Here is a 144,179-nt window from a genome sequence, read left to right on the forward strand (position 1 = left end):
CATTTTGGAAAAATGAAAAATTAAGGAAAATATGGCAAAATATTCTATAAGGTGATTTTCTTTTTTAAGAGGCAGTCCTTTATTCTGAGATCATGTCTATTTCTTGTGGTCTACATGTCTTTCTTTTGTAAAAAGAGTAGTGCCAGTAGATGGCAGGTTCCTAACAATTTCATTTGACAAACCAAAAGCTGGCATACCATTGCCGATTCCTACAGTTGTTTTGGAATTTTACTTGTTGGTGAAATGTTAAAGTCTGAGAAAGTCCCTGGTGTAATGGCTCCCTGCTGCTGATCATACTGGCTGATGAAGTAGATACTCTCCAGGAACTTACTAGAAATGGCTGATCTGCAGGGAATGAAAGGCTTACACAGGGCTCTTGTTTGTTTGCTCCCTCTGTTACCAAAATGTCAAGCATTTAAATTTACCTTTAAAATTGTGATTAAAAAATACATGTATTTAAAATAAGTCACTTACACGTACAAAGTCAAACCAGAACACTCCTGCCCAGCAGCACGCCCAGGGGAGTCTCTCAGGCTTTGCACACACGCTTCTCACAAATGCCCCAGTGCAGGCTTTGGTTTAGGGTTCCATGTGCTAAGAATACAGCATCAAAGGCTTTTCTGCTGGGAAGGAAAGGAAGAGACTTGTAATATCTATATAGCTGCCAAAGACAAAAAGACTGTAGGTTGATGAGAACAAGCTTCAAACCAGAACTTGGGTTTTCTGCCTTCAAAAATCAAAGAAAATTTTCAAAATTGCTTTTGAGGACTCAAAAAGAAACAACGCGGCCGGGCACAGTGGCTCACGCCTGTAATTCCAGCACTTTGGGAGGCCAAGGCGGGCAGATCACTTGAGGTCAGGAGTTTGAGACCAGCCTGGCTAACATGGCGAAACCCTGTCTCTACTAAAAATACACACATTAGCTGGGCGTTGTGGTGGGCGCCCGTAGTCCCAGCTACTCCGGAGGCTGAGGCAGGAGAATCGCTTGAACCCGGGAGGCGGAGTTTGCACCTACCAAGATTGGAGATCATGCTCCTGCATTCCAGCCTGGGCAACAAAGCAAGACTCCATCTCAAAAAAAAAAAAAAAAAAAACAAAATAAAACAGAAAAAAACAAGACAGAAAGAATGCCCCTTTGTAAAGGTTTTTTTAATCCACAGAGACTTGATAACATCACCACTGTGTTTGTTATTTCCCAGAAGCCAGCAGGGAACGTTCTCTGATTAATCTGCTCCTGGAGCTGGTAAAAACACAGGAAGTAGCCAAGGGCATTATAATCATTAGTCACTGAGATACAAACCTTCAGTTCTGTTACCCAGGGGACCTAAAGTGCTGCTTGGTGTAGGTGGGAGATGATGAATCTCTCCGTGCACGATAAAACGACTCAGAGCTGCCACCCGGAGTTAGTCTGTTTATGTAGAATGACGACAGCCCCAAGAGTAGATGGGATTTAAAAATAGCAACAATTCTCCCCCAACCCCAAATACACCATTTCTGAATGTTGTGGAACATTCAGGAAACAAGAATCATTCATAATTCTACCCCTAGAAGTTACCAATGTTAACATTTTGATTAATACTGTAAACAGAAAAATCAAAGTCTGTAAAATATCTCAGAGAGGCTTAGTCAAGCCAGTATGAGTAACCTCCGCCCCCGGAAAACACAACCCAAGAAGCCTTGAGTAAGTGGTCCCGAGGCAGCCGCATGTGTTTGGTTTTATACATTTCAGGAGGGCAGGAGTTACAGGCGAAGATAGAAATCAATACAGGGCACACATACATTCGTTCAGCAGAAAAGGCAGGCTATCTTGAAGCAGGGGGCTTACAGATGTAAGCAGGGGTTTTATAGATTATAGGCAGATTCAGAGATTTTTAAAATTTGCATTAGAGGAGTAAGGCTCTAAAACTTGGAGTCAGCAGAAAGGACTGATTTTTTATTTTTATTTATTTATTTATTTGAGACGGAGTCTTGCTCTGTTATCCGGCTGGAGTGCAGTAGCACAATATCGGCTCACTCCAACCTCCGCCTTCCAGGTTCAAGCAATTCTCCTGCCTCAGCCTCCTAAACAGCTGGGACTACAGGCGCTTGCCACCACGCCCAGCTAATTTTTGTATTTTTAGTACAGACGGGGTTTCACCATGTTGCCCAGGATGGTCTCGATCTCTTGACCTCATGATCCGTCCGCCTCGGCCTCCCAAAGTGCTGGGATTACAGGCGTGAGCCACCGCTCCCGGCCGAGGACTGATTTTTTAAATATACACGTTATTTGAAATTTTCACAACTACATATTATCATGTATTATCTCCCTCCCTCCCTTTCTCCCTCCCTCTCTTCCTCTCTTCCTCTCTCCCTCCCTCCCTTCCTCTCTCCCTCCCTTCCTCCCTCCCTTCCTCCCTCCCTCCCTTCCTCTCTCCCTCCCGTCCTTCCTTTTTTGCAAAACCAGTGCAATCACTCTTGGGGTCTTGGGGGCAATGGGATCACGTCAGGCTCAGGCGCTCCCCTGGGCGCGCGCTGAGTGAACAAGCCGCCTCCGGGCGAGGATGGAGTTCCAGCGGGGAGGCTCTGGGCTACTGGGATCCCACCCCGCGCTCGGCGAGGCGGGCCCGCGGCGCCCTCTGCAAGGAAGCGGGTGGCGCACGCGCGCTGGGCGCTCCAGTATTTGTGGCGGGGTGCGCTTCTGGTTAGGGTAACATCTGCATCCCCGCTTCACAGCGTACAAGGTGCCTTCCACTCTGCGCTGGCTCTCCCGCGGCCCTGGGAGGGCTTCCGTCCTCCACCGGAGAGGACGCTGAGAATCGCCGTTCCTGGCGAAGGGCGAGAACGCACCGGGGCCCGGCTCCATAGCGCCCTCTGCCGGGGCCGAGGGGCGCGGCACGCGGGCGGCCGAGCGGGCGGGCAGGGAGGGCCTCAGATCCACCTATCCCCGCGGGAGGGGCTGCCAGCCTGGGTCAGCCACGCGTGGCTTCCTGAGACTGGGTTATGGCTATTTCCCACCTCCTTGCCTCTCCCTCCTTATTTCCCTCCACCTGTGTGTGTGTGTGTGTGTGTGTGTGTGTGTGTGTGTGTGTGTGTGTGTGTGTGTGTATGTGTGTTTCTAAAGCAAAAACAATTATTTTTTTCTACTCTCCAAAGTAACGCTTATTCATTATAAAAATTTTTTTGGGGGGGTAGAAAACACAGAAATCATAAAAAAAAATATCTGTAATCTCATCATTCAGAGATAAACACATGTTTATGGCATTTTCTCCTAGTGTCTTTTTCTATACACAATTATATATCATGATAAGTATATATTTAAACCAACTAGGCAATGCTGTTGAGGACTCAGGCCCGGTGTCAAACTGGCTCCTTTGAAGAGAACACAGAAACGGCCAAATGGCAGGGAGTAGGGGCTCCCTGGCCTTAAAAACGGGGCCTTGCTGCTTCTTGTTTTGATAAACTGCTCTGGTTCGCAAGGAAGCTTGTCTTTTCCTCCTCAGCTGGGGGTGCCATAAGCTGAAGTTACTCCTTGGCTGGGGGTAAGTAGGTGGCGGTGGTCAGTGGGTCCCCGGAGGAAGAAAACTTGGTCTCAAAGTTCACTTTCATAACTAGAAGGCTCGGGCCGGACGCGGTGGCTCACGCCTGTAATCTCAGCACTTTGGGAAGCCGAAGGGGGGAGGATCACTTGAGGTCAGTAGTTCAAGACCACCCTGGCCAACATGGTGAAACCCCGTCTCTACTAAAAATACAAAAAATTAGCTGGGCTTGATGGTGGACGCCTGTAATCCCAGCTACTCGGGAGGCTGAGGCAGGAGAATCGCTTGAACCTGGGAGTCGGAGGTTGCAGTGAGCCGAGATTGTGCCCTTGCACTCCAGCCTGGGCAACAAGAGTGAAACAACGTCTCAAATTAAAAAAATAAAAAACTGGAATGCTCAGACAGAGTATTTCATCGTATGATGGAACTTCAGCCCCCATCCCAACCCCTGGACCCATGCATCTTCCTGCTGAGTTTCACTGACTATGTGCCTCCCTCCTAGGCTGTGAGTTCCCGACTAGGGGAACAGTCTGGGCCTTTGCACCTTTTTCCTTCACCTGGCAGCGTGCTGAAGTCTCTTGGGTCACTGTCTTTGTCTTTTTTTTTCCTCCACACAAACACTCTTTCATATAGTCATGTTTCTGATTTGCCAATGTCACCTCAGATAAGCACACAAGCTAAACAAAAACAATGTGTTTGCTTTGCACATGCAGTGTCAAAACAATGCATCCCTATTCCTTCCAGCTAGATTGGGCCCCCTAAGTGACACTCTTCCATATGGAAATTCTGAACCTGCCCCTTTCTGCAGGATGTGGTTAGAGTTTGGATTACAGTCATTGATTTGGGAGTGGTGTATCCACTTCACTGTTTACATGATGCATCTTAGGCTCTGCCTCTCTCTCTCTCTCTCTCTCTCTCTCTGTCTCTCTCCTTCTTTCCTCCCTCTGTCTGGTCATCTGCAGCCTGATGGAGGCTGAGGCAGAGAGAAGAGCCTGTAGGAAAAAACCCATCTGTGGTGGTGACGATGATGTGATGTGTGGAGACACAAAGTCAAATTCTCCAATCTTTCTGTCCCCATGAAATGAAGTCTTTAGTGAGATCAGCATTGCTCAGCAATGCTTAGTAGAGTATATTTTCCTGTGTGGCAGCATGAGGAAGGGGTACATTCCCCTTCCGCTTGGTAAAAATAAAGGCATCAGGAAGTGTTGGGTTGGTGCGAACGTAATTGCAGTTCTTGCCATTAAAAGTAGTGGCCAAAACCACAATTAATTTTACACCAACCTAATACAAGCCAGCACCTGGGTGACACTGGTAAGACTGGTGGACTATGCCTGGTCTGGCCAGTTTGCCTTTTTTATAGAGTCAGCGAGTGGGGTAGAAAGTCTGCAGTATTCAGTTAAAGGCCCAAGTTCTTCTTAGGCTACTTATTAGCTATGTGCTTCTGAGTAAATTACCTAAACTCGCTTAAGCTTAGTTTGCTCATCCCAAAAGGAAATAAAAATATTACCTGACAGTTATGTTTCCTGATTGCTGTGGGATTCAAATGAGCTAGAAGGAGGGAAGTTGTTGTCTTGAAGCTGCATTAGTAAATTTTCTAAACTTGATAGCGTTACACCTCCTTACGTTTGATTCTCCCAAGCCTCCTGGGTAGCTTGATGGAGGAGACATGACAGAGCCTGACTGCACGTAGTAGCAGTAACTCACACTTGCCCAGATTTTGAACTGGAATCATCTTTATTGCAGTTGAAAAACTAGGCTTAGAGAGTTTGAACAACTTGCCCAAAGGAACACAGCTTGGCCATGAAAGGGCCAGTACCAGAATGTAGCACCTAAGACTTTTAGATGTTCCCTCCACCATCTCCAATAGAAGATGGGAAAGGAGTGTTCCTTGGGATTGCCCAGGGCATGACTGTCCCCTTGCAAGGGACACAGAGAAATGGGTGGAAGATGTCAGATTCTTAAGTGTTCACTAGTGGGAGGGTGAGCCCATTATTCTCTATGCACTTAGAATCTTTTTCTCTTTAATAATGTTCTTCACATGCCATAACAAAGCTGAATATGCACTTAGAAGGCTTTTGAAAATTTTATAGAGTGAAATTTCAAAATGGACAACTTAATAGGCTGCTTTTATGTTAAATGAGTCACTTAAGATACAAGTTTTCTCTACAGTTCTCAGACCTGGCAGGATGATTCTCTCTCTCAGGGACTGTTTAGAGAGAAATACTCTGACCTGAACCTCTGTAACTATTAATTGACCAGTTTGATGTGCAACACTTTCTGGTGCAGCTTTATTTACCAGTTTCAAAGACTAAGCGCTGAGCTGAGTGGGGACACAGAAGCAGTTTTTAAGACTTGGGTACTTAAACTTGACCCCATGGAAGATGGTTATCTAATTCTGACCTGGCTGAGCAACCAGTATGAATTTTTCCATTAAGTCACATAGTTTATATCTTGCCTTGTTCTTTTTTTTGTTTGTTTTTGCCGGGGGGATGGGGTGGGGCGGTGGTTTCCCTCTTGTTTCCCAGGCTGGAGTGCAGTGGCGCAATCTCCGCTCACCACAACCTCCGCCTCCCAGGTTCAAGCAATTCTCCTGCCTCAGCCTCCTGAGTAGCTGGGATTACAGGCACCCACCACCACACCTGGCTAATTTTGTATTTTTAGTAGAGACAGGGTTTCTCCATGTTGGTCAGGCTGGTCTCAAACTCCCGACCTCAGGTGATCTGCCTGCCTTGGCCTCCCAAAGAGTTGGGATTACAGGCGTGAGCCACCGTGCCCGGCCACATCTTGCCTTATTCTTATTTGTGCATTTCTTGGCTGTTTAAAAAGTATACACTCAAACGTAAGAGAATTGCATCCCTCCTGTTACCCTAATTTGGCCATGTTATCCTAAAGGGCAAGGGCAGAGTCACCCCTTCTAGGATCAAACTGGACTGCAAGGACACCTATCCTCTGGCGCCCCCACACCCAAATTTCTCTTGGGATACACATAAGTGAAGAAAGATAGGCCCTCCAAGCTTGAAAATAAGAAGCAGGAACATTTAGAGATGACTTTTGAGGCAGGATAAGGTGAAATAGCTCACCTAAAGTCAGAACTTTCATATTAGGATTTATTCTTCTCTTTTGCCCAGGTGCAGAGGATGATAAACAGCTTTCTCACTGCCCGTGCTGTGTTCATTGTGTTCAGGGGTGAGTCTTGCAGGCTGTGGCTCCTGTGACTATGAGCACCGCTCAAGGACCAGTTTGGACACCCAGCCACTGGGAATAGAGCTCAAGCCACCATGCAGTTAATTGCTGTAGCTGAACCAATATATCCAGACAAAATGAACTATCTAAGATGATGTTCATGTGCACACAGGCACACACCATGCTGTCCCTGAGGGATAGCCCTTTTGCTGTAGGCTTCTTTGAGAACCCCTTTTCCAAGCTCCCTTTCTCACTGCAGTTGGTGACAGGGGAAGAGAACTTTGTGGGGCCAAGTACATCATGCACATGATCCTGTCCTCAGGGAGAGAAGAAAATGAGGCTCCTAGAGCAAGCCCCGCCAAACTGAGCCAGTGCTAGCTCCGTTTACCCAGATATTAAGTTAAACCAATTATATGGTACAATAATTCATCTTCCGAAAATTCACTCTCAGCCTTGGGGAGCTGCGAATAGGATTTCTCCAATGGTTATTGTTGAAGGAGACAGCCTTCTTCTCTCCAGTACGTATGAGCAGAGCAAAAGGTAGGTAGGGCCTGGAAGCAGCATTTTCAGAGCTTCTACTATCTCTCCTGCCGTCAGCACTACTGCCCCCATTCCCCTCACTTTCCTTTGCAGTTTATTAGGGAAAAAAGGGGTTTCTCAGAAGGTGGATGTACATGCACAGGCAGCTTCCAGAAAGTACTCAATGCAACCCTAATATTCTGATTTGGGGTACCTCATGTCTGACCACCCTCCCCCAGCCAGGGTCTGGCAGCAATGGGTTAAGCTAACTATTTTCTGCAGGAATTCCAGGAGAAACACTTTAGACAACTCCTTCCAAACCTCAATGAGAAGAATATCCTGGGACTTCAATGTGGAAGTGATCAATTTCAACCTGCAGGTAAAAAGCTGCTATGGTTTGAATGTGTCCCCTAAAAGTTTTGTGTTGGAAACCTAATCCCTCTGTTCTCATAAATCGATTAATGGTGGCTCCGCTCTCATGAATGAATGGATGTCACCATCGTGGGAGTGGCTTTTTTTGTGAAAGCAATCTGTGGCTTTCTTGCCCTCTTAGCATGTCATGCCCTCTGCTGGGTTTTGATGCAGCAGGAAGGTCCTCACGGATGCCAGTGCCATATTCTTGGACTTCCCAGTTTCCAGAACTGTGAGCTAAATATACTTTTTTTCTTCATAAATTACCCAGTCTGTGGTATTCTGTTATAGCAACAGAAAACGGACTAAAACAAGAGCCATCCAGTTCTGGAGAAAACCAACACCAGCAATCCATCAGTAGCCTGTGATCCAGGGATATGTGAGATGTAGAGTTACTTCATTGCCATTACCATGGTCTCTGAGGTGGTGAGCTCTGGGCTCCTACAGGACTACTGCAGTGGGTCACTTCTGTCTCTTGTTTTTTGTTTTGTTTTTATTTAGTGGGTCATTTCTTGATAGCAGTCTTGCATCTCAGGTGAGTGTTTTTTTCCTCCAGTCCTCACCTGGTGATGTTTATGTGCACAGCACATATCTTGCATGCTAATAGTTAGACCATACCTATCTCTCTCAAAAACAAAACACAAAAACAATGAATAAACTGCAATTGTGTGGGAATAACAGTAAGGATATGCTTGAATTGGGCCTAAATCACATTAGAAAAATAATGCATTCACAAGCATTAATACTGTATTGTAGTTAATTTCCTGCCATACAGCTGTGGGTGAGAACCACTGGCCTGGTCCATGGGATTCGGCTTCTGCTCAGATGCTGTGAGGACTAGAACCTGAACATCGCCTGAAGTCCTCACCACTTCCATTGCCAACTCCATCTCCTAGTGGAATGAACCCTTTGCTTCGTATTTCCAAATGCAGGTTGGCATCCTATACTGCAGATTGGGAGGGCCACATTGCCAATGCACTTTCAGTGATTTGTTACAGACCTCAAAGCAAATGCAATGAAAATTTCATATTTCAAAGTCCCTTTAACTTACAATTAAAGAGCGTCACCTAACCGCCAATTGGAAGTGATTAATTTGGAATGTAATGACATCCTAAATGACACATATTAAGCCAAGAACCTAATTCTATAAACACCTTCCAAACAATAAGTATGTTCAATTAAAATGATACATTCATGGAAAGATGTTGGTATTAGGCAGAACCTATCTGTGTGAAAGGACATTTTTGAGGAAAAAATATGTAAAATCTCATTGCAAGTTGACATTAACCAATGAAGATTTGCAATTAATTTTGATGGTAGAGAAAACTAACTTTAAAACTGATTACTGTTATTTTGTTATGAATTTCATCAATAAGAAAATTGTGGAAATTTGTTTTCTCTCTTGTTATGTAAGTAACTACATTAATATTCTTGATTTTACCTCTCGGTTAGCAAAGCTTAAATATTTATTATCTGGCTCCTGAGAGAAAAAGCTTGCTAACCCAGCTGTAGTCTAATGTATCCTATGTACCTGGAACTGTGTCTACCATATAGTAGACACTCTGTAAACATTCATTGTATGACTCCGTTCTGAAATACATAATAAAAGAGACTAAACATTAGGAATCAGAATGCTTCTTTAACAATTTTAAGTAAATGATATTCTTATTGTAACAATTTTTCAAGAGGTCTAGAGATGTCATCTAAACACTGTCAGTAGCACTAGGGTTCACTTTATATATTTTATTATTTTAAGACATAATCAGCTGGACATAAATCATAAATAACAGCTTTTCAGAAAAACAAGCCAAGTATATTTAATGTATACATTGAGCATAAAACAGTTTCATAAACTTTAAAATGTTAAAATATTCACACACTTATAAATATATATAGAGAGATATATTAGTGTGTGTGTATATGTATGTATGTATATACATGAACAAAAAATTAGGAAGTCAGATGATATTCCACATGTTCTCTGCAGTTTGGGAATAACCTTTAACTCCAGGTAAAATAACTATCCCTGAGTCATCTAAGGACAGGAGCTGCAGTGCCAGGAGAATAAGAGTTTGTCTTGTCCCTTATCTAAGCCAAGGAAGAGGCTGTATATTCCATGTGATCGGAGTCCCCTCCACTTCCCAGAACTTGGCTGGGGAGGAAGTACTTATTAATAAATAAGCATATTATATATTATGTTAGAAATGATCATTACAATAGGAAAAAAGATAAAGCAGAGAAAGGTAAAGGGATATCAGGAATGTCAGGGGTCGGGGGGTTGGTTTGCAATTTGAAGTAGGGTGGTCAGGGTAGGCCTTATTGAAAAGTAGTAAAGATTTGAAGTAGAAAAAATATAAATGGCTAGTGGAAATGGGAAAAAAAATCTTCAAGTTCAGTAGTAAAAGAAAAAAAAAGACAAGAAGAACAAGAGAATATTTTATTTATAAAACCAGCAAAGGTAACAACATAAAAAATACCCAATAGTTCCATCGTGTAGTGCTAGTGGAAGTGTGAATTAATAACATTCTTTCTGAGGATCATTTGACAAAACAGAACAAAAGCCTTAAAATATGCATATTTCTTGGTTTAACAATTCCAATTTCAGGAATTTATCCTAATCAAATAAATAAGCAAGTATGCAAAGATACATTCTTTAAAAATCTTTATTGTCTAACTAGGAAAAATTAAACAATTATTAACCATTCATGCAGTGGACCACCAAGCAACAACTAATAATGATGTAGATCTATATGTATTGACCTAAAAGATCCCCACTAAACGTGTGTGTGTGTGTGTGTGTGTCTGTGTGTGTGAAACCCCCTGGAAACTCTCTGGATACATGCAGGGTGATTCGCCTATATTTTAAAAGTTTTCTTCATGGAATATGGAAATACCATGGGTCGAAAGCAAATGCCATTTGGGGATAAGACTGCCATGCAAAGGACCTTGGACTTCCTGCAAGAGAGAAGAGGGTCATTGCTAGGAGACTCCCCGCATGGTGTCCATGAACATGGAGCCCTGAAACCATGTAGTTTCGGAGGAATGAGCCAACGTTGACATGGTCCTGGCCCACTGGGTGTTGTTCACTCTGTTGATTACTTTTAGAAATTACTTTAGGTAAATGCCATGCTTGACAGTTGGTCTTTAATTTTAAACACAAGCTGCCATTGGTTTGCTTTGATTATTCCATGATTTCAATCACTTTCCCAAAAGTTTGTCTTCCTTAATTTTCCTGTATCAACCAGATGAAGGTGTTCACAGAGGGAAACTCAGAAGAGTGTATTAACAATAGCTCTGTCTACAAGTTGGCCGTTAGACACATTTATAAGGGATCCTGATGATCCAGGAAAGGATCCTGTGCTAACTAATGGGTGCCAAGGGTTCTGGTTTTCGCTCTGCCTTACCGGGCCTCTCAGGTTCACAAGAGTTCTCAGAACAAATCCTTCAAGAGCCAGTCCTTCAAGATGGATCCCAAGTACCTAACTGGGCCAAAATTTTAAAGAGAGCCAAGTGGCCAGGCCATTTGCTGACTAGAGCTCATATATTCAGAGTTTCCCTGGAAACCCCCAACCTCAGTTTAACAGTGGGGCTTTCAGAGCTCACCTAAAGCAGCCAATCAGAGCTCATCTGAAAGAACCAATTAGGGCTCAGTTCTATCCACTAATCAGAATGCAGCTGCATCAACCAATCAGAACTAAGCAAATTTAAAGCCTTCATTTGCATAAAATGGACCTGATTGGGAACCTGAGCATGAACTTTTACTATAAAACCAGGATCCTCCCTTTGTTCTCTGGAAAGTATCTGGTTTACACAGAAAGTTTGTGAACTGTTTCTGAATGAAGTCTTTCTTCCAAATTTCTTTTCAGAGAACTTTTGTTCACAGATCCATGCCAGGGCAGCTATGCTTTTATTCGATTCACCCAGTGGGGCACATGCCAGCTAAATTAGGCTCCTCCCCCGAAATCTAGCCCAAGATAATGAAATGTGGAGATTAACTTAAAATTAATTATGGGGCGGGGGCAGGTGTGGTGGCTCACACCTGTAATCCCAGCACTTTGTGGAATCCCAAAGGAGCCCGAGGCAAGCAGATTGCTTGAGCCCAGGAGTTTGAGACCAGCTTGAGCAACATAGTGAAACCCCCTCTCTACAAAGAATTTTTAAAAATTAGTTGGGCATAGTGGTTTGCGCCAGTGAACCCACTGGGGTGGTCCCAGGAAGCTGAGGTGGGAGGATCTCCTGAACCTGGGCTGGTTGAGGTTGCAGTGAGCCGAGATCGCACCACTGCACTACAGCCTGCGTGACAGAATGAGACCATGTCTCAAAAATAAAAATAAAATTAATTCTGGGGGTAAAGATATCATCATATCAAACAGTAAACTCCATGAAAAGACTGAAATCAACCTGCTCCCCTGGCAAACCTCTAAATGACAGGCAGGAATAGTGGCGCGGTTTGTATTTTGCGAGCTCTGTCCTTTCTACTTCAGAAAGGATTTCCAATGACAATAGAGATGACTTAAAATACCAAAAGGATCAATATTCTAGAGAGTTGCACATGAAATAGGGAAGGCTGACTCAAGAGGGCTGATTCTCGCTCCCTAACTAGTCCACACCCTTTGAGTGGGCCAAGAGAACACAGCAAAGGTGATGGAATGGACGTGGTTACGTATGTGTTGGACATGTCCATGATTGCCGGCATGGGATTGCATACATAAGATGGTAGGATGTGTCTTGTTGGAGTCTCTTGTTGCTGGCTTTGGCAAAGCAAGCCAAAATGCATGGGCCACCTCTGTGGGCATAGTCAAGTGGCAAGGAATTGTGGGTGACCTCTAGGATCTGAGGGCAGCTCCCCCACCCCACCGCACCGCATAGCTAGAGATAAACTGAAGCCCTCCATTCTACAGCTGCAAAGAACCGGATTTTGCAAACAACCTAGGTGAGCTTGGAAGCAGGGTCTTTCCCATGGAGCCTCAGTGGAGACCACAGCCTGGGCTGACATCTTGATTGAAGCCTTGTGAGATCCCCCTGAGCAGTGGACCCAGGTAAGCTGTGTACAGGCTGCTGACCCATAGGAACTGTGAAATAATGTGTTATTATAAGCCTCCAAGTTTGTGGTAACTTGTTAATGCTGCAATCGAAAAGGAATATAGTGAACTATGGGGAAATGAAAGCTCCAGAAAAGGTATAGGTGCATTGAGATAAACAGATGGTTAATTAAGTCAACATCACTATGCTATAGGGAAATGCAGTTTTAATTTTATCTTGGGGTCTTTGACTTTCTTTTCTGTGTTCACATAGCATTTTTTAACATGCTACACCTCACATGGTAACTATTTTAGTGTCTGTTTCACCAAACTAAGTTTCTTAATAATAGCAACCATATCATGGAAAAGAGGATGGAATTTAATGACAACAAAAAAAGTATTCCTGTAAGTACTGTTAGAAAATAAGTTGCTTTCGCTTAATGGAAATAGAGTTTTTTCCCTTTAAATATTCTTTCTAGGTCCACTAGTAGAGCTGTGAAGTCCACTACGAAAGCCTACCCGCGGCTACTGAGGCCTTGAAAGGTGGCTGGTCTACACTGAGATGTGCTGTAAGTATAAAATATACACTGGATTTCAAAGATTGAGTATGAAAAAAATGTAAAATCAGCTGGTAATTTTACATTGATTATAGTTTGAAATGATAATAGTTTAGATATATTGAGTTAGATAAAACCTATTATTAAAATGAATTCCACCTGCTTAATTTTACCTTTTTTAACATGGCTCATAAAAAATGGAAACTTACCTGTGTTGACAGTGTGGCATGTCTGACAACAGGTGATCTAAATGGTCAGGTCCTGGCTGAGCCACAGCTACAGTCACTTGGGCATGGGGACCCAGCATTTTCCACGGCAGGTCACCATCGTGCCAGAAGAGCTGTTTCTGAAGCAAAGAAGCATCAGTTCAATACAAATCCAGCAACAGCTGTCCATTCAACATCCCAGCCTAAATTTTTCTCTCTCAGCCTTACACATGTTCTACCATGGTTTAGGTGGATACCAGACTCCTGATCTTTCAGGTGTACTTCTGATCTTAAATATCAATTTTGCCCTATCGTTCTGATGAAATACACATGTCTGATGAAATTTTTGAATAAGAACATATATGCTTACTTTTCTATGTCACAGAGCACGTTGGGTTTTTAATAATCTATAGATGAGTTAATTCTATTTTTTCTCTCTTTTTAGCTCCAGGCATTTTTTTAAAGTTTTAATTTTAAAAAGGCACAGAGAAACCTAGATTTTGGAGGCCCGATTCATATTGCATTTCTTGCAGAAAGCCTTTTTAGACTAGTATAACCAGGAGATATTACACTCAAGCTGCTATGAACAATTAACTTTTTGGTGGGTTACACATGGCTATTATCACCGTCCTCTAAGGACCAAAATGTCAAAGCCAACAGTGGACTTCGGCTGCCAGCAGAAACTTATTCTAGATATGACAGCCGCCCAGCACTACCGACTATGAGACACACCAATCAGAGCGTGGTTACTGAACAGCTGGGGACTGCTGCTGGTCTCTCCCGAAGCTCTCCAGGGAGCACTACGGGGTTTCCCCACAGGCCCACATTCACCCAACATGGCCGTGAGCTGCCGAGGGACACCACCAATGATGGCAGTACAGACTCATCATTAGCAGTTTGCCAGGGGTCCAGTTTTAGTTCTTCTTCCTGGGATAATTCACTCATTATCTAGAACTAACCTGATTAAAATAATGCTAGTGCCTCTGTCCATTTTCTTGATATTAATAATGGTAGGGATGAATAAACCTTCATGTCGATTAAATGTAGAAAACAGAAATGAATTCTTCCTGAGGTCCAGCTTAGTCATGTGTATGATGGTAAAAGATTTGCCTTCCAATAAGGGCAATATATTGAGTCCTACGATGGATCTCAACTCTGAAACTAATTTTCAGTTAGGATATACTTTCCAATTTCCTGAAAAGCATGCATATGTCAGAAAGGTTCCCAGTATAAAAGTGTATTTTCCCAGATGGCTCAAGAGGGACCACGTGCTCAGCTTGGAGAGAAAGAGGAAATTTACAAAAGCATAAAACATGGTTCTGTTTTTCTCAGGGACCTTAGTTAAGGCAGAAAAATAAACTCACATAGCAAATGCAAATGAAAGAACTTCATACCCACACATCCAAACACCAGGACTGGTGCATTAGTCTCCTAAGAGCCCTTCTTGCCCTCAGATCTGTTTCCCTTAGGTCATTCTCAGAACTGCCAAGTGGATTATTATTTAAAATGTGAGTCATCTTTTCACTCCTCTGTATTACATCCCTCAGTGTTTCTAGGAAATGCCTTCAGGATAATGCCCCAGCTCCCCTTCAGGGATCAGATTCCAGACTTCCTTGCCGGCCTGGTGTCTGGTCCCCTGCTTTGCCCTTTATGCTACCCAAAACCCCACTGTGAGTGGTGCCCTGGACATATCCCTCCTGGTTCACTCCTACTTATCCTTTAAGATACAGCTCAGGACACACAACCATCCTCCCACTCTCATGAGGGACTGAGGAATTCCCCTCCACTGCACTCTCTCCAGGGAGATACCCACTCAAGACACAATCAATTACCTGGGTGTCTCCTTTTATACTGAGTTATCATGAGGGCTCAGGACACAGCAGGTGCTCAATAAATATTGGTTAAATTAACTTAGGAAATGCAGAGGAACCCTCCTTAAAGTTACTAATGACCACAACACTGCCAGCGTTTTTCTATATATTGTTTTCTTTATAACATTTGAACTTTCTTGGAATTCTCTCCTTCCTAAGGGTGGCTTTTTTTTTCTTTCTTTCTCTTTGAGATGGGGTCTTGCTCTGTCACCCAGGCTGGAGTGCAGTGGTGCTATCAACACTGCACTGCAGCCTCAACCTGATCTCCTGGGCTCAGGTGATCCCCGCTTCAGCCTTCTGAGTAACTGGGACTACAAGCACACCACCATGCCTAGCTAATTTTTGTATTTTTTATAGAGGGAGGGTTTCACTATGTCGTCCAGGCTTGTCTCAAACTCCTGGGCTCAAGCGATCCACCTGCCTCAGCCTCCCAAAGTGCTGGGATTACAGACAAGAACTACCATGCCTGGCCTTGATCTCTTCTTGATATTGACTCTCGACTCTCTGTCTCTTCACTCCATAAAAGAGCCTTTGCTTCCATATTTGCCTTTTCTTTTTTTTTTTTCTTTTCTCTTCTTTCTTTCTCAAGTAGAGACAGGGTCTCACTCTGTTGGCCAGGCTGGAGTGCAGTGGTGTGATCATAGCTCACTGCTGCCTTGAACTCCTGGGCTCAAGCAAACTTTCTGCCTCAGTTTCCCAAGTAGCTGGGACTATAGGCACATGCCACCATGCCTGCACATTTGATTTTTGAATGCCAGTGATATCCAAGTCTCTACCTTCTGCTTCTCATTCTACCATCTATCTCTTTTTTTGTGACCTCATATATGCCCCTAGCTTCAGTAGCCACTTATCTATTGGCTGTCAGATCTCAGTAATAGCCACTTATGTGTTGGCTCTTAGATCTCAATATCTATCCCAGACCTCTCTGTTGCGCTCCAAACTTATATATCCAATTGCCAACAGTAGGCATTCACATGGGTAGGCACTGCATGCCTACCTGAGGACCCCTAATAAAAACCCAAGTTCATCCACGCGAACTTGAATGGCTCAGAGACCCTTAAATTCAACATGTCCAGAACAATTCATTATCCCGGTGTTAGGGGTCCCTAAGATCACCCTTAAGTTTGATGAACTCACATGAACTAGAAGGACTCACAGGACTCAGAAAAGCTGTTATACTTGTGGTCATGATTTGTTACCGCAAAAGGATACAGATTAAAATCAGCAAAGGGGCAGGCACCTGAGAAAAGTCTTGGAGAAAGCAAGCACAAACTTCCAGGTATCCTCTCCCAGTGGAGTCGCAGCAATATGTGACAATACATGTGAAGTGTTGCCACAGAAGTTCACCCAAGACTTGGTGCTCAGGATTTTTATTGTTTTTATTGGGGGTTACAGGTAGGTATGCAGTGCCTACCCAGGTGACTGATCTCAGCTACTCAGACTCCAGCCCACAGGCGAAAAAGGCATTCACCATAAATCACATTGTTAGGATAAACTTACCTAGTCACACCGGTACAGCGTGGCCCAAGGCCTCAGGCATGCAAAAGCACTCTTAGCAGGCAGAATGTGTAAGACTCAGAGGTCATTTTCCAATCCTGAAGACAGACCTTTGCTGGGGTTAACACACAGGCAACCCAGGTCTGCTGACTAGGCTATTTCCTGCTCAATCCCCTAAAGCTGTTCTTCTGTAAGCCCTTTCATCCACCGCTATCTGAGCCAGAGATTGTTTTACTTAACACCGGCATCCAATCAGAGTCTAGCCGTAGGACCATGCCTTCCTCTCAATCACTTCTTTTTTTTTTTTTTTTTTTTTTTTTTTTTTTTTTTTTTTGAGACGGAGTCTCGCTCTGTCGCCCAGGCTGGAGTGCAGTGGCACGGTCTCGGCTCACTGCAAGCTCTGCTTCCTGGGTTCACGCCATTCTCCTGCCTCAGCCTCTCCGAGTAGCTGGGACTACAGGCGCCCGCAACCACGCCCGGCTAATTTTTTGTATTTTTAGTAGAGACGGGGTTTCACCGTGGTCTCGATCTCCTGACCTCGTGATCCGCCCGCCTCGGCCTCCCAAAGTGCTGGGATTACAAGCGTGAGCCACCGCGCCCGGCCTCCTCTCAATCACTTCTTGCTTGGATTACTGCAACCTGGTCTCATCTCCATTTTGCTTTCTTTTCAGCAATTCTCCATATGGAATTAGAATTGTGATAAATGCTATGACAGAAGGATATGCAGTTAAAGCGTTTGTAATAAATGCTTTAATAAAGGGATACTCACAATGATATGACAAGGAGAGAGAGGAAACACTCTGGGTCACAGTTGTGCTTGACCAAGTACATCACTAAGCCTTCAGGTTAAATATGAAACTTCTTGAATCTGAGACCCGTTTAACCTGGCTCCTCTCTACCCCTCCCACTGGTCTCCCACACCCTTCACTTTGTTCATACGAAACCGTTTGTAATTTCCCTGAAGGTCATTTGGTTTCATACCTCTGACCTTGTATGTTCTGTTCCCTCTATCTATACTGTTCACTCTTCAATACTTAGCTCAAGCATCCTCTCTGACCTCCTATTCCGCAGGCTAAACATGCTTCTCCCCCTCTTCCCTGCCTCAGAGCCCTCCAAAACCTTTATTGGAGCACTTACTCGGGTGCCTTAAGTGACCCATTGGCTTGTTTCCCCCAGGAGTTTGTTAGTTTCTGAGGACAATGGCCAAGTCACCTTCCATGTTAGAATCCCAGCACCTAGCACAGCAATCCTAATAAGTACTCAATAAACATTTCCTAATGAATAAAAGGGAGAAAGTTCAATTCTGAGAGCAGAGTTGTGACTGCCCCCCTACAGAGTCAGAAAAAGCTTTATAGATGTAAGAACCATTTAAGCTGATATTAAAGGAAAATGAAATTTCATCAATTTTTTATTTGTGCATAACCAAAACTTAATTGAAAAACACCAAAATAGGAGATCACTGCTGCATACCTTACAAAATCAAACACACTTACTTATCTTGGTAGATAAACCAGAATTACTGAACTTATGATAAGGCTTTCTGGGACATAACACAAATTCAGGATGTTGTGTGGATCATTAGTGTTGCTTTCTTCTAAATGAACACTCTTCTGTGAGCTTGGTGTTTTGTCCTGTAGGCTGGCACAACACTGTTGAATAACCTACACAAAGATCCACTGTCTAAATGTAACTGCCAAATGGGTCCATTTTGCCCACTGCCTATATAGAACCAATTTATCAAGACAGAGGCACTGCAACAGAGAAAGAGTTTAATTCACACAGAGGCAGCTGAACAGGATACTGGAGTCTTATTGTGACTCAAATCAGCATCCCTGAAAATTTGGAGGCTAGGGTTTTTCAAGGATGGTTTGGCAGGCAAGGGAATGGGTGCTGCTGGTTGGTTGGGGGTGCAATCAGAGGGGTGTGCAGTTTGCTTCTTGGTGGGGCCACAGGACTGGTTGGCGGGTCCAAGTGGAGCCATGGTAGTCAGAAATACCAAAGCCTGAAAAGACATCTCAAAAGACCAATCTTAGGTTCTACAATAGTGATGTTATCTGCAGGAGTGATTGGGGGAAGTTGCAAATATTGTGACCTCCAGAATAATGGCTAGTAATTGTTCAGGTCTACACCTTAGGAGAGTTCGTGCTCCTCTCATCCACCTAACCTGGTGGTCTTTGCTTTACAAAGGTGGTTTAGTTTTGGGGAAGGGCTGTTATCATTTAAACTATAAATTTCTCCCCAAGTTCGCTTGGCCCAAGCCCAGGAATGACAAAGGCAGTCTGGAGATTCAAGGCAAGATGGGAGTTGATTAGATCAGATAGATCCCTTTCACTGTCATTGTTTTTTCATTGTTATAATTTTTGCAAGGATGGTTTCATAGGCATGGCTGAAAAGCATGGTAATCTTGTGGCAACTAGGACATGTTATATCCACAAAGTAAGAATTTGAACTTTTCACTGGCCATTTCTTTTCTTTTCCTTTTCCAAGGATGGATGCAGTAAATCTCTAGCCAAAGGCATGTTGATCCTTTCTCAAGGTCAGCCCGTCCAGACCTGTCAGGCAACACCCCTGGTGAGCAGCATGCAATCAGGCACTTGCAAGTTCATCAGATTCAGTAGAAAATGTGCCATGAAATGATTCCTGGTGTTCACATGCCCTCTTCACCACGTATTAGCTGTGTGGCACTGGGCAAGTTTACCTTTCTTTGCATCAGTTTTCTCGTCTATAAAGTGAGTATAACAATAGCTTCTGCATAGAGAATTGTTGCGAAGTCAAAGAAATGGCTTATTAAGGCTTAGTGTGGTGCCTGCCACAGCAAGGGCTTGATGTATTTTTGACGGTTGTTTTTAATTTTTAAACTTTCTGTCCCTCAAATAATAGTTTGTTACAGATGTGTAGAATCAGGAAAGCTGGCATGGAATTTTGAGAGGCTATCAGCCGTCAGCATATGATAAGTGGAGGGACAAAAGGCGCTCTTTTTCATCAGCTCTGCTTTAATACAACAATGTATATCCCTAAAAACCATGTTTTGCAGAATTACAGTAAAAATCACAGGACCTATGGGGAAAATGGAGTTAGGTTCACAGCATTAAAAAGTTTCATCAGGGCCGGGCATGGTGGTTCATGCCTTTAATCCCAGCACTTTGGGAGGCCGAGGCAGGTGAATCACGAGGCCAGGAGATCAAGACCATCCTGGCTAACATGGTGAAACCCTGTCTCTACTAAAAATACAAAAAAATAGCCAGGTGTGGTGGCGGGCACCTGTAGTCCCAGCTACTCGGGAGGCTGAGGCAGGAGAATGGCATGATAAAAATGAAGACAAGTGCTTCGGAAATAAAAAGGCAATGTGATTTTTAAAATTCCAGTTAAAATTTTTCATGGTTTAAGATCAAAATAGCTTCTTTAGAACATATGTGCCAAGGCTTTGTGTGGCTAGTTGTTGTATTTCTAGTTTTCTTTGGGGCATTAACACAGAATCGGAAAAACTGTTTGGAAAAGTTTAATTTCACTGAGATCTAATTGATAGAGATTTTCCTTATTTATTTTTTATTTATTTATTTTTGAGACAAAGTCTCGCTCTTGTCCCCGAGGCTGGAGTACAATGGCGTGATCTCGGCTCACTGCAACCTCCAACTCCTGGGTTCAAGCAATTCTCCTGCCTCAGCCTCCCGAGTTGCTGGGATTACAGGCGCCTGCCACCACGCCCGGCTAATTTTTGTATTTTTAGTAGAGAATGGAGTTTCACCATGTTGGCCAGGCTGGTTTCAAACTCCTGACCTCAGGTGATCTGCCTGCCTTGGCCTCTCAAAGTACTGGGATTACAGCTGTGAGCCACCGCACCCAGCCTTCCTTATTATTTAATACCTCTTTGCTTAAAAGGAATAACATTACAAAACCAAATCAACTAGTTATTAAGGTAAAAGATTTTCAAGATAAAAGAAACTAAAAGTGGTTAGAAATTAAATTGATATTCCACAAAAGCTTTATACTCTTGGGTGACTATGATAATTGCATTTCATTGAGCCTCTTCACTAATTAAAAATGTGAAATACAAGTTTGGTTTGAAATAATAGTTCTGGGCTGAGAATTACAGAAGAAAAAATTCTCAAGGTAGGGTAAATAAATTATAGCATGTTACAGTCAAGTAAAAACTATACTTAGAGGTTAACAAAACCAGCCATAGTAGTCATGGCTAAGCACTAGCAGAGTCTAATCCTAGGGAACTCAGCCATCTGATCCTATGCCTGGCTGGGATGAACAATTGACCACCTCGGTTTAGACATCATATATAATAGAAAATTGGATCCAAAAGCCAGAATGGAGGGTAGGTTCTTGTTATCAGTTTTAGGGTTCTAGGGAATATGCAAATATTTATTTTCTAATGAGTACGCTGGGCTGGGGTGTGGTTTGCTTTAATAGAACACTGTAAACAGGAATGAAACTGTCATGACAGACCAGAAACAAGAAAATCTATCTAAATGCAGATGCAACAGGGAAACTAGAAAATATCCAGCTGCCCTACATCAGCCATTTTCCTTCTAAAACTGAGTGAAAATATTCACGTTCTTTAATTCTACTATTTTATTTTTCATGATAAAATGTCTGCAAAAGGTGACTGAACCTTTTGGACAAAATGAAGTATTTCTGGTCACTGTGACTGTAGCTACAGTGGGACACGGCACACAAACTGCCAAGAATGAACAAAATGGCAGGCCAGAAAAACACAGGCTGGCCAGAGGCGGTGGCTCACGTCTGTAATCCCAACCCTTTGGGAGGCCAAGCGGGGCGGGTCACTTGAGCTTGGGAGTTCGAGACCAGCCTGTCCAACATGGTGAGACCCCATCTCTATAAAAAATACAAAAAACTAGCCAGGTGTGGTGGCGCACATCTGTAGCCCCAGCTACTTGGAAGCCTGTGGTAGGAGGACTGCTTGAGCCCAAGAGAGCAAGGCTGAAGTGAGACAAGATGGCGCCACTGCACTCCAGCCTGGGTGACACTGTCACACACACACACAAATTGCAGGTGATCTAGACATATCTTCAGATTACTCAATGGCCTTTAGAGTATCATAAACTACTAAATTAGCTATTTCAGTGAAATCCTTAATATTTTAATTGCAAAAAGGTAGTGGTCCAACCCTGAATAGATCTGCCATGGTAACCAATCACAAAAAAATGAGGCCAAGTCTTGCACATGGACCAAATGAGCACCACTTTTGATGTAGATTATAGGTGGCAGCTAATGGGTGAAGAATTTCACTTAGAAAGCCCTACAAGCAGGCACTGCAGCAGTGTGGGAAATGGTGGAAGTTTAGCAAACCTAAGATATGGGTTAAAGTCTGGTCTTATCACTTAATAGCAGTTATGTGACCTTGGGTTCATTATTTAACACTTGAGTCTGTTATCAACTCTAAAAATAGGAAGGTTAAGATTCCCTGACAGTTGAAAAATAAAAGTGTTCTGCACACTGTAAGATATTTTAATAACTAAATGAGTAAAACTACCATTTGAACATTCAGAAACTTGTATTATAAAAAGGTTAGAAAGTGTGAGAAGCTTTAAAATACATTCCTCCCCAAAATTAAGAATATTTGCTTTAATAATCAGCAATAAACCCCTCGCAGAGTAATATGCATGGACGAAACATCTAGCATCAACTACATCCGGTAGCAGACTGTAAGTGCTCACCAAATAGCTACATGTTCTATACCTCCCAGTCTTGTGTGCAGTGAGGCTGTAGGTGGAAGGCATGTCTCTTTCAGGTCTGGCCCTTAAAAATATCCTACACCATCTGCTAGTCTGCTCGCTCTCTGATTCGGCGATGTTGGAGACCATGCGTTCCAGATGGCATAGCTAAAAATGGAGGATTGCCCAGTCCACACTGGACATTTCATGAGCATAAATTTTAGTAAGCCACACCGACTTAATGTTTAATTGCAGCATTACCTACTCTATCGTGATACTCTATATGCAAGGAGTTGAGATAGGGCTGGAAATACACATGCATAAAGATTCATGGCAAGGTTCCTACCCTCTTGAGAAAGAGGAGTTTTAGGATTCTAACCCCAAATTTATAGTCCATTCATTCCAGTAAAGAAATGTGTTAAGTTTCATCAGTATTTTATATTTCTCATCAACAAATATTCTGTGCTGTTAAGCATTATACTAGGTACATGTATTTCTGAAGCTCAAATATATGAATGAGGTGCATCTTTATCAGGAGATTCATATGTCACTGACATTACAGTACTTCCTGAGCTCTCAGGAATCCATTATTTGTAAACGTTCAAAAAAACCTGTCATTTGATTTTATATGTATCAAATAATTTAATCAATATCCACCCACTCTAATTTACATCCAGCTTGAAAAACACTGTATTTAGAAAAAGAATGAGTGAGCGATTTCATTATCCTTATCTGCATGGACCAAATCTTTGGGAATGCTTTTTCTACTAGATAATAATACATGTTCTTGAGGAGAGAAAATCCTACGCTGCTTTGCAGGTCAACATTTTGATTGTAGAAAACAAAATCTAGCAAACAGTAGTTACTGTTACATAGCACTTCACAAAAGAAATAATGCTAAGACTTATACATGGAAGCCTAGCCACATTACTGCTAAGAAACCAATGTGGCCTGGAGCAGACCCATCAGTCCATGTTTTATGAACAGACTGAATGTGTCACTAGCATCCACCATTGTTTATTACAATGTAGGTTTAATAGTTGGTCTTCCACTCAGCTCAGATTCTCAATAGCAGACAGGGTACTTATTTGTCTTCGTATCGCCAAGGATTGGAAAGTAGTAGTAAGCCTTGACATACAGCAGGTACTTCATAAATGCTTATCAAAAGACTGAAAAAGGACAAAAATAGGGAAAAGTATATTTACTAGACTTCCATAATCCATACTTTAAATCCAATCTAGAAATAACGTGACTTATATTAGGCAATATACTTTGAAGATTTGTACAACAGCGTTATCACAGCAGGGTCTTGCTAACTCACAAATTTAGCATACATGCTGCAAAATACATCTCTCCTGGAGTCCCAGGGGCATTCAAATGTTCCACCAGGGGCAGTCAAGACTAGATTCACGGTGCTCTCTTCATCATGCACACGAAATGTGTTTTCCCATAACACCGTATTATCTCAACTCTATGAACAATTCTGGTTAGCTAAGGTAGGCAGTATAGAACTCTTTCCAAATAACAGTATTTCAATTATGCCATGTAAGTAAACAATTTGCTGTGAACTGTCCTGTGTATCTAATCATTTAATACATTGCTTCTATAAGAAAATACTATTTGTTAAATTTTAGTCATAATTTAATATCATTGTTTCTCATCATAGACTGCAGATGCAAACAGTTAATAGTGAACAAAATGTTTATCTCAATTTTTGACATTTTTATGCTTTGAAAATTCAGAATGGATCAAAACAAATGAAGTACAAAATATTTCAGATTTACATAGTGATAAACAAGAAAGCACTTAAGATTATCAGGAGGACTTACAAATGGAAGTACATTCTAGAACCATCATCTATCATGGCTAAATGTGAGATTAGCACAGCTGTATTATTCGTACATTGCAAACACCTAGAAAGAGATGGGAAACAAAATCCTAGGAGTTTTGTGTGTGGAGTCCCGGGTTTTCCAACAGACATCATTCCAACATTCTGAGATTAGGGTGACTGGGGATCATTTTGGAGTTGGAATGTTCAACAAAAGTCATGTTGTTAGGTAAAATGTACAACTTCTGGATCTATGCAGACATCGAAGGTGCAACGAGTCTGGCTTTTACTCTGCTGTTTCTTTCACACTTTAGATTTTAAAGTAAGTCTCAAGGAATTTTTCTTTCCAGTTTGAGAACTCAACTCACTTTAAAACGGAAACACACAACAAAAAACAGATGCTGCTTTCTAGAACTCCACTGTCATGAAATATAGTATTTGCTAAAATAAGAGATTTACTTTAAAAATCAGAGTGCTTATTTCTTGCAAAGTACACCGTGGAAAACCCTCGGGGGAAAATTCTTGACAAATGTATCCATTAACTGTATTTAAAATTTGATTGCCTTTTTTGACCATGTTATTGCTAAACAGCAAAACAAACAAAAACAAAAACAACAACAAAAAGCCTATATCCCAGCTAGATTTCCTCCTTTAGAATATGGTAGTGTCTTCGATATTTTGTACAATGTGTAGTACTTTAAATAGTAAAGAAGTGACCATGCATCAAGCTGAAGGTAGTGAGTGACTAATGCTCAAGAGCTAGCTCTTTAAAACTATAAATATGGTTACTATATTATGAGTATATCCACTAATGTCTCATAAGATACTCTTAATTATATCCTATCAGCCCTGAAAAAATGGCTGCTGCTATGCAACTCCAAAGAGTTACATAGTTACGTATAGTGAATGGATAACACAAATAGGTGATTTTTTCTTTTTTTTTTTTTAATAATATGAATTTAAAATAGCCACAAACAGCATGAGTGCATGTAAGTGGCTGAACTGCCAGTACAGGGGAAGGTAAATGGGCCTAAACTACGATACCTAGCAAGGGTTGGATTTGTGCAGGCTTCTATGTACAGAGACAAGCAGGGTTAGGCACTTAAAGCTTTTTGATGAAAATCCCGGGAAAGAGCTGAGCCTACATTTATTATTATTACTATCAAAACAACAACATACTTTTCATGAAGAAACATGCATCAGAAACATTACAGAGACTGAAGAGAGCCTAAGAGTTTTCTGAAAATGAAATGACGGTTTTCCAGAGTATCATCTCAATTATAAAATTTGATGGTTTTATATTACCGTATTTCTTTAGTGGTAAATACCTCATTAAAAAATTATTAAAAAAGTATTGACAATACAAAGCCCTAGTTAGTATACAGATATTACTATACTGGTACCCATCTCGTAAGGAAAATATCACCATCTAGATATCTTAAATATCTTCTATCATCCAATATCCTAAACCAATTTCTTAAATTGTTTTATTCAAAGGTACTTTTGTTGTCTTGCCCCTATTCCTCTATCATCAATAGTCCTTTTAAAAATTATAATATCCTACATATACAAAATAAAAATCTAATGTCATAAAAATCTCAAAAATGTAATGTTAGTAGTGTTGGTTATCTAAAGAACTCAGCTTCACGGAATACCTTTCAATATTTATTGCCCAGATGTATTAAAAAGAATTCTTAAATGTAATGCATCAATGGTCCTAATACATCTGTAAACAGAATACCACTAAAAAAATTTTACTGGCATGAAATACTATACTTATGGTTGTGTGAAACTTTTAAATCTTAAAGCCTCTTAACATAATCACGTATATCTATGTATAAAACATACATAAATTTCACTTTATTTAAAACATACGAAAGAGGTAATTTCAAATCACACTAAACATAATAAATATAGAACTCACTTTGTTAAAAATCTACAGTATACATTCAAGTAAAGGCTAAACTTCCAATGCCAACTATATTTGAGACAAAATTAAACATTTACAATAATCAGTTTCCTAAAAGTGCTATTTTTAATACCTATAAGAGGAAACTCATTCTAGTGCTTTTGTTTCCATCCAAACATCTATACATTCCTTTATTCACAGAACCAGATGCTTCTGTTACTAAAAATACATATCCAAAGCTTTTATATCCTTTTAAATAGATTTAAGATTTCAACTCTTTGGGGGAAGACAGGGAAGTCCAAACAAACAACTTAGACCATCTGAAGTTATTAGAGATAATTGACTTTATTATCTCTAATTGACACCCTGTTTCAACTTAGATGTGAAATTTGATGAACACGTTAATGAAAAAAATTCCAGTCCACATGTCTAAGGTAAATCATCTTTTTCTACATGAGAATTTGTGTAGCTCAAGGAGCATCCACTATAGCAACCTTCCTGTGATCCAGGTCTTGATGCTACACTCCATTTTTGATTTGTACATTCTCCTCCAACCTGATTTGGTTTAATTTCTTCAGCAGTTATATTCAGTACATTGATTGAACTGTTGGGAAAAGAAAGGCAGATCTTAGTGACTATCCTCTCCTTTTATACTTTAACGTCATAATGTGGCAATCTTAAAAAAAATTAAGTTCCTTTTAATTCTAAAAATCTAGGCCAAAAATCTAATTTAAAATTTTACTTGGAAAAAAAAAAAAAAAAACGGCTGGAAACAGTGGCTCACACCTGTAATCCTAGCACTTTGGGAGGCTGAGGCAGCCGAACTGCTTGAGCCCAGGAATTCAGGACTAGCCTGAGTAACATGGTGAAACCCTGTTTCTACAAAAAATTAGCTGGGAGTAGTAGTGCATGCCTAGTTTAATCATTTGTACAAGGGATTCTGATGACCAAATTACTATAAATTTATTTACCAACACTTATAGTAATTCGGTCATCAGAATCCCTGTACAAATGATCAAACTAAGTTTTTTAAGTAACTTATGCACAAGTCTCCTTGCCTGGAATCTAAGGCACAGCCTTTATATAAAATTCCATTCTACAGTGAAGGCACAGCCTTTATGTAAAATTCCATTCTACAGTGAAGGAACAATGAGGATGTTGTAGAAATCAGCTACAAATACTCCTAATTATTTTGTTGTAATATTAATATAAACCGAGATCCAAAATGCTTCAGGAGCAAGAGAACCAAGTTTATCAAATAATTTAAAATGTGAAGAACCAAGTCAGGATGCACAGCTTCTCTATTAGTTATAAAACTTTTTTCTGTTTGTTTTATTCTTAGAGGCTAGTTAACAATGAATACCTTGAATTCCTTTAAGCTCCAAAATTGTTTCTATGCCACTGATGTTGTTTAGTGGAGCACTCAGAAACAAAAAGCATGTTTATATTTGTTTACATATATTTTTATTTTTATAGTCTGTCACTAAATGTTTTTAAGTGCTTTACATATATTAACATTTAACTTGCAACACCCTATGATTCAGGTACTAAATGCTGAACTTTATTAAACATAAAACAATGTCTTCAAGAAATATTTATGTCAAATATTTCACAACTAAAAACAATGATGTAAAAAGCTAAATATTTAAAATATATAAAAACAATTGAGATAACTATGTTATGCTATCTCTTAGATATAAAATGCATTATTTGTGAATGGTGGCTAGAATTTGCATCTATATCTATACAGATAGTTCTGATTGGTCAAATTTGGAAGTCTGAATAATATTCTATGTAAGAAAATACTATAAGCTTACACATTATCTTTTGATTGTAAAATAAATAAACTTTCACTTCCCATATTAAACTCATCTACTGGTCTAACTTCAAAATAGATCCCAAATCCAAGCATTCCTTCCTTCACATTATGACCCTAGTTCAATTACCATCGTCTTTCGTTTCCACTCCAATAGTGCCTCCTAACTGGATTTCCTGGTTTATATTACGGAATCCTACAATCTGTTTTCAATAGTATAAAACAGTAATCTTTTTAAAACTTAAGACTTTTTTTCACTCTCTTGCTTAAAACTAATGTTTTTTCTATTCCCCTTAGAACAATATTTGACCTATAAATGCACACTAAAATATTCTGTAAATGAAATCCCAGATGGGTTGGGGCTGGGGTGGAGAGAGCAAGCAGAGTAGGACAATATTGATCATGAGTTAATAACTGCTGAACCTGAGTCATAGGTACATATGGGTTCATGATGTTATCCTCTCTGTATATTTGAACTTTTACATCTCTCCATCCTCATCTCACACCTCTAGGTGTTGGTCACCACTGCAAATGTATGAGGTGTGTCCCACCTCAGGGTCCCTAAACTTGGCTGACGTGCTCTTATCTAGCTCTTTTTCATCCCCTCTAACATTTACTTGGAGTCCTAATCCCCCCACCTCTTAAAAGTCAACTACAACTTGTTCTCCTCCTTCTTTTAAAAGCCTCCTTTCTTGTTTTAAACTCCATCTATTTCATAATTCTTGGCCCAAGGGCCAGCTGGCTTCTTCCACACTTAGTTCCACTCCAGTCTCTAACACAGGCCGAGTTTGCTTCAGCTCTGACTGTTTCCCAAGGCCATTGTCTCCTACTTTTAATTAAGAGCAAAGAGATTACCACCATACTTTCCAACTTACCCCTCTGATCTTTTCTATTCCTCTCTGTCTTACTAGGAATGTTCTACCTGCCTCCTCTGCTGCGTTTAAAACTAGTCTTGGAATTGGCACTGAAGCAGAGTATTGATCTTATCTTAGAAAATGATATAATAACTTGAGATACAGGAAAATACCAAAATGTAGCAATTAAGAGCAACATATGGGTTTCCCAGGGTGGAGAGCCATGTTTTTTTACACTGTCATCCTTGGGCACAAATCTTTTTCACTCAACAGGTACAGGCTTTTCTCAGTTCTCTGCCCTTCAACAACAATAAAATGGGCATGCCGGAAAAAAACGTTAAGATATATACTCTACAAAAACTGTCAAAACAATATCCTTCTATTTAACACAATTAAAGTGCTTAAAATATTAACTCCTATAATTAAGACTACATTCTAAATTGTATCTTAAATGTGAAATAAAAAGACACACATCATATGATTTACCTCCAAGAAGACAAGGAACAGATCTACTTGTTCACTATTGTATTTCCAGCATCTAGCACAGTGTCTGTATACACTGGACACTCAATATTTGTAGAATGAATAAATCATCTACTAAATTCCTCTCCAAAATCTCTATTGTTGCTAATACTACAGACATGCCACCTTCCCCTTAGCAGTGCAACTTTAGCAATTTTTAGAAATACGTGAAAAGATCACCTATAGACAAATACCTATGTTCAGATACGCAGGAACGTGTCTGGCAAAAGTCTGTAGTGGAAGGTGAAGCAGGAAGAGATTTAGTAAGTTTAGACATGCAAACTGGAGACCCATTAGACACACTGTGAGGCTTCTTTTGCGGTTGCCTCGAGTGCACTATAAGATTGTCCCAATCAGAACCTGTTGTAAAACAAGGAAGGGAAAAAGGCAGTACATATGGTGAGGCATTAAATATAGTGAAGGTAAATCATCAGGATGATTCATCTGCAGTTCTGAGTGAGGTAAGAGATGGAACAAATTCAAATTAATATAATTAATCTTGCTATCTTTGTTGCATAGTCCACACATGTTTAAAAGGATCTTTTTTTTTTTTTTTTTTTTTGAGATGGAGTCTTGCTCTGTCACCCAGGCTGGAGTGCAGTGGCGCGACCTTGCCTCACTGCAAGCTCCACCTCCTGGGTTCACGCCATTCTCCTTCCTCAGCCTCCCGAGTAGCTGGGACTACAGGGGCCCACCGCCATGCCTGGCTAATTTTTTTGTATTTTTAGTACAGACAGGGTTTCACTGTGTTAGCCAGGATGGTCTCGATCTCCTGACTTCGTGATCCACCTGCCTCGGCCTCCCAAAGTGCTGGGATTACAGGCGTGAGCCACCGTGCCCGGCCAAAAGGATCTAGTTTTAAAAATATTTCTAGGCTGGATGGGGTGGCTCACACCTGTAATCCTAGCACTTTGGGAAGGTGAGGCGGAATGACTGCTTAAGCCAGGAGCTTGAGACCAGCCTGGGTAGTATAGTGAGGGCTTGTCTCTACAAAAAAGTTTTTAAAATTATCTGGGTACGGTGGTGTGTGCCTATAGTCTCAGCTACTCAGGAGGCTGAGGCAAGGAGGATTGCCTGAGCCCAGGACGCTGAGGCTGCAGAGAGCCGAGATGCACTCCAGCCTGGGTGACAGAGCAAGACTACATCTTGAAAAAAAATTCTCGATGTAAATTTTCAAAAACTTCACATTATTACAAACTCACAACAAAAGTTACTTTGGGTATGCACAGTCCCCCTCTCATCCTCACTTTGACTACAGTAAATAAAATATTAAAGTTGATTTTTAGGCCAAGCGCAGTGGCTCATGCCTATAATCCCGGCACTTTGGGAGGCTGAGATGGGTGGATCACCTGAGGTCAGGAGTTCAAGACCAGCCTGGCCAATATGGTAAAAACCCGTCTCTACTAAAAATACAAAAATTAGCCAGGCGTGGTGGCACATGCCTGTAATCCCAGCTACTCAGGAGGCTGAGACAAGATAATTGCGTGAAGCCAGGAGGCAGAGGTTGCAGTGAGCCAAGGTCACGTCACTCACTGCACTCCAACCTGGGCGACACAGCAAGACTCCGTCTCAAAAACAAACAAAAAAAAAGTTAACTTTTAGTTATAATTAGAGAGCTCTAATTGGTGATTTCCAAAGTCTTGTATTAATAATATGTATTTTGTAATATGTAAATAATTTTATTTATATGCATGTTCAAATTAAAGAGTTTATAAAGTACTCACTTCCTGAGAAGGCACTGAAAAGTTTCACATTTTCTGAGTTCTGGTGGTCAAAGGTAGTCATATTTAAAAACTGCTGCTTTAACCAACTGGCTCTTTCTTCTTCAAATGCCTTTCTCTACCATAAACAACCAAAGAAATAATGATCAATATTTCAACATCCACACAGTTGCCATTTCACATGATTGCTCTAGCTATCTTTGTTTGCTGTCTGGCTATCTATTCGTACTTCTTACGTCAAATGAGTTAACCTAAAAAACTAAGAATAATTTCTGCACTCGTCTGTAATCCCAGTATTTTGGGAGGCTGAGGGTTGGTGGAGCACTTGAGCTGAGGAGTTCCAGATCAGCCTAGGCAACATGGCAAACCCTGTCTCTACACAAAATACAAACATTAGCTGGGCATGGTGGCACAGGACTACAGTCTCAGCTACTTGGGAGGCTGGGGAGGGAGGATGGCTAGAGCCTGGGAAGTTGAAGCTGAAGTGAGCCGAGATAGCACCACCCAGCCTAGGTGACACGGCAAGACTGCATCTCAAAAAAAAAAAAAAAAAAAAAAAAAAAAAGCCGGGCGCAGTGGCTCATGCCTGTAATCCCAGCATTTTGGGAGGACAAGGTGGGCAGATCACAAGGTCAGGAGTTTGAGATCAGCCTGGCCAACATGGTGAAGCCCCATCTCTACTAAAAATACAAAATTTAGCCGGGCATGGTGGTGCGCGCCTGTAATCTCAGCTACTCAGGAGGCTGAGGCAGGAGAATCGCTTGAACCCAGGCGGCAGGGGTTGCAGTGAGCTGATATCGCACCCCTGCACTCCTGCCTGGGTGACAGAGCGAGGCTCCAACTCAAAAAGCAAAACAAGGCCAGGCGCGGTGGCTCATGCCTGTAATCCCAGCACTTTGGGAGGCTGAGGCAGGTGGATCACGAGGTCAGGCGATCAAGACCATCCTGGCTAACACGGTGAAACCCCATCTCTACTAAAAATAAAAAAAAATAAAAAAAAATTAGCCAGGTGTGGTGGCAGGTGCCTGTAGTCCCAGCTACTCAGGAGGCTGAGGCAGGAGAATGGCATGAACCCAGGAGGCAGAGCTTGCAGTGAGCCGAGATCACGCCACTGCACTCCAGCCTGGGCAACACAGCAAGACTCCATCTCAAAAAAAAAAAGCAAAACAAAACAAAAAAAACTAAGAAAAATTTCACTTAAGAAAAAATTACATTTAAAAAATAGAAATTCATCTGTTTCACCCAATAAACCAACCATCACTGTCTTCATATTAAGTTCAAATAAAGCAAAAAATGGAACAGATTAGCATAACTTTTGAACATACAAAACATTATAAAATTACAAATAAAAGAAAAACGATCTATATTGTAAATTAGTCACTTGAAAAAAAGAACCTATGACTTCATCAAGCATTTCTCTCATCCTCTAGCCATCTACTAGTACTGGTAGCCACCATCACTAAACCACAAGAGGGCATAGGCAAATTATGTCAAACCTCCCCTTTCTGAACAGCTGATGAATCCTAAACCAAATTCTCCATCAGCCCTCAGGTCTTGCATGCTTCCCTCCCATCCCTCACTATGCCCACTGTCCTAGTGACCAGATGGAGAAAGATTCTCATGCAGGGAAAGGCATCTGGCAACTGGGAGCAATATGCAAAGTAGCAAGAGTATCTCTTGGAGTGATGTGGGGGATACAGGCTCGGAAACAGGTAGGAGACAATGCTGGTGCAAATGTTCCCTGAACATAGCTACCGATGAAACAGACGTTCACATTGTGAACTGACGAAATCCAGTCAGCTGCTTAAAACAAGCAACACACAGTCTTTCATTCATAAATACTGATACAGATCATGCATCACCAAACATTCGAGAAAACTAATATAGAAAAAAGGTCGAGATAAATAGAAAACTGACCATGGATAACAGATAATTCAAGAGATGAAAGAAATCTTTTTAAAAAATGTAACACATATTATCAGATAGATTAATAAACATCTGTAAAATATCATCATGCTATATAAAGAAAAGCAAAAATTAGGACATTAGAAAATTTTAAAGATAAATTCTGAAACAAAAACTCAGTGGCTAAAGCAAATAATAAAACTGACCCTGCAAGGCCAGTTTCATGATCTCTAAGATAAAGGTAAGAGAATATCCCAGAATTGAGAACAAAAGTCAACCTGTAGATATATATTCAGAAGGCCAAATGTGTGTCTAACAAAAGTTCCAGAACACAGAGAAGTCAAAGAAGGAAAAAATAAAGAAGAAAATTTTCCTAAATTAAAGAAATACAGAGTCTTTAGGATGAAAGAACTCTCTAGACATATCCTGGTAAAATTTCCAAACTTTAAGAAAATACCAAAGCTTCCACAGAGGGAGACGGAAAACAAAACACAGTTATCTACAAAGTAACACAGGTATATTACAATCAGGCTTCTCATCAGTAAAACTAAACACTAGGAGAAATGGAATAATTCAAAGTTTTGAGGGAAAAAAAATTGGAATCTAAATTCTATACCCAGCCAAACCAATCAAGTATGAATATATTTTTGACTATTCCAGAATTCAGAATGTTTATAGCTCAAGCACATTTATAAAAAAAAATTACTCAAGAAGGTAATACAGCAAATTGAATAGAACCCAAGAAAGAAAGTAACATGAGATATAAGAAACATGGCAGCTGAATCTGATTCAGGAAATCACAAAGGAAGCTACAGAGAAAGTCAAAGAATTCACTAGATAGATTCTCTGGGTGGCAAAGTCTTAATAATACAGAATATTTTCTGTGTCCAAACATATTTGGTTATAGAATAATATTTACATAATTGTAATCTTATCAATTTTCTTTGCTGGTTTTCCAACTTTTAAGTCTCAAGTTTAGACAAAGTACTTATATCTGGATTGTATTAGAGGACAAACTATGAATGTGATCACAACGAAAAATAATATCACAAAAATTGCAAAGTAGTAAAGCAAGAGAGGTACAACAAGGGTAACTACAAGAAAGTCCTCAGCTTTCACTGCAGGGATGAACTGATACTGATTGAAGTTGAACCACCATGAAATGGAAGCTTTTTATTATTTCCTTAAAGCAAAAAAAACAGGCAAGCAGAAGAACAAGAGGAACAATATTATGAAAACATGAGATGTGAATGAGGAAGGGTGTAGGTAGGAGGTACAATAAGGACACAGAATTCCTTATCTTTCATAGCAGGGAATCAATAAACTGATAAATAAGAAAACTTGAAATACATTAAAAGTTAAAACAGTACTTCCTAGAAGAATTTCCAACAGATACTTTTAACAGCAGTTACCTCTCAGGAATGAAACTGGGGATGAGAAAGGAGGATACTTTCTTACTTTGTAGCTTTTTTTATGAGTTTTGTTGATTTCTTTTTTTTAACCATGTTCAGGACATTACTGCTACAGTTTTTGAAGGGGGAATATGTAGACGACATAAGTAAAAAAAAAAGAAGCTGTAGAGCATATATATAACAATGATGGATTGGGGAGAAGAGAACTTCATGTTTTTATTATACTTCCTTTTTAAACAGCAAATGTAGTCTTGGTTGCACTGTCTTCTGACACCACACCTACTGACAGTGGATGAATGATGGATACCCAAGAGATTTCTTGTGTAAAACACTTAGGAGAAAGCCAATCTGAAAGCAGTAATAAATGCTTACAGTGTTTTTTTTTTTTTTTTTTTTTTTAAGTTCAATTCTCAAATCTGGTAAGGGGAAATGATCCCATTCTATATGCTCAGCCTCCCTTTCATTTCAAATTATTTATGAGATCACCAGTAAATATTTTAGAAAATAAGTAAATAGCAAGAAACAAAAGGAGACCTTAGAAGCATTCTACTGAGGCCCACCCACCCCTAGTATTTTCAAAAGCACTACAATTGTTTAAAATACCTCCAATCCCAGGCGAATAGCGGCTTCTGTAAAGCTTCGTCTCTCTCTCTCAAAATTCTTTTTCTGCTCTTTAAAAAGGGTCCATTCTTCTTTGAGGCGTTCCTTTTCCTCCAACAAATAACAGTCTCGTAATAGTGAAGTGGTATCATCATCACATGCAGTAGCGAGCTGCTGCTATTAAAATTTAAAACATAGTAAGTTCCTGAGGGACCCTGCAACACTCCAACAAGTTGAAATGAAAGCCAGGGAAGGCTGGTCAAACTTCAGGGCAGGAATAGAAATTGTTAAGAATCAAAAAGTCAAATGAGAATTCTCATTTCCCAAAAGCTATTACCCCAACTAGCAAAGTATGGACTATTTAAGGAGTGGGATACAATGTATCTGTTAGCAGGGAACACACACTAGAAAACTGTCAAATACCAGGGCCTTATGAAAAAAGGAATAGAAATCTGGTAAGGTTCAGCACAATTCTGGCTTTTCATAGAGAACAGCTTTAAAAGGTAATTTATATTCACCTGTAAAAGCTGTTGCTGAGTTTTAATCATTTCTTTACACTGCTGAATTTCTAACTCAAGTTTTTCAGTTTCTTGTTCATGGTCTTGTCGTGAGATTACATCTTCATCGTTAAAACCTTCCAGGTGTACCTTTGAAACTAAGACAAAATCCGTAAGTTGACATAGGTCTTATAGCCACCACTTAGTTTACAGTGTTTTGCACCTATCTTTAAAACAAGGGCTCTCAGAACTTTTTTCTAGAATTTTATAGGTTTTCTAAAAAGTAGTTATGTCCTTTGACTTTTTAAAATTTCATAAGCTATAACAAAATTAAATTTATACTATTTTAACATTATAAAAAATGTTTAAGAAGCAAAGCAACTACAGGAGTTCATGATAATTATACATTTGTACAATTTTAAGACTAAATGATATGCTTACAAACAGAGCTCTATTGCCAACAATTTGTAATCCATATTTATTCAAGATTATGTCCTAATTCAAAACAGACAAAGTGGCCATATTCAGAGAAGAGAAAAATAAAATCATGTTTTTGTTGACACTGCTTCAAAGATCAATGAAGTGTCACAAATCTTGCTCTCAAATATTAAATTCAACAAATACGAAGTCCAAACATACTTGCTATTTGCTAATAGACAGCATTGACTCAAATGAACAAAATCTCGTGTATATTCATTTTGGTGCTGTAATAATAATTTTGCTGATTGCTCTTTACTAATACTTAACACAATGGCACTTAGTTCACATTTTGACAATTTAAATTTTTCTTTAAATAGACTTCATTTACTGAGCAGAAATCTTCATTTTCCTAATTTAAAAGCATTCAAACTTTACCAAGTAGAAAATATTAAGAATATATTCATCAATGTAGAGCTATATATAAGGGTAATAGTTAAGTGAAAAAAGCACACTAAAGAAAAATACAGGTAATATTCAATTTTTAAAATTAAAAAAAAAAAAATAAGTATCTTTCAAATCCATAGAGGAAAGCATAGAAAAATATGCACCAAACTGTTAAGTGTTATATGTATGGAATGGAGACCTGGATATTCTACTTTACATACTTCCAAATTAATATTCTGCATTAAACATCTATTATTTTAAAAATAATTTTAAGTGAATTACTAGGAACATAGTAATCTGCAAGCATCTAGAAATAAGCAAAAGGTTCCTATCTATATTATGATAAATATTTCTTGATTTCTGACAGTCAGTAAAAGAGACTCAGTTTTCTCTTTTTTTGGGGGCGGGGGAACAGGTGGTGTTTGGTTACATGAATAAGATCTTTAGTGGTGATTTCTGAGATTTTGGTGCACGCATCACCCAAGCAGTGTACACTATACCCAATGTGTAGTCTTTTATCCCGACTCAGTTATCTTTATTCGACTGTATACTGCATCCAGGGCATATGGATACATGATGTCCTCTTTTCAAACATTCACTCTGAGACCAAAGTGTATTTTTCTCAGTGAAGTTCAAACCTCACATATAAATGTATGTAAAATCTCGGCTGTGCACTGTGGCTCACACCTGTAATCCAGACACTCTGGGGAGGCCAAGGCAGGTGAATCACTTGAGGCCAGGAGTTCGAGATAAGCCTGGCCAACACAGCAAAACCCCATCTCTACTAAAAACATACCAAAAAATTAGCTGGCTGTGATGCGCACCTATAGTCCTAGCTACTCAGGAGGCTGAGGCAGGAGAAATAACTTGAACCTAGGAGGCGGAGGTTACAGTGAGCCAAGATCGCACCACTACACTCCAGCCTGGGTGACCAAGCAAGGTTCTGTCTCAAAAAGTAAAATAAAATAAAATAAAATGAAAAAATAAATGTATGCAAAATCTTGCTAACCACCAAACTGAAGTATAGTACTTTAGCTCTGAGCCTATAATGTGGCTTGCTAAGTGACTAAAAATCAACACCTTACCAAATGTCACAACTCACTTTACATGCATAGAAGCAGTGGTTACCTTGGTTATCAAGTTTTTCTACATGACTTTTCAAAATTCTCCACTGTTTTCTGATGCTGTTTGTAAGCTGCTCTCTCACAGTTTCACAGGAAAGGTCCCACATACTCTCTCTGCTTAGTTCCCCGGCATCTTCTTCCACATCAGAAATAACCTACAAGTGGAGAGATGAAGAGGAAAGGCTAGTACCTTACAATGGATTTAGATGCTCACGCAGGTAGTCTTCAGTTTGATTGCCAGAGGGAGCCGCATCAAAATAATTTCTGTGCTGTGTCTTATGCATATATGACCCAGTATTTAAATGTCTTGAAAAAAAAAAAAATGATGAGACTCCTAAATTCAGCTCTCTCTAAACCTGAATTTGAATCCAAATACAGTTAATGACAAGAGTCATGAAGCTGTCTGAGAAGGAGATATCACTACCTGTCTAATGTGTTGGATGTTTTCACATGTTATTTAACCCTCAGCTCATTACAATGTGGGAAAACCGAGGCTTAGAGAAGCAGCATTGCAACTAAGAGGTAGAACTGATATTTGACATCAGATCAGCTTGTTTCCAATCCTAGGCTGCTTAAAGAAATGCACTTGTGAAATAATCTCTGAAGTATTTAATAAAAGCAACTGTTAATTCTATTTTCCTCATATACTTTTTTATACAACTGAAGATACTTTTCTTTGTATTCTGCCAAAACATGAAATCATAAAGAAGTAGCAAACTTTACTGATATATGATCATACAGAATCAAAGCAGGATAAAGAATATGGGAAAACAATACTAAAATGGAAATATGTCATAATAACCCACATCTACATAAAGTAGTTCTAATTTGTCATTAATATTCAGGAAGGTAGAGAGATATACTTCACTAATTTGAACAATAAAAATCTTGCTGGGGAAAAAAGGAAGATAAAAGATGAAAAGAAAGAAGGGATGATTCGACTGCTCGTACATGCAGATCAGCAGGATGAGGGAGCGACTGAGTCTGAAGAATTCTATCAGTAGTTGAGGTCAGCAATGGGCTAGCAGAGGTCAGAGTCTCTGAGACGGAGCAGACAGGGGAATGGCCCAGGATCCGGCTCATGGTGATTCTAGCCCCTGCCAATCCTCAAAAGCTACTTGCCAGTAACTCTTCCAAGGAAGCACAACTTCTCTTCTGAACATTTTAAAGCCTATTAGAATACTACCAATCTGTTAGAAAAATTATTGGCTGGGCACGGTGGCTCACGCCTGTATGTAATCCCAGCACTTTGGGAGGCTGAGGTGGGTGGATCACGAGGTCAAGAGATAGAGACCATCCTGGCCAACATGGTGAAACCCCATCTCTACTAAAAATACAAAAATTAGCCGGGCGTGGTGGTGCATGCCTGTAGTTCCAGCTACTCAGGAGGCTGAGGCAGGAGAATTGCTTGAACCCAGGAGGCGGAGGTTGCAGAGAGCTGAGATGTCACCACAGCACTCCAGCCTGGCAACAGAGCGAGACTCCGTCTCAAAAAAAAAAAAAAAAAGAATAATTATTGCACATTTCTCAGACTGAACAGAACTGTGTAACCACAAAATGAAAATAAAAAATTCGGCTGGGCACAGTGGCTCACGCTTGTAATTCCAACACTTTGTGAGGCCAAGGTGGGATGACTGCTTAAGCCCAGGAGCTCGAGACCAGCCTGGGGAACAAGACCCTGCCTCTAAAAAACCAGAAAACAAAACAACAAACTCATTTTACCTGAATTTTGGTATATATTTTACAAGTAAGTAGGTCAAATAATCAATGAAACGTCGATGCTACCTAGGCATTCCAACATTACATCTTATCTCTCTTGCTATAATGCTTCAAAAATCTTTCCCTACAAAAATTAAAGAGAAAAGGGAGCTAGAAAAATGGATCTTTTAAACCTAGAATATATATTTAAGAGATCATTGTCCACTTAAACATGTGAATTACAAAGAATTACACAGGATACTACCCACTGGCTGAGTAATGCGGGTGAGGCGGGTTTAATGGAGAAAGATCTCCCTGACTTACCACATACTTTTGCTAACTGAAATCTGGTGATGAGATGTTAAGGTTGGACCAAAAACTGAAGACGCTGCAGTAGTAACGGACACTATGTTAACCTTGAAGAAATACTAGTGAATGTTAAGAACTGATTAGAAGTGACAGAGTTTGAGATAAAAGTTTAACTACATGTAAGAGGTCAAGCAGGCCTCAAAACGGAGAATGTAAAAGACATTCGGGAATTCGAGACCAGCCTGACCAACATGGAGAAACCCCGTCTCTACTAAAAATACAAAATTGGCCTTGCGTGGTGGTGCACGCCTGTAATCCCAGCTACTCTGGAGACTGAGGCAGGAGAATCGCTTGAACCAGAGAGGCGCAGATCGCAGTGAAGTGAGATGGTGCCATTGCACTCTAGCCTGGGCAACCAGAGGAAAACTCCATCTCAAAAAGGCCAGACGCAGTGGCTCACGCCTGTAATCCCAGCACTTTGGGAGGCTGAGGCGGGCGGATCACGAGGTCAGGAGATTGAGACCATCCTGGCTAACATGGTGAAACCCCGTCTCTACTAAAATACAAAAAGAAAAAAAAAATTAGCCAGGCATGGTGGCGGGTGCCTATAGTCCCAGCTACTCAGGAGGTTGAGGCAGGGGAATCACTTGAACTCGGGAGGCGGAGGTTGCAGCGAGCCGAGATTGTGCCACTGCACTCCAGCCTGGCAACAGAGTGAGACTCTGTCTCTTAAAAAAAAAAAAAAAAAAAGAATATTTAGGTATTTAGGTAATATTTTTTAAAAAAATGTTAAGTAGAAAAAAAGGTAAGTGCTGGGATGGGCTTATCAGCTGGACTGATTTGTGATACCACAAAATAAATAATCCTCAAATATAGGTTTAAAAAACAAGTTCTGGTATCTTGCTGTTAACTAGTATTTTCCATCAACATTATTTTCAGATTTTTATCACTAATGTGAACTTGCTGAAACCTACGATTTTAACTTATATGTAAAGCAATTAAGTAAAATGAACTATGTGATTTTTTTTTCAGACCTCTGCATATATTACTCCCGTTCTCTGGAATGCTCTCTCCATGTTTTTTTTTTTTTTTTAACCTCAAAAATACTTTCTAAGAAGCAGTGAAAATGTCACTTTCTCTGTGATGCCTTGATTGCCATAACTATTCTGTTCTGCACATTGTACCACCTTATTACAGCACCTAACACATGTAATAATCACTTCTCCACGTCTGTCTCTCCCAAAAAGAGCTTCTTGAGGGAAAAAGTCAAAATCTTTTTAGCCTTTCCAGAGACTAGAACATAAAGAACACTCAATAAATTTATAAACTGACTATCTGGTTCCCAAAGTTAACAAAAGTTTCACTCTGGGAAAAGTAGAGTACATAATACTACAACCAGTGAAAGGATATTTGACATAGTGGTTATAATCGTGAGCTTTGGAGTGAGAAACTTGGATTCAAATCCTAGCACTGTCATGTGTGATACTGGGCTACTAAGTATTATGCCTTAGTTTCCTTATCTATAAAATGGGAATATTTATAGTACCTAAATCATCAAATTATAATATATGAAATAATCTCATATGTTATGAGGAATATTATAAAATGAGATATTGCTTATAAAGCACTTCTTACAGTGCTTGACATGTATTAATTCCCTGGAAAATCATTTCCAGCATTTTTCAGGGAATGTCTGAAAATACATAGGAACAGTCTTTTTAGTTGTCACAGTAACTGAAAGTAGCATAGCAGTGAGTGTCCTATTCAAAATACCAATAGTGTCCCCACTGAGAATGCCTACCACGTGTTTTAATTATTCTTATTAGCAATCTGAAGACTACATTAGAGAGGAAAGAGCCACTTACAGTTCCTGTACTATCATCTACTCTTTCTCTAGGTTTCTTCTTTTGGGGAGAAAGAAGAGAAATCATTTCCTTTTTCATTTGTTGAAGAACCTTCTTAAGTTCTGCATTTTCCATTAGGATTTGTTTCTGACGATATTCATAATCATTCAAGAGAATTTTATACATTTCATCTTCATTCCTGAGAAAGAAACTGTCAGTATGAAAATGCAGGATAGAAGGAAGTCTGATCACATTTATCAGTTTAAACTGGACTTTACCTGGCTTCAGTTTTACCAGTCCTCCAGGAGCCTCTTTTTCCATCAGCTCTCCCGACGTAATTCAAAATGTCCATAGCTACAAACATGAACACATAAAATTAATTCTTACCATACATGCTTAAGCATCTAAAACTCTAATGCACTCTATACACATAAGTGGTGAAAGTGACCTGGTATATAGGTTGGGATTTGGGCTTAAACAGCCTAATTTTCGAGTTTCTAGTTCCACCACTTGTAAGCAATGAGATCTCCACACGTTATTTAACTGTTAAGCCTCTTTCTTCTTGGACACTGGGAATAACAAAAGTATCTACCAAAGAGTTGTTGAGAAGACAAAGAAACAACTGTTAAAGCACCCAACACAGTAGAGTGAACACAGTATCTGGCGCACAGTAAGTACTTAATAAATGTTACTTTATCATTATTAATTTCATTATCAGGGTTGGCTGATAATGGCCCACAGGCTGGCTGCCTGATTTTGTAAATAAAGCTTTATGGGAACACAGCCACATCTACTTGTTTATATACTGCCTATGGCTACTTTTCCTGTTACAATGGCAGAGATAAGTAGGTGCAACAAATAAGCTGTAGATCCCATAAAGCTGAAAATGTTTACTATATGGATCTACACAGAAAAAGTTTGCCATGCCCTGTTAACATTAACATCATTATTTTCATCAAAGGAGTCAAAGCCCCTGATAGTAGTAATATCTTCTGCTGCAGGTGGACATGGAAATATTTGGCATAAGAAGGAAATAAGAGTAAATTATTGTAATCTTAGAGTTATTAAAATCATTATGAAACTGTCACTTCCGATTGGACCAGGAAACAGCCAGACCCCTATAATGGAAGAGCTCTGTTTCTAGAACTAAATCCTTAATAAACTTCTCTGTGTTACATTTTATACTTCAGCATTTCATCCTGCTTTTTAATTTTTTTTCCTTCATGAATGAACATGAGGCTAACTAAACTTAAAAACTAATGATTCTCCAAATGAGTAAGATTAACTTAGGACACCTAAAGATTTCCAATCTTAACTGCACATTACTGAATCTTCATTTCTATTTTTCAACAATTTAAAAAATAAAGTATTCAGATACCTCCAACAGCTCTGCTGCAGAATGACAGTGATGCAGTCAACATTAAACTGCTTGCTGACAGCAGGCAGAGTCTACCACATGACAGCCTGAAACGTACACTCATCGCCTGTTTTTCAAATCTAAGGTAAGACAGTTTAGGGGTGTCACGGTATAATGTATGTTAGAGGACTACCTATAGTCACTTGGAAACCACTCTTCAATAAATAAATACACACACTTCTTGTGTCTCGTATTTATACCAGGCCAGAAAAACTGTATTGTAAAGCTCTACTTTCGTGTTTCTTTGCTTTTTAATTTACACTATCTACTAGAAATTATCCACATATTTGGATGAAATGGCTTAAAGTTTTGAAAAAGACTACTATTAGGAAAAAAAGTATACCTTAGACACACACACCTGCCTAACTTTTATAGTCCATCCTTTTGACTAGCTGCTCCAAAAATGTACAGCTAAACTTATTTAAAGGAACTCAAACTGACATTAACGATTTGGTCTGATGAAAAATTTTATGAGGTTTACTCTAAAATACTTCTTTTGATAATCAGAAACTGACACTGATTTTTAATATTATCAGTTCTTTGCTATGGAAAATTAGAATGTCCTCTGGCTTAGTTTTCCTCTATGGATTAATTCTACACCGGTCATGTTAAAAAATACATGCAATTAAATAAAGCAAGGCAAAATGACTTATTTTCCACTAATCAGTTGTCTAAATTTTATATAAACAAACACCACCGAAAATCAATTGTATAAAGCATGAAAATAACATTTCATGAGTTACTGTGTTCAATCCTTTTACAATTATTTCTAAGCATAGTATTAGCTTATTTATTCTCTTAGTTGATCTTTGACAGCTGTTTACCTATTTTCTTATCTTTCTTGTTCATAACAAGTTGATGCAGACGTTCCTTCAGTTTATTATATTCACGTTCTTTTCTCTTCATATCATGATTATATTGAGTAGCTCGACTTGCAATGATATTTTGTAATTTTTGTACCTGAAAAAGGCATTTGCTATTATAAGTCCAGTTACAATTCACAAATTCGAAAGAGAAAAATCCTAAAATTCATCTCCCCATATAGGTTTTAAAATCCTAGGATGATTCTTCCTTATTTGTAACCAGTAGAAACCACTTTTTAAAATATTATATGAATCACATAAAGCTTTTTTAATTCTGAAATTTCCAGAAGTGCTAATTTTCTAAATTATCTCCTATACCTTTTACCTTACATATAGACTCTGATCATTTAAAAACCAGATATTCTTATGGAAGTATTAAAATGATTAAAGCTTCATCTGAGATAAACAGAATTCATCTGATCATTTTTAGTGAACTCCTTGTATTACTGACTTACAATCACTTATACTTTTTATTAATCTGTGACAAAGTGAATTAAGCCTGTGACACATGGCAGCAGGTAAGCAGGCTCGTTTTTCTAATTAAAAACAATTCTCAAATAAGAGTAAGTCCAAACAGCAGAATAATCCAGTCCAAATATTTGCTGAGTATCTACTATGTGCCAGACACTGCTGTTCAAAATTTAGATCTATTACAGTTTCTGAGGCAGCTCCTGATAAAGTATGTCCTGTTCTTTTATAAAGCCATTTGCAATCCCTGCTAGGGATTAACATGATTAACTTAATCCCTACCGAAGATGAACTGTATTCAAACCGTTTAAATGTAATCAACAGATCTAGTCAAAATTGTCTGTGAACTCAAGGAAACATGTATAAGCAACCTTACAGTTTAAATACTAATTACCTACTAAATATACTACTAAATAAACAAATATGGTAAAACAAATCTATCTAAACCACTCCAGGGCTCTTTAAAGAAATACACTCCTCAGAAGTCTTTAATTATAGTTAAAAAAACATATAAAATACTGAAACTAAGTATTATATTTTTATAGTTATTACATGGTCGGGGTCATACTTTAGAGCAATAAAAACATAATGGTTTCCTCCTACACAAATTAAAAAATAGTATTTTGAAATGCATTAGGGCTATAGGTCCAAGTAACCACTAAAGTAGAAATTAGAATTCTGCTAAGTAACCACTAAAGCAGAAATTAGAATTGTATCTTTTGTGTCAGAAATTAGATTTTTAATGTGAACTGCTTCTGCGCCCATTTAATGAAGAAACTGCTTGACTAGATGAACAATGTCAATATTTAAGACAGTGCATGCAAGAAGGGGCACCTCAGCCATCACGTACAGGTACAGCAGAGAATAAAAGATCTGCATTTAAAGCACTCTTGTGCCTAAGAAAAAGTGACAGTGAACATGAGTCCAGGAAGGGCAGTCCAGGACACTGGCTGTTACCAGCTATGAACTAATATCTAAGCCAAATGGAACCACTGGGGGCGGCGACTGTGGTGGAGAGGGTTCCTGACCTTCCAGTTAAATACTATACACAAAGGTCCACCATATCAATTTGGGGAAAAATGAATAAATGGTTCTTTCTTTTTTCAAGTAAAGTGGCTCTTATGGTCATCTCATATTACAAAGAAAACAAAAATTCACTTAAACTTCATCTGCAATAACTGACAACTCACCTCATCTTTCTCATTCTTTAGTAGCTGATGCAAATTCCTGTTCTTACATTGTAACTGTCTGTCTCTTTCCTGAAGCCCAATCATTTCCCTCCTGGAGGTTTCCAGTTGTTCCTAAAACATTTATATGCAATTTTGCTTAAAATTAATAAAGGATTTAGAATAACTGAATCCTTAAAAGATCAGTAACAAGAAGTTATACATCCTAGTGTTTATTAGTCAAAATCAAATGTTAGTGGCACATGAAATGTTTATTTAAAGGAATTATTACAAAGCACACTATAAAATTATAACATTTAAACTTACACATCAAATGTTAATTTACATATCAAATTTTGTACATATATATAAAAGTGCTTCAAAATGGATCCCTGGAAAGAGCATCACTCCATGATGCTGCCCCTGAATATTTTTAAAGTTTATTTTTAATACTTTTTAACACTTCTATACCACACTTTTGAAGATCTCTTCAAGTACGGCAATGTCATCATCCTTCGAGAGTGTACTTGGCTTTGAAAAAGAAGCAAAAGTGATTTGGAGCTAAGTCTGAAGAAAAAGATGGGTGACCAAGCAAAGTGGCAACACGTCAAGTCACAGAAATGGGACTTCTGTGTGACACCACTTCTCCCTGCAAGTGGTAAAGTCTCTGAAGGTACTTCCCAGAGAGGAATGGCAGCAAAACCAGAATTAATATGAGACAAGATGCTCCTTTTCAACTTATTGCATCTGAGGAACTGTGCTGAGTTCTGCATGAGGCCACCCATATGGAATATTTTTTAAATTGTACTAATATTTTTACAAAATTCAAAAGCCAATCAAATTATGTCATAACCGACCATAAATAATAACTTGCACAATTTCTGTAAGAACAGATCTCAAGAAGATACAGAAAACGTAGGAGTACAACCTGGATAACTCTAAGGTTGTCAATTTTTGGCACCCTTTTTTTTGAATGTGTAAAACTTACTACTAGGGTAGATCAGTTGGCATGACATAAATTACAGGTACGAGGCCAGGTGATACGTAGCATATACGTCAAATCGGAAATTCACTCAGCATGATTATCAACACTTTACCTGAACTCAGCATCACCCCTGAACATCTGCACACACCCGTCCTTCCTTTCTTAGTGAATCACATCGCCATCCTCAGTAACTCAAGGCAGAGACCTGAATTGGGTCTTGAATCCATGACCCCTATTCTCCAAATTCAATTTTTCATAAAATCCTACCCATTCTACTTCCTAAGTGTTCGTCAGATCTCAATCTTACTATCCCCATTAGCACTACCCTAGTTCAAGTCCAAAGCCTCAGCAAAGGGTCGCTAACAGGCATCCTTATCACCAGGGCTTTCTGAGCCCCCTAACTCCATCCCAAATACAAGTCTGCAATTCCCCTATAATTTCTCCACCCCACTGCCAGAATATTTACACATTGTCTTCCTCCTGTTTACAACTCCTCAGTGCTTCCCTGTTTTTGTACAATTCCTTTTACACTATCTGGAGATGAGGCTCCAGCCTTCCCTCATACCACTCTTCATACCCATCGCAGCCCCGACAGAGATATTTGTGGTTCCTCTAAAGTGCAGTGATCTCTTATGCTGCTACACATTTATACAAGTCATATACTCTGCCTAGAATGACATTTCCAAACACTAGCAAATTTCTACTCATTCTTCCAATCTCAGATCAGGTGTTACCTCTCCGTGAAGCTTTCCCTTGCTTCCTACCCCAAGAACAATTAATGAAGCAAATAGTTATGTTTCAATATGTCTCCTTTCCCTGGGCTGCAATCTCCTCGTGAACTAGGACTGGGGTTTCACTCATCTTTGAAACTTAGTGCCCAGCACATACTCAATAAATTTTGTTCAACAAGTTAGATTAATCATAAGCTAGATCTAGAAACTTTTCCAGAGAGATTGGCAACTTTCCCCATTGAATACACATTTCTGTACATAGCTGACCCAAAATAACAAGATTCTGGCCCAGGTCAAATCCCATATTAGAAGACATCCTGAAGAAACAGTCTCTGCTCTGGGTAGTCCTAATAAATGGGACCACTCCTTGAAGGAAAGGCTTAATAGCCTCCGATCACCAACATATCATAATGATTTACTAGCTACCTGTAAGACATGTGGCCAAGGGTTACAACTCTGGATCAGCCCAATCCTTAATAAGACCTTCCATAGGTCTATCTGATCTGGATTAAAGTAGCATCCATAACTCATAACCTTTTCACAAGCCTGGGGGGCACCAACTACCCTCTCCAATCTACCACAGTTCCCCAGTCAGCCGAGACACATAGCCGGATCATCTCTACCCCTTAGGAATATGATGCACAAAAGCCTAAAAACATTATTAAGAGAAAACACACTTTTATCATTGTGTATGAACCAAGAAGATAACATGAGACAGCATTATCAATGACAGGCTGGTAGGCACAGGTGCTCGTAAAGAGCGAAGATGTCTCTAAACCAATCCCCAAGTGTTTCTAGTGTTCCCATGCAGGCCAACTCTATGCCACATCATTATAGCACATTTCCTGCTAGGGGATTTTTAAATATTCTATAGACAGGTCCTATTATTCCCTCACAGAGCTCAAAGATTCAAGATTCTGAGTGGGTTTTTTTTTATTGTTTTCTTAGATGGCGTGGGGTGGGGGAGGATGTACACAAAGAAAAATAAGGAAAAGTAAACAGGCATGGACCGACAGATGAAAAACCAAAAGGAAGCTGATCATCTGACAGTATGCAAATGAAAAGGCTTTGATTTTCACAAATAACAAAACCCAATATAGAACTGTATATTTAGGAAAAAATTTGACTTGGATTGATTTATATTACATCCTTAATAATACACAACTATAAGTCCCGACCACCCCATGATTTTGAACACCTTGTTCCCTTCTCCTTGGATAAACATTTTTAAAATAAAAATGAAAACATAAAAGGAAGAAAAAGAAAGAAATCAAAACAGAAACCAGTATCAAATATTCTACATTTTAAAGTTAGTAGGTTCTATGGTCCTGTGAAAAATACTTCCTTTTTTTTTAAGAGAAAAGCAAGTTTACTATAGCATTTTTCTATAGTCTTTTCCAGAGACCCAGGGCTTCTAAGAGAAGTTATCTAGTCTGCTTTAATTATTGAGCCTTAGCTCATTTGGCATCATAGATGCCTTAATAATATTTTTCTTGGAATTAACTTGTGCAGCCTCTTACAATAAGACTTTTAAATGAAGCATACACTTTCTTAACCAAGATTGGACAGGATGACAGAATTGTTATTTTATTTTCCCAGAGCATAAATATTTCCTAATCTAACTTTTTACAGATTCGGCAAGTCATTAAACAGGTCAAAAAATTAATGCCTTCAATATACTGTAGGTATTAGGAAGCAGATGTGTGTAAATTATAAGTTCACTTTTACTTACCTGTTTAAAAAGAAAACCCTAAAGCTTAAGAAAACCCTGAAATATTTAATAAAGTCAGTAAAAATTTATAGTACTCAATTATATAATTATGGCATTAAAATACAGATCTGCAATTTCTACCTTAAGTTTTGAGTAGCAGCTCTGTAGATGGTCCATATCACTTCCCAGCTTCAAATTCTGTGTCTCCACGTTTTCCTGAGCTAGAAGGTTCTTCCGCTGAAGCACAAGCAGCTCATTCATACAATTTAAAACAGCTACTATATTTAACTCTCTCTTTGTCTCTTTACCTTTGGATTCTTCATATAATGAAGGAAAACCAAAAGTAGTCAATTCCTGGTAGGAGAAAGTTTTCTTAAAGTTGGTTACAGTTGAGGAGATACTGGTCAGAGGATACAAACTTTCAGTTAGATAGGAAGAATAAGTTCAATAGATCTATTGTAAAACACAGTGACCTCAGCTAATAACTATGTACTATATTCCTGAAATTGCTGAGCGAGTAAATTCTCACCACAAAAAATGATATCAGTATGTGAGGTATGCACACTGAGCCATTTCACAATGTGTATTCTGAAACATCATGTTGAACATGACAAATACATACAATTTTTGTCAAAAATTAAAAATAAATGTGAATTATTTTAAAAGGTTGGTTATGGACAACTTAGTAAAAAAAAAAAATCAAAAGACAGAAATCGTTTCTTAGAAAAATAGAAAACTATCTTGAAATAGTTAAGAAAATGTTCAATATCCCAAAGGACAAAGAGTTAAGAGGATGTGGCTCTTTTAGCCTCTGCTATAAATTTGTGACATGGAGCAAGGCACTTGGGTTTCTGCATCCATAAAGTGATGACTGGACTCTCAGTGGAGGAGCCCCTGGGACAATGAGTAGGCCAAGCTGCTCCGAACAAAAAAGTTAGACTTGCTATCTCTAGATAAGATAATCACCAAGGTTCTCTGAAAATCTAAGTCTCAGGGGCACTACATAAACAACAAACTTGTGTTTGACAAATGTTTTTCTCATAATTTTGATACATTCTATTATATGATTTATGCTATTTTTTTACAAAAACATGTTACCTGATCAAGATATGAAATACTCTGTTCAACATTATCTTCTGTGCAGAAGGCACTGAAAAAACTGTGCACATTTTTTGATAAAGGTATTGAAGAACATAGCACTTGCTGTGAGTATAAACTTGATGGAGACATCTTTGTTTCTGAGGTATGTTGAGAGATAGTTTTGCTTTCTGAAAGAATAAAAGGCACTTATATAAATAATTTAGAAAAACTTATGTAAAGCTAACATAATCTCCATTACTAAAGACTTTGAATTACATATATACACATAAACATAGATATAATTATAATACATACATACATATTTTAAGGTATTTTCAAATTAGGGCAAAGCCTCTTTATGAAAATGATATACATTTTTTTCCAAAAAGATACAAATAAAGTGGTGTTCTCAGTAGACATGAAAATAAGTATTTTATAACCATTTGTCTCTCTTTAGTCACATCTTCAACATCTGCAGTAATTATCTTATATTTTCACTGAAAAATTCACCTTTACAGTTTCTGCTTTAGTTTACAATTATTTAGACTTAATTACCTGAAGACAGACCTGGATCTGTAACAGTCATCCAATCTCCCATAGCAATCTCTAGAGCCAGGATACCTGAGGAACTAGTTCAGCAGTTAAACATTTAGTCCAGCTGCTGTCACTCTTCTATGTAGGCATCTCCTTAAAAAGCAGATTATAGAATAATGGCATCTAATTTAAAATATGAAAGCCAATGTACACCCAACGCTTAAGAATTAGTTGTATGTGCTTCAAAACAGAAGGATTTTGCAATATCTATTCCCATGCACAGATATAGAACATGGTGTGTGTATATACACAGAAATATAAATAATATGTAAGGATCAAGGTTAAAGGCTTCCTAAGTTCTACTGAGTTATTCATATTACTTTATTTACAAGATACATGGTACATGATTTGACTCAACATACATCTAAGGTATAGCATTGTACTAAGTAATATTTCCATATCATATCCTCTAAAATAAAATACAATTACTTATATAGATGAGATGATGAAAAACTTCTTCTTGGCCAGCATTTCCATTTTTGTTTGTTTTTACCAACTATATTGGCAAAACTTGTAAATTACAATTCCAAGTGTTGGCAAAGATGTAGAGAAATGAAACTTCCATATACTCTCTCCAGATTATAGCAATTTACACTACTACCAAGAAAGCTGACAATATGTATCAAGTCTTAAAAATGAAAATATATTTTGACCCAGAAAATCTACTTCTAAAAGATTATCCTAATAAAATGTGTATAAAGATTAATCTAAAATTTGTTACTTACAATATCAAAAAACCAAAAATAATGTGTTTATGTTTCCATAGAAGAATGAGTAAATAAACAATATATTTATACAGCATTTAAACGTAACTGTGTGGAATTAGGATGGCTAACAAACAGCCAAAACTACAAATGCATGGCATGGACTAAGTATAAGACACCTTTTCTGTTTTCATTTTTTTGTAGAGACAATGGAAGAGAAATATTTCTCCATCATAAGAAAAACAATTCAAATGAAATTGTAAGTGGCAACTGGCAATTGATTTCAAGGTCGGGGGAAGAGGAGGAAGGGTGAAGACTGCAGGCAGCCTGGGGAACACATGTCAATACTGTGGACAGCTGCTTCTCGGCTACAATAAATTGTGGTCAAGGGGAAAGCGGTTGTGTTGATCTTTGATGTTTTTATGAGATACTGGAACTCTGGATTTGTATGTGAAGTCTCCCAATTTTAAAATGTTAGTAGCCAATTAAAAAAAAAAAAAACTATGTATTAAGTTATCCTGTGGGAAAGGGGAGTGGCTACAGAGGGAAATGAGTGAGCCTTCTGGGGTGCCAAAACTTTTTACATCTTGATCTGAGATGTGGTTACACTGGTATACACAAGTTCAATTCATCAAGTTGTACACTTAAGATCTGTGCACTTGACTGTAAGTTATACCTCAAACAACAGCACTATGTAATAAGCCAAATAAAATGTGTCTTTAGGCCAGATCTGGACTGTGAATCAAGAGTTCACAACAATTGTTCTGAATATTTAAGACTGTGGTAAAATATTCAAAATATAGTGTTAAATGAAAATTTAGGCCGGCTACAGTGGCTCATGCCTGTAATCACAGCACTTTGGGCAGCTGAGGCGGGTGGATCACTTGAGGTCAGGAGTTTGAGACCAGTCTGGCCAACACAGTGAAACTCTCGTCTCTACTGAAAATACAAACTTAACAGGCGTGGTGGCATGCATCTGTAATTCCAGCTACTCAAGAGGCTGAGGCAGAAGAATCCCTTGAACCCGGGAGGCAGAGGCTGCACTGAGCTGAGATCGTGCCACTGCACTCCAGTCTGGGCGACAGAGTGAGACTCCATCTCAAAAAGAAAAAAGAAATTTATATTCATCCAATAAATACTAATTGAGCTCCTACTATGTGCTACTACATTTTTCTAGGCACAGGGGAGGCCATGTTCTCAAGAAGTGAAGTTCATATTCTGATGGAGGTAGAAATAAATACTAAACAAGTGAGCAACAACTTAACAGAGTGATAACTAAAAAGAAAATAAAACATAGTAATATGAGAGAGTATTAAGGTAGGGAGCATTTAGATCAGTGAGAAAACCTCCACTGAAACAGTGACATCTGAAGTGAAACTTAAATGATACAGAGTCAGCCATAAGAAAATCAATGGCCAGAGCAGCCCAGGTGAAGGAAACAGCAGATACAAAGACTTACGATGGATATTAATGTGTTAACGATGAAAAACAGAGAGGCCAGTATAATTGAAGCACAGTAAGCAAGGCTACAGCGTAGGAAGTCAGATTTCCTCTAAACTGCAATGAAAATCTATTGATGTGTTTCTTGCAGGCAGGAAAGTAGCATGTTCTCTTTTATGCTTTAAGAAAGATTACTGTGGCTACTCTGTGAGTAGACTATAGGTAGGCAATTGTAAAAGCTGGAAGAAATCAGGAGGCTACTATAATAGTTCAGGCAAGACGACCAGTGCTAAACTACAGTTCTAACAGTGGAAGCAGAAACAGGCAGATGAATTAGGGATGTGTTCTGGAGACAGAACCTTCAGGACTCAAAGATGGATTGAAATGTGGGCAAAAAAGAAACGAAGGACGATTTATAAGTTGTAGAGAAGCATATAATAAATACTAACACAGATGATGTTGTGTGCCATATTACATGTTATGATGTTACATACACACACACATACACAGGAGGTAATTCAGTCTGGCAATGGTCTTTTGCCACTTTTCTACTCATGTGCTTGGTAAGGAAGGGCACCTTGAACTATTTTGTTCTTCCCACTGTCCTTAAATGGGTATCAGCAACAGGATGAGAAGGATAAAGACTGAGTCGTACCAACTAAGAAAGACTGATTTTACTTTTGGCTTTCTGAGATAATCACTGTAAGTAAAACAGAATCCAAGGGACAATGAACCTATTCTAATAGAACTCTGCTTTGGGTAAATTCCTTAACCTCTCTGAGCCATAGTTTCTTCACAGATAAATTACCGTAACAGTGAAGCATACCTCCTAAGTTTCCCAAGAGATAAGGTATAATGTACTTATCCCGAGATAAGTCATATTTAGCACACTGCTTGGCACAGAAGACACACGTAAGCTAATATTAATCATCATCGTCATTATCTAGACACAGGGCTATTTGGTACAAATGACAGGCTTCTAAAATCTGTAACAAAATGCACCGCTGCTCTTAATAAAGGTTCAACACATATTCTTAAATGATCTAGAGACAGATATCTTTATAAAGACACAGTAGGCAGTGAGCTAATTTCATAATCAACTGGTTGGGGGGAAGAAACAAGGTCAGAAGAAAACAGTAATAGGCACCTTTCCAATTTCTTTGTGTTCTTGTTAAGGTATTTTTAAGTAAGACAATAGTGCCTTAAGTGTCTTTTCTCCTCATACAGAAAGAACACCAAAATGTGTCTATTATATATCCATTCTTTAAAATTGTAAATTAAGTCAGTTACTCTCTCTGAATTTAGCTCTCCTGAGTCTATAGATTAGACAGTGAATTGTTCCCTGCCCTATTAATACAAACAAACTTTGTAAAATGTTTGCAATGAAAACCAAAACCCCATTTTGAAGTCCTATGAAACAAAAAACTTAACTAACAGTATATGATTTCACACAATCTAAAAGTTTCCATGAATCCTCTTCTGTTCAATGATGTACCAATTACATGCTAGGAGACTTGTGATAAAAGAAAAGTTACCTGACCAGTTTTTCCAAGAAAGGGGACTTACGACTCTTTATCAATACATACCCTAAAACTAACCAGTGAATTTAAGCATATTATTGTATTTCAGCTCAAATATAGTCAAAACTGCATTGAAGGTTGCAAAGCATTTTTTATGAAGATGTTAAGCTAAGTCAATGTTAATTTCAAAAGCAAAAGAAAAAGGTAACAGAACCATATCTGTCTTGCATAAATATAATACCATCACAAGCCCATTTCAATCTGAACGCATCAAATGCAACCAAGAAGGACTCCATTACAAAGTCAGTGCAGGAACACACGTTCATATTATAGATTAATCAAATAATAGTAAGCCATTATATAGTGGACATGATTATTCCTCACAACTGAAGAACAAACTTAGTTATTCTAGCACTGTTACCACAGTTACCTTAGGAGAAAAAAGTAAGCAGTGATTCATGTTCTTCCCACAAGTAATTACAAGTAATTTGTAACTTAAAATACTCTCTATCTATTAATATGATTGGTTAGAGTATGTGAAAGGCAAGTAAGTCTTGGGACCCCAAAATCACTAAGCCAAAGGGAAAAGTCAAGCTGGGAACTGCATCAGGCAAACCTGCCTCCCATTTTATTCCTAAATAAAATAGCTACAAAGATTAAAAAGCTACATTTGTCCAAAATTCCTTGTGGGCCTCAAGATTTTTACCCTAAAACAGTTCTGTTGGATTTCACTCTTGCAGTGTAAATCCATAGCTTATTTTCCAATGTGCGGGACAAAGGACAGAACTCAAAGTTATCCCTCTGCTTACCTGAGACAAATGCACATCTGATTGCTTCCTATGCCCTATTATTTATGTAAAAACGCAGATTCAATGAACCAGACTAAGGCCTAAGTGGCTATTCCTCTACTTCCCTCTCACATGTAAACTGCATATTCAGTGAAAGGCTGATCAAAGACCCAAAAGAATGCAACCTTTCATCTCTTCTACCTGGGTCCTGGAAGCCCCCGCCCCCCTTTCCCTTCCACTTCAAGTTGTCCCTCCTTTCCAGACTGAACTAATTAATGTACATCTTACACATACTGACTGATGTCTCATGTCTCCCTAAAATGTATAAAACCAAGCTGTGCCCCAACCACCTTGGACACATGTCGTCAGGTCCTCCTGAGGCTGTGTCACAGATGTGTCTTTAACCTTGGCAAAATAAACTTTCTAAATTGAGACCTGTCTCAGATACAGCTACCCAAATTCCAAGATGGATCAAATTCATAAGTGAATTTTATGAGCAAAACTTGAAGATTAAATAATTTAAATATCTTATAAAAGGCATTTCATTCATTTAAGATTGTCAGGGAACAATCTTGAAATACATCAAAGCAAGAGTATAAAGTAATCCATAAATAAGAGACATAGTTTTGTTCATTAGTGGTAAGTAACATGTATATAGCCATCTAATAAACTTCCATGTTCAAACTACTTCTCGACATAGATTCCAATCAATGTCTTTATACTGTAATAGAAAATCTTATAATAATTTTAGTAAAAGGGTTACCTTACTACTTTTGAAGCAGTAAGTACTTTTTAAGTATTAGTACTCTGTCTTCCCTATATGTCACTATGGGTTGCAAAGTACCAATGCCATACACTTCAGGTATAAAATAAGAAAGGGAACTCTGGTCTTTTCTGGGTAAAATCATGCAGAGCTTAAATCTATCATTCCTCATGTCCAAGTGTTTTCTCTTTTGCTTTCTGTATTATAGATAGGAACTAGGGCTCAGAGAGATCAACAGGTCTGCCCAAGGTCACATTTCTAATTGGCTGTGAAGCCAGGAAACAAATCTGATTTCAAAACTCTGTGCTCTTTTCCTTTTTTTTTTTTTTTTGAAACGGAGTCTCGCTCTGTCGCCCAGGCTGGAGTACAGTGGCGCAATCTCAGCTCACTGCTACCTCCGCCTCCCGGGTTCAAGTGATTCTCCTGCCTCAGCCTTCTGAGTAGCTGGGATTACAGGTGGGTGCCTAGCTAATTTTTGTATTTTTAGTAGAGATGGTGTTTCACCATGTTGGTCAGGCTGGTCTCGAACTCCTGAATTCAAGTCATCTGCCTGCCTCGGCCTTCTAAAGTGCTGGGATTATAGGCGTGAGCCACCACGCCCAGTCAACTCTGGGCTCTTTTCATTCTATCACTATTCAACCTTTCAACTTTGTACACATAAATCTCTATCATGCATGCACATCCAACTGAAAATAGAATATAATCAAAATGATTTCCACTATTTAGAAGACTGTGTTCTTAACAATTCACTTTAAATGAGTCCATTCAGAGCATACAATTCTCACTGGAACTTATATATTAATTAAGTTGAGGTACACTTGTAAAATTGGTCTCTGCTTGGCCACAAACAATAGCTTTGTTCTTGTTTATACTTCTCTATCGTAAACATTAACACAATATTGAAACTAACTTTATAGACCTTTAGCAAAAACATCTTGTTTTTTCTGGTTAATCACATCTGTTTTTTCCACCAGTAAAGTTCCTTGGCTAGCTCATCTTTTTCCTTCTACCCCAAAGACGAAGAGGTTCTCAATACACAACAATACCTTGTAGAACTTCGGGTAAGCAGTCTCTAGGATGGCTCTCAGTTATTTCTGCCTCCTGGCGGACATGCCCTTGGGTTATTCTGTTCCTTGAGTATGGGCTAGATTTACTGACTAGTTTCCAACAAACAGAATATAGCAGAAGTGAAGGGATTTCACTTCCAAAATTAGTTATAAAAAGGCTGTGGCTTCCATTTAAGGTTTTTTTTTTTTTTTTTTAACTTGTTGCCCTCTTAGATCCCTCTTCCTGGGGAAAACAAGCCATCACGTTGTAAGCAACTCTATGAGAGGTCCGTGTGGCAAGGAACTGATGTCTGAGGTGGACAGGACCTGAGGCCTGCCAAAAGCCATACAAGTCAGTTTAGAACTAGATTTTACCTCACTCAAACCCTGAGACGACTGCAGCCCCGTCCAACACCTTGACGGCCTAGTCAGACACCCTGAGCCAGAGCACCCAGCTAAGCTGTGCTCAGATTCCTGACTCATCTGTTCTAAGCTGGCTGTTGAAGCTGCTAAATTTCGGAGTAATTTGTTATGAAGCAATAGATAACTCATACAAGTTTTTAAGTATGTATATTAAATATATATAAATTTCTTGAGAAATTTCTGAGTCCCTTCTAAAGCTTAAACCATAATTTACTGAAACATAACTAAAAATGATGCCATACACTACAAATGCCACTGATCAGGTTTTTAACAATGATATCATCCAGTATTACAATTAATCATTCTATATTATTATGGTTAGATGCCTTCCCAACTAGTTTATGAACTTCTAGAGGGCAGAGAATGTCTGCATCTTTGTAGCCAACAGTACCTGAAACACAGCAGGTGCTCCGTAAATGTTTACAATATGAACCGAGTCCCACTTGTGGCACACTCCAGCCTCTGTGCCTCCACCTGTGCTTTCTTCTTGCACCTATCTCAAAACTAATGCTTTTGCAAAACAGTGCACAACCGCCATCCCCATCACATAACCTTCTCCAACTACTCCAGCCCACAAAGCTCAATCTCTAAGCCCTCCATATACTTATTGGTTTGTTTCACTTTCCCAGCCACACTCTCAAGTACCACACATTTTACATTTCTGTATCCCCTCCCTCACACTAAGCTTAAAGGATGGCATAATCAATGAATACTCAAATAACTGATAACAAATTAACATGTTCATTCTGGCAGGTAGATAGGTGGAGAAAGGAAAAGAGCAATGGAAAAGTAGCAAAAGAAGAGTCAATCCTCTAGAGAAAAGAATTACTCTCAATTCCCATTTGTCTTGTCCTCTTCACCCCCAAATCTCTGCAGCTACAAACTGAAAGAGAGCTCTGCAGAAACACAGTATTCCGATTACAAGATTTCCCTCACAAAGTACACTACTTTAAGTGTTCTTTTCAAGCTCACTTGAAATTCAAACTTGAGAAGGTGCAATTCCCTACCTACTCAGAATTCTAAAACAATTTCAGTCGACAGAAAATAATAGCTTTCCATTATAGAGGGACATGGTAACTTTACACCATCTGGGCTTCTAAATATTGCACAGAATTTTTCACAAATAGAGCTAACTGAAGTCTTTGCTAAAATCTCACAAGTTAGAGTTACCACACTGTTGGGTTAAGATAAAACTAAGTGTTGGGTTAAGAAGATAAAACTAAGTCATTTAACATTAGTCCTATTTTACAAATTCAGTCCTAAAACTTAAGAATTTAGTTATCAGTATTGACTCTTAAAAACTAGATATATTACAATTATTTAAAACTGTAATACCACCTTCAACTATGATTTTGTTACAAAGGAGACTATAGCTTCGAATCCCATTAGAAATATCTCTGCACCTTAAAATTGTTCAGATGTACACATCAGTACAGAAACATATTAAGTCCAACCTCTTAGAAAATCTACTCTTTATGAATTTAAAATCTAAATTATTTCTTCTGAGTGGTGTCATTTTCTAGATATTTTCCACAGACATAAACTCTTCCTCATAAATTTAAATACACATGAATGGTGCAAACTCAAAAACTGATATTAATAATGTGCCTTCCTGATGTTTTGTGGCCAATAGAGGATTTATAGCTGGAAAGTACAGTGCAAACAATGCAAGCCTCAGAGGCCCAGGTCAACAGACTGAGTCATATCTTGATGAAGACACTTATTTCCAAGACGCTCTCTTCAAGATGGTTTCCTCACCTGTAAAATGGGGTGATGATAATCTACTTCTTAAGGTTGTGGGTATTTAATGGAATAAGAGGTGGAAAACTAAGTACACTGTAACTAGGACATAGGGTACTGGTTTAATAACACGTGTGCCAGGAGCTACTCTAAATACTTTACGTATATAATTAAGTCAATCTTCACAAGAGTCCTAATGCTCTTCCTCCCCTCAAGCTGCTTTTTCAAACCGAACAAGCATTCTCTTCTTTACCACCTCACCTGAAACTAAATTATAATCAAATAATTATGCCAACTGAATAACTGGAATGGGAACTACACAAAAGCAGACAAAATATTAAATTCTGTATGTAGCAATTCAAAAAAATTTTGAAAAATCTAGCAAATATATTTCTAGGCTTTTCCTGCACTGCCATCCCTTCTCTTTGTGCTTCTAGAACACTTAACATGAACTGTATTACAGCACAGATCTAACAGGAATAAAATTTCTCTCCCACCACAACTAAGTTCTTGTTTGGCAGGCTTGTCAGCATATTCTTTGTACCCCACTTTGGTAACAGGCATCATCACTCACCCAAGGTTGGAGCCCAGTCAAGACTGCTGAATGAATGTCCAAGTTCAAGGATGTATTAGTGTAAGGTTTGCTGCTGTTTTAGTATGATAGACAAGTCAACACTTTGTCCATGCTGCAATTTAGAAGGGCTTTCAGTGTAATCTTGATTGGTAACAGCTCAGAGAAGGAGCAAGGTGATTCAGGGTATGAATCAAGAGCATGGCAATTTAGAAACAGTGTATCAGTTTCAAATTCTTCCAACATACACACAGGAATAGCAGCAATCATATTCTTAGACGATTATTAAGAAAAAAGAAAAAAAAGAGGCACTTTTAGAAGTCTATCACCTTTTAAGGTTAAAAGTCAGCTAAGAAGTCCAAATCAAATTTTAAAATTACTATTTATTGGTATTTCACTCCTCAAATAATGAAATGGTAATAATATCTACTAAAGGCATTGGAAATAACAAAGAAACCAAACATAATTAATAAATCTACTCATCGTTTTTTCAATGATTTAGCCCAAATTCAATCATTGGTTATAGTTGTCAATGTGTGGTCCTGGGACCAGCAGCATCAACATCACCTGGGAACTCATTAAAAATGCAAATTATCAAGTGCCACTCCAGACCTACAGATTCAAAAACTTTAGTGGTGGGAGAACCTCCATGTAATTCTGACACGAAGTTTGAGAATCACTGCTGTGTTCTATAGAATGTGGTTCAGTATACATTAGTATTCTATTTATATGCACTTTCAATTACAGAACACCAAAAAGGAATTCTTATCTAAGGGTCCTACAAAAAGGATTCCAAGAATGATGTAAAAGTGTTCCAAAGCACTAAATGGAGGCTGAAAATAAGTCCTAGGGAATGCCTGGCTAAGCAGCTTATTAAACCTTGGAGGATGGGGGGAAACTCTGAAAAATAAATAGTTCATCAGCTGAATATTCATTTATCCTATTCACATACTCTAAAGCCCATAGAGTCCACTTCTAGTGAAACCCAACAGAAACTCTTGCCTACGTATGCCAGGAGGTGTGCACGTCTACAGCAGCATTCTTCACAATAGCGAGTAGCACAAGATTATCATCCTGGAAACAACCCATATACCACCAACAGGAGAATGGATAAATTATGCCATAAGCACAAAATGGAATATTATGCAGTAATCAGAAAACTTCAGTGACACATAATATAAATTTCAGTATTATAAAATGAAAAAATTTTCAGAAGATAGGGCATGTAATATATACAGTTTTAAATTATGTGATGCAATAAAACTATAATTTAAAAGACACCGAGAGAATGATGAATACAGGATTCAGTAAATAGCTGCCTCAGGTGAGGGACAGAGGAAAAAGGAATGGAGGGGCCCATAGGGTTACACACAGGGTTAGGTGGTGCTTACTGTATTATTAAAACTATAAATGGACCAATTAAACAAATGTGTCATGAGCCAAGGAATATAAACTAATTCTTTACACCTGAAGTCCTTTAAAATGTTTTAAATACATATATATAATGTTCCTCAAATATTTCAAACAATTCTAAATTCTACCCAGTCAGTTTGGCTGTGGAGGCACCAAGAGCCCTGGGTCCTTGGCCTTACTGCCAACTCAGGGGTTAAAATGTTTTGGGTCCCAAAACCCAAAGCCAATGACCCTCTTCCTTTAAAAGTACAAGAACAGGCAATTTGGGCGAGAGTTTCAGAGGATCTATGAAGCCACCCATTTGCAAAAGATCCATGGGTGGCAAGTTAATAACTCCTGTACTAGCTAATTATGTGGAACTGGTAGGAGAGAAGCTGATGAACTCAAGAACATCTAATGCATGCCAGATGGGGCTCCATCAGCTGTTATCACTTAATCCTCACACTAGCCCTAGGAAGGAGTAAAGATAGCACTGGTTTGTTGATGGAAGAAACTGAGGCAACAGATTAGGTAACTTACAGTTACAAACCTGGAAGACAGAAATAAAATCCAGCTATTTAACCTGGAAAGACTAAAAACTAGCTATTTATGATTCCAAAGCCTCACAGGCCTGGTTTCCTCCTGACACTCAACAAATATGCTGAGCAAATGATATCACTTCTCTGAGCCTATCGCCTCATTATAAAACAACATGGCTAATGATGGGTTGTACTTACAGATTCTTTCTATGAGTTGGCTTGCTTTTATAGTCTGGATCCTACGCAGGGGGATATTCCTAAAATTTGGCTATAGAGAATAAAATCGAAGGCTACAGAATAGAGAATAAAATAAAATAGGAAAGCATAACCAGATTACAATTAACAGGCAAATGAAAAGTATAGGCAGTGGCTGGAACCCATCTTGAATTTTAAGTATCTACTGGACACTATTTAGGCTCTATATACTATTTTAAAATTATTTATTCCTACAATTCTTTTAGAACAATATTTCTCTACAAATCTCCTCCAAACTTAATGCTTGAAAAATAAGTTCTATTTGTAGCACCGTGGCACAAAAATATATTCTCAGTGCTGACTGTATGCCAAGAACTACACATGAAGTAATTTAAATACTTTTTTGCTTTTTATCTTTTTTTTTTTTTTTTTTTTTTTTTACAAAAAGCATACGATACTTTCATAATCTGAAAAAAAAAAACCCTTGAGACAGATATTACAGTAAACCAGGCAATTAATGGTCAGGGACCAGCTGGCTGACTTAGTGACTGAGGATAGTGAAGAACAGGTAAGAAATAATTCAGGACATGGTGACAACTATACAAAAGGGAGGCATCTACTCTCTCATGTAAAAACCCGTCTTTGGCACTTGACAGATAATAGTGTCATTTAGATAAGGGAACAGAGGAGTAAAGTTAGTAAAACTGGGTTTGGGCAAATGTGTGGAGATAATGAGCTTTGTGTAGCTTACTGGGTTTGGAGATGCCCTCATAAGACATTCACATGGGGATAAACTCTAAGCCTAGAACTCACATCAGAGCACATTTAGATAGATGAATTCATAAAGAAAAAAAGGGCAGGAGAACGAATCCCGAAGAACATCAACATGAGTGAAGGAGACCCAGACGCAAGAGATACAAAGAGATGGGGCAATGGACTTCAGGAAAGCCAAGGGAGAATTTCAAAGAGAAAGGGTGATACACAGCAGCAAATGCCATAGAATGGGCAGGTTTTGAATTTAAAAAACGTGTTGAATTTGGTGATTAGTGACTTAATGACAAAGCTGAGGGGTAAAAATGAATATCAGACTTCAGAAAGACGATCACCAAGTAAGAAAAGGAAAACCACTTGTTCAAGAATCTTAGTTTAAAAGAATGTTTCTCTGAATGTAGAGGCTTTATTAGATGCTTATTGATAGGTCTAGCATGACAAAAAAAAAAAAAAAAAAATCCTGTCTTTAAAGTCTGTTCTTACTCAATTACAGCATTTTTATATCAAGTAGAAATACTAAGTGCTCAGTAAGTATGAGCTATTTTTCCAGGCATTTTCTGGATACTAACCTATTTTTCTAATCACACCCCTACGAAGCAGGTATTGTTATTATCCTTCACAAATGCGACACCCAGGGCACAAGATCACATAGCTAGTAGTATGGTAGATCAAACCGAAAATGTGACTCAAGAGAATATGAGAAAAGGATATGTGTGAAACAAGAGTTAAAAGATGAGAACGATAGTTAAGATTGCTCTGAATGTTTAACTGCTTGTAGTTTAATTTCTATTTAAAAACTTATTTTTGCTAATTTGAAAGACTCTTCTCTCATCTCAGAATCCTACATTGCTAGAGTCTGACATTTTTATGTCTGACACCCAGATTCTGTACTGCATTATAACTGTGTTATTTCTCCTACTGAACTGCAGGTTGCTTGAAAATGGGGAAGCATCTTATTTAATTTGTATCCCTATTCTTCCAGTCTTAAAAGTAGAAGATACTTAAGAAAGGTTTGTTGTATAATTATTTCTGCTTTTCTAGAGTTTCTGAGGGCTTCAGCAAAATATACTTCAAGTCTAATTGCTGTGTGGGACTCCTGTCTTTCAGATATTATTTGGACTATACTCAATACATTTTGGATCACTCAAATTACTGATTTTGGTGGAAATATCCTTCTAAAGTAAAAATCAAATATAATTCCCCTTCATAAAATCTTCTGCAGGTTCCCTGTAACCTACTGGTCAACGTTCACAGCACTGTTCTACAGCCTTATTAATATGGCAACCCCACCCTGGTCCAACTCTACCAAGCCACCTGTAACTCAACTGTACACTGCTGCAGAATGCACCAGCTGCTTGATGAACTCCACTGCCTCTGCCAGACACAGTTGAAATTCTCCTTCTTTTTGAAAGCCTTCCTATATTTGTTTTTTGTGAGGTTTTTTTGCTCCCTCCCTCGCTATGCTGATAATTTCCAAAATACAAATTCCTCAAGGCAACACTCATCTTTTTATCCTCAGGTCAGGCAAGTAGCAGCTTACCAAGCGTTTAATGAATGTTTATTGAAAGAATTATTAAAGAATAATTCAGTAAACCTGCTGGTACTACACAAAACATTGGCCCACAATTAAAAGGCACGATTCTAGGATGTTTTTCATTACTAATAATGAATGGTGCATTTCTCTATTCTATCTCATCCCATAAACTCATGAATTCAAGATAACTTGTCCCTTCACTACTAGCTAACCATATCACCATTACCAAAGCCACAAAACAAACCCACATCGTATCAAAACCTCTTTGCGTCATGAGCAAATGGTGAAACCAATAAGGCATATTCACAGCTATTGTAAAAGATATGGAAAAAATAATTTAAAAATCTTTGAAATCGATCCAATTTAAGCATGTTAAATGAATTAAAATCACACAATTTGGGGGCGGTGTCTTTTCATGCACCTAATTTCTCTAGGGGCATACTACATAGAAGGCACTCAAACGCCTACTTTATAAAACCAGTGTCACGGCCTGCTTTGGCCAAAAAGCATACTGTCAAGTACTAGGAGATCCCAAGCATAATTGGACACTGTGCTGGACTTGAGGTCTTTAGCAAACAATTTCAGCATAACATTTTAGTTTTCTCGTATATCTGCCTCATTATGTTTAGAACATAATGTGCTTTAACAAGTCCTGCAACAAGGCACAATGTGTTATGAGGAGATCTCCACATTTCATCCTAGAATAACTAAGTCTTCACAGTTATCTTCAAGCTGCCTCACCCATGTTACGTAATCCATGAGCTTTTTATCTTCCCTGTACAGCTGGGGAAAGAGAAGAGAAGGAAGAGTACAAAATGAGTTGGCCTAAGAGGTTCAGCCAGTCACTAAAAGAGCCTTCGTTTTAATTATCAGTTCCTAACCCTCTTCTCAAAGAACCATTTTGTTTGAGAAACTTTCATTGACAGCAGGCAGAACAGAGTGTTAAATTAGCTATTAGCTTTCCTTACTTGTTTAGTGTGAATGAATAACCTAAGCTTCCTAGGCCTGTAGGTTGATAGTTTTAGGATAAGAGATTTGATGGATCAAGTTTTGCCGACTGGATCCAAATTCATAAATCTACCTCTAACTTCTTTTTTTTTTTTTTTTTTTTCTTGAGACGGAGTCTTGCTCTGTCGCCCAGGCTGGAGTGCAGTGGCGCAATCTCGGCTCACTGCAAGCTCCGCCTCCCGGGTTCACGCCATTCTCCTGCCTCAGCCTCTCCGAGTAGCTGGGACTACAGGCGCCCGCCACCACGCCCGGCTAATTTTTTGTATTTTTAGTAGAGACGGGGTTTCACTGTGGTCTCGATCTCCTGACCTCGTGATCCACCCGCCTCGGCCTCCCAAAGTGCTGGGATTACAAGCGTGAGCCACCGCGCCCGGCCTCTACCTCTAACTTCTAAATTTCAAGATAGTGACGTAAACTTTAAAGGCATTTTTTTCTCTCCAAATTTCTAATTCTTTACAAATTTTATTCACTGTCCTAAATGAGTCAACTCATACCAAACTTTCAAGATAGCTTGACGTAAACTTTAAAGGCATTTCTTTTCTCTCCAAATTTCTAATTCTTTACAAATTTTATTCACTCTCCTAAATGAGTCAACTCATACCAACCTTTCTAGTTCAGGATCAAGCTGTAGGACCACCAGAATTTTCTTCTACCCCACAGTAAGCCAAACCCCCATGAACCATGAAAGGTTCCATGACATCCATCACCCACAGCTAACTCTACACCTTGACTCTAATCTGAATTGTCAGGGAGCCCAGGAAGCCTCCACCAGTACACTTCTAAATCACCTTCTTTTCTAATCCTCAACCTATTACAGCGTCCAGAAAAGAGAAATCTCAATTCTCTCAGATTCAAGAACTTTATCAGCGTTGCCAGTAACGGCAGTTTGGCATTTACAACTATGGGCCCTGAAACTGGGTAATAATCTAAAGATTCCCGTATTATACGTGCAGACAGCAAATTAGTACATTCTATGTCCTGGGCCCAAGCGATTTGCCTAACTGGGCAATTAGCATGGGCTCAAAAAATGTGCAGGGAGCTCACAATTTAGTTTACTGTCGTTGACTATAAAATCCTAAACCGAGTATTTTCACACATGCCTGCCTCTTGGATGATGTAAATTCTTCCCCTAGACTTTTTACTAGACCACTATCGGGGTTCTCTTCCACTGCAGCGGCCACCCAATAACTCGTTTTAAAGACTGCCTCTTGCGGCTGCACTAGCAAGTCGCCAAACCCCGCATGCCCCACGGCCGCTGCTGAGACTCTGCAGCCCCAAATCGGCCATCCCCTCCTCCCCCACGTCTCCGCGCTGCTCGTCCCCCCACGCCGGGCGCCAACCTGGCTCCATCCCAGAGAGGGTTTGGGGCTCCCCGGGTCAGAGCGCTCCGCGAGCGCAGCTCTGCGAACGCCAGCGAGAGCGGTCCCGGGGCCAGTACTTACCTCCCACCTCCTCCTCCAGGCGCGGCCCGGGTCGACGCTCGCCCGCACCCTGCAACGGCCCCAACAGCCGCGCGGAGCCTCCCGCCGAGCAGCGGGGCGCTAAGCCAGGTGCCGGCTCTCACCTCCGCGCGCGCCCGCCCCTTGCCGGCGCCCACCCCCGCCCGCCTGCCCCTCCCCGGCGGGGCGCGTCACAATCCCCGACGCGAGGCGCTGCTGCTCACCGTCACGGCCCCCGGGAGCGGCGGGGAGTCACCGCTCGGCGTCCTAGCCCGGCTCCCGCAGCCCGCGGGCCAGCAGCGCCTCGCAGCGCCTCCCGCCCGCGGCTCCTCCTCCGCCACGGGCTCCCGCCTTCCCCGCCCCTTGCAGCCGCCTCCCGGCCTCCGCAGGTTTCCGAGGTTCCCACCCCGCCCCCGCGCGCCGGCGCCGCAGGCCCCGCCGCCTCCCATTGGCTCCGCCAGTTGCTATGCGATGAACAACCGTGGCCTGCATTGGTCGGGTGGGGGCCTTGGTAGTCTCCTCCTCACCTCCAAAAAACCCGGAGAAAAAGAAGACCTTATCCCTGGAGTCCGCGCGCGCTGCGGGCGCAGCTGCGGCTGCGGCACCTGTTACGCCCAGTGATTCACCCGGCCGTTCCCTGCTCCTCGCCCCCGCCTGACGCCTGCAGCCTGCAGCGTCCGGGGCCGGGGCTCTGCGGGGGCCGGGACTCTGCAGGGACCGGGGTCGTGGCTACTTTAGACCACGTTTTCCGAGCCCCACTGAACCCCAACACCTAGCCTAGCGGCAAAAGTGAAGCTTCCAGGAGAGCCACGTGCGTTTGCCAAAGTGGAGAAATAAAGTGCCGGCACCTAGAATTAGGTCAGGCCCAAGGGACGGGAGGTTCAAGCGTTGGGAGTCGTGGATGCAAACAATCCAGCCAGGAGAAAGTTACATGTAAAATTAGGGCGAAGAAATGGAACTGGGCAGAAGACCGCGGGCAAAGGAAAGACTAAGAAATGGCATTCGTGAACTCAGTTTATGCAAAAATGTCTTACACCCACTCGACAAAGAATGTGCAATGAAAATATGCCTGCTGCACCCGCGGCCAGGGTCAGGCTGTCTCCTCCCTGGTTTCGTGGCAGCCTAAAATTCACTAGGGAAGAAAAGAAAAGAGGCCAGAGAAAGAAAGGAAGGAGATCAGATGGAGAAATCACAGGCATATAGGTTACACAAAGATGTTCTTTGATTTTTGTTTTGTTTAGTTTTGGTGAAGCCAAGGGATTTATTCAAAAGGCGAAAAACAGGTTTGGTGTTTTAAGGAGGCTCCTGAGAGCACTTTGAAACCAAAACAGTATGAGTGAAGATACTCACTGAAAAACAAGAGCGGGAGGAATGTCCACCTCCCAGTTTGCATGCACGTATCCCCAATCCTGGATGAAAGATCAAGGCCAGAAGAAGCAGAAGAAGAACGCCACGGTGACAACTTCAGGGCCCAACGAAATCCTCCTCTTTTCCTTTGGCCTAAGCAATCAGAGGCCTGTCTAGCTGCTGTTGAGCCCAGGTGGCCTTACCATTAACAGTTATATTTTTAAAAGGTTTGAGTCAAGCTTAGTTGAGCTCTGGGAAGTTTAGCTCCGACCTCAGCAACCCCGCGTAGGAATAAGATCTGCCTGAATAAACCAGCGGTCTCAATCTTTTGGTCTCAAGACCGCTTTCCACTTGTAAAATTATTGAGAGCCCCAGGAACTTTTGTTTATGTGGGTTACAGCTATTAATATTAAAACAGAAATTTTAAAATCGCTATTTTTAAAAATAATAATGAATAAAGATAAAAATGTCAAATAGCACATTTTAGTTAAAAATAACTATTTTCAAAAAATTAGTAAAAAGAATGGTGTTACTTTAAAATTTTGCCCATATCTTTAATGTCTTGCTTAATAGAAGGCATTTGGATTTTCGTTATCTGTTTGTGCATTCAATCTGTTGTGCTATTTCAGGTAGCCTCTGGAAAAGTCTACTGTGCACTCATAATGAGAGTGAAAAAGGCAAATAATATCTTAGTATTATAATAAAAATAGTTTTGACTTTGCAGACTCCCTGGAAGGGTCTTGGAAACTTGCCTCCCCAAGGTTCAGCAGATCTTTGAGAACCACTGGTCTAAACCTCTTGATACTCTGTCCCTCTTTGTTAACCAATAACTGGTTGAGGGGCTAAAAATATGACCTAATTCTGCTCAGTCCATAATGGGGAGTGGGGGATGAGGAGCCTCAGGGGAAGGATTTTATCCTGACAGCCTAAGGGCAAGTTTTTTCCTTGTTGCCTTGGACATCCTCCAGTGAGCCAGACATGTTTGGAGCTGTGGCAGCATATTCTGCAACCACGAGAGAAAAGCAAGAAAAATACACGTGTACCTTGTTTTATACTTCAATTTATTGCACTTTACAGGTACTGTATTTTTTTCAAATAAATTAAAGGTTTGTTGCTCAACCCTGCATTGGGCAAGTCTAGTGGCACCATTTTTTCTAAGAGCATGTGTTCACTTGGTGTCTGTCACATTTTGGTAATTTTTGAAATATTTCAGACTTTTCCGTTAAATATGGCGATCTGTGATGTCACTATTGTATAATTTTGGGGTGCTGCAAACTGCACCCTTATAAGACAGCCAATTAAATGTATGTGTTGACTGCTCCACTGACTGGCTGATCATCTCTCTCCCTCTCCTTGGGCCTCCCTACTTCCTAAGACACAGCAATATTAAAATTAGGGCAATAAATAACCCTACAGTGGCCTCTAAGTGTTCAAGTGAAGGGAAGAGTCACCTATCTCTCACTTTAAATCAAAGGCTAGAAATGATTAAGCTTAGTGAGGAAGGCATCTTGAAAGCCGAGATAGGCAGAAAGCTAGACCTATTGTTCCAGTTAGCCAAGTTATAAATGCACAGAAAAAGTTCTTGAAAGAAATTAAAAGTCCTCCTCCCTTGAACACAGGCAGGAAAAGAAAGTGAAACTGCCTTATTGCTGATAAGTAGAAAGTTTGAGTGGTCTGGATAAGAGATCAAACCAGCCACAGCATTCCTTTAAGCAAAAGCCTATCCAGAGCAAGGCCCTAATTCTTCAGTTCTATGAAGGCTGAGAGAAATGAGGAAGCTTCATTTAAAAAGTTTGAGGCTAGCAGAGTTTGGTTCATGAGGTTTAAGGAAAGAAGCCATCTCCATGACATGAAAGTGCAAAGTGAAGCAGCAAGCGCCGATGTAGAAGCTGCAGCAATTTATCTAGAAGATCTAATTGATGAAGGTGGCTACACTAAACAGATTTTCAGTGTAGACCAAAAGAAAGCCTTCTATTAGAAGAATATGCCACATAGAACTTTTCTAGCTAAAGAGGAGAAGTCCCTGCCTGGCTTCAGAGGACAGGCTGACTCTTGTTAGGGGCTAATGCAACTGCTGACTTTTTATTTTTATTTTTTATTTTTTGACACAGGGTCTCAATGTGTTGCTCAGGCTGAAGTGCAGTGGTGCGATCACGGCTCACTGCCGCCTCAAGTGATCCTCAACCAATCCTCCCACCTTAGCCTCCCAAGTAGCTGGGACTACAGGCACACACCACCATGCCCAGCTAATTTTTGTATTTTTTGTAGAGACAGGGTTTACCATGTTACCCAGGCTGGTCTCAAACTCCTGAGCTCAAATGCTCCACCTCCCTCAGCCTCCCAAAGTGCTATGAGCCACTATGCCCGGCCCCAGCTACTGACTTTAAGTTGGAGGTAATACTCATTTGCCATTCCAAAGATCCTAGGGCCCTTAAGAAATATCTAAATTGACTTTGCCTGAGTTCTATCAATGGAACAAAAAGGCCTGGCTGACAGCACAGCTGTTCACAGCATGGTTTGTGAACATTTTAATTTAAGTCCACTGTTGAGACCTATGACTCAGAAAAAAAGATTACTTTCAAAATCTCACTGCTCGTTGATAATGCACCGGGTTACCCAAGAGCTTTGCCTGCTAACACAAGATCTATTCTGCAGCCCGTGGATAAAGGAGTAATTTTGGCTTTCAAGTGTTATTTGAGAAATACATTTCATAAGGCTGTATCTTCCATAGATAGTGATTCCTCTGATGGAAATGGGCAAAGTAAATTGAAAACCTGGAAAGGATTCACCATTCTAGATGCCATTAAGAACATTCATGGGCATGGAAGGAGGTCAAAATATATCAACATTAAGAGGAGTTTGGCCGGGCACTGTGGCTCACGCTTGTAATCCCAGCACTTTGGGAGGCCGAGGCAGGTGGACCACGAGGTCAGGAGATCGAGACCACGGTGAAACCCCGCCTCTACTAAAAAATACAAAAAATTAGCCGGGCATGGTGGCGGGCGCCTGTAGTCCCAGCTACTCGGAGAGGCTGAGGCAGGAGAATGGTGTGAACCCGGGAGGTGGAGCTTGCAGTGAGACGAGATTGCGCCACTGCACTCCAGCCTGGGCGACAGAGCGAGACTCTGTCTCAAAAAAAAAAAAAAGGAGTTTGGAAGAAGTTGATTAAAACCCTCATATATGACTTTGAGGAGTTCAAGACTTCAGTGGAAGAAGTAACTGGAGATGTGGTAGACATAGCAAGAAAACTAGAACCAGAAGTGGAGCCTGAAGATGTGACTGAATTGCTTCAATCTCATGATAAAACTTGAACAGATGAAGAGCTACTTCGTATGGATGAACAAAGAAAGTGGTATCTTGAGGGGAATCTACTCCTGGTGAAGATGCTGTGAACGTTGTTCAAATGACAACAAAGGATTTAGAATATTCCATAAACTGATGAGCAGCAGGGTTTCAGAGGATTGACTCCAATTTTGAAAGAAGCTGTACTGTGGGTAAAACGCTATCAGACATCGTTGCATGATACAAAAATATTTTGTGAAAGGAAGAGTCAATCGATGTGGCAAACTTCACCGCATCATTTTAAGAAGTTGCCACAGCCACCCCAACCCTCCGCAGCCACCATCCTGATCAGTCAGCAGCCGTCAACGTCAAGGCAAGACCCTCCACTAGCAGAGATGATAACTCGCTGAAGGCTTCAAGATTGTTTTAGATGGTTAGCATTTTTTAGCAATGAAGTATTTTTCAATTAAAATATGTACATTGTTTTTAAAGACATAATGCTATTGCATACTAATAGACAATAGTATAGTATAAAATAACTTTTATATGGACTGGGAAGCCAAAATACTATGTGACACCCTTTATTGTGATATTTGCTTAATTGCTGTGGTCTGGAACCGAACCTGCACTACCTCTAAGGTGTGCCTGTACAGAAAAGGCAACCCCAAGCCCAGATGTTACTGAGTGGCTACATTAGCCTACCTTGGCTCTGTATATCTCTACACTGCATATCATGTGAGACAGTAAATGGCCTACTGCTTAAGCCACTGTAGGCTTAAGCCTAAGAACATTGTTAGCCCAGGACTAAAAGAAATTGGGCTTGATAGAACTTTACTATGGTAAGTGTATTAGGCCATTCTTGCATTGCTGTAAAGAAATACCTGAGACTGGGTAGTTTATGAAGAAAAGCGGTTGAATTGACTCCTGGTTCTGCAGGCTGTGCAGGAAGCATGACACTGGCATCTGCTTCTAGGGAGGCCTCAGGAATCTCCAGTCATGGCAGTAGGTGAAGTGGGAGCAGGCACCTCATGGCGAAAGTAGAAGCAAGCAAGAAAGACAGCAAGGTGCCACACTTAAGCAGCCAGATCTCATGAGGAGTCACTATTCTCATGGAGGACAGCCCCAAGGGGATGATGTTAAACCATTCATGAGAAACCACCCCCATGATCCAATCACCTCCCACCAGGCCCCACCTCCAATACTGGGAATTACAATTCAACATAATATTTGAGCAGGGACACATATCCGCACTATATCAGAAAGGAAAGATAAGATATGAAAATTTTATTTTTAAAATGCTTACTTTGCTTTCCACTTTTTTTTAGCAAAATTAAAGGGATGTGACTATGAAATGCTGCTGTTGTGGTTTTCCAAAACATATCAAAACTCCCACCCTTGCTCCTCTGTAGTCTATTTATATCACAGTGGGCAGAGTAATTCCCCTAAAATGTGAGATCCTGTCACTTCTCTTCTTTGGCTCCCCTAACTCAATGTTAAAGCTAAAGTGCTAACCATGGCTGCAAGGCTCTTACGACCTTACCTTCACCACCTTACCTCTCTGACTCCATGTCCTACAATCTGTCAAGCATTCAACTAAGCACTCAACCAACCACTAGCCACCTCACTGTTCCTCAATTTTGCCAAGCACATTCCTGCCTCAGGACCTCTATTTGAATGTTCATCCCCTTAGCATCTGTATTACTTACGTCTTCCCTTTAGAATCTGCTCAAATGTCGCCATCTTGGTAAGGGCCAACCTGACAACATTGTTTAAAATCGGAACTCCCTTCCAGCTTTCCAAATTTCTCGTACTTTGCTCCTATACAATCTTAAACCATGATAGATCCTTTACTTATTTTGATTGTTCATTTGGTCTGTCTCCCTCCGCTAGAATATAAACTCAGCAGGAAAATAAATTTCCTCTACTTGGTTCATTAATGTATCCTCAGTGCCTGAAACAGTGCCTGATGCTTTGTGGTTGGTACTCAATAATTATTTGGTGACTAAATTTATAAATTCAAATAAATGTTTTTCATTTCAAAGTAAGCACTTTATTAGGCTGTATACATATTCCAATGTATACATATTCAAAAGGTATCACATCATTATTTACTGAATTTGTTGAAAATAATGCTTTCCTTTGAGTGGAGTTGCAAGGTTAAAAAAAGAAAGAAAGAAAACAATTATTTTTTAAGAATAAATCTGATTTCTGGGACAATGCAAAAGTCATGCAAGAGCCAAATCTGATCTGGAGCAAAATGTTAAAATCCCAAACCTGTTTTCCTGCTAAGTTACTGCATTTGAGTGGGAAAGGAAAGGTAAAAAAACACCATGTGTTTGATTTTTCTAAGAGGCAGTAAACCAACTCTGAGCATAATTTCAAAGAGGAGTTCTAAAAATGTACACCAATAACTAGTTGCAGAATAAGTAGTATATGTCACCATTTTTGTTTTTAAAAATAGAAATATTTATTTCTATATGCCTGTGTGTATGTGTGAATGAATTTCTTCCAACCTGTCTGAAGACTTCCATTTTTGCCCCCATTACATTAGAGGCATCTTTCAAAAGTGAAAATCAAATTCTGATTCCCCTTCCCCATTTAAGAACCTTCAATGGCCTCTCATTGTGTTTAGTAACTTCCCACCTAGCCCTCCCTGGCGTGATCTGGCCCCTGTTCCCCATCCTCCTTTCAGAACTCTCACTTTGGCCACAAAGTGCCAACCATAGAGGCAGCCTTTTCAGTTCCCTTGGCTCCTTGTACTTGCCATTCAGTCTGCCTCGAAGGCTCTTCCTATAAAGATTCAAGACTGATTCTGTTTTTTAATCATTCAGATCCCACCTCCATATATAAAGAAACCTTCTGAGGCTTGGTTTTATTTATGTTTTAGTTGTTTCCTGGCTGTGATCTTTCTCCTTCAACTGAAACATAAGCCCTCTGAAGGGAGGGTTCTTTTTGGTCATGTTTGCCTCTGTAGCCCCAGCTCTTCAGTGCCTGAGATAATGATGAGATTGAGGGCCAAAAAGATGAAGAGCTGACACCTCATCAGAAACCACGGAGGCCAGAGCCCGTGGAATGACATATTCAAGATGCTGAAAAAAAAAAAAGTTAACCAACACCTTCTAGCAAAACCATACCTCAAGAACAAAGGAGATATTAACACATCCCCAGATAAACAAAAACAGAATTTGTTGGTAACAGAGCTGCCCGACAAGAGCTTCTAATGCGAGTCAATCAGGCTGAAATGAAAGGACACTAAGCAGTAACTTGAACCCATACAAAGAACTAAAGAGCACAGGTAAAGATAACTACACAGGTAAATATTAAAAAGGCTGGACATGACAGCTGATGCCTGTAATCCAAGCACTTTGAAAGGCTGAGGCAGGAGGATTGCTTGAGCCCAGGAGTTTGAGGCTACAGTGAGCTATGATTGTGCACTGCATTCCAGCCTGGGCAACAGAGCAAGGCCCTGTATCAAAATAACAACAATAGTAATAATAATAGTGAGATTGGGAGGAAGGCAGAAAGGAGCAAAGGAACATTTGTCTTACATTTTATTAACTTGTTATATGAATTTTTGTAAGTATGTAGTATAGTGATCTTAAAATATTTTAATTTTGCTGTAATAAATAGGCTCTGATTTTAATATGCATTAAGCTAATGACCCACCCTTTATTCTACTCATATGTTTTCCTCAGGAACAAGTGTTTCAAATACCCTAGCCAGCATTCAGGCCACAGTGCTTCTACTAACATGCATATTCAGATTTGGATAATAATGGGCCAACTTATAAAGGCTTTCTTCTGTAATGAATACCATCTGGGTTATTTCAATAGGAGCAACAATTTCTGGATCTGGTAGAGAACATTTCCTGTTAGGGCCTTATGCTGTTAACAGATGAGAATATGGGCTGAGTCACCTCTGCTTAACGGCCCCACTTTTATTAATTCTGTGTTCTGGCCAGGACTACTTTTCCAGAAATAACAGAATGGATAAACAAAGTCTTTCTGAATACTGTGCTAGGCACTTTCATATCCATGGCTTCATTTTATTAGCAAGACCAACTTCAGGCTGTTTGTAATTTACTACAAAACAGTATGGGGCAGAGTCCAAGGGCCAGTAGATTCCAGAGTCTTCTCAGTGGGCTAGAATTATCACGGAGTACTCCATTGAAGAGAAAAATCTAGACCAGGGCCTTGGGGCAATCTTGACTCTGCAAGCTTCACAATAGTTCTGTGAGTTAAAAAAGCTTCGAGACCAGAGTGCCAGCTCTGCTTTCTGACTTCTAAAACATGGCCTTAAACTTAGCTGGGATTGAGTGACTCCTCTGACTATCTTAGTGAATTTCTGCATCATGCTGCATTTCCAAAGATGATTCATTTCTAGCTAATCCCTTTGGATTTGGGCCAGTAGTAGTAGTAGTTGAAATGACAGTATGTGCCACTTACAAAGTGCTGGCTGAGTTTGCAGGAAAAACAGACCACTGCTGTTCACTCTTCCTCCCACCTCCAGCCAGGTGAAAATCTCCAGAAAAGGAAACTGTCCCTCCTCCGTCCTGCCATTTCCCCACCCCACTACCACCCAACCCTGTCATACACAAACACACAGATCAGCAGACAAATGCCTGGGTGTTCCATTCTCCTGGGTGTTACGTTCTTAGTACTTGAGATTTTTGACTGATCTGCTGAGTGTTTTGCCCCATGACTTCTTCTAAAAGGACTCTTTTTGAGTAAGAACACCTGATGATTTTATCAAGCGCTAACACATTAGTTTCCAACTCTCCAAATGTCCCAAAAGTGATTTATTAGTTTTAAATATGACGTGAAATTTGATTATGCGTAAATTAAACAGTTGATAAGGTATTATCATAGAAAGGTGGTCAGGTACCAAAGAGAGTAGTTTTCAAACTGTATTTCCAAGAGAGAAATATATCACCTTTAGTAAATGCAGTGTGCACATATGCAAAGCATGGGTGCACACACACACACACACACATGCACGCACACATGATAGGTAATCGTTTTAAGGATTTAGGTGGACTGTCCAAAATTCTGATATAACATTCCAACCATGTTAACCCAAGTTCTTGACATAAACTCATCTTCATCAGTATCCAACAATACCAAGTATCATACAACTTTCATAGATTTACTGAAAACTTGTGGGGTCTCATCACACAGCCTATAACATTTTACTTTTTAAAAAATCACCAGCAAACATACCACTTCTCGGGTCTCTCCTCCAACTATTTGTGTTTGCTCAATTTCCTCTTCCTTTCCAGTACACACACACACACACACACACACACACACACACAGCTAACTTTGCTGACTCCAGAGTCAGCCTCTAAACCTTTCTCACACAGAGCAATTTAGCTCAGTCTACTCTTCTAAAGTTGCAAATTTAAACCCAGAGTCTTATTCAGCCAACAAAGTTTGCTCTAAAAAAAATGGGGGACTATAATTGACCCAAAATGTCTTCCAGTTATACTGAAGTCTGTTTAAAAACTACAGAACACAAAGATCCAGCATTAATTTGAATAATCTTAATTGATTTAGTTCTGTACCTAAGCACCTTTTTATTTCACATAGTTCTAGTTTCCCTCTTCCTGTTTAAAATTGATCTCACTGGTTTAATAAATATTTATTGATTACTGTGTGTCAAGCACTGAGGAATATAAGGAAAGAAAAGATCTCTGCCCAAAACAGGAACTCAGTCTCCTAGGACAGAGTAGTGAAAGTGTAAGTATTGCAGAGAAGAAGTAGAGTGTGCCATGTGCACATAAGTCAGACTGCCTAGACAAATCAGCTCAGCCACCTGGATCCATGTTGATAGCACTGAGCTCCCGAACCAACATGGGGCCACCTTCCTCTGGGTATTCTGTTTAGTAAACAATAAAGGCTTTGAGTTCTAAAACACTACTAGGTTGTCTGTTACTTGCAGCCAAAAGCATCCCTGATAGTACACTGAAAAAAGGACATTCATGAAGGGACCTGAGGCTATGATACTTCATTTCATTGGTACAAATATGCTTAAGTGTCACAGATGGAAACAGTCAAGTGAGCAAAAAAAGTCGGTGAGAAATGAAGTATATAAATTATTACAGAGCACTGCATGAATGGAAAATTTAAATAAGAAACAGGAAATATGTGGGGCTCTTTATGCTTTATATTATCAGCATATATCTAAGATATGAACATTTTTCTGAATCATATCTTCTTTCTTTGCTAATTAGGCCAGACAAAATATGTTGATAAATACAACTTTTCACAAAATGATTTTTTCCTTTCTGAACTTTTCAGGCCACAGCACTATGTTTTCTTGCTAGTACTTGCTTTATGTAATAGATATTTTCCAGGAAAAGTCATGTGTAAATAATGTACTTATAAATCAAATCATATTCTAAATGTACTAGCGAAGCTAGATGTTTAAAAGAAAACTATGGTAAGTCTTTTTGCATGATGAATAACACCTTCGTAGAACACACAGTCTCTTTATCATTTATCTATTTTATAAGATCATATTTTAATATGCTGGATTTCCTTTCTTTCCTTACCTATTATTTAAAATGTGCAATTATTAGGCCGGGCGCGGTGGCTCACGCTTGTAATCCCAGCACTTTGGGAGGCCAAGGCGGGCGGATCACGAGGTCAGGAGATCGAGACCATGGTGAAACCCCGTCTCTACTAAAAAAGAAAAAAATACAAAAAATTAGCCGGGCGTGGTGGCGGGCGCCTGTAGTCCCAGCTACTCGGAGAGGCTGAGGCAGGAGAATGGCGTGAACCCGGGAGGCGGAGCTTGCAGTGAGCCGAGATTGCGCCACTGCACTCCAGCCTGGGCGACAGAGCGAGACTCCATCTCAAAAAAAAATAATAATTAAAAAAAATAATAAAATGTGCAATTATTTTAATATAGAGTTTTCTGTAATGCGAATCACACTACAGAAGGCTAAGATGTTGCAAACAGTTCATATGTTTTTATTCTGTAATTCTCAATTTAATTTTTATCTTGTTTATAAATTTCCATTTGCTTTCACTATTTATATTTCACTAGGCAAAGTTTCTTTTTCTGCATTCTCAGTGAAGAAGAAATCTGAAGGCTTGATTCCTGATGGATTACACTTTCTGCTTTGTAAACCTTTATCAATAATGTCATCAAATTGAAATGTAGTGGAATAGAATCCTCTATGTACTCAGTAAAACACCCACATAAAATTTTAGATTTGAAAAACTTTGATTTCAATTAAAATATAATATGTTTTTAAATAACAGTTTAAGACTTAAATCTTATATAAGTCTGCCTGTCCCTTTAAGAAACAAAATCACTCCTGCTTGCTGGGCTGTCTTGGATTTATTTTATCTTAGCAGCTGTTCCTGAAGTTGATGTTATTCAGAAGCGGGTTTTTAAGCTCTTTTTTGTGTTTTTCAGCTTACTGTATATGCTATCAAACATACAACCCAGATGTAGAATGAGGTGGGGAAGGGGACAGCTAGAAATGCTGGAAAAAATAAAATAATATTGGGAAAAGGACCTCTAATTTTCATTTAATAAAACAGTTGAACATGATCTGCTTGAAGCCCCAGTAAAAGCTGCAAGGCAAAACCCCTGAACCTCTAAGCACCAAAAGTTGGATGATATATTTAGTAGTAAGTGTGTGTGTGGGGGGGGGCGGGGGGGTTGGGGAAAAGTATCTGAAATGAAATAATGGAAATTTCTGTGGTTATAAAAGGTAAGGAAAGAACACAGTGAACACTTTTGCTACTTTGGAAATAAGCATACTATAAATTTTGCTTAACATATGCTACTTTGATCTAGAAAGAATAATTTTACAACTTATACACCTCTTATATCATTTATTTTTGTTTCATTTATTTTTCAAGAGGCAGGATAACACAGTCCTTAACAGTGGAAACTCTGGGTAAGAATACTGGCTCTGCCACATACTTATAGTGGAACCTTATACCTTTTTGTTTAGTTTACAAATTAAAGCATTTAGCTTAGGTAATAGCAAAGTACATATCAAACTTATGTGGGGGTTATTGTCCTAAGTTTTATGTCATACATAATCATTTCCTTGTACTAATGTGATGATTTATTGCATGATTACTAATTGTCAAGCACTGCTCTAAGTGCTTTACATATTAGCTCATTTAATCCTCACAATAACCTTCTTAGGTATCATTATTGCTTTGATTTCCAGATGAGGAATTTAACAGGGAGAGGTTAAATAATTTGCACAAGATTTTATATATATATATAGTTAGTTAATTTCCGAGCTAGGATTTACCGAGCTCACCTCTTAACCACCATGTCATTACCAATCTGTTTAGGACTGCTTAATCTCTTTTGCTGTCTGTCGTTTTTATTCAAAAGATGATGATTAAGAAACGGACATCTTCAAACTGGGATAAACCTGCACTTCCCCGCAGCTCCCAACCCCCAGCCCCTCCCCCAAGATACATGAAGACTCTCCTCCAGTGGTGCAGAGCAGGATAGTTTCAAGAGAATCAGTTCCATGCCCTTGATCCTTTTCTACGCTTTCCTAAAACCGATCTGCCTGAGAATGTGCATGTGGTCTCCATTCCATTCCCCTTTCACAATGGCCATTTCCCACTTGGCAAAAAGTCATTCTTCTCACAGATCCCACATCTTATGATGGTGTATTGTCCCAGGTGCACACAATATGGCAAAGTAGAAGCCTGTGCGGGCATTGAGAAAGAGAACGCCTATGATGACTGGGGAGCAAAATTGCCACCTGACAGAGCATTAGAAATAATGTAAATAATCTATCATTGCATGATATTTGGCATATAATTGAAAAGAATTCACAGAATTGAGTAACACTGCTACAACAAGTTTCTCCCATTCCCATCTACTCAATTTCCGTGAACAAAGTACCTTAGCATTTATATCTACAAAGACAGAGTCAAACCCATGAATACAACTGGGGAGGAGCTTTGTTTCCTTCTAGCTATAAATAATATTCATCCATCACTACCTTGGAAAAGAAAAAGTTCCTTCCATATAATCAATGCATACACTTTTATTTTTTGTTTAAATATACTTGTTAATATATAATATAGTTATATTATAATATAGTTATAATATAGTTATAATATAGTTATAATATAGTTATAAAATAGTTATAATATAGTTACTGTTTGATCAATTGTATATTACTAATAATTATAAGGATAACTCCACCCAGAGATACTTTTAACACCTCAATCTTTAGAGTCACAAGAAAGTAAAATTATATAAATATGTAGTTACAGTGTCTGTTGTGAAGAATGACATACTGATCAATAAAAATTTATCAAGCATGAAAATGTCAACATGATAACATTCTGTGGGGAAAATGCAGTGAAAATGTGAGTTCAAGAAGCAAAGGGAACAATGCAAATTTTCTGACTGTGAAAGAAGAACTGGTTCATGTATATTGAAAATGAATAATGTTGGGTAACAAATCACAGTGGGATTTAGATTCTTCAGGATAAATTTAAAAGAGTGAGCTAACAGCTTTATTTTAAAATATCATGAATTGCAATATGCTGGAAATAACACCCTTTGCAAACTTGTGATGAAAAATTATACTGTAGGTGGCAATAAAAAATGTGGAAGGGATGCAAGGTTTTCCAAGGTTTCTCAGAGCAGCATTTGGGCAAAAATGTTTGAAGACCACTGATCTTGAAGACCACAGAAGATCTCCACAGGACGCTTAAAATCTAGTCCAGATAATTATTAACACAAACATTTTACATAGAAAAACATAGATCCCATGTGAAATAAAATGCTATTGGTTTCTGCTTTGAATGCCCAAGGAATTCAGCCAAATGCTTACAAATGAGAACTGGGCTTTGAGCTGTGGCAACCACTTTTTCCTGCGCTATCCTTTTATCTCTTCAGTCACTGTGTATAGCTATGTCTACCACATTGTGAGTTTCAGGAACACAATAACACAAACACAGCCTTTAAGATAAAGAAAAGTGCCACAAGATTTCCATGTAAATTCCCTGTCAGTATAAGCCTGGCCTGTAAACTATTTGAGATATATGCTTTCCTAACTCCAGTTTAGGACCCAAGACCTGATACATGAAATTGTTCCTTGGAGGTTAAACTGGCAGTTTACTGGAATTGGAAATTTCCTGACAATCCAGAGCCCTGGGACAAAATAAGTAGATATAATAGGCGTCATATCTGCTATCTTAGAGTGACCATCTTATAACTTACCCTAGTACAAAAATTGGACTCTGGAAAGTTTGGGTTCTCGTTTAATGCTGCTAACTAGTTGTGAAATCATTAGTAAATAACTTTTCTGGGCTTCATTTTCTTTTTCTGTGAAATAAATGTGAATACTTACATTTATTTTGCTTCCCTTCTGCACAGAAACTCTATTTGTTCACGAATTCAACAAATCTCTATGAGCCCTTCCTCTGTACTGGCACTGTGCAAGGGGCTGGAGATTCCAAATTCAGTTAGACAAAGTCTCTTCCCTCAAGATGCCTCTGGGCTGTGAGGATGGTAGGACTGCTTGCTTGTTTGCAGATACTTAACGATATTAAGTGATAAACGCTGCCACGGAGCTGTGTGGAGGGCATGATGGTAGCTCAGTGGAGATGAGCATCAAGGTAGAGAAGACTTACAGAGGAGGAAACACTTGATTCTATCTTTCTAGGGGTCTATTTAATGCTTAAGATTTTTTTCAATTCCATTGCTTAAAAAAATGAAGTAATACATTCATAGAGTATAAAATTCAAAATGTACAAAAGGACATGCTGTGAGAAGCTTCTCTTCTACCCCTCACCAAGCCGCCCAGTTTCCCTTCTCAGGAACAGCCAGGAGTGTCTGTTTCTTGTATATTCTTTCAGGGACTTGAATTATTTCTTAAAAGAATGTATACAAGGTACTCAAATGAAAAAGAGGAAGCTGAGCATTGCAGACAAAGAGAACAGCATGAGACCGTTGGGGAGCGGGACCCATGAGGCTGAAGGCAGTGAGAGAGTCCTCTCCAGGAGGGGCCTTACCATGCTAAGGAATTTGGATCTGATCCTGAAGCATTAGGAAAGCCATTACTGGATTTAGAGCAGAGGAGCTGCCTGATGAAATTAATGATTTACAAGGAACACTCTGGTAGAAATGTGAAGAATGGATTGGAGAGAGGCGAGATCAGTGAGAGAGACCAGTTAGGAGGCAATTGTAATAGCCCAAGGAAGAAATAATGAGGACTTAAATCAAGACAGAAGTGGTGTGGATTGGAAGGGGGGCCAACTCTGGTTGTTAAGGAAGAAGGATGAACAGCATTTTTGGATCAACTGGATTCCAATGAATTTAATTCCTGTTCTCTCCTTATCTAAGAATTGCCTAAGAGTCACGTGCTAAGAAGAATCAGAATTAATTGCCCTCTCCCTTTAAGCAGTCACCAAGGCACCCACTCTTGTCTTAAATATCTATCTCAGTGACCTAAGCCTCCCAGGTCAAATTTCATCACTCAAATCTCTATTCCCCTCTGTCATCAGAAAAACCCCTCCAACCACACTCCTCTCTAAACAGTTCCTTCACCTTGCAGCTCGAAAGGAAACTTTCCCCTGAGCACTGGGAATTCCCTGCAGTGGTGGCCAGTTTTCTCTCACCTGTCACTTCCCACTGGGCCAGAGGTGATGCAGATGTCTTCCCCACTCCTCACTGTCACTTCCAAACTGCTGTCCCTTCCTTGCCCTCCCCCATCGGGTCCTTTGCCACTCATGCCATCAACCTGCTCCTCCCTACAGGCCTCCTGGCTGTAGCCCTCCCCTGTCCTCCTGATCACTACTACACATTTCTTGGAAATGTCAACACCAGGTTTATTGTCTTTCTCTCTTGCATTCTTTTGTCATTATTCCTGGTGATTTCAGTATCTACACAGATGGCCCATTCAAGCCCACGGCTTCTCCATTCCTCTATCTCTTTATTCCAGTGCATCTGGTCTTCTACCATTCCCCTTCAGCCACCATCCTCCATGGTTAGCTGCAGACCTTGTCACTTACAACAATTGCATTCTCTCACTTATATTAGTTTCAAGCATCTCATTTGTATATTTTCAGCTCATGCTTGTACCCCAGCTCAAAAAATTCTTTTACTCCACTAGGTACCTTTTTCATGTGACTCCTGACCCTGAAGGGGATAGGGGTTTAAGTGATGAAATAAGGTCACTGAGATAAATATTTAAGACAAGACCGGGTGCCCTGGTGGCTGCTTAAAGGGAAGGCGGCAATTAATTCTGATTATTCTTGGCACTTGATTCTTAGGCAATTCTTAGGTAAGGAGAGAACAGGAATTAAATTCATTGGCATCCAATTGATCCAAAAATGATTTTCACTGTTTATCTCCATCCCTCAAAACCCATTCTCTCCTTGCCTGGCTTAGATTCCATGGTCCTTTATATAATCACTCCTTCAAATATGCTCTTACCTTTCTTGGCCCTGTAATATCTCATTATGTTATTCTGAAAAAAGTCCCAACTCTGGTAATAGTTCCATCTCTACCTTCTGTACTCCTTCTCCTGAGAATCTAAATGTGTCTCAGGAGAAACATGGTTACACTGACCTCAAACATTAAGTCAGCCCTCAATGCTGCTTGGTGATCCTTCAGCATTTTCCTAGTCAATTTATTCTTTGACTCTCCCAGACTATTTCATTCCTCCTCCAAACTCCATCACCCTCCTCATCAATTATGAATCTTATTTCTCTTAGAAATATATAAGCAACAGAAGAGGCTCTTAGCATCACATCTACCCCCTTCTTTCCTCTCTTCCTCTATCCACACTCTGCTTTTCCTTCTGCTGCAATGGATGAGCTGCTCACCTTTCTGCCTAAAACCATCAATTTCACTTGTGCACAGGATGCCACCTCTTTATCTCACTCCCATTGTTACCCATTGCTTTCCTATATTATATGTTCAAATTTTTATCTCTCAGTTGAATCATTCCCACTAGCAAATGAACATCATTTTAAAAAAGCCTACCTTAACTCCATAGCTCCTCCAACTACCACATCATTTTTCTGCTTCTCTTTATAGAAAAACTCCTTAAAAGATTGTCAATGCTCAGTGACTCCGCTTCTTTACATTCCACCATGGAAACCTCTTTTGTCAAGTTCATGTTACCCAATCAAATGATCAGTCATAGGTCCTCATCTTCTCATCTTACTCAGTGAGTGACACAGTTGAAACAATTTTTTCACTTGATTTACATACCCCAGCAATCTCCTGTTTTCCTCTTTTCTCATTGGCCATTCTTCTGTTTCTCTTGCTCATTCTTATTCTTTGACCACTAAAGTTTGGAGTATACAGTAGACACACTCTAAGGTGAGCCTCAATGAATCATGCCTTGTATAATACACACCCCTTGAATGTAAGTAGAACTTGTGTCTTGCTTCTAGCCAATAAAATATGGCAACAGGGGAGGGACTTTGCAGATATAATTAAGGTCCCAAATCAGTTGAATTTGAGTTGACTAAAAGGAGATTATCCTGAATGGGGCCTGACCGTAATTCTTTTCTAAGAATTGTAGCTTAAATTCTTTTTAGGCGTAAGCTCAGGGGTTATTTTTATGGTGGGTTGGGAGATGGGTGAGGATAAGCTGGGATAGAGCGTTTGAAGAAGTGACAAGGGTTTAGAATAGCTGTTGTGAAGAATGAGTTTCACAAGAATGCCAAGTCCTTATAGCAGTGGTCTACATGGAATATCTGGCATCCTCTAAGTAGTTAAAATTCCTAGGCTTTTACAGTAAAGAAAGTAATAAATGGTGGCTTAATTAAATACAAGTTATCAAATTCCTCAACTTGAACCATTTTAAAAGTTGTAGGTTATGTCCTTTAACTTGGCAAATAAACTAAACCCTTATATACAATTTATTTTTGTAACATAAACCTTTCTATTGCAGTTTATTTTTCACTATGATCCTTCCAGCCCTGATGGTATCCAAAGTACCTATCCTTCAAGCTTGGACTTGAAGGCAAACAAGGCTTGGTTATTGAAGGCAGAGGAAAAAGGAACTCGGAGCAGTGAGAGGAGCATGAATAAAGGCTGGTAGCGACAGCTCTGCTTGCATTAGTCAGAATTCCTTCTGTTGTAGGTGTCAGGAATTCAACTTAAACCAACTTAAGCAAAAATTGAAATTGGATTTCAAAACTGGGAACACTAGAGATGGATCTGGCCTTAGGCATGATTGGATCTAGGATTTCAAACAGTGTCACTGGGACCCCATGCAGTAGGACTGCCCTTACACTCTGGCAAGCAAGGCCCCTCTGCTGAGCCATGAGCCTCAGGTAGTCCTGTCACTTGGACCTCCTTTGACACATTTCTCAAGTCTTCCTTTGAACTAGCAGTTCCAATGGGGCAGAGTACCCTGGGCTAAGACCAGATACCATATGCATCCCAGCTGCTGGAAGCATCTTCATCAAAATGTTTTAAGTCCTCTCTGTGACTGGCCAGTAGAGTTACCTGAACCTGGATTAGGACCCAAGTGGGCCCCTTTCCCTGTTTTGTGCTTTTGGGGTGGTCTCAAATCTGCTATCCTGTGTGTGGAGTCAAACAGATGCCCCAAGAAGCTCTAGGACTCATACTCCTAGGGTCATCCTCCGGTTCTGAGGCTGGGCCCCAGTTCCAGGAAGGCAGCCTGATGAGAATCATTCCCATTGGCCAGAGTGTTAATTCTTTTGTGAGATTGTGTGAGATTGGGCTGCCAGAATGATACTGACACACTGATTTTGGATGACGCTCAGCCACTTCAGACAAGATGAATTCAGGTCTTTGGGGTACTAACAACTCAAGTTAACCCTTAGCTTGAGCTGCACATGTGGGCCCTTGGGTCACCTGTTGTCCATCCAAGTTTCGGCCACAGTGCTGCTTTTAGGTTATAGTACTTGAGGGTGACTTGGTGATGGCAGACATCCTTTACCTTGTGTCCCCACCACTGGCACCCAGGGCAGTCATCCCACCCTCTCTGCTGACTCCATACTTTGGGTCAGGCAATCCTCCAGGGTGACCATGCCTCTTCTCTGAGTACTTTTGAGATAATTACCATGCAAAGCCATTGGATCATTCGGATCAATGTCCACACTTGCCCCAAGTTGATAAGGGCTGTGCTCTTCTAAGTCAGTCTTAAGCTGTGCTAGACTAAGGACATGCATTCCTTGTGAAAATGAGACCACACTTATCTTCTACTCCATGAGTTCATTGCCTATCCCCTGTTGTCAGAAGTATATGGAGGACATGGGTGTGGTCAAGATAGAAAGAGGTCACATTCTACAAATGGAGTAATTATGTCCAAAAGAACTCAAGAGAAAATGTAGTTGAAATATGTGCTGTTATGTTTATGCTTTAAAGTTACAAATAGTAAGTTTAACATGAGAAGAAAAACAAGTGATCATTCATATTTTCCTGCATACACTGGTTAAGACTTGTGTTTGTGGCCATCATGCATGAAGCACAGTAACCAGCTCTGAGAGAGTCATTGGAAGTCACTCTTCACGTGTGGCACCATGGATGATGCAGCTTAATGAGCAATAATGCAATTAGCATTAAGTAAATTGTATTGGGAAACTTGCAGGGGCCAGAACATCTATATCCTTCCAGTACAAATGAGGTCCTAAAGAGCCATGACAGTGTGAGTAATGAGAGCACGGTCACCTTTTTCTCATAGTAGAAGAAGTACTATTAGTGAGGAACAGTGCATTCAGAAATAACAAAGATGAAGCCATGATTCCTGAACCTAAGCAGAAAAGATGGTATCTGTACACTACAAAGACTCTTCATGTAAACAGATTGGACCATAAACAAATACAAAAGTACTTCTTCTCTACCCAGTATTCTAAATCTTCAGCAATAAACTTCTATACCTTACATGGGCCCAAGAATTTTGTAAAACATGTTTGGATCCAGTTATTTATATAAACAAGGGTCCTGCAAAAATTCTTTGCCTGAATTCTCTGTCTCCATCTCTTACATGTGCCTCCTTCGGTACATTTGGCCTCATTCTGTCCTGCAGACAAGATTTCTCCATAAGGCAGGGTCCATAAGGCAGGGAGTGTGGATGCAAGTGTGGCTCTTGGGTTATATCTTTTTTTTTTTTTTTTTTTTTTTTTTGAGACGGAGTCTCGCTCTGTCGCCCAGGCTGGAGTGCAGTGGCGCAATCTCGGCTCACTGCAAGCTCCGCCTCCCGGGTTCTCGCCATTCTCCGAGTAGCTGGGACTACAGGCGCCCGCCACCACGCCCGGCTAATTTTTTTTGTGTGTGTTTTTAGTAGAGACGGGTTTCACCGTGGTCTCGATCTCCTGACCTCATGATCCGCCCGCCTCGGCCTCCCAAAGTGCTGGGATTACAAGCGTGAGCCACCGCGCCCAGCCTCTTGGGTTATATCTTAATGAGAGATGAGAATGATATCTATTCCAGAAAATTCTGAAAGACACTGATTGTTTCAGTGGGGGGGATGTGCCCACTCCTTGAATCAATTATTGTGTCCGGAGGAATGTGATCAACAACTAACCTAGCTTGGATCACCTACTAAAATCCTCTGCCAGAGGCAGCATTAACATACTTGACCGTCCCACCAGAACCACATGGAGTAAAGGAGGAGCAGTTGAGGGACTAGTGCTGTTTCCAAAGTAAAAGGGATGCAGGACAAAGGAAAACAACAGATGCACCTACTAAAGTTCCTAACGTGGAATAGGAACCTGGAAAAGTGGGTGGCAGACAAATCCCAGAAGACATGATTGTAGTATGTTCAGATTACAATGTATTTCATAACTAAAGTGGAGTTGGTGAAATAAATTAAAATGCCCTGTCCAATCATCTATGAAGTTCATAAAATAGTATTAAGCAAAGGCTCTATAAAGTAAAACTTAGGAAATGATAAAAGGAGTCTAAGTTTTATGTTCCAAACTGGCAACACATGAGACACCTACCCAAATCAGAACAATATGATTAATACTCTTTGCTTTTCATTTTTACAAGAAATAAACCTTTAAATTCACCTTCACACTTTCCTGAAAACCTAGTTTAGAAAATCAAACACACCAATGCGTTCAAAGTTATTCAAACAAGCATGGCCTTAAGAAGCAAAAATAAGTATTTGAAGTTTTTATCTATACAGAATGTTTTGCTATATCATTTATTTAGTGTAAGACTAATTGTTGATAATAAAATGTCTTTTTAAAAAACTATGCATAAAAAGCAAAACAAACAAAATAAATAACACAGGAAACTCTGTAAACCCTGCTGAAGGTTTTGAGAGGCTAAGTTTTCAGAACTGCTGTTTGCATTTCTAAAATATGATGAACTATTTATAATCCCAACATTTCCAGAATTCAGCATATTTAAATGTTGCTAACTGACTTTACAAGCCAAGGGATTTAAGCTAGAACTGCAAGCAACATGGATAGAATAGTCAAACGCAGACCAGATGGCTCTTTAATGCAAGTGAAGTAGGCTGGTGGTAATGAAGTGTTATCTAAGGATTGGGAAAAAACACACACACACACACACACACACTTCAAAAATATCTCTCTTGAATAACTCCACCTTTAGCAAATGGGGAAGGCAAAGGACATATGTTGCTTTTTGCCTGCCCAGCATCTATTCCTCCTAGTGGTAACAAATCCAGTTTTGTTTTTCCTTAGGAAACCTCCTTTCTCCAGCTCTTCTCTTTTTCTTTTTTCTTTTCTTTTCTTTTTTTTTTTTTTTTTAAGAAACTATGTTGCCGAGGCTGGTCTTGAACTCCTGGCCTCAAACCATCCTCTCACTTTGGCCTCCCGAAGTGCTGGGATTACAGGCCTAAGTCACTGCATTTGGCCCTTCCAGCTTTTCTGGAAGCAATTAAGTGTAGTTAATTCTGATGCTAAATTTGGAAGTGGGCATCATGAGAGGTAGTCTTGACCAATCAGAGAACAGCATCTTTCTGGCCTCAGCAAATGCTTAATGGACAGACATATAACCTGATGAGCTCCTGTTGTGGGATTATGGATGGAGGGACTGAGAAAGAGACAGTACTCCTTCCCTGGGAAAGCTAGCAGCAAGAGTGATATAAGCTTGGTTTGCCAGGGCTGTTCCCCCTTCTCCCCACCCACTCACTTAGATGAACCACTGTGGTGATGGGACTGGGGCAGCGCCTTTGTAGGCTTCTGCCTAGGCCTTAGAGTCAACCTACATGGCTCCCCAATGACATTTTCTAGCCCTCTTAGATAACTAAGGATGATTCATTGACGTCTGTAAAGCACTACCTTCCATGTTTTCCAAACAAATCCTAAAATACATGTTTCAGGAGAACCGTGTTACCCTATGTAAATGTGTGGTATTAATATTGCTGCTAATCCTCACACAAGAGGGAAAAAGAGATATCCATTTGTAAGGAATCACTGGAATTTCCTTATTTGTATCAGTCCTCTTGGAAAGAAGCTAAATGGACATTCATATTTTCCCATTACAAAAGTAGAATATAAATACTGAATTTACTGTATATACAGTAAAGAAGTTCTGTATATTGGAAAGGTCTCAGAGTATTGTAATCAACAAGGACCTTTGAAACAAATCCATTTTGTTCCATCTTGGAAGTCTTCCATAGTGACTGACAAAGCCAACAGTGGGAAGAAAGGCATGGTAAGATTATTTCTCTGAGTTTATGTCTCTTCTGCCTCATTTCCAAATCTGGCAAGGTTCTAGAAGAAACCATCTACAGTGTGAGGGGAGGTGGCTTAACAGTGGGCCCATCATATAAATGTTTAGGAGTAGAATGACATGAGTTTGTGCATATGTTTTGCTACTTCCGTTCCTACCTTCCCCCAAATCACTTACTGTACACCTCCATTGAGATAGAGGATACTGTGTGACAGATAGTGCCCTAGGCCTCACGGATATAGCAACAAAAAAGACAGATAAAATTCTTGTCTGGTGGAACTTATACTTTCTGTTGAATGCTACAGGGAGAAAACAAACAAATCAACCAACAAGGCAACTTCAGGTGGTGATCATAGTATGAAGAAAGTAAAATAAGGTGTGTGATAAAGAATGATGACCATGTGAGATACTTCAGGTAGGGTGGTCATTATAAAATTTCAGGGCAGAGCACTCTAGGCAGAGGGTACAGCAAGTGCAAAGGCCAGAAGCCAGAACAAACTTGGCGTGTTCAGGGCATGGGAGAAGATCAGTGAGGGAGTATGTAGTGGTTTCCCATTGCTGCTCAAATAATCAGAAACTTAGTAGCTTAAGTAACACACATTTGGGCAGGGCGTGGTGGCTCACGCCTGTAATCCCAGCATCTATTCCTCCTCTGGGAGGCCGAGGTGGGTGGATCATGAGGTCAGGAGTTCAAGACCAGCCTGGCCAATATGGTGAAACCCTGTTTCTACTACAAATACAAAAATTAGCTGGGCGTGGCCAGGCACGGTGGTTCATGCCTGTAATCCCAGCACTTTGGGAGGCCGAGGCGGGGGGATCACGAGATCAGGAGATTGAGACCATCCTGGCTAACATGGTGAAACCCGTCTCTACTAAAAAATACAAAAAATTAGCCGGGCGTAGTGGTGGGCGCCCGTAGTGTCAGCTACTCAGGAGGCTGAGACAGGCAAATGGCGTGAACCTGGGAGGCGGAGCTTGCAGTGAGCCGAGATTGCACCACTGCACTCCAGCCTGGGCAACAGAGCAAGACTCCATCTCAAAAAAAAAAAAAAAAAATTAGCTGGGCGTGGTGGAGGGTGCCTGTAATTCGAGCTACTCGGGAGATTGAGGCAGAGAATTGCTTGAACCTGGTAGGTAGAGGCTGCAATGAGCTGAGATCATGACACTGCACTCCAGCCTGGGCGACAGAGCAAGACTCTACCTCAAAATAAATAAATACATACATACATACATACATACATACATACATACACAGAGCAAGACTCTATCTCAAAATAAATAAATAAATAAATACATACATACATACATACATACACAGAGCAAGACTCTACCTCAAAATAAATAAATAAATACATACATACATACATACATACATACATACACAGAGCAAGACTCTACCTCAAAATAAATAAATACATACATACATACATACATACATACACAGAGCAAGACTCTATCTCAAAATAAATAAATACATACATACATACATACATACATACATACATACAAATAAATTTTAAAATAACACACATTTATTATCTTACAGTTCTGGAAATCAGAAGTCCAAAATGGGTTTCCCTGGGCTGAATTCAGGGTGTCAGCAGGGCCATGCTCCCTCCACAGACTCTAGGGAGAATCCCCTTTCTTGCCTTTCCTAGCATCTACAAGCTACCTGCATTCCTTGGCTTTGGCCCATTCCTCCATCATCAAAACCAGCAGTGTTGCAGCTTCAAATTTCTGTGACTGCCCCCTCTCTGCCCTCTTCTTTTCCTCAGAAGGACCCCTGTGGCTACACTGGGCCCATCCAGATAATCCAGGATAATCTCCCCACCTCAAGTTCCTTAATTTAAACAAATCTGCCCCTTTTGCCATGTAAAGTAACAGGTTCCAGAGATTAGAATGTGGACATTTTGGCAAGGCTATTATTCTAACTATCACAGAGTATGAAGGAGAAAAGTGGTGGGGAGTTTGAGCTTTAGTTGGCTAAGTGAGAGGGGAAGCCATCAGGGCAGGGACTTGATCTGCTATACATTTTTAACACAATCACTCTGAATGTAGTGTGGATAATGGAAGTAGTGATGCCAATGAGGGAGCAAGGAGACCAATTAGGAGGCTTTTGCTGCGGGTTCACGGGAGAGATGATGGGGGCCTACCCTTTGGGAGAGCTGCTTGGCTTGTCTGTGGCTCAGAAGACTTATCATAAAATAAAGTTAATATTGCAGGGCAGTATTGAGTTAGCAGCAATCCATGTAAAAGATTCAGTGTAGTACTTAATTCCAAACAGTGCTTAAGAAATGATAGCTATTACTTTTATCATGCTTTAAAAGTTAAGTTCTAATAAAGAATTTGAGCATTTAAGAAGTAGAAGAAATCTTCAGAATTAAGAAAATGAAACCCAGAGAGGAAAAGCAACTTGCCTAAGGATACCTCGTAGTTAGCAGACAGCGATCAAACAGAGCATCACAGACAAGTAAGGAGAAAGGGCCACTTTCAGTCCTTACAGTAACCAGGAAAGGAAATTCAGAGCTCAGCGGGAAGGGACTCGGGGAGGCTGATACCATGCAGCCATTAAGCAAAAGACTTGCGGTAGGGAGGGATGTACAGATGGCACCCAAAGACCTAGTTTTAAATCCTATTACTTATTGGATATGTGATTTGGAGCAAGTCATTTAATCGCCCTTTACCTCAATTTCTCTTAAAAAGGGGCACGACAGCACACTCCCCAGGTTGTCATGAAGTTAAAATGAGAAAATATAAGATAGAGCATTTTGTAAACTGCCAAGGCTATGAAGTCAATTATTATTATGCCTCTCCTCCCAGTAGCCTACTTTCCATTCCCTCAAACCTTTAAAGGCATGGGGACATGCTTCTTTTTTCAGTTGTGTAGCAAATCTCCTCTTTTCACAGGATTTTTTCCTGAGTGACAGCCTTCTGATGCTCCTGTCTAGATAATGGTTCCAGCTGTGTTCACCAGTTTCTACTTCTGAGTACATCATTATTTCCCTTCAAAAGTTGACATCCAAATGCAAAATATGCTTTCTCCAGTAATATGGTTCTGGGTTTTCATTCTCCAAGTTTTTTTTTTTGCTTGCAAATTCCTTTATTATAACAGAACTCAGAGGCAATAAAAATAACTGTACTCTTCAAAAAGATAGAATAGATTTGAAGCTATATGCAACTGGGAATTATTTATAGCAAAGTCAGTTTAAGGATGTATTTAGCTAACTAGCATATCTATGTCTTACACAATAGAGTTTGGAGAGGCCTTAGAGAGCATTAGAGATGACAGAGTTTTCAGGCCAAACAAATGGATATAAGCCAGTGCTGCTGTCACCCGAAAGGCCAAAGCTAAAATAGTAATATTGCCTTTCACTGTTCACACACATGAGCTACAATAATGCCAGCTTGTGGATGGCTGATCTGATTAGTAAACTGCAACTACCAGCTCTGAATACAACATGGCACTCTCCCTCCTCCACCTGTTTGTTTTCAAGAGTTCACAGCTGTGAGTATATCAAATGCTGTCTAGCATTAGGCCCACCTTTTTTCTCCAGGGGAGGGTCCACTGGTCTGTCTTCTCTATGGAGGCCTGAATGGAACTAAGCCAGCCATTCAATACATCTAATCAGATGAAAGTCTATTCCCTGAGGGATGACCTCAATCCCACAGTGAATGAAGAACGGATCAGCATATCATGGATCCCAGGGCACCAGGCATTGTCTGGTAAACAAAAAGAAATTAGAAACACAGGGGTAGGACACAAAAGCCAAGACAGATTAATGCTTTATGTATGTTAATGTTTATTTTGTTTAAATAAAGGTTTTTGAGACAAGTGGTGAGTCCCTGTGAATAAATGTCTGGTTAGACTACAGTGTGGGATGGAAAGGGAGAATGCTTGTTCAACAGAACCTGTGAGATTTAGATTTCACAGGTGAAAGCTCTAGAATCATTAAAAATAAAGCAGACTTCCTCCTACCACCAAACCTGTGTTGTACAACTGGTCTTGTTTTTAGGCAGGGCTCCATTATATTGCAGGCATATGTACAGCTGAAAGGATGAAGAAAACAGACACAAAAAAATGAGACTAAAGATTAGCAGTAACTCAGGAATCAGCAGTGGCCAGCGGAGGATGCTAAATGATATACGAAGATCAACAAAACTCAGAATGTAGAAAATTTTGCCAGACAGATGACCTAGATTTTTCAATAAATAAAATGCAAGAAAAAATTAAAAGAGGAAAGGAAACCTACAGAATAAAAGGGACACAAGAGACGTATCAATCAGATGGAGTATGCGGACCAAGTCTGGATCTTGACTTGAAAAAATAAGTGTTAAAAAATCCATGAGACAACTCAAAATGGATTAAAGATTTAGAAATGTAAGGCCTGAAACTATAAAACTCCTAGAAAAAAAACATAGGGAAAAACTACTTGATATTAGTCTGAGCAATGATTTTTTGGATATGATACCAAAAGTACAAGCAACAAAAACAAAAATAAACAAAGGTAACTACATTAAACTAAAAAGCTTCTGCACAGCAAAAGAAACAATAAACAAAATGAAAAAGCAACCTACAGAATGGGATGAAATATTTGTAAACTCTATATCTGACAAGTGGTAAATATTGAAAACATAAGGAATGTATACAACTCAATAGCAAAAAAACAAATAGACCAATTAAAAAATGGGCAAAAGATGCCCAGGCGCGGTAGCTCACGCCTGTAATCCCAGCACTTTGGGAGGCCCAGGTGGGCGGATCATGAGGTCAGGAGATCAAGACCATCCTGGCTAACACGGTGAAACCCCATCTCTACTAAAAAATGCAAAAAATTAGCCGGGCGTGGTGGTGGGCGCCCGTAGTCCCAGCTACTCAGGAGGCTGAGGCAGGAGAATGGCGTGAACCCGGGAGGCAGAGGAGCTTGCAGTGAGCCGAGATAGCGCCACTGCACTCTGGCCTGGGTGACAGAGAGAGACTCCATCTCAAAAAAAAAAAAAAAAAAAAGGGCAAAAGATCGTAATAGACATTTTTCTAAAGAAGACATGCTAATGACAGCATGTGTATGAAAAGGTGCTCAACATGACTAATCATCAGGGAAATGCAAATCATAACCACAATGACATATCACCTCACATCTGTTAGGATGGTTATTATAAAAAGAAGACAAAAGATAACAGGTGTTGACAATGGTGTACAGAAAATAAAACCCATTTACATCATTGATGGGAATGTAAGGCTATGGTTGTTATGGAAAACAGTATGGAAGTTCCACGAAAAATTAAAAATAGAACTACCATATGATCCAGCAATTCCACTACCAGGTGTATATCCAAAGGATATGAAATCAGTATCTCGAAAAGACATCTGCACCCACAAGTTCATTGCAGCATAGTTCACAATAGCCAAAATATGGAAAATCCTAAGTGTCCATTTACAGATGAATCAATAAAGAAAATACAGTACACATGATCAGTGGAATATTATTCAGCCAGAAGGAAAAGAAAATTCTGTCATCTGTGACAACACGGATAAACCTGGAGGACATTATACTAAGTAAAATGCATTGGACACAAAAAGACTAATACTGTATGATCTTGCTTATATATGGAACCTATAGTCAAGCCCACAGAGGCAGAGAGTTGAATGGTGGTTGCCAGGGACTGGAAGTTGGGGAAAATAGGGAGATATTGGTTAAAGGGTAAAAACTTGCAGTTATAAGATGAATAAGTTCTGAGAATATAATGTACAGCATGGTGAATATAGTTAATACTAGTGTATTTTATACTAGAAATTTGCTAAGAAAATAGATCTGCAGTGTTCTTACTATTCCCCCCAAAATTAACTAAATCAACTGTAGTAATCACTTCATGATACATACATATATCAAATCATCACATTATACACCTTAAACATATACAGTGTTTGTAAATTATACCCCAATAAAGCTGGGGAAATAAATTCATGAGAACTTTGGGAAGATTTGAACACTGGATATTTGACAAAATTAAGCCATATTTCTTAGAGACATATATTGAATGTTTATAGATACAATGATATAATATTCAGGATTTGGTTTAAAATATGAAACATGATTGTCCATAGTTGATCATTATTAAGGCTGGGAGATGGATGGATACATGGGGATTCTTTATACTATCCTCCTTACTCCTTACTTTTGTATATGGTTACAATTTTACATAATAAAATTTTTTTAAATGATCAGGCTTTGAATAATAAAACAGAAATTATAAATACTTTATAGTATTTTTAAGTATTTTTGTATAAGGATACTATGAAGGTCAAATCAAAGTTTATGAACAGAGAAGCTCTTTTCTAAATGAGTTAATACACATAGAGCACTTAAGATGCTGGGTCCACTACATGCTGAGTGCTCGGGAAGGTTAACCATTGTTATTATTTTCTTTAATGTAATGCATCTAAATCTTGATCTACAAACACAAGTATATAAGAAACGGAGCTTTATTTTTCTACAATTAGACATAACCCCTTTTTCAATCCCACTTTCTCCTAGGGTGGTAGGAAAAAAATCTCAGTCAATTCCAGGATTCTCCTGAACTTTTACCTATAATTGTATCTAAATTGCAAGAGGCTACTAAAGCTCCAAGGGTTGGACTTGGAGGTATGTGGGGAAGTCTATCTGATCCTCAAAGTCTTCTGTTCGCATTTGCCATCTGCTGAGACATCCGTTATCCCATATGACCCACTCACCTGCGTGCTCTCCCTTTCTCCCATCTTTGGGTTGGATGGGTCTCTAATCTACTTCTAGGCCGATCTCTGGCCCTGGGGAGTCTTCTGCTCCCGTCACAGTGATGCTTCCATGAGATACTCCAGGGTCATTTGTTCTCTGCGTTTTCCCCACTCTCTGAGGCTCCATCTGGGAAACAAGACACTGATTTCTACTCCTTTAGAACCTCACAAACATAGGCTAGATTTTGCCCTTTCGTTTCCCTCCACTGCTTCCAGTCCAGGCTGAGCCCAGAGAACTGGAGCAGGGCCTCCTTTCTTTCAGACCCAACAACAATGATTTCTCACGTACCTTGCATTTCCCCTCAACACTACGTTCTCTTCCAACCAGGGACGCCCGTGTTCTTATTCAGCTGTTTTCCCTCACCTACTTTTCTGAGCCCTTTAAAAACCCAAACACCAGGAAAAAGGTGCCTTTTTCTCTGCTTTCTCTTATTATATCCCTTCTTCAAGGCAATGATTAGAAAAGGAGTAGCTGACTACGAGGGGAAAGGAAATGATGGGGGAATATGTCCTTAAAATATTTCAATTATTCCTCCTTCCATTCCAACAATGCATGAGTGGAAAAAAGTACACAGCTGAGTTACTTAACCTTATTCAAACTCCCATAATTAGTTTAGACAGCCTGGCTATGTTTCAGAACGTCCGGAATGAAGATCATATTGAATGTCTCCCCTCACTCAGCCCCTGAAAGAACAGATAAAATCTCCATTGTAGGTTTACAGCTACAAAGATTTCCACTTCAAAATTTTCCAAAAACACATAAATTCGATTCCAGTAGAACTCATAAAAGCTAGTAAGCTTAGACCAAGAAAAATGTGGCCAGATAACATTCACCAGCTGCTGCATTTTGAGTTTTAGTTGAAGTGTTCAAGTTTTCAGGAAAGTCCCCCCTCCCTCCATTCGTGCCTTTTTAAAAGATGAAATAGAAGCTAGTGAAAGTAAATTTTAATGCGTTTAGCTCTGGATTGTCCCATCCTGCTGCACATTTGGATCTCATGTCATGCTAGCAGTTGCATTCATTTTTCCATTCATGCATTCACTAAATATTTAGTGAGTATGTATTAGGACTGTGCTGAGAACTCACAGTCACAACTAAGCATGCGGCAGTTTGCTTCTTCTTAAATATATTTTGGGCTTGTTTCCCAATCCAACTTGACCAGTCTATGGAAACGAATTTGAAAAACCATTAAACTATTAAATGCTTTGGCCAGAAACATGAGTTATTAGAGCTAAGAAATGTGTCATCAGAAAACGTGATTAAGAAAAAAAAGCATTAATAGTGGCTTTCAGCCGAACAGGCAGAGAGTGGAATGAAAAGGCCTTTTATTAATGTGTAACTGTGCGAATGAAGCATGGTGCTTTGTGCCATCTGAGTATCAGGTTAAATGCCACTGCATTATTACTGGTCTAATGAATTTTAAAAGTATCATTCTAAAGCAAATCTAGTGAGCAACAAAGATAAGGAAATTCTGCTGCCACAGCTGAAAACATTGCCACCACCAAGGCACTTTCTAAACCAGCATATGCTCAGAATGGATTACACTTTGCACCCATTGGAAACTCCCTCCTCAAAACAAACATCTCTTTGAACTTGCAGTTCTTAACCCAAGTTAAAGACTAAGAAAAAAAGCACCAATTGTAATCTAACAGTTCGGTGACCAAAAGGCCAGGTGTTCGCCTTAATTCACAGTGTCATGCATAGTTCACTGAAAGTTAACTATTCGATGTTACATTTTTTCCCTTAAATATCCTGTATTTTTTCCACCAAAATCAAAAGCTGAAGCTCTCTTTGTTAAGTTTCTAGCAATTAGTAATAATTATGGGGCCGGCCTACTGCCAGCTGAATCAGATCATTGGCTAAAAAGAAAGGTTCCCTTATAGAAGTTGCTGGGTTGTTTTATTATTTATAGAATAGTTAAGGGGTCAAAGCTATTTCCGTATGAAATCTAAATAAAGTGGGTGTTCAGATGAGCTCCTATCTGGAGATTAGTGACTTTGAAGACGCAATATACAAAAGAGAAATAAGAATATCCTCTCTCAAATATTTAATGAGCAGTTACAGTATAAGGATGAACCCTATTTCACACACTACACTTCTATTTAAACCACATTTTGTGACAAAAGCCATGTCTGTACAAATCTACATGGGAAGTGGTAAAAATGAAGAAAGAAACAGTTTCTTCAACTAAGAGCCATAAAATACCTCACTATGGTGTTTGTAAGTTATCAGGAACCATGATTCAGTCTGCACCAATAGAAACCAGACTTTGTGATAGAAGAGAGGTTTGCTGACTCAGAGTCTTCCTGTCTCCCTCAAATTAGGCCCTCTGCCTCAAAGTCCCAGGGCTTCATCTACAGATCAAACTGGTAATTCTTAGGTAACACTGTACAAAGGGTTAGTAATAAAAGGTGAGCTAATTATAGCCTTAAATCCAATGCACGTTATTTGACAAAGGATATTGAAGGATAGTAGGTAGTTATGGAGTATAGTGGAGGCTATCCTTGTAGAGTCAGAAGCAAAGCTCAAACTACACGATAGGGGCTACTCTGGAGAAGACACCATAGCTCATACTAATAGGGACAGGACTAGATGCCAAGAGCTCTGCCATGACTGCTCTTTAAACATGGGATGTTTCCAACCTCACCTTCACCAATAGATCCTTTCTTCACTGTACCTACATTTCATTTTACTCACTTCTAAATAAGAGGTGTGCACCGTGTGAACCCCAAATATCTGAGATACATCTCAGTTAATTTTAGAAAGTTTATCTACCAAGGTTCAGAATGTGCCCATGACACAGCCTCGGGAGATGCTGACAACATGTGCCCAAGGTCGGGGCACAGCTTGGTTTTATACATTTTAGGGAGACATGAGACATCAATCAATATATGTAAGATGTACATTGGTTCAGACCAGAAAGGTGGGAAAACTCGAAGTGGGGAGGGGCTTCCAGGTCATAGGTAGATAAGAGACAAATGGTTGCATTCTTTTGAGTTTCTGATTACTCTCTTCAAAGGAAGCAATCAGATATGTATTTATCTCAGTGAGCAGAAAGGATGACTTTGAGTTCTGTCTGTCTTTTGTCGACAAGGAAGTTCCTTGTGGACAAATCGCGAGGGAGGTCTGTAGCTTTTTTATCTTAATAGCTATCATTTTAGGGATAGAATGGGAGGCAGGTTTGCCCTAAGCAGTTCCAGCTTGACTCTTCCCTTTGGCTTAGTGATTTTGGGGTCCCAAGATTTATTTTCCTTTCATAGCAGATAGGGCTGAATCAGGGTCACATACCTGTACCCTAGCTGCAAGGAAGAATAATTTGAGGAAGAGGAAATCAGTATGGAAATTCTACAAACAGTGAGTGGAAGGATGCTAGATGATCACAACCCTGAATAATGCTGACTTTAGTCTACCCCTTGACTGTTCAAAGGTAATATTCAGCTCTCCTTCTATACCAGCATTTCCCAACTCTTCATTTTAAGAGCCAAGAACATGCTCCTCTTCTTCATGTCATACGCTTTTCCTAACAAGAATCAGGATTTGATCACAACTACTTCCCCCAATTCATACTCAATTATCCCCTCTTCTCTTGCCACCATTAAATAACTACATGGCTCTCTGTTTTTGTGGGGTTAATTCCTCATTGAGACAGCGGTTTTTTATTGTTTTGATTGTTACTATATTAAGCTTTGGGAGGGATGGGGTGTGACGATTAATTTTGTCAGCTTGGATAGGATATGGTGGCTAATTTTCTGGTCAAATACCAATCTAGATGTTGTTATGAAAGTACTTTTTTTAGATGTGGTTAACATTTAAACCAGTAGACTGAGTAAAGCAGCTTACTCCATAATGTGGTGAGCTTCATCCAATCACTTGAAGGCTTTGAAGAGAAATGACAGAAGTCCCTCGAGGAAGAAGGAATTCTGCTTCCAGATTGCCTTCAGACTCAAGACTGCAACATCAACTCTTCCCTGGGTCTTCATCCTGCTGGCCTACAGGATGAAATCTGGCCAACTCCCATGATTGTGTGAGGCAATTCCTTAAAATAAATGCCTCTCTCTTTCCAGCTCATTGGTTCTGTTTCTCTGGAGAACCCTAATACAAGGGAGAAGGGAGGTTGAAAGAGATATTAATAAGTTCCTGGCAGGGAAGTTTCAAGACATAATTTTTAAAAATATATTTTTAAGTGTCCTTTTGTATTTTTTCACTTTAGCCATTCTATTGTTCCAGCTTTTCTTTAAAAGTTTGGCTAAAAAGTTTGATATATCTCTTTCCCCATGCATACCCTTTGTTGGAAAGAAGGGCTGGGTTGTAATTCAAGATTGTAGCCACTGGCTTGAATCTCTCCCAAAGTTTCTTGGGCTCTAGGCTTCCTCGGGGTTCAGTGACCTAGTAGAAAATTATTCTCTCTCTCAGGAAATAAATCCAACAGTCTCCACTTTTCTCCTTATGTCAAGGGTGAATCACTAGAATGTAAGAGACGACCAGATACATTCTCAATCATTTATTCCTTTTGTTCCTTCATTTCTTACTGTGCAAGAAATGTAAAGAAGAAATGTAAGAAGTGTAAGGCTTGTAATCCCAAAGGTTAATACGGCTTAGTATCCTAACAGTCGCGTGTTCCAGAAGCACAGCCATGGGGAATTCTACTGTTTTTGGAATTTCTCTAAGAACCTTAAATGGACCCTAACATACATTAACACCTCTTCGAGCCATTTCCCACTACCTCCACCCCACCGTGGCTCCAGTGGCTGTCTCCTCAATGTAACCCTCAAAAGGCCTCTATCCTGTAGCACATTATCTCTATGCTTTTAAGCTCTTACTCCAGCACTCATCGTTTATTACTATGCAAATATATGACAAGAGGTGGGGCAATTCCCAAAGAGATCTAGGCTTGGCCAAGGAATCAGCACTGAGCTCCCAGAGGATTCTGATGGGGAAGTGGGGACAGTCCATGAAGAGTGGAGGGAATGGCACTTAAGACAAGTACCAGTGAAGTACCAGTAAATCAGGCTCCCTTCCCTTCTCACCTACTAGCTAATCTCTCAATTCCATCCCTCTCTTCCTATTTTCCACCACAAAAGTCCAAAGAACAAGTTCATCCACAACAGAAATCCCCTCAGTGGCTGGAGAGAGCGGAGAAAGGAAAGGCAGAAATCAAATTCACCATAGCGGGAAGAAAAGAAGTTAAACATGCAAAAACCTGGGGTATGGGCTGGTAGATGGTACGAAAATTCAAATAGTAAGCATTTTTGTCTAGTTTCCATTCATTTGTTCATTCTCTTTGCTTTCTTAAAAAAAAAAAAAAAAATTAAGATGCTGTCGTGTTCCAAGGCAGTGGCCTAGGTATTGAGAATTCAGGAATAAATTAAGAGCACAGTCCACGCCCTCATTAACCTCCCTGTGGGTTCCCTGCCACCCAGCCTGGCTCCACCTACTGCGCTTGGGGTGTTTAGCTTAGAATCGCAGAATTGCGCCCCCTGGCTGTTCCCTTTTGCAACAGCGGACACTGGGAGCAGATGACGCTCCCAGCAGCGCTCTGTTAATGGTAGCAGCTTCCCAAATCCCTGGTCCCAGGGCCTGTTCCTGTCAGCAGTTCTCTTAAGGCACCTGTTGACTCTGCACTTTGAGAAATCGATTCCTCTTTAGCGTCAGGGCTGGGCGTTTCGGCATCACCTCCTAGGACACTGCTCACAGTATGTGCTGCCAAAAGGCAACAGCAATGCAGATCAGACCCTTTCCAAAGGTCCTTGCTCAAAGACACTGGAACCTGTTACTCAACTTCAGTACTGTGCAGACGCTTTTACATCCCCTACAACCCCCAGGAGCGTGCCTGCAAAATCCAAGCGAGAAATACTTTAAGTAACCCCTAAATCGATTAAGGTATGCATCAAGTAGCTATTATGGGAAAAGAGAAGTTTTATTTATATACAGTATATAAAATAATTTCCTTTTACATTACTATTAAAATGAAGATAGGAAAAAATGTGAAGAGTTCAAGGATCACCCAGAATATACACATGGCCCCCAGATTAACCCTATATTTGAGGAGATGAACCTCACTCCACCCTACAGCATTTCACTCCTAACCATCTCCTGCTGGGCACTCCTGAAGCAAAAGGTGGAGAACTCATGCAACGATGGCTTAGAGCAAGCTTGTCCAACTCATTGCCCGTGAGCCACAGGAGGCCCAGGACGGCTCTGAATGTGGCCCAACACAAATTCGTAAACTTTCTTAAAACATTATGAGACTTTTTTTGTGACTTTTTAAAAGCTAATCAGCTATTGTCAGTGTTATTTTGTGTGTTCTACAAACGTGGAACAGGGAAGCCAAGAAACCGGACACCTCTGGTTTAGAGTGAAGTGTCATGCCCCAGAAGAGTCCTCTCAGGACTGATGTGTACAAAGGTAGGTAACCAGAGAATTGGCAAAAGTGGAGCTTTTCTTTTTTGCTAATTCCCTTCTCCCAACCTCAGAGGGCACAAAGACACTAGACAAATCAAGTATGAGAAACTATCTCATCGTTCTCCAGCTTATGAGTGGCAGACACTGCTAGCAGCCTACCTAGTAGGCTCTGTAGATACCTAGTAGTATCTACTATTCATTACTAAGAGATCTCCATTTTGTTCAAGGTAACAATGTACTCAACTACATTTCCCTTGTAGCTAAGGCTGACTATGGTACAGGGTTTTAGCCTTAGTCTAGGGTTACAAGCAGTGCTGCTGATCAGGGCTTCTGGAAAGCTCTTTAAAGGGCTTAGGTTTAGGAAGTTTTTGCCCTTCACCCTACTCCTTCTTTGGCATGTGGAGGCCATATGCTATGGTTTGGATTTGTGTCCCGCCCAAATCTCATTGAATTGTAATCTCCAGTGTTAGAGGAGGGGCCTGGTGGCAGGTGATTGGATCATGGGGATGGACTTCCCCCTTACTGTTCTTGTGATAGTGAGTGAGTTCTCATGAGATCTGGTTGTTTAAAAGTGTGTAGCACCTTCACCTTTCCCTTCTGTCTCTCTTCCTCCTTCTCCAGCCAGGTAGGATGTGCTTGCTTCCCCTTCACCTTCTGCCATGATTGTAAGTTTCCTGAGGCCTCCTCAGCCATGCTTCCTGTACAGTCTGCATAACTGTGAACCAATTAAACTTCTTTTCTTTATAAATTGCCCAGTCTCAGGTAGTTCTTTACAGCGATGCAAAAACTGCCTAATACACTATAGTAGAAGTGGAACTGCTGTCACTTACCACGGTGTGGCTGTGAGCCTGAAAGCCACATGCCAAGGGTGGTAGGGCACTGAGCCCGAGTCCCTGGTGCTATATGGATCCTTTGTACTGGCCCCAATTGAAATAAGCTATTTCAACAAAACTTGCATGTTATCCTCACAGTGATATTTCTTTTTCTTTTTCTTTTTTTGTATTTTTAGTAGAGACAGGGTTTCACTGTGTTAGTCAGGATGGTCTCGATCTCCTGACCTCGTGATCCGCCCGCCTCGGCCTCCCAAAGTGCTGGGATTACAGGCGTGAGCCACCGCACCCAGCCACAGTGGTATTTCAAGTAATATTTCTGTGAGATGATTCTGAAGCATGTTGAGTTTTCCCTCCTTTGAGACTTACAAGTATTTGGGGAAAATTTGTTATTTTTCTTCTCTATCAAAATGAAAAGCAGATCCATATTTCCTGTATCTTACAGTTTTGTTGACATAAAGTAGAATTGATAGTCTAATATATCTAAAGTGGATCATACTGCTTTGTTTTTGTTTACGGGTTTGGATTAGTCAGGACCCTCCAGAGAAACAGAACAAATAGAATGTGGATTTATATGGGAGATTTATTATAAAGAATTGGCTCTTGCAATTATGGAGGCTGGCAAGTCTAAAATCTACACTGTGGGCCAGCAGGGTGGAGACCCGGAAGAGCAAACGTTGCAGTTCCGGGAGGCTAGAGAATTTCCTGTTGGTTGAGGTGGCTGGTCTTTTAATTCTACTCAGGCCCTCATCTGACTGGATGAGGCCCACCCACATTATGGAGAGTGCTCTGCTTATTCAAAGTTCACTGATTTAAATGTTAATCTTATCCAAAAACACCTTCTGAGTTGATACATAAAATTAACTATCTTTGTTTATTTTTTAGGGCAGACTGACTCAGGGATAAATGGAATGTACATTTGCAGCCTTGCCAAATCCCTGGAATTATTTATTTTTTCTCTTTAAGAATGAAAACAATATCTAAAACTCATAGCTACCTCTTAATAATAATTACATCACTCTTCGCTTTAAGGAAAGTTAACAGAGATTTCTGAAAGTGCCAGTAAAAACTGCATTTATTGAAATTCCCCACTCACCTCAAACCTTGCCAAAATTTCCCTAAATTCCAGAAAGACCAGAGTTTTAAGTTGTTACAAACAAAAAGTAAGAATATTCACTATGAAATACAGCAGGGTGCTCCAAGATTTAATTCTGTGCCAGAGGCCTGACATTCTAACTGTGGAATTCAGTAACACACCTCCATTTTCCCTCTCAAAATAATATCTTAAATTAGCATATAGTTTTCTGCCTCTGAGCTCTCAAGTATCCTGGGGGTTTTTGTCATTAATATACGATCTGGCTAGTCTACCCAAAGAAGCATAATCATGTATTCAAACATTTTTCAAATCCCACCTATTCTACAAAGGATTTGGGACATCTTACAAAAATATTTATGATATGAAAAAAATTTTTAAATAGGACACTTTTTTTTAAACTTCTGTTTTGGTTCAGGAGTACACATGCAGATTTGTTATACAGGTAAATTGCGTGTCGCAGGGGTTTGGTATATAGACTATTTCGTCAACCAGGTAATAAGGATGGTACCCAATAGGTAATTTTCCAATCCTCATCCTCCTTCCACTCTCCATCCTTAAGTAAGCCCCAGTGTCTATTGTTCCCTTCTTTGTGTACATATATACTGATGTTTAGCTCCTTCTTACAAGTAAGAACATGTGGTATTTGGTTTTCTGTTCTTGTGTTAGTTTGCTTAGGATAATAGCCTCCAGCTTCATCCATGTTGCTGCAAAGAACATGATCTCATTCTTTTTTATGGTGATGAAGTATTCCATGGTGTATTTGGACCACATTTTCTTTATCCAGTCTACTGTTGATGGGCATTTAGATTGATTCCATGTCTTTGCTATTGTGAATAGTGCTGCAATGAACACAGGCTTGCAAGTGTCTTTATGGTAGAATTATTTATATTCCTTTGTGTATATATTCCACAATGGGATTGCTGGGTCAAATGGTAACTCTGTTTTAAGTTCTGTCAGAAATCACCAAACTGTTTTTCATATGGCTGAACAAATTTACATTCCCACTAGCAGTGTATAAGCTTCCCCTTTTCTCCACAGCCTTGCCAGCATCCATTATTTTTTGACTTTTTAATAGTAGCCATTCTGATTGGTGTGAGATGGCATCTCATGGTGGTTTTGATTTGCATTTCCTAATGATTAGTGATGGTGAGCATTTTTTTCATATGCTTGCTGGCTGCATGTATGTTTTCTTTTGAAAAGTGTTTGTTCGTGTCCTTTGCCCACTTTTAATGGGGTCTTGTTTTTCTTGTAAATTTAAGTTCCTTATAGATGCTGGATATTAGACCTTTGTCAGATAGATAGTTTGTAAATATTTTCTCCCATTCTGTAGGTTGTCTGTTTACTTTGCTGATAGTTTCTTTTACTGTGCAAAAGCTCTTATGTTTAATCAGATCCCATTTGTCAATTTTTGCTTTGGTTGCATTTGCTTTTGGCATCTTCGTCATGAAATCTTTGCCTGTTCCTATGAACAGAATGATATTGCCTGGGTTGCTTTCCAGGGTTTTTACTGTTCGGGGTTTTATATTTAAGTCTTTAATCCATCTTGAGTTAATTTTTGTATATTGTGTAAGGAAGGGGTCCAGTTTCAATCTTCTGCATATGGCTAGTCAGTTACCCCAGAACCGTTTATTGAATAGGAAGTCCTTTCCTTATTGTTTGTTTTTATCAGCTTTGCTGAAGATTAGATGGTTGGAGGTGTGCAGCGTTATTTCTGTGCTCTCATGTTCAATTGGCCTGTGCATGTTTTTGTACCAGTACCACACTGTTTTGGTTACTAGTCTTGTAGTATAGTTTTAAGTCAGGTAATGTGATGCCTCCAGCTCTGTTGTTTTTGCTTAGGATTGCCCTGTCTATTCGGGCTCTTTTTTTGGTTCCACACGGAGTTTAGAATAGTTTCTTTCTAATTATGTGAAGAATGTCATTGGTAGTTTGATAATAGCATTGAATCTATAAGTTGCTTTGGGCAGTATTGCCATTTTAACAATGTTATTCTCATTCAGGAGCATGAAGTGTTTTTTCATTTGTTTGGTATCTCTTGTTTCTTTGAGCAGTAGTTTGTAATTCTCATTGTAGAGGTCTTTCACCTCCCTGGTTAGCTGTATTCCAAGGTATTTTATTCTTTTTGTGGCTACCATGAATGAGATCGCATTTTTTATTTGGCTCTCAGCTTGGATGTTGGTGTATAGGAATGCTACTGATTTTTGTACACTGATTTTGTATCCTGAAATTTTGCTGAAGTTGTTTATCAGATCAAGGAGCTTTGGGGCAGAGACTATGGGGTTTTCTAGGTATGGAATCGTATCATCTGCAAACAGGAATAGTTTGATTTACTCTCTTCCTATTCAAATGGCTTTTACTTCTTTTTCTTGCCTGATTTCTCTGGCCAGGACTTCCAGTACTTTATTGAATAGGACTGGTGAGAGAGGGCATCCTTGTCTTGTTCTGGCTTTCAAGGGGAATGCTTCCAGCTTTTGCCCATTCAATATTATGTTGACTATGGGTTTGTCATATGTAGCTATTATTTTGAGGTATGTTCCTTCAATGCCTAGTTTGTTGAGCGTTTTTAACATGAAGGGATGTTGAATTTTCTCAAAAATCTTTTCTGCATGTATTGAGATAATCATGTAATTTTTGTTTTTAGTTCTGTTTATGTGCTGCTTCACATTTATTGATTTGTATAAGTTGAACCAACCTTGCATTGCAGGGATAAAGCCTACTTGGTTGTAGTGGATTAGCTTTTTAGTGTGCTGCTGGATTCGGTTTTCGCAACCTCTGCCCCCTAGGTTCAAGCAATTCTCCTGCCTCAGTCTCCGGAGTAGCTGGGATTATAGCCACCACGCCCAGCTAATTTTTGTATTTTTAGTAGAGACAGGGTTCGCCATGTTGGCCAGGCTGGTCTCAAACTCCTGACCTCAGGCGATCCACCTGCCTCAGCCTCCCAAAGTGCTAGGATTACAGGCATGAGCCACCCGCTCCCAGCCTGGATTTGGTTTTCTAGTATTTTGTTTTATTGTGTCTCTGCCAGGTTTTCGTATCAGGATGATGCTGGCCTCATATAATTAGTTAGGGAGGAGTCCTTCTTTTTCAATTTTTTGAAATAGTTTCAGTAGGATTGGTACCAGCTCTTCTTTATACATCTGGTAGTGTTTGGCTGTGAATCTGTCTGGTCCTGTGCTTTCTTGGCTGGCAGGCTTTTTATTACTGATTCCATTTTGGAACCCATTATTAGTATCTTCAGGGATTCAATTTCTTCCTGGTTCAGTCTTGGGAGGTTTTATGTGTCCAGGAATTTATTCATTTCTTCTAGGTTTTCTAGCTTGTGTGCAAAGAAGTGTTCATAGTAGTCTCTGAAGGTTTTTTGTATTTCTGTTGGGTCAGTGGTAATATCCCCTTTGTCATTTCTGATTGTTTTTATTTGAATCTTCTCTCCTTTTTTTCTTTATTAGTCTAGCTGATAGTCTATATATTTTATTAAATTTTTCAAAAAGAAAAAACCTCCTGGATTTGTCGATGTTCTGAATGGTTTTTCACATCTCAATTTCCTTTAGTTCAGCTTTGATTTTGGTTATTTCTTTTCTTCTTCTAGCTTTGGAGTTGGTTTGTTCTTGTTATTCTAGTTCCTCTAGTCCTCTCTAGTTCATCTAGTGATGTTAGGCTGTTAATCTGAGATCTTTCTAACTTTTTGATGTGGGCATTTGTGCTACAAACTTCCCTCTTAACACTGCCTTAGCTGTGTCCCAGAGATTCTGGTATGTTGTATCTTTGTACTCATTAGTTTCAAAGAATTTCTTGATTCCGGCCTTAATTTCATTATTTACCCAAAAGTCATTCAGGAGCAGGTTGTTTAATTTCCATGGAATATGGTTTTGAGTGATTTTCTTAGTATTGATTTCCATTTTTATTGCATGGTGGTCTGAGAGTGTGATTGGTGTGATTTTTGTTTTGTTTTGTTTTTTTATTTTTCAGAGGATTGTTTTATGCCTAATTGTGTGGTCAATTTTAGAGCATGTGCCATGTACAGATAAGAAGAATGTCTATTCTGCTGTCTTTAGGTAGAGTGTTCTGTGGATATGTATTAGATCCATTTGGTCATGTGTTGAGTTCAGATCCTGAATATCTTTGTTAGTTTTCTGTCTTGATGATCTGTCAGTGGGGTATTGGAGTCTCACTATTATTGTGTGGTTATCTAAGTTTCTTTGTGGGTCTCTAAGAACTTGCTTTATGAATCTGGGTGCTCCTGTGTTGGGTGCATGTATATTTAGGATAGTTAGTTCTTCTTGTTGAATTGAGCCTTTTACCATTATGTAATGCTCTTCTTTGTCTTTTTTTTATCTTTATTGGTTTAAAGTATACTCTGCCTAAAATTAGAATAACAACCCCTACTTTTTTCTGTTTTTCATTTGCTTGGTAAATCTTTCTCCATCCCTTTACTTAAAGCCTATCTCATTGCAAGTGAGATGGGTCTCTTAAAGACAGCATAACATTGGGTCTTGCTTTATCCAACTTGCCTCTCTGTGCCTTTTATTTGGGGATATTTAGTCCATTTACATGCAAGGTTGGTATTGATATGTGTGGATTTGTTCCTGTCATATGTTGTTAGCTGGTTATTATGAAGACATGTTTGTGTGGTTGCTTTATAGTATCACTGGTCTATGTACTTAAATGTGTTTTTGTAGTGGCTGGTATTTAGCATTCCCTTCAGGACCTCTTGTAAGGCAAGTCTAGTGGTAACACAATCTTTTAGCATTTGCTTATCTGAAAATGATCTTATTTCTCTTTTATTTATGAAGCTTAGTTTAGCTGGATGTGAAATCTTTGCTGGAAATTTTTATTTATTTATTCTTTTTTTTGAGACAGAGTCTCACTGTCACCCAGACTGGAGTGCAGTGGCACAATCTCAACTCACTGCAAGCTCCACCTCTCAGGTTCACACCATTCTCCTGCCTCAGCCTCCAGAGTAGCTGGGACTACAAGCACCCAACACCAAGCCTGGCTATTTTTTTCTTTTTTTTTGTATTTTTAGTAGAGACGGGGTTTTACCATGTTAGCCAGAATGGTTTCAATCTCCTGACCCTGTGATCCGCTCACCTCAACCTCCCAAAGTGCTGGGATTACAGGCATGAGCCACCTTGCCCAGCTGGAAATTCTTTTTTTAAAGAATGCTGAATATTTTTCCCCAATCTCTTCTGGCTTATAAGGTTTCTGCTGAAAGATCTGCTGTTGGCCTAATGGAGTTCCCTTTATAGGTAACTTACTCCTCCTCTCTAGCTGCCTTTAACATTTTTCTTTCATTTGAACCTTGGAGAATCTGATAACTATGTGTCTTGGGGATAGTCTTTTTGTATAGTATTTCACAGGGGTTCCCTACTAAAAAATAGGACACTCTTAATGGTAGGGGGAAAATAAAATCAGAGGGAAGATTAGCAAACAAAATGAAACCCACATATTTTTATATATTTGCTAGAGGTGACCACAATTTTGGCTCCAGTATTTCTGTTTGTTTTTTGTTTCGGCTTTGGTTCCAGTACTTCTAGTGGTCAAAGGAAAGTGAGAAACCCAATCAGTTACAGGATTCAGAATTTTCCATAAGATTAAGTAAAAGGGAACAGAAGTGTTCTACAGAAGAACAGTTTTACTTGATTTTGAGTTTCCTAAAGATATGAAATGTTATGGATAATATACTTCATAACGTTCCTACTGAAATATGCACATTTATGATTTTCACACCACTGCTTAAGATAGGATATCTTAAAGTGGGCCAATTCTGCAGAAAAATATTCTACAAGGAAGCAAAATGTATGTCACCCTCTGAAGCTTAATCTAGGGGCAAAATTTGACCCTAGAATTGTGTTTTTTTTTAAATTGTACATCTTGGAGACTCTTGAATTTCAGAGGATGCTTCTAGGGCTGCCCTGGTTTTGGGAGCAGGGCTGAGCCTGAGGAATCTAGGCTGTTGTTACCATCTGTTATCCCATTAATACATTTCTAGATTCAATTTGCTAACATTTTTTGTTGAGGATTTTTTCATCTATACTTATCAGGGATTTTTTTTTTTTTCTTGATGGAGTCTCACTCTGTTGCCCACGCTGGAGTGCAGTGGCGCAATCTCAGCTCACTGCAACCTCCACCTCCTGGGTTCAAGAGATTCTCCCACCTCAGCCTCCCAAGGAGCTGGGAGTACAGGCATATACCACTACACCTGGCTAATTTTTGTATTTTTAGTAGAGATAGGGTTTTGCCATTTTGGCCAGGCTAGTCTCAAACCGGTGGACTCAAGTGATCAGCCCACCTCGGCCTCCCAAAGTCCTAGGATTACAGTTGGGAGCCACCACACCTGGCCTTATCAGGGATATTGGTCCATAAATGTCTTTGCTTGGAATGTGTTTGCCTAGAGGATGTTGACTTTATACAATGAATTTGGAAATGTTCTTTCCTCTTGCATTTTCTGGACAAGATTGTGTGAAGTGACTATTATTTCTTCCTTAAATATTTGATAGAATGCCTCATATTTCTCCCTTTTATATCCAAGTCTCACCTGGGTAGGGTTGCCAGATAAAATAAAGAATTTCCAGTTAAAATTGAATTTTAGATAAGCAACAAATAGTTTGAAATATAGTTGTCCTATGCAGTAGTTTAGATATACTTGTACTAATAAGTACATCTTGTTATTAATATTATGAATGAAATATTATTCATTGTTTATCTGAAATTAAAATTTAACTTACCCACAAGAATAAAAAGCACGTGTTCACACAAAAACTTGTACATGAGTGTTCATAGTAGTGTTATTCATAATAGCCAAAAGGTGGAAACAATCCAAATGTCTGTCAACTGAGGAATGGATAAACAAAATGTGTTCTACTCATATATATTAGTCAGGGTTTTCCAGAGAAATAGAACCGATAGACATAAAATGTATATGCATATGCAGACTTATTATGAAGAATAATTGACTCATGCAATTAAGGAGGCTGAGAGATCCCATGATCTGCCAGCTACAAGCTGGAGCCCAGGAAATCTGGGCATACCATTCAGTCCAAGTCCAAAGGCCTGAAAACTAGGAAAGCCAATAATGTTTATTTTAGTCCAAGAGCAGGAGAAGATGAGATGAGATGTCCCAGCTCAAGCAATAAAGCAGAATAAAGGAGGAAATTCCTCCTTCCTCCACCTTTTTGTTCTATTCAGGCCTCAATGGATTAGACGATGCCTACTCACATTAGGGAGGGCCATCTCCTTTACTGAGCCCACTGACCCAAATGCTAAACTCATCTGGAAATATCCTCACAGACATACCAGAAATATCTGGCCATCCTCTATAATCTAGTCACATTGACACATAAAAATTGTCCTACGATAAAATGGAATATTATCAGCTGTAGGAAATAATGAAGTACTGATTCATATGGTAACATGAGTGAACCTTGGAAATGTTATACTAAGTCAAAGAAGCCAGACATAAAAGGTCACATATAGAATGATTTCATTTATATGAAATGTCCAGAATAGGCAAATTCATGAAGACAGAAAATAGCTTACTGTGGTCAGGGGCTGGAGGAAGGAGAGAATGAGGTATACAGGGTGGCGGTATAGGGTTTCTTTTTGGGGTGATAAAGCATTTTGGAATTAGATAATGGTGATGGCTGCACAACTTACAAATAGTACCGATGAGAGGCAGAAACAGATCTGTACAAATAATGAGAGCCACTGAAGAAGAAAACCAATGCAAGAGAACAAATAACAAAAACTATAATTCAAGAAAAAATATTGAAATAAGAAATGATTTAAAAGTACATAATGAAAAAGCACACCATTTACCTGACAATATCAATCCAAGATGACCAGCATGGCATGCTCCAGTAAAATTACTGGACTTTAAAGTAAAAGAAAAAAATCCTTTCGACATCGAAGCAAAAAAGAGGAAGTGCCTTATAAAAGAAAGGAAATTTGATTATTTTCAGACTTTCAATAGCAACACTTCATGCCCTAAGAAAATTGAGTAACATATTTAAGGTAAAAAAAGAAAGAGATGTAAGCCAAGAATTTAATATTCAGCAAAACAAATTTCAGTATAAAAGGCACAAGCTGTTATGAACATACAAAAATCCCAGAGAACACTGTTCCCCTGAGCTCTTACTGAGGAATTAACTCGATGTGTGTGAGACAGCCTAAATGATCTGAGAAGTATCAACATATGACTAGGTGGTGAGCACTGAAGGTGTAGAATTAAGACTAAAGAAGAGCTAAGAGGGAGAGAGCATTGTATGTCATGGCTGTATTCTCTGATAGTGTAGATACAGAACAACTTTATATAATGTAAAGAAAGAAAGAAGAATAGGGATAACAGATATAAAAAAAGTTTAACTGTTTTCAGTAATCATAATGAGTAGTGATAGTGTTAGTACTGTCATTCTGAGCCCGCTGTGTATGTAATGTGGGATAAAGCAAATGAGTAAGCATGGCATTTTCTAATTCTATCATCTTTGAGAACCAGAAATCTTACCAGAGAAGAAAGGAGGTTTGAAATCTGTAGTCTTGGTATTTGAATGGAAAATATCAGTATGAATACTAAAGTATTTTATTTTTAAGAAACAATGTGTGTGTGTGTGTGTGTGTGTGTGTGTATGTAAACACTGAAAGTTCCAGGCACGATGAACTACCCAGGTACCCATGAACACCCCTAATGCCCAGATTGTGACCTTGAAATATTATTACCTACTTAAAAAAAAAAAAAAAACTAGGGCTTCTTGTTTTTGTAGAACTGGATGATTTCAGGTATGGGGCAGGCAATGTCCAAAATGAGCCTGAAACATCTCATGATTGCAGATGGCAAGAAAGCTGTCAAAGACTGTAGGGTCATGTCAGAAAGACTCGGAGCCAATTTGCAAAGGTTCCCACTAGTCAAAAACAAAGACAGGGTGAGATTTAGTGATGATGATAACTACAATGGGAGGAGGAAGTTCTTACTATTTTTAAGTCACAGCACATGGAGGGATTTGTAGAGTGGCTGACAAAGTTCTTTTCCCTAGACCTGGGTGGTGATTATGAGAGGTGACAGCGTGCTGGCAGCCCTCGCAGCCCTCGCTCAGTCTCAGTGCCTGCTCAGCCTCGGTGCCCATTCTGGCCACGCTTGAGGAGCCCTTCAGCCTGCCGCTGCACTGTGGGAGCCCCTTTCTGGGCTGGCCAAGGCCAGAGCCAGCTCCCTCAGCCTGCCAGGAGGTGTGGAGGGAGAGGCAGGGGCGGGAACCAGGACTGCTGCGCCACGCTTGCAGGCCAGCATGAGTTCCGGGTGGGTGTGGGCTTGGCGGGCCCAGCAATTGCAGCTGCCGGCCCGCCAGCCCCAGGCAGTGAGGCGCTTAGCACCTTCGCCAGCAGCTGCTGTGCTCAATTTCTTGTAGGGCCTTAGCTGCCTCCCCGGGGAGCAGGGCTCGGGACCTGCAGCCCTCCATGCCTGAACGCCCCCGCCCCCACCGTGGGCTCCTGCACGGCCGGAGCCTCCCCAGCAAGCACAGCTCCCTGCTCCACAGCGCCTGGTCCCATCCACTGCCCAAGGGCTGAGGAGTGCTGGCGCACAGCACGGGACTGGCAGGCAGCTCCATCTGCGGCCCCAGTGCGGGATCCACTGGGTGAAGCCAGCTGGGCTCCTGAGTCTGGTGGGGACTTGGAGAATCTTTACGTCTAGCTAAGGGATTATGAATGCACCAGTGGCACTCTATCTAGCTCAAGGTTTGTAAATGCACCAATCAGCACTCTGTGTCTAGCTCAGGGTTTGTAAATACACCAATCCACACTCTGTATCTAGCTAATCTGGTGGAGAGGTGGAGAACTTTTGTGTCTAGCTCAGGGATTGTAAATGCACCAATCAGCACCCTGTCAAAATGGATCAATCAGCTCTCTGTAAAACAGACCAATCGGCTCTCTGTAAAATGGACCAATCAGCAAGATGTGGGTGGGGCCAGATAAGGGAATAAAAGTGGACTGCCCCAGCCGGCAGTAGCAACCAGCTGGGGTTGCCTTCCACGTTTTGGGGGCTGTGTTCTTTTGCTCTTTGCAATAATTCTTGCTACTGCTCACTCTTTGGGTCCACGTTGCCTTTATGAGCTGTAACACTCACCGCAAAGGTATGCACCTTCACTCCTGAAGCCAGCAAGACCACAAACCCACGAGGAGGAACGAACAACTCCAGACGCGCCACCTTAAGAGCTGTAACACTCACCGTGAAGGAGTGCAGCTTCACTCCTGAGCCAGCAAGACCATGAACCCACCAGGAGGAACGAACAACTCCAGACGCGCCGCCTGAAGAGCTGTAACACTCACCGTGAAGGTGTGCAGCTTCACTCCTGAGCCAGCGAGACCACGAACACACCAGAAGGAAGAAACTCCGAACACATCCGAACATCAGAAGGAACAAACTCTGGACACGTGGCCTTTAAGAACTGTAACACTCACTGTGAGAGTCCGCGGTGTCATTCTTGAAGTCAGTGAGACCAAGAACCCACCAATTTCGGACACCAAAGGAGGAAAGAAATTTTAAATTTAATTTTTATTTAAAAATTTTTTTTATTTTAATATTTACATATATACCAGTCAGTGACTGAAATTTTTAAAACAAAAAAAGAAAAAACAAGTGTTTATCAAAGATAGTTTGAGAAGCACTGAACTAGACTACATTAAAGTTAAGAGATTGTATTCATTATAAGCCACCTTAAAGAGTGAAAAAGTAAGCCACAAAATGGGAGAAAATATTTGCAACACAAAACAAAGGACTAATATGTAAAATACGTGAAGAATTCATTCAAATTAATTTAAAAATGGGCAAAAAAAAAAAAACTTTGAATGGCCACTGCACATAAGAGGAAGTCCCAATGGTCAATGGGCACTTGAAAGAGTTTAATTCATCAAGGAAATAAAAATTAAAACCACAGTGAAAAACCTCACACTCAGATCAGCAAAAATGTAAGCCTGACAATTCTGAATGCTGGTTGAGGGCACAGAAGCTCCCATATATTGCTCCTAATAGTTTTTAAATCAGTGAAAAAAATCACTTTAGAAAACTCTCTGACATATGCATCTACGAAAGGTTAATATACCCATGCCTTACGAGCCAGCAACTCCACTCCAAGACATGCCACAGGTATTTGACATGGTAAGTCAAATGGCAGGTGCAAAAATTCTCAGAGCAGCAGCATTTTTAATAGCTCCAGATTGAAACAACTCAAACGTACTATTGAGAGGTGACAGTGTGCTGGCAGTCCTCACAGCCCTCACTCGCTCTTGGTGCCTCCTCTGCCTGGGCTCCCACTTTGGCGGCACTTGAGGAGCCCTTCAGCCCACCACTGCACTGTGGGAGCCCCTTTCTGGGCTGGCCAAGGCAGGAGCCGGCTCCCTGGGCTTGCAGGGAGGTGTGGAGGGAGAGGCGCGAGCGGGAACTGGGGCTGCGTGGCGCTTGCGGGCCAGCTGGAGTTCCGGGTGGGCATGGGCTTGGCAGGCCCCCCCCACTCGGAGCAGCTGGCCGGCCCTGCTGCCCCGGGCAATGAGGGGCTTAGCACCCAGGCCAGCGGCTGCGGAGGGTGTACTGGGTCCCCCAGGAGTGCCAGCCTACCAGCGCTGCGCTCGATTTCTCACTGGGCCTTAGCTGCCTTCCCACGGGGCAGGGCTCGGGACCTGCAGCCCGCCATCCTGAGCCTCCCACCCCCTCCATGGGCTCCTGTGCGGCCCGAGCCTCCCGATGAGCACCACCCCCTGCTCCACGGCACCCAGTCCCATTGACCACCCAAGGGCTGAGGAGTGCGAGCGCACCGCACGGGACTGGCAGGCAGCTCCACCTGCAGCCCAGGTGCAGGATCCACTGGGTGAAGCCAGCTGGGCTCCTGAGTCTGGTGGAGATGTGGAGAACCTTTATGTCTAGCTCAGGGATTGTGAACACACCAATCAGCACCCTGCATCTAGCTCGAGGTTTGTGGATGCACCAGTCCACACTCTGTGTCTGGCTGCTCTGGTGGGGCCTTGGAGAACCTTTGTGTCAATACTCTGTGTATCTAACTGATCTGATGGGGATGTGGAGGACTTTTATGTCTAGCTCAGGGATGGTAAACGCACCAATCAGCGCCCTGTCAAAAGAGACCACTCGGCTCTACCAATCAGCAGGACATGGGTGGGGCCAGATAAGAGAATAAAAGCAGGCTGCTCGAGCCAGCAGTGGCAACCCGCTCGGGTCCCCTTCCACACTGTGGAAGCTTTGTTCTTTCGGTCTTTGCAATAAATCTTGCTACTGCTCACTGTTTGGGTCCACACTGCTTTTATGAGCTGTAACACTCACCGCGAAGGTCTGCAGCTTCACTCCTGAGCCAGCGAGACCACGAACCCACCAGAAGGAAGAAACTCCGAACACATCCGAACATCAGAAGGAACAAACAATTCCAGACGCGCCACCTTAAGAGCTGTAACACTCACCGCCAGGGTCCGCAGCTTCATTCTTGAAGTCAGTGAGACCAAGAACCCACCAATTCCGGACACACTATCACCTGAAGAACGAATGAATTGTAGTATATTCACAACATGGAGCACTAAACAGGAATGAAAATGAACAGCTTTGCATGACAACACAGATGAACCTCCCACGCATACTCAGTTGTCATCGGAATTCATCATGGTTCTACCAGAGAAGCAGCAGGATGTTTCAGTGCACAGACTGGTTTATAAATTCAGATATATGTTGCTGCTGGAATGTTCTCGTTCAGAGACTCAACTTCATCTTGGAGCTGAGGTGTTATGAAGAGGAGGTGCATGTTGAAGTCACCGATGAATTCTGGGGCTGGGGGAAATTTCAGATTCTGACTTAGAGTGTATGGCATGAAAGTCAGAGGTTAAGACCAGAACTGAAACCACCAGACCTCTCTGCTGGAGTTCTTGCCCTGACACTAATAGGACTGAGAGTGGATGAGACAGAAAGTCTTCCTGCTGTTAGAATTCCCAAGGGGCTAGGCAGAGGGGAGCTGCAGGAACCTAAGGCCCTGGGACAATAGGATTGGCAGAAGCAGATCATGTGCCCAACATCACTTCCCAGAGGTGCCATTTCCTAATGTCAGTGCACTGGGGATTAGGGTACAGCATGTGAATCTGGAGGACATAAACATTCAGTCTATAGCAATATGAGACTAATTTATAAAGTTAGGAAATTTACCCATGTTTCACCCTTCTCTGTCAGCACAAATAATGAGTTAGCAAAGCTGGCTTACAAATGAAAGCTTTTGTCATTCACACAGTTACTTCTTTCCTGCCCTCGGAATCACTACCTGTCTTACTGTAGGAGGCATAGAACTCACATTCCCCCAGAAAGCTTCTCCTGCTGGGCCTCACTATAGAGGGAAAAGCTTCAAATTTTGCTTAAAAACTGTATGTGGGAAAAAGGTTCTATTTGGCAACCATATGAAACAAAATGCAAAATGTTATATTTAATTACAAAAGTGAGAATTAACTTTCAGTTGTATCCTCTGTGTTTCTCTGAGGGTTGCAGATTGCTGCTTTTTGTAGCTGGTGTCTATGTGTGATTCACTATTGAGAATAAGCATCTCTCTAACTCAGAAACAGAATGGATAGTCTGCTGTAAATCCTGTTGGTTCACAGTTTGAAAGCTTGTTTTGTGCAGATGTTAATACTAATTTGTGGCTTTAAAAAACTTCTTCCACTACACCAATGTTCCAGTCCAATATCCCCCATGGAGGGCTTTGTCTATTATATTACTCACCCCGTTAATACCAAGCCTTACCTGACAGCAAGAAACACAGTCCACCTTTGAATATGCTAGAATGCAAGAAGAAAGCAGTCTCTCTTCTGAGTTAGAAAAAGAAAGCTATGCTTGTGAAGAGGAAAATGTATATATATATCTATTTATAAATAATTGATTTTTACACTGTATTTTTTTTAGACGAAGTCTCACTCTGTCACTCAGGCTGGAGTGCAATGGTGTCATAGTGACTCACTGCAGTCTCAACCTCCTGGGCTCAAGTGATCCTCCTGCCTCAGCCTCCCACGTAGCTGGGACCACAGGGGTGCACCAGCACAGCCTGCTAATCTTTTGATTTTTTGTGGAGACGGGATCTTACTTTGTTGCCCAGGCTGGTCTTGAACTCCTGGTCTCAAGTGATTCTCCCCCCTCAGCCTCCCAAAGTGCTGGGATTATAGGTGTGAGCCATCATGCCTGACCTACACTGTATCTATTAATTTTATCAATCAAAATGAATTAAGAATCTGTTTAGTACATTTACCATGCTAGGGTGTTGGAGACATGAACAAAATATGGTCCCCAACTTCAAAGTTCTAAATTGTATGGCGAGGGTTAGTACTTGGCTACTGTGGAGTGATGCGACATAGAACGTTTTACTCATCTTTTCAAATTCCACATTTGTATCTAGACCCATCACTCACGTGAGCATCAGTCTCTTCTTTTAGATTATGAGAAGGGAAAGCATGAACTGAAATTTCCATCCTCTTGCTCCAGCCAGCTATACCCATGAAACATTTTCCTGAAGTATGTTTTTCTAAAGAAGAGCAAATGCAGAAAAGTGGCACCCATTTGGTAGTGGCCCCATGTCCGTGGGCAAGTCAGCATGTGGCCATTTGACTACAATGAAGGAAAGCATTGGGATTTACAGCCATAAGCACTTTCTAAGGAGGATGGTACTTGTTACGTGAAAGGTCTTTTCAGCAGAGCTCTGTCCTGGAAGCTGAGTTTAGACACAGGAGCTGCAGTAAGCTTAATTAACTTGCATAACAGACTGAGAAGAATTAGGAATTCCTTGTGCAAAATTGTGGGGGATGAGATGAAGAGGCAAGTAGAGAGGCCAAGGAGGAAGGAGTTGGAGGATGGGGAAGAGAAGTAAAAAGAGGCTCGGATGCTACACAGGGTGAAATGGCCAGGAAACCGCCCTCAGTGGTAGAATGGCCGAAAGGTTGCTGTCTGAGGGTCCGTTTGAAGTAGCTGTGTGGTGCAATGAAGGACACCTCCTTCCCGAAATCTTCCCTGCCCTGCAGTAAAGTCTGATACTCATGCCCATGACTTGGGTGAATGGGTATTGGAGTGCGTGGTAGACAGAATAATAGCTTCCAAATGTGTCCTAAGCCCTGGAACTGGTGATTATGTTAGATGGCCTTGCAGTGTGATTAAATTAAGGATCGTGAAGTGGGGAGATTACCCTGGATTACCTGGGTGGGCCCGATGTCATCATAAGGGTCCTCGAAAGTGGAAAAGGAGGCTGAATAAAAGCATTTGAGGGAGACGTGACTTCAGAAGAAAGGCACAGAGAGATGCAACGTTGCTGGCTTTGAGGATGGAGGAAGGGACCCCGCAGAAGGGAAAGCAGCCGTGTGACACTTAAATTTTAGCCCTGAGAGGTTCCTGTTGGACTTTTGACCTCCAGAACTGTAAGCTAATAAATCTGTGTTTTAAAGCCACTGCATTTATGGTAATTTGTTACAGCAGCAGTAGAAAACTAATACAGGGTATAAATCAGGGAGAAGAGCTGAGTGCAAAGACAGGAAAATCTAAGTATGATTTAGGGACAGTCATCAGGCCAGAGGGTTGCCGTAGGGGGCATAATAGAATTTAAAGTCAGGAAGGTCAGTTTGAGTCAGACTGTGGGGAGCCTTACATGAAAGATGAATGAGTTGAGTCACTGTCTTTGGGCCATGGAAAGCCACGGAAAAGTTCAAGGGTGGCGTGACATAAGAAACAGAATTTCAGAAAGGAAGACCAGGGGCGCTCTCTGTAAGGATGCCCATGGCTGCCTGGGGAGACAGAGTAATGGCCCCCAAAGTTGTCCTAAGCCCTGAAATCTGTGATTATGTTGGATGACTTTGCAGGCATGATGGAATTAAGGATGTTGAAGTGGGGAGATTAGCTTGGGTTACCTGAGTGAGACTGATGTCATCTTAAGGGTCCTTAAAAGTGGAAGAGGGGGTCAAATAAAGCATTTGAGGGAGATGTGACCACAGAAGAAAGGCACAGAGAGATGCAACATTCTGGCTTTGAAGGTGGAGAAAGGGGGCCAACTCCAGCTCTGGAAGAGGAAAGGAAACAGATTCTCCCATGGACCCCACAGATGTGGCTGAGTCAGGGCAAGTGAACAGGCCCTGGGACTCTCATCCTCACTTCCCCAGGACCCCGGCCTTGTTACCTGTTTCGTGTTCAGGGCTTCCAATTCAGGTTTCATTTGAATAAGGCATTTTGTATTTAAGATAAAATGAAAACAACAAATGAGCACAACTCGGTGCACAGAAAAGTTCAGTATCTTGTTCCAGCTCACTCAGCTATAAGGTGAGAGGACAGGGACTTACTCCCTAGGAATCCTGACTCCCAGTCCTGGACTCTTCTGGTGGAGGGCCAGGGGGACTGGAAAGGGGAATAAATAAGGCCACCTGTTAGGTGATCCAGGTATTAATTCCTGGACTATGGAATCTTTGAGCAGGAAAGGAAGGGCCTAGATAGGAAGGACAAGTCCCATGAATCAACATGCCTGGGAGAGCCAATGGACCCCAGAGCACCAGTGCTTCATCCTGAGGCCAGCAGGTACTAGTGAGAAACACTACACTAACCTCCTCTCAAGTCCAGTACCCTATAGATGGGAGGAACTGGACACTTTAGAGCTCCAGCATGAAGGAGAATCATATTAGCAGACCCCAAAGAGGACACAATACAAGATGCAGGGAATGCTTTCGAGGGAGGGTCCAGTCTTGGGTTAATAAAGCAAGAAAATGAATGAAATGATAGAGCAGGAAGCGGAGACCTGGACTTGGGCTTCTGCCAATGATCCCAGAAGAAACACATACAGCCCAATCTATTAACTCCCTCATGACCTCACTTCCAGGAAACTGGGAGAACCACAAACCAGTAAGCTCTGTGAGGGCTCAAAATGAATGTTTAGGGCCTGATGGTTCTCTAAGCACACCTTTCAATTGTCAGGGTATTATTTATTAAACAGGAACGCTATAATTACTTGTGCATTATTACAATACACCAAGTGATTTAAGCAGTAAAAAGGGCTTTGAAGAATTAGTAGTTCTTTTGATTCCTATAGTTTTGTGGCTCATGTTCAAAGACATCTTTTGAAAGTATTCAGATTCAAGGGAAAGCTGCAATATCTCTTACCCAGCCTTTTTTTTCTGACTCCAAATCTGCATGTGTTACTGCTTTCTGGACACTCTACTCACGAGCCCCATCCCACCCTCCTACCTGACTTGTTGAAAATCAAAACTCAGCCCCTTTCATTCCCAGTTTGCTCTTCCTCCTCTATTTTGTACCTGGGTAAATTGCCCTTCCACCCATTCAGCAAAATTTGGGGAGTCATCCTCATTCTTTTCTTTCTTGTCCTGTCTCCTACCATCATTCTTCACATCTATGTAACATCCACCACCATGACAATAAATAATAGTGGCAACCCTTTTTTGAGTGCCTATTACATTCTAAGCATCTTAGATATGTTATTGCAAATCCTGCAAAATTTGTACTATTCTCATTTTATAAGTCAAAGAGCCTGAGATTCAGAGATATTATTTCTTCAAGGTTCGCCTGCAGGTAGGTGGCAGTTGGGGTCAGGATTCAAAACCACATTTCTCTGATTCTAAAGCGTATGCATTTTATATCACACGGGGCTGCATCCAATAGAGCACCAACAGTTCTGCCAAATTTGCCTAAGTCTTGACTAAAATCCACCTATTTCCTTCCCTCCATAGGCTATTTGCTACTTTAGTGTATGCTGTCATTAGTTCTCACCCGGACTGATGGCATAAGCTTTCTCACTTGTCTCTCTACCTCCAGCCTTGCTGTATTCTCTAGTGGTATGTCTGTTAGCTGACTGATCATAAGCAAGTTCCTGTGTGCTCACCCTGACCCTACTAAATCACAATCCCCAAGCCTTCATGTCAGCCTTAGTAATAAGTACCTCCCCCCAAGCCTTCATGTCAGTCTTAGTAATAAGCACCTCCTGTTGATTCTTATGAGGGGCTAGTATAGCCAAAGGCAGTTCTAAAAAGAAAACTCCAGGCCCAAACCTTCAGTGGCTCCCATTCACCTACATGATAAATTGAATACTCTCTAATCTGACATTTAAGGGCCTTTTATGGTCTGGCTACAACTCATCCTTTCTAATCATGCTGGCACAAAGAAGTCACACAGCAAACTGACGCGTAGTATGGCAAGCAGAATAATGGGTCCCCAAGATGTCTGTGTCCTAATCCCCAAAACCAGAAAATATGTTACCTTACATGGCAAAAGAGACTTTGCAGACGTGATTGAGTGATGGACTGGAGAAAGGGAGATTATCTTGGGTTATTCAGGTGGTACCAATCTAATCACATGAGTCATTAAAAGCAGAAAACCATTTCTGGTTGTGATCAGTGACAGATACCATCATGAGAGAAGGGTTAGAGAGATAGACTGTAGAAGGATTTGACCTTCATGGCTGATTTTGATAATGGAGAAAGAGGACCATGAGCCAAGGATGTGGTGGCCTCTGGAAGCTGAAAAAGGCAAAGAAATAGATTCTTCCCTAGAGTTTCTAGAAAGTAGTGCAGCCCTGCCAATACCCTGATTTTAGCTCATGTTGAGCTTTTGACCTAAAGAGCTGTAAAATAATAAATTTGTATTATTTTATGGTATTAAATTTATGGCAATTTTCTATAGTAGCAATAGAAAACAAATGCACATAGTTTTTTTTATGGCGACTCACTTATCTATACTTTCTACATGTATCATTTTCTCTGCCTGGAGTGCTCTGTTTGGTTCACTTGGAAAACTCCTCTTCATCCTTCAAAACCCAGCTCAAAATGGCTGATTCAGACAGGAATTTATACATGGTCCTTCAACTCCAAGAGCACCCAATATTTATTCATGATAAATGTTAATGTTATTTTGCTTTGTATTTACTTATAAACTTACCTACATCTCCCACCTCCTTAGGGAGCTTGTCTTGCTCATTTTATATTCTTATCCTGGCATAGTGTCCATAGTGCCTAGCATATGGTCAGTGCTTAAAAAAATATCTGCTGGGTAATAACTACAGAGACATTGAAGGAATTGTATTATAGAAGCACCTCATGTAAGCCAATCAATGTTGGATTATATGAATTCTTATCATTAGAATACGATGGTTTTAGATATCAAAAGTAATGATTCCAAAAAAGGTAATGATTCCAAAAATAAGTCTCTTTGAGATTGACAGTTAATGTTTATCACTTATACTTAATTATTTTCTTTTTTTTTAGACAGAGTCTCACTGTGTCCCCCAAGATGGAGTCCAGTGGCATGATCTCAGCTCACTGCAAGCTCTGCCTCCTGGGTTCACGCCATTCTCCTGCCTCAGCCTACCGAGTAGCTGGGACTACAGGCACCCACCACCATGCATGGCTAATTTTTTGTATTTTTTAGTAGAGAGGGGGTTTCACCATGTTAGCCAGGATGGCCTCAATCTTCTGACCTTGTGATCCTCCTGCCTCGGCCTCCCAAAGTGCTGGGATTACAGGCATGAGCCACCATGCCCGCCCAATTACTTTCTTTGGAGATCAAATGACTTTTCTTTTCCTTATATGAAAACCATTTATTTCTACTTTACTCCAGGCAGGAAAGGCAGAAGAAAAAAAATACGTCAATTAAAAGCAAATCCTGGGCAGGGAGAGATAGTTCATGCCTGTAATCCTAGCACTTTGGGAGGCTGAGTTGGGAGGATGGCTTGAAGCCAGGAGTCAGACCAGCCGGGGCTACATATAGTGAGACCTCATCTCTACAAAAAAATTTAAAAAAAAATTAAAAAATTAGCCATCCATGGTGGTTCATGCCTGTGGTCCCAGCTACTCTGGAGGCTGAGGTGGGAGGATTGCTTGAGCCCAGGATGTCAAGGCTGCAGCCAGCTATGATTGTGCCACGGCACTCCAGCCTAGATGACAGCGCGAGACCCTGTCTCTCTCTTTCTCTCTCTCTAAAAAAAGGTAAATTCTGTATCCCAGTGTCATTATCTAGGCTGAGTTTACACATCTTCCCTGTCATTAATGCTCACTGGTGCCCTCGCTCTACGGGCATATGAAGTTGAGAGTCTTGTCAAGTTTCCTCTATCACGTGTAAGAAAGCCCGCAGGAGCTGGGAAAGTCCTAACCAGACCAAGTAAGAAGTGAGACACTCTTGAAAGGAATCTTATGGTTATATCCTGGTTTGGCTCCACTTAACATCCAAAGGAGCCCAGGGCCTGCCTCAGGGCACGGGAGAGGTCCTAGGACGGGGCCTTAAGATGCCACACAGACTTATTCCCTAAGGGACCTGGAAAACTGTTATTAAGTTTGTTTTAATGAGTCGCTTGGTTCTCAGCCTTGGCTGCAAATTAGAATCACCTGGAGGAGAGCTACTATATTCTGATGTGACCAAAGGAATTTTTTTTTTTTCTTTGATGGAGTCTCGCTCTTGTCACCAAGGCCAGAGTACAATGGCATGATCTTGGCTCACTGCAACCTCCACCTCCTGGGTTCAAGCGATTCCCCTGCCTCAGCCTTCCGAATAACTGAGCACCAACAGGTGCCCACAACCACGCCCAGCTAATTTTTGTATTTTTGGTAGAGACGGGGTTTCATCATGTTGGCCAGGCTGGTTTTGAACTCGTGACCTCAGGTGATCTACCAGCCTTGGCCTCCGAAAGTGCTGAGATTACAGGCATGAGCCACCATGCCCAGCCCTAGGAATTGGTCTGTGAGAGGTGTTTTTCAAAGTTCCCCAAATGATTTGGACGTGCACTCGGTTGCAGTTCGCACCAGGCAATGTTTTTGAAATTTCCTTTGGAATAAGAATCACTGGGGTTGAGCATTAGGCACCAGAAGGCAGGCACCCGCTGGCCCCGCCCTTGAACTGCCCTTTCCCTCAGATTCCAGTCAGCAAGTCTGCAGTGGAACCTGGAATCTGCTGGTCTGATGTGCAACTCTAGTGAGTCCAATTCAGGTAGGTGGTACCTCCTGCCGCCCCCTGCAGCCTGCCCTAGGGAGCACTGATACCGTCAGTAGCTGCCATCTGTAGGCACCTGGACCTATGGGGAAGGACTCTTGACTAGGGCCTCTGAAACAAAGGCTGCAGATCCTTTTTGCCTATACAGTGCTGACAATGTGAAGAGGAGAGAAAAAGATGAGAGTGTGCTCACAGCACTTATACAGAAAACACCCCTCCTTTCACACCAGGTGGTAAAAGCTAAGCAAGCCTTTAGAAAGTGCCCTAACTACCACCAATGCCTGAAATCTCAGTGCTGCCCTGGCCCCACTCTTTCCCATAGCCAGTGGGTCCTTTGATAACATATTAACATCTTACATTCCAATGATAGATTTTAAAGGCTGAATTTCAAAGAAGAGTTGAAGTGAACACCCACACGTTAACTCCCACCACACATTGCAAAATCCAGTTGCTTTAGATTTATCCAGCTTTTCATCAGCTTAAATTTCGTGACAGAAATGTTTGGACTTTACTGATGTAAGTATAATGGAAATTTTGTGAGTTGGTCACAGTCATGGATAAGGCTGTTGTCAGGCAGGTCGGCTCTACTTGGTAATCTATGGTTTCACTCTGGAATATTTACATTGGCAATCCCACTCATTACAGACAAGCAAATCTTTACTTACATGAGGTGGCAGAACGCAGACTTCCTCACCTCTCGCAATCACCTTTCCTATCCTATTGATTCAATTCAGGACGGTGTCAGGTCGCCTTATCTTCTGGGAACAGTGGGCTTCTAATACACCCTGTGGATACGCATCTGGACTGATCCCGACAGAGACTTAAGGCAGTGACACCAGAGTGGGTCATCTCCAGGTTGGCTCTGCTCCTGAGAACTCTGGGGACAGTGAGCAGTTGGGTCAAGGACTTTTTTTTATGACCAAGCTCAGTGATGCCAACGTTTGCTAAGATTCCAGTGTTTAAAATAAATTGTTCTTTGAATCTTCCACAGAAAGATTCAGGGGTCTTGGAACAGAGGAAGCCTTGGCTGGTGACAGGGTCACAGTCTTCAAGATAGGTTGACACAGGCTGGCATCTATGGATCTTCCCAGCCCTCAAGCACTGGACCTGACCACAATCCTTGAGGGTCACTCCCTCTAGTTACATGAGGTCACACTTTCCCCTTCTCCAGGAAAGGCTGTCAAACAAGAACTATAGCATTAGAAAATTATCACTGGTACATCTGGAATCAGCAAAATTTCTAAGAAGTGTGAAAGTCTGAAGAAGTGAGTAATTGTTAACCTGAATGCACTTACCAGCTTGTTAGTTGCCACTTCATGACAGCCGATACTGAAAGCGTCAAGATGAATGTTGACTCCTTCCCTTTAGAATCTTATTGGCCGCAGGTTGCCTGCAATTTGTGTGAACAACGTGAGAACTACAGCGAGAAGAGGGACTTGAAGCCATTTCTGCACACCCTTGCCTGAGCCTCACATGCATTCCAAGTTCTCCTAACATGTTCAGACAGCATATGTGTGCTTTTGCTTAATTCTTGAGAATGGTTTGGATCTTGTGTAAAGGAGGGCAACCACTTTATAATAGCCACAGATCACTTGCACTGCTGCTGTGATACAATCATTCAAATGTCTTCATTTGTTTAGAAATGGTTGAGGTTCATTCTTTTTTCCCAAATGTATTATTCTCCATAATTCCATCCCCAAAAGCAAAAATGTCACAATGAGTTGCTGAATGCTCAGTGTGATTTGAGCTTACTGACAGCAGAGACCATGCTTGTCTATCATTGGATCCCTGGCAGCTAACAACATTCTTTGCACTTACTAGGTGCTTGTAAATGTTCACTGAATGAAAGAATTAATCAACGAATGACAAGCTGGGCATTACTTGGTTCTATCAAATTTAATCATGCTTCCACGGTTTCACAATCTACCTTTGGAAGTGAAAATGTGAGGCATGCCTCACATTCCATCAATAATGCAAAGGCTTCTATGAGACACCAGGGAAGTAGAAAACAGTGGTTTATTGAATCAGACTAAAATCTGTTATGGCAGAAGTACATATTTGCAAACAACTCTAACAAAATGACCTGGAGGGACTTTAAAAGGCTCCACAGCTTTGTGAGGCTCTGGGTGACCCCTTGGCACAAACATTCCGTAGCACTTTGACTTGTATTTTCCTGCCTGATGAAGCATATTACTCAGAGTGTTGACATAAACTTCCTTTGGCCAGCCGTGGGAGGACGTGTGCACACACGCATAACGGGATGGAGAATTGAGAATGTGTTAGTGCCACTCCAAAAAAGACATCTGCTTTCAAAAAATGTTTGTGTTTAGCACAAAAATGTATTCCATGGAATTATGGCATGCATTTACATATTCATGGGCCTTAGAGGATATCCAAGTTTAAATTAGGAGCTTTCTCTTCAATTCTATCACAGCTTGGAATTGCCATGGGGGTATGGCACCACTACTCAGGCAAGGAAGTTTGTCCCCTGAAGCCTCTCACAGAAGGATCACCCAACAGGGCTGCCACTGTTCACACATAATGCTTGACCTATAAAAGCTTTCCCTTACTATGCAATGCACCTTAATTGTTTCCATTCTATTCTAGTCCATTTCTTTAAAATGCTGGTCACATTCACTATATTGATTACCTGACCCACTAATGGACTGTGATCTGTAGTTGGAAAAATACTGCAGTAGAAAAATGAAGAGTGACCCCAAACTAAAGACTCTAGCAGGAAGCCACAAAGACTGCTTGGAAGGTTTGGGAATGCTGTGGTCAAATCCACACCCAGAATGTGCTCATCAAGTGTGGCCTGCAGCTCGTGATCTGGGATGCCAGCCTGTCTGGATGCACTACACTATGGCGGCAGTATCGTGGGCTCACAAAATGGGGAGGAGGGATGGGAGATGGCTTTGAATTCTTTCTCCTTTAGCGTGATGTTCAGGAACAAGCCACCTCTCTTAGCTTGGAGGGGAGGCTCATAGAGCTCTATCATCCATGAGGAAATCTCCCATCCTTTGAGAGGAAATGCAAATGTCACATCCCTTTCCTTGATGGGTCCTGTGAGGGTCCTACTTTCCTTGCCCCTTTCAGTTGAAAGCCCTCTTTTGTCTTAACCCCTAGGGCACATAATTTATTTCTCACCTTGAGTACATAACACTTTCTAAACTATGCTTTCAGGTTTTTTCCTTTATTGACTCTAAGTAGCATCAGGACTGTGATGATGTCCTACTCATTTTTGTATCCCTGTGTCTAGCACATGCCTTGCACATATCAGATGCTCAATCAGCATTTGGGACATACACAAAGAGGCCAGAGAAATGCTTTGTCTTATTACATTATCCCTCTGTATCCATGGAGAATTGGTTCCAGGAACCGCCCTCCTCCTCACCACCACCTTGCAGACACCCAATCCTCAGATGCTCAAGTCCCTTATATAAAATGGTCTAGTAAAATAATGTGTGCACGTGGATACAGAGAGGGGAATATTCGATATTGAAGACTCAGAGGGGTGGGAGGGTGGGAGGATGTGAAGGATGAGGATTTACTTAATGGGTACAATGTCGCTAAAAACCCAGACTTCACCACTATACAACGTATTCATGTAACAAAACAGCATTTATAACCCCTAAATATATAAAAACAAAATAAAATGGTGTCAGATTTGCATATAACCTATGCATATCCTTCCATATACTTTAAATCTTCTCTAGATTACTGTATACCAAATATAATGTAAATGCTATGTAAATAGTGGTTATACTGTATTGGTTTTTTATTTGTATTATTTTTTATTGTTGTATTGTTATTTTTAATTTTATTCTTAAGAATATTTTTGACCCAAGATTGGTTAAATTCATGGATGTGGAGCCCATGGATATGAAGGGCCACCTGTTCTCAGAACTTGAGAATGATTTATCTTTGAGATGGTGTCACTAGGATCCTGCAGGAGGCTCACTTATCAGCATTGGTATTTCCACATATCTTACCTTCTTCTTACTCTTCTCCTTCTCCCTCTTTCTCCTTCTCCTTCTTGCTCCTCCTCCTTCTCCTTCTTCTTCAGAGAAGAGTCTATGTTGCCCAGGCTGGTCTCAAACTCATGGCCTCAAGTGACCCTCCCACCTCAGCCCCACAAAGTGCTGGGATTACAGGCATGAGCCACCTCTTACCCTGTGCCTTCCCATTTTCCCATGCATCCATCCTCCCATCCAGCACGTATTGAGAACTTGCTGTGTTCCTGTGCTAATCGTGGTGGTTACTAAGGTGGGTAGGGCAGTGCCTGCCTCTAGATCCCGAGTCTAGTGAGGCAGAAGACAAGCGAGGGGGTAATGACCACAGTGTGAGAAGCGCTATAAGGGGGGCAGTGACCCACGTCTCCCAACTCATGTCACAGTCCAATGCTCTCTCACCATATGCTTTTTGACTGCTTCTCTCAGACTTCTTTTTTTTTTTCTTTTTTTTTTTTTCTAGATGGAGTCTCTCCCTGTCGCCCAGGCTGGAGTACAGTGGCGTGATCTCGGTTCACTGCAACCTCCACCTCCTGGGTTCAAGCAACTCTCTGCCTCAGCCTCCCAAGTAGCTGGAATTACAGGCGCCTACCACCACGCCAGGCTAATTTTTGTATTTTTAGTAGAGACGGGGTTCATCATGCTGGCCAAGCTGGTCTTGAACTCCTGACCTCATGCACCCGCCTTGGCATCCCAAAGTGCTGGGATTAAGGGCGTGAGCCAGCGTGCCCGGCCTCTCAGATTTCTTAAACTCTGCCCCACCAGCAAAGATTTTGTTAAGCTTTATATCCCATAGTTTGTATTAGGAAAACAATAGCTGTGCTAAAAAATTAAATTGTTATAATATTGAATATGCATTTTCTAAGTGTTCACATATGTCTAAAGCAACAGGTGATACAGTGGGAATTGCAATACAGTGTGAAAAGGATATTATTTAAATAAATAATAATAATCGAATTATCTTCAAGACCTTTCCTTTGGCCAGGAATAACATCTGAACAGAAGCGTGACCCTGGCCTAAAGGTTTCTGCATGATCCGGTCCCTACCTGCTCATCCCTGGCCACAGCCTCTTCCCTCACTGTGCAGCAGCCCCGGTGGGCTTCGCTGTTCCTCTTCTTCGTACACTCTTCACCTATCCCTTCCGGGTCCACAGCCCTTCTTATCCTTCAGGTCTCAGCCTGATAAGTCATCAGAAAGGTCTTCCCTGACGACTTTGCAAAAAAGCTGTTGCCCACCTTAGTCTCCATCCTAGGAGTCTAATCTTTTCCTTCATAGACCTACCCACAACCTGTAATTATTTCATTTGTTTGGTTGTCTCTCTTGCTAGACTGTGAACTCCACAAACTGTTCACCAGCCTATCCCCAGAGACTCGCATGGTTTCTGGCACATGGCAGACACTATAAATACATTTTGAATAAATGCATGTTAGGGCGGCTCACAGAAAGCATCTACTTGAAAGGGAGGACATCTCGCCAGCGAGGGACGGCGCAGCAGAATCCAGCAGCAGAACAACAGCGACACCAAGTGGCCAGTCCGCATAACCCACAGCAGCTGTTCCTTGCCAGAAATCTCAGGCCTTGGAAGGCTGATCCTTGTAATTTAAGGTGGATACTAATCCATTAAGCTTGTTTATTCATTTCCTTAACTTAAAAAAAAATCTAGAAACTGCCCTCAAATATCTCCCACTATAGAGCAGGACACTTGAAAGCATGTGGCCCCTAGCTAGACAGACTTTAGGACTTGCTACGGTAACGTTTCCCTTTTTTGCTAACCATTTGGAAACCTTACATTTTTCAAATCTGCATGCTTTGAAAAGGCCTGCTTGCTTCTACTTTGTTTTTCAAGCTTCGCTTTGATTTACTGTATTTAATTTGCTTCATCTTCTAATTTGTTAAATGATGTGTTATTAAAATTCCCCAGGGGGCCAGCAGGACTGTGCCGCTGAGAGACAGCATGCATTCTGGAAGTCGGTGATTCACATCTGAGCACCCCGAGGAGATTTTGGAAACCCATTAGGTTAGCAGAGCCGCTGTGGGCAGAATCAGCGCTGGCGGGGACGCTGCATTTGACAACTCAAGTCTTTAGGTGATGCTGAAAAGCCTGCCTTAGCTTCTCATTTCCTCCGTCCCCCAGCGAATCGTTCTCTGCTGCTGCTGTCCTCGGTGTGAAAAGGTGATCCCCCACTGCCCATCGTACCTGCTTGCTATCTCTCGTCAGTCACCTCCTACAAGACCGGAAAACAAGTCTAAAAAAGCCAGAGCGTTCCGCGCTTAATTACAATGGCGCTAAAATGCATCCCGAGGCCTGTCCATCGCGGATTTGAGAAGAGCCGCAGCAGCGGAACACGCCATTAGGCGATAATGGCCCGGGCCCGCTTCAGTCCCAGGGCCAGGAAATGAGGATGATTTAGTGACGCTGCCAATGCCCGACACCATCGCCGCGGCAGGCAAATGGCAGCAAATGGAGGTGTTAAGTAAAGGAAGTGCAGACAAACAATGGTTGCAGAAAGGCTCCTGATATTTTAGAGCTAACCCAGGAGGAAAGCTGGGGTAAAATTTCTTTACATTGCGAGAAAAAATAGATCCCAACGCTCTCCTAAACATTATTATTTGCTTTAGGGTCCATCTTGGCCTTCATATAAAAATGGAGACAATTTCTCCCAGCGAAGACCGAAGCCCCGGTGCCCATTTTGCTAGCGGCATGTGCTTCCACTCCACTCCCCACCCCGCTCATTTTATTTTTTAAAAATAATAAATATGTGTTCATTGTTTAATCTGATGCATGTCCCTCATGTAAGAAAAAAGGCCTTATGACAGAAAACCGTGAAAGTGTGAAAGTGAAAGTCGTGTGTGTGTGAGACACATATACACATTTATAAATATATATGTGTATACATACATCTGTACACATACATGTATACAATTTAGGCGTAAAATTCCACTTAACAATGCAATTATCTCGTGCTATTTCTGGAGTGCAGTCTTGACTGTTCTTTCGACTTTGGTCCAGTTTGAGTCTCAGGCACATGACTTTTTGGTCTGTACTGCTTTGGCCTGTCCCAGAATCTGATCTCCTCCCACCCCCACAGCACCTTCCACTGGCCTCCCTACACCCCATCACCTGGGCTCTGACTGTTGGATCTGTGCATCACGAATGGGCAGTCTGGATTTTCTCCATTCCTGCTGCCCTTTGGTTTTCTTGAACAGCACAGCTTTAACAGTGACCACATGCTCTCAAAATCATTTCACCTGAGGAAAATCCACCCATTCTTTTACCCCACCCAGTGTCACAAAAGTCTCCAGCAGCTTCCACGATGTCTCCTTATCTTTAGGTGGGACACAAAATTCCTAGTGTGTCTTCCACCCGCAAACTCTTTTGGCCAAGCTTCTTGTCATCTTGCTGCCTTAACACCTGGGCTTGGCTCTTTCAGCCCTAGGGTTTCACAAGTTTGGGTAAGTCGAGAGCACATTCATGTGTACATATGCAATCTATCTGGTTGGCATTTTGTGTTTATTACATGACGATGGCCATTTTGCTGGAGAATAAGGAAGAAATGGATCATCGTTGCAAAGCTTGCACAGTAGCTTCACAATGAAATTATTTTGCCATTTGCTTCTAAGTAGAATTGTAATGTTGGCTTCTAGGTGCACCTCCCACTTCCTCCCCCTACAATGTATCTTTTCACATCCTTCATTTTTACCTATAATTTCTTTAGCATCGATTGAGAAAGTCTTTATTCAGGGCATAACCCTTTGATAGGTACTGTGAGAGATATGAAAAAAGCCATGGGGCCAACTCTTTTAAAAAGGTGTTAATTGGATTTTTCCCATATAAAACACCCCATAGCATTTTATTTCCTAACTCTGCTTCTCACAGTCAACTTCATTTGCCCATTTAATGCAATTTGCTTCTCATGATAAGATTCTATTAAGTGATTATTAAGACATTCTGAGTTACTTCAGCCAAGTACATCTATAATCATTACCTACCTCCTGGGGGTGATCTGAGGTGTAATTAGTTAAAGCTCACTGTTACCTCCCAACATCTGAACGACAGAGACCACTTCTACACAGCCAATCTGTGAGCCCGGTGCAGCCTGTTCACATTTACGTAAATCCCATAGATCCAGGTTTCACGAGAGCCCAGGTTGGATCTGTAGAAATAGAGAGCATACTGGAAATTGCCTTCCTCTGTTTATATCAAATTATACCCCTGAGGGTTAATTTCTTTTGGTTTCTAATCGATAATATTTAATAGCCCTAATGTTAGTGTTAATAAAACAAACACAATAAACCTCCACTAAAAATTGAGATATGCTGGAACAAATCAGCCTAGCACGACCCTCAAACCTCTTATTCCTTCAGTCTTTCAGAACCGTTTATTGAACTTCTACTGTATGTGAAGCACTGGACTAGGATCTAAGGCTGTGAAGTTCAGAAAGTCACTTGTCCTCAAGGAATTTATAGTCAGCAAATTTCACAGATGGTAATAATAACTTTTAGACAACCTTCACACTTACTCAAAAGCCTATCTAGTATTGAGCGGTGGAGGGGGTGGAGGGGGAGGAGGGGGAGGAGGGGGTGGAGGGGGAGGAGGGGGAGGAGGGGGTGGAGGGGGAGGAGGGGGTGGAGGGGGTGGAGGGGGTGGAGGGGGAGGAGGGGGTGGAGGGGGAGGAGGGGGAGGAGGGGGAGGAGGGGGTGGAGGGGGTGGAGGGGGAGGAGGGGGTGGAGGGGGAGGAGGGGGAGGAGGGGGAGGAGGGGGTGGAGGGGGGCTGGGTGGGGGGGAGGTGAGAGAGAGGGGGGAGGGTAAGGGGGTGAGAGGGGAGGGAGGAGGCAGAGAGAGAGAGAGAAGGAGGCTCCAAGTGGTTTAAATACTTCATTGATGAAAGTTCTCAAGTCAAATACCAAAGGCCCCAGGGCTCCTGGGATCTTTTCTCATGGAGAGCTACTTTTAGCCTATGGAAGATTAGAAATATTTAATTAGGAGGAGGAGGTGAACTGTTTCAGTAGGCACACAGACAAGAAGAAGAAGGGACATGGATAACATCCTAGTAATAAGTAATCAAGTAGAAAAACTGAAAGAAAAAAAAAGAAACAAGAATTCATGGAGCATTGCAGTGTGGAGACATTTAGTATAAAGGCAAATAGCTTTGTAAACCCCAGTGGTCTTGAGGGTTTCTTTGCATTACAGCACAGTACAATAATTTATTTTCATAATGACTGGAACGCATGAAGACAACTTTAGAACATGGCTACTAGGCAGGAGAATAGGGAATAGAGAATGATTTCCATTAATAACTATTTCTAGAAATTTAAATCAGTTCTTAAAGTAATGCTTCAGTTATAAGATGCAGTAGGCAAATTCTAATTCAATATAAAAAAGTGTTTTCTAGCCATTTTAGCCTCCTTTAAAGTGGATTTAGTGACCTTGGGAGGTGGTGAGCTTTCTGTGGCTTAGAGGAACGTAAACTAAGTGCAGACAGCCACCTATGAGAACACTGCAGAGGGACTTTGAACGTCCACTTGCTGGTCAAATCCAGACTGCCTCAAGTTTTGTACAGCCTGAGAGCTAAGAATAGTCTTTACATTTTAAACTGAAATTGTAAAATTAAAAAAAGCCTTTTAGTGAGAATAGTTGCTCAATTTTGCCTCCACCCACAAAGGCTAAAGTGTCAACTATCTGCTCCTTTACAGAAAAACTTTGCCAACCCCTACTCTAAGGAGTTGCTGTTTCCCAACTCTGAGGCTCTGGGAGCTGAAGCACACCTCATTTTCTCATGAGGGCTTAATGAAAATGACTTGATATTAAAACTGCTTTACTGTGGCCAGGGTAGAGCATCCTTTTAGATACTGATATCTCTGGAAATCGGCCTTGATCTAGTGTTAGGTAATGCTTGCTGGGATATACAAATATCGGATTTCGTACTTCTCTCCTCAGTCTTACAAATTAAATTTTATACTTTCAGATTTTATTCACTGGCTAGGGAGAAAGACAACTCCATGCGCTTCACTGCGTAAACAGCAGAAACAGGGCACATTTCAAAGCCACCCAGACCTCCCCTTAGGTCAATGCCACAAACAAGGCCCAGTGAGCTCTGGGCCATTCTTAGGGGTTCCACCAGGGAAGATGGTAGAGGCGAGGCCATTGTCTCTTGATGGTAGATCCACAGGCCAGGGACCATTATGTTATTTTTACCCTAAAAGAGAAATGCCCTGAGGAAACAGAAGTGTTCATAGTTTTCTCAATTTTTTTCTCCTATGTTTTTCCCTCTAAGTCTGGGGGTAAAAAACTCTTAGCTTAGAGAAATGCCATCTCCACCTATTCTGCCTTTGCTGAGGGATTAGCAACCCTTGAAAGGCTTTGGTCTCCAGGCATGCCGGGGGCAAGAAGAAAATGGCTGGGCTTGTGACTCTCCCAGGTGTGAAGTGACGGTTTCAGTAATGTCAGTGTGATTCCTGGGTCTTAGAAAGAAAAATAAAGCAGAAGAAAACCCCGGCATAACCCAGTTGATGGTAGCTTAATGTCATAAATTCCATGGCTCAAGTCAGAACAACGGTCTTTGGAGGATTTCATTCTCCCCAAGGACAAATACGTGTTTCCAGTTGGTTTTATAAATGTGTATCTATGTGTGTTTGCGTCTTTCCTGCGGCAGGGTGCCTAGACACGGGCAAGTCATCTGTGGATAACAGCATGCAGTATGTGACATAAAGAATCACACACGGTATGTTTAATTGCTTCAGGGCATTACACACACACACACACACACACACACACACACACCCCAGCTCAGTGCTGTGTGACTTCTGCTACTGCCTCCTACCCTATTTGTCAGATTACAGGGACACAGAGCAAAGTTTACTGCACACAAAAAAGCCAAACTAATGCTACGAGCCATGCATGGATTCTCCCTGTCTTCCATTTAGAAATCCCGGAGTAAAAAAGGATTACAGTCATATCACATTTTACTAAACATTCATTCTGTGACCCAAATAGCTCCTGAAGACACAGTTATCACCCACTGTGGGTGCTTTCTTTGTGACTATTTTCACAGGCATCTGCAGGATAGGCTAGAAATATCAAAATATCATTTGGGGATAAACTGTGGTCAGGACCTATAAATAGCTTCCCTTTAGTGTCTCCGCCCCCCTGTTCCCTGGTCCCCTCTTCACTCCATACCTCTGCCCTTCACCTTCTTTTTTTCTCACACACAGGATCTCATACTCCTCCCGGGGAATGGACTTGGACCACCACGTGCATAAGAAATGGCAATCTGGACGGGCACATCTCCTCTGTCACAGAACTGTGTCTTGTATCCCAGCACCCTCCCCACCTCCTTCCCGTGGCCCTGTTTCACAATTAGAATGCAGCTCGGAGTGGGAAGAACTGGCACCCAGCAGATGGCTGCAGGCAGTACCTTCACGCAGCCCCGACGCCCACTCCTCGGCAGCAAGAACTGGGGAGCGCCATATGTCAGAGCCGCTGCCGATGCCAGCAGAAGGCAGGCTTTGTTCTTTTGATGGGTTTGTTTTGAAAGGGGAACATAAATAACACACACCCACTACTCCTTCCCCAGCAATCTGGGCAGAGCTTGCCGGCAGTCCTTGTGGCTCAAAGTGCCCCAATTGTTCCCTGAACATGGCTGAGTATGAGGGCTGGTCTTGGCCACCAGATGGATTAAGTCTGATTAATTATCAACCATAAATAATGCTTTTCTCATATTTAATCAGTGAATACTTAATCAGCTTTTCCCTGAAAAAAAAAAAATCATGTTTCCCTAAAAAATTAAGATATTTGTTTTCACGCAATCCAAAAAGCTTCTGGCAAAGTCTATTGGAGCAATGGATGGCCCACTCCCTTGACCAATGTGTGTGTGTGCAGGCGTGGAGGGGAAGGCTGAGGCCGGAGTGTGTGCAGAAGGGAGAGGAGCAGGGTCAGAATGGCCTCGTGGCTCTTGAGGAAAACAGTCTAGTGAAGGAGCCTCCAGATCTGTCCCGCCACCAGCTGGCCAGGTTTGTTTCTCCTCCAGAAATCCTGCATGTTCTCAAAGTCACTCACTTCAAGCTGTGAAGAGCGTCCCTAAGCCCCGAGAAGGCAGCACAGCCTTGCTCACCACTTACTCAGGCCGGGCAGTGCTGGGCACATCATAAATTCTCAGTAATTTCGGTTGGATAAGTGAATTGTTGTTAAATGAATGACTGCTTCTTGGGTTAAATTCTTGATAGCTTAAAATGTGTTTTGGGAACACATGGTTGTGTGTGTGTGTGTGTGTGTGTGTGTTTGAGTGCATATAAGTATACAAAAAGGAGCTAAAATTATCTATCTACAGAATGTACAGCACCCAGAGTGAACTGCAATGTAGACTGTAGACTCTGGGTGATAATGATGTCTCAATGTAGGTTCACTGATTGTAACACATGCACCCTTCTGAGGAGGAGGCTGATAATGGGGAGGCTGTGCATGCGTGGTGCAGGGGGTATTTGGGAATTTTCTATACCTTCTGCTTTAATTTTGCTGTGAACCTAAAACTGCTCTAAAAAAAGTTATATTAATTTAATAAAATAATCTATTCAAGGTATTAATCATGTTTAATATTATTTATTGCTAGTCTGTATTTTCTGTTTTTCATGTATTGCTTTTATTATTAGAAAAAATAGCTTTATTTGGAAAAGGAAGCAAACATGTAACATTTGTCTTACGAGTCTCAGGGCTGAAGAGTATGCTGGTAAGAAGGAAAAATAAACCAAAGCAATATCAATCATCATCATCACAGTAGTTGCAATTTATAAAGAAACTAGAGTGGATGCCCTGTGGAAGGCACTGTTCTGAGTATTTTACATGCATGAACTCATGTAATCCTTATGACCACACTATGAAATAGTAACTGTTATTAACCCTTTCCACAGAAAGAAAATCCATTAATGCAAACAATTTATGTTTTTAAACAGTGTGCGTAATGCAAAGATGAATGAATAAACACAAAATACAATTTTGCAACACTAGCATGTAACTGACAACCAGGCTCTGGGGTACTAGCAGCATCAGGAAGTCCACCTGAGGGACAACACCTGCCTTGTTGGTTTTGAGAGGAATAAATAACATATAGAAGTTTCAGGCACTGTCCCTGGCTTTGAGCTGGGACTTAATGAATGGTGGCTGTTTCCTAAAACCATTGGTCCAGTCCTTCCCACAGTTTCTCTGGGATTTTTTAGGGGATGAATTGGTAACATCTTAGGCTTCAGCTGCAGCATCTGGAAATACCAGCAACAACAATAACAACAACAAAATGACCACTTTTGAGACTTAAGTGTGGGTCAACCCTGTGGTAGGTTTTATAGCTGTTACCTCAGTCAGTTCTGTCTACTAACTGCTGGTCCAGTAGCAACCTGTATTAATTCCATGTGCCAGATACAGTGATATCAACTGGGCTTTCTGTAAACACCATGAGATTGCCAAACGCCTTCTGAAGAACCACCACTTCCTAAAATTCATGTTCCATGCCACTGTAGTGTAAAATTGATTTTCTTTGAAAAATGTTACCTCTCTCAAAGTCAGTAATCTGTAGAGAGTTGTCACCTCCACTAATTCAACTATTTGCTGAAAATTCACAGATCATGCACTCAATGAATAGAATGGTCTGCTGCGAGCTTTTGTAGAGGATGGACAGCACTCAAGTTCAGAAGACCCAGTATTAATTCTGACTCTGCTGCTCACAAGTTGGGTAACACAGGGCTTCAGTTTTCCCCACCATCCATTTGCTTCCAGCTAGGACATTTCATGAGTCTGAGCTAACACAGCCTTTAGGAGAAAATTAGGCAGCAAACCTTTCCTCTAAGACAGGGGCATTATGTAGGCCCAAATCCCATAGGTTCATGAAGCCTGTGCTCTGGCATGACGGCTTTGTCTGCCTGTCATCAGAAACCCTACGCTTATTAACTCAACAAACTTCTGTGGGTGCCTGCTCTGTGGCAGGCATGGGCTGGTACTAGAATGACAGAAGATCTGGTCCCTGCCCTCAGGGAGCTTGCAACCTAGTGCTCAGTCTAGAGTGGGCCAGGTCACTGGAGGGCTCAACATCCCCTGACTTTTGGAAATGGAAGCAGAAGAGGGATTCTTACAACCCAGAAGAAGGCATCTCAAACAATTTAAAGATTACCAGCCCAGAAATGAACTGACCAAGCAGCTCTGCAATGTTGCAGGAGGAAGGGAGATGAAGGAATTACATCTTTAAGATGTTTGATTCCTTTCTCCAGGCCCCTTTGTGCAAACTCCCCTGCAAGCTCTGACAGAGTTACTGTTCTAAAACATGGATAGCTTTGGGTTGCTCTTCAACAACAAATCATTGGCTCTCCATTGGCCATAGGAAAGTCCCAGCACAGCATTCATGCCCCCTACACAATGACTTCAGCCTATCTTTCTAGCCTCATGCCCCATCTCATCCTTTTGTACCCCAGAATATCTCAGAAGTGTAGTGGGGTTTTTTTTGTTTGTTTTTTGTTTGTTATTTTCTTGAGATCGAGTCTTGCTCTGTTGCCCAAGCTGGAGTGCAGTGGCACGATTGGGGCTCATTGCAACCTCTGCCTCCCGAGTTCAAGCGATTCTCCTGGCTCAACCTCTCAAGTAGCTGGGATTACAGATATGTGCCACCATGCCCAGCTAATTTTTTTTCTATTTTTAGTAGAAACGGGGTTTCACCATGTTGGCCAGGCTGATCTCGAACTCCTGACCTCAAGTGATCCACCTACCTCAGCCTCCCAAAGTTCTGGGATTACAGGCGAGAGCCCCAGAGGTGTGCTTTCATCCTGTTGGTTGTTTCTCATGATCTTGCCTATTTCCTGAAGGTCTGTACTCCCTCTTCTCCTTATAGGTCCAACTCAAATATTATCTTCCTTGATGAGATTACCCCTAACTTACGCACACATTTGTTTCACTTAGCTCAACAAAACATCCACTGTGTTCCTCTTCTTCTAGTACGTAGCACATTGCCTTAGACATGCAGGCATCCTCGTGAGGCAAATCCTCAGATCATGAAGTGATTTTGAATGAAATTGCTAATAGATGACTCTAATTTGCAGACTAGAGTTTTATCTTGCATGCCAAACCCTGTCAATTGATAGCAGCTAGCTGGAGCACAGTGCGAAGAAGGATTTTAATGCAACATTTTGGTGTACCAGGAAAAGCATGGTGATTGATTCATGATGTCTATTGCAGTCACAGAAGGGAATGACAACATGCATGCCATTTTCCATCCTTTCACTGGATACTTCCAAAGGGCACATACTTTTTTGTAGTTGTTAATATAATCTTAATCTTTTATTTTATTTTATTTTATTTTTTAGAGACAGCGATTTTGCTCTGTCACCCAGGCTGGAGTACAGTGGTGAGATCATAGCTCACTGCAGCCTTGAACTCCTGGGCTCAAGTGATCCTTCCACTTCAGCCTCCTGAGTAGCTAGGACCACAGGCGCACACCACTGTGCCCGGCTAATTTTTTAAAAATTTTTTGTAGGGACAGGGTCTTGCTATGTTGCCAAGGTTGGTCTTGAAGTCCTGGCCTCAAGCAGTCTTCCTGCCTCGGCCTCCCAAAACACTGGATTACATGTGTGAACCACTATGCCCAGCTTGTTTATGATTTTTTTTTTCTGTCAGTATAATATGCTGTTGGTTGCTACAGTTATTCATCTGTGTGTTGTCCTTCCTCATTGACTTCATCCACATTTGGCCTATAGATGCTTGCAGGCTTGCACTTCTATAAAAGTTCCCATCATCCATAGCTCGGGATAGATAATAAGCAAAAATAAAATCTTTTAAAAAGCAGCTGTATTAATACCTTCCATTGATATTTGGAATGATTAAGGTATAATTATTTGGAATTTATGTTTTCAATGCTCTGAGCCTCAAATGCTGCTGATTGTCTGCATAACTAATCCTGCCTAATGCTGTCTCTACATTCAATTAATAACATGTTCTGGATGCTTAACAATGAAGCAGGGTCTGATTTTCATACAGCTATTTGGAGAGCAAAATGCTCTTGCAAGAGACTAAATATACCTCTTCCCATCCTGATTTGGGTGCCCACAACAGAGAAATTCATGCCTGAAGCTCAAGCCAGGTCCCCTGACTCTGTACAGGCGATTCCCAATGAGGTTTCTTTCTAATGCAAGTCAGGTGGCCATGCGGTGGCCACACAGTGTCCTGTGATCAAAGTCAACTCAGGTAAAAGATGGAAACCTCCTGAGTTGAGGCGAAAAGCGGGTTTTATTCCCTCTGTTTTGTTTGTTTGTTTGTTTGTTTTGTTTTTCACTTTCTCTATAGGCTCTGAAAGTGATTATCTTCCCACTCAGGGAGCAGCCACTGCGAAGGAATGCAATCCTTGTAAAGCCCCGGGGCACACGGGTTTCTCTAACCAGCAACATGCTTCCCAGTGCGAGGGGCTGCCTGGGATGTCTCCACCGCCAGGGTACGAGGGAGGGAACAGAACAGAGCTCGGATGCCAATGCTCCACTGGAGGGGAGGCGGCTGCCATTTGAATTGATGCTTTTGAAAATCTCCTGCTGGGGAGAAATGGGGAAGTACTAATGGACGTAATGAACCAAGCCTCCCAGGGAAGCGAGAGAGAGCAGTCCCATCAGCCGGATCATTTAAAACTAGAACAAGGAAAGCACTTCGGAACAATATAGTATGGGCAAGAACACAACATGGGCAGGGACTCTGAAATTGAGGAACTGGCCGTCAGCCCTTTAGCCCTGAAGCAAGTTATGTAGTGTATTTCCAGCACAGAGACTGCTGGTGGGTGATTAGTTGCAAACAGGGGTCTCCATGTGCCTTGGGAAGGCGCCTGGGGAGGTGAGGAGAGTTTGCAACTCTAGCCTGCAGCACAAGGGGATGAGGGAGGGTGCAGAGCAGCATGGGCTGTGTCCTCACCCAGACAGCCCCCTCCCTGCATGCACGTCCCCTGACCATCTCAGCCTTGTGTATGGGCATCAACGGGGCGCCTGCCTCCCCCTTGGCCCCTTGAATTAGTTTCCTATGCTGCTGTAACAAACTTCCACACACTGAGTGGCTTAAAGCAAAGCACATTTATTCTCTCACAGTTCTGGAGGTCAGAAGTCCAAAATGGGTCTCATTTGGTTAAAATCAAGGTTGTTGACAGGGTTTCGTCCATTCGGGAGGCACTAAGAGACAACTCATTACCTTGACTTTTCCAGCTCCTAGACACCACCTACATTCTTCAAACCTCTCTCTGACCTTCCTGCCTCCCTTTTGCTTTTATAAAGACCCCTGTGATTACATTGAGCCTACCTGGACAATTTCCGTATCTTAAAATCCTTAAGCGCATCAGTAAAGCCCCTTTTGTCATGTAAGGTAACATAGTCACTGGATCCAGGGTTTAGGACATGGACATCTTTGGGGGCCATGATTCTGCCCACCCCATCTCCCTACAGTCTCAGCAGCCAGGGTGTCAGAAGCACTAGGCTGTCCCAGGGCTGGAGCTCCAGAGCCACAGTGAAGGTGAGTCAGATGGGACCAGGGATGGCACGGCTGCCATTTCTTTACCAGATGGATGGTGTGGCTGGCATTTACTTGAGCTTGCCACTTCATCCACTGATCCTGTCTGGCTCAAATACTGCAACTCCTGGGACAGCCTCACACTTCTGCCACCTTCTAGATGGACAATTCACCAGGAGTGTAGACCCCCTCTGCCCATACCCATGAGTTTGGGCCCCCTAAGGCATATCTCTTCCCTGCTATGCCCCAAGTTTGCCTTCTCCCTAGGGCTTGGCAGATGTAGAGAATTAATAAACTATTTCCCCTGCCCTCTCTTCCTCATCCACTTGCTAGAAGCAGTCCTTGAATCACTGTGACACAAGGCATGCTTGAGTCCTGGCATACCCTGCCAGAAATTAAAATACACTTTCTAATAAAAACGGCATTAATAATCACAAAGAGAAATCACTAAAATTGTACTGTGCTTAAGGTCCATTATGTGCTAAACAGGTTTGTTGGGTGGCTGAGACATGCCCTTCACCTTCACCTTTCTTTCTATGGCAAAAGTGCTGCCGAGCAGCAGACATGCATTGGCTGGCCTCGTCCGAATGTTGGTTTTCCAGCGACTGTGATGAACTCACTATTTCACTGCATCGCCTGGCCCACACTCATCCCTCTATTATTGCTCTGCTAAATCACTCCCTTCCTAGGGGTTTTATTATTTCAATGGTCGCTTCAGTTACCTCACTATGTTGTAGAGACACGGCACGTGCCTCTTTGCCTTATAGAAAGAATTGACAACATTGGGACCTCAATCTAAGGTTAATGGAAAGAGCAGGGAAGCACAATTAATGGGCAAGCTGTTAAACTCGATGTAGTCTTGTACAGCGGATGAGAAAAGTATCTGCTGGTGATTGAATCTGGGCTCATGTCAGACTTTCCTGAAGGTTAGTCCTAATTCTGCCATTTTCAAGTATGTGACTTGGGGAAATAGAAATAGAACCTCTCCATGTCTCAGCCTCCTTGTCTATAAAAGGGAGATAACAATATAAATGTGGCAGAAGGCAAGTGGTTGCCTACCCAACAG

The 144,179-nt window shown here is 40.8% G+C and overlaps 2 protein-coding genes and 1 long non-coding RNA gene across 8 annotated transcripts; all 3 read right to left on the bottom strand.

The window, feature by feature from the left end:
- Positions 1 to 10,051: 10,051 nt before the first annotated feature.
- LOC134733690 (putative uncharacterized protein encoded by LINC01555) lies at positions 10,052 to 66,633 on the bottom strand. The gene is made up of 3 exons (XM_063624199.1): positions 66,480 to 66,633; positions 13,416 to 13,552; positions 10,052 to 12,700 (listed from the first exon to the last, which is right to left on the bottom strand). The coding sequence occupies exons 2-3, from the start codon at positions 13,511 to 13,513 to the stop codon at positions 12,427 to 12,429; spliced, it is 372 nt and encodes a 123-aa protein (XP_063480269.1). The 5' UTR covers positions 13,514 to 13,552; positions 66,480 to 66,633; the 3' UTR covers positions 10,052 to 12,426.
- SSX2IP (SSX family member 2 interacting protein) lies at positions 19,243 to 66,482 on the bottom strand. 6 transcript variants are annotated; one of them, XM_063624195.1, is made up of 14 exons: positions 66,259 to 66,482; positions 50,344 to 50,475; positions 49,807 to 49,976; positions 48,850 to 49,062; positions 45,306 to 45,416; positions 43,609 to 43,744; positions 41,646 to 41,721; positions 41,389 to 41,566; positions 37,521 to 37,671; positions 35,550 to 35,686; positions 35,035 to 35,208; positions 31,118 to 31,232; positions 29,588 to 29,753; positions 19,243 to 26,805 (listed from the first exon to the last, which is right to left on the bottom strand). In XM_063624195.1, the coding sequence occupies exons 2-14, from the start codon at positions 50,384 to 50,386 to the stop codon at positions 26,631 to 26,633; spliced, it is 1,845 nt and encodes a 614-aa protein (XP_063480265.1). In that variant the 5' UTR covers positions 50,387 to 50,475; positions 66,259 to 66,482; the 3' UTR covers positions 19,243 to 26,630. The 6 variants fall into 6 exon arrangements, with proteins under 6 accessions (XP_063480265.1, XP_063480264.1, XP_063480263.1 ...); XM_063624194.1 differs by having other exon boundaries at positions 35,035 to 35,205; positions 66,259 to 66,420; XM_063624193.1 differs by having other exon boundaries at positions 50,344 to 50,472; positions 66,259 to 66,406.
- Positions 66,634 to 126,903: 60,270 nt separating the features above from the next.
- LOC134734618 (uncharacterized) lies at positions 126,904 to 136,840 on the bottom strand. The gene is made up of 3 exons (XR_010117750.1): positions 136,784 to 136,840; positions 133,597 to 133,760; positions 126,904 to 126,985 (listed from the first exon to the last, which is right to left on the bottom strand). It is a non-coding gene; the product is annotated as an uncharacterized lncRNA (long non-coding RNA).
- Between the last annotated feature and the right edge of the window lie 7,339 nt (positions 136,841 to 144,179).

This window comes from Symphalangus syndactylus, chromosome 12 (assembly GCF_028878055.3).
Source record: "Symphalangus syndactylus isolate Jambi chromosome 12, NHGRI_mSymSyn1-v2.1_pri, whole genome shotgun sequence".
NCBI classification, from domain to species: Eukaryota; Metazoa; Chordata; class Mammalia; order Primates; family Hylobatidae; genus Symphalangus; species Symphalangus syndactylus.

What these genes read in the sequence shown, in the direction of transcription:
- SSX2IP (XM_063624195.1), bottom strand. Translation starts at nt 50,386, where the DNA reads ATGGGAGATTGGATGACTGTTACAGATCCAGGTCTGTCTTCAG. An exon ending in CAAGAAAGATAAGAAAATAG is followed by an intron (nt 41,722 to 43,608) that starts GTAAACAGCTGT and finishes TCATGTTTGTAG; the next exon opens with CTATGGACATTTTGAATTAC. An exon ending in TTTCAGTGCCTTCTCAGGAA is followed by an intron (nt 29,754 to 31,117) that starts GTGAGTACTTTA and finishes GTTTTACAACAG; the next exon opens with GTTCTGATTGGGACAATCTT.
- LOC134733690 (XM_063624199.1), bottom strand. Translation starts at nt 13,513, where the DNA reads ATGCTGGGTCCCCATGCCCAAGTGACTGTAGCTGTGGCTCAGCCAGGA. An exon ending in ATGCCACACTGTCAACACAG is followed by an intron (nt 12,701 to 13,415) that starts GTAAGTTTCCAT and finishes ATTATTTCACAG; the next exon opens with TTCCTATGGGTCAGCAGCCT.